The sequence below is a fragment of the Lissotriton helveticus genome, chromosome 2_2 (genome assembly GCF_964261635.1).
Source record: "Lissotriton helveticus chromosome 2_2, aLisHel1.1, whole genome shotgun sequence".
NCBI classification, from domain to species: domain Eukaryota; kingdom Metazoa; phylum Chordata; class Amphibia; order Caudata; family Salamandridae; genus Lissotriton; species Lissotriton helveticus.
This window is the reverse complement of record NC_136060.1, coordinates 186,157,024-186,301,202: the sequence shown is the minus strand read 5'-3', so window position 1 is coordinate 186,301,202 and position 144,179 is coordinate 186,157,024. Positions and strand designations below refer to the sequence as shown.

The 144,179-nt window shown below is 44.3% G+C and overlaps 1 protein-coding gene across 1 annotated transcript; it reads right to left on the bottom strand.

Moving 5' to 3' along the window:
• Positions 1–51,274: 51,274 nt before the first annotated feature.
• On the bottom strand, positions 51,275–142,502 carry UGDH (UDP-glucose 6-dehydrogenase). The gene is made up of 12 exons (XM_078678317.1): positions 142,043–142,502; positions 133,907–134,079; positions 125,407–125,508; positions 123,939–124,139; positions 123,293–123,490; positions 121,715–121,862; positions 120,669–120,763; positions 106,183–106,313; positions 86,063–86,196; positions 72,976–73,067; positions 72,763–72,873; positions 51,275–51,859 (listed from the first exon to the last, which is right to left on the bottom strand). Exons 2-12 carry the CDS (start codon positions 134,066–134,068, stop codon positions 51,749–51,751), a joined length of 1,485 nt encoding a protein of 494 aa, XP_078534443.1. The 5' UTR covers positions 134,069–134,079; positions 142,043–142,502; the 3' UTR covers positions 51,275–51,748.
• Between the last annotated feature and the right edge of the window lie 1,677 nt (positions 142,503–144,179).

Below are 144,179 nucleotides of genomic sequence, written 5' to 3'. Positions count from 1 at the left end.
TCTCTGAACGCCAGGGCGGACGAACTCAGCCGTCGGTGCCTGATGGAACACGAATGGCGTCTGAACTCGGACGTGGCGCAAGGCCTCTTCCAGCAGTGGGGAGAGCCTTGGTTAGATCAATTCGCCACAGAAGAGAACGCGCAATGTCATCAGGTCTGCGCGTTGGAATTTCCAAGGCGGCACTCGCTCTGAGACGCTTTTCGTCGCAAGTGGAGTTGCGGTCTGTTGTACGCCTTTCCGCCTATACCACTTCTGCCCAGAGTGCTGAAGACGATCAAGCGCGACCGGGCCCAAGTCATCCTTGTGGCTCCGGACTGGGCACGAAGGTACTGGTATCCAGAGCTACTCAGCATGTCAGTCGATCCCCCGGTTTGTCTGCCTCTTCAGGAGGACCTTCTGTCGCAGCAGCAGGGGACGGTCCTCCACCCGAACCTGTTGGGCTGCGGGCCCATTCCACTCGGGCCACGGCAGCTACTACTGCCCTGGGCCAGGGAGTCCCCTTGCAGGACATTTGTCAGGCAGCTACGTGGGCCTCGCTGCACACGTTTGCAAGACACTACCGCCTGGACAGCCAAGTCCGGAGAGATGGCTTCTTTGGCCGTTCCGTTCTCCAGGACTTTCTGGTGTGATTATTGGTTCGCAGACCCACCTCCGGGGTTGGTATTGCTGGGGTATCTATTCTAAGGTACTAACCTGTTTCTTTCAGATGCACAAGTTACTTACCTTCGGTAACAATATATCCGGAAGAAACAGTAGTTAGTATTAGATTCCTTACCGACCCACCCATCCTCCCCATTCTGCGAACCAGTATCTAGGGTTAAAGTCATCCCTTTCATTGCCCTAGTTTCATGGCACCAGTGTTGGTTTTTATCATGGCTCTGCGTTTTCTGGCGCGGAAATCTATGTATAAGAACTGACGTCAGCACGCGAGGGCGGCGTCTAAGTACTCCGACGACGTTATCATGGCGCCTACGACATCGAGGACGGACGCGGAGCCGCGGACGACGCCTACCGACGTGCATGGGTACTGCTACTGTGGTAAATAAATAAATAATACCCTATTTTTGAATGTATAAATGAATAACAGATAGCTCAATAAATAAGAGTCAAAATTCGAGGTAGTAGGAGTTTCGCAGGTTTATTACAGCATAAAGGACAGGAACAGGACAACCTGCATAGGAATAGGATGGCAGGGCCCAGCAGCGCTGCTGGTGTCAGGATCGGGACAAGGGGAACGGATGACTTCTTTTAATAACAGTGCATTAGCATATATACATAACGCAAACACATAGCATTACATTGCAATAGGCGTAGCAGTGGGTGGAGCAATAGGCGTGACGCGTAGCAGTCGCGAAAGATAAGGGTGAAAAGAGGTGTAACAGGGCGTATACATAGACATGTGATGCAAACGTAACAGAATATGTCATGAATGGGGCGGAAACCATGGAGGGGGCTACCTAAGGAGCCGGGACCTCTAACCTGATGGTGCGCGCAAACTAGCAATGACGTATCACTAGGAGAAGCTGGGGGCTATGAACTCTGTGCTAGGAGCAGAGACTGAAGTCTGGAGAGTCGGGGCGACATGTACCTAAACAGTATCTAGTATCTGATGTTTAGAGAACATGTTGATATAAACTAGAAGTCAGGAGGGTAAAAGGTTAACAGACACTAAGACTGGACCATGCATTATTCTACATGTAGTGCGTGATGAAGAATATTAAATGACCATTAAATGCAGTATTTCTCTAACGTGGAGACGTGAAGGCTAGACAATGACGGAAACTATTGATGCGGTTCAGTAGCTTAGGAATGCAGAGAAGGAGGACTGAACTGATAACTGGAACTATAACATACTTTTGGCAGACTCAGAGGCAGAGCCAGGCTGAACCGGGCACTGTGAGGCAGGAAGTAAGTGAAGGGTCGAGGATACAGGTGGGGGCTGTATCGCTCCTCAGCGAGGTTCAGGAGACAGGAGCTGAATCTGGTGTCCAGGCCCTTTTGAGGCCTAGAAACGGGAACTTTACAATGGAATAACGTGCACACTGAGAAACGTGGCAACGTAGCTTTACATAGGCCTGATATTCGTAGTATTCACGAGGACTGGAAACTGGCATATTAGAGGTGGACACAACTATAATTGTGTCTTGAATCGAACATAGGGAATACATATGCATATTTAATCATGCACACATAACACATGATGGATGACACGTAGGGACACAGAACATGGCAAAATTTACTTTTCCACATTCCCTCCTTGTCACTACGTTTCCATCAGGAAACATCAATTTTCATGATACCGTCTATCATTTCATACAGTATCATTTGCTCGTCTCGAATTATCCTGGAACGGGATTTAGAACGGGGCTTGGGACTAGGAATACAAGAGGTAGCACAAATGCCGCAAATCGCAGGGCCACATTGTATACAGAGACAGCAGCTGAATATGATCGCTACTGCAATACCTAGAAAGGACAATATTTTCCATCCCCATGCGGAAATTATATTCCAGAACCAACCGGACCATGTCCAGGTGCCTGGATCTTGGTGTAACAGATGGGCAATTTTATGGAGTCTGGTTATAGCTGAATAAACAGACGGCGCGTTATTAGGAATGAAAATGCAGCAACTAGATCCGATGACTCTACAGGCCCCGCCCCTATCGGCCAGTATGACGTCAAGGACGAGACGATTCTGTAAAATGACAAATCTCATAGCAGATTGCTCTTCGGTTAAGTTACCTAGAGCAGAGGCAGTCTCATTTACTACAGCTTCGAGGGTTCTGGTTAACCTACGGATTAGCTTACTATTCTGGATAGGTCCTATAAAGAAAAAGAAACCTCTGTTGAAATCTGTATACTGTTCTAGAGTAGTTTCAGTATAATCGACAATTGGGGACTCCCTTCTATGTCTAATGTGTACTTGACGTGTGTTTCTGTGATAATCAGATGGGGCTAGGAAAACTGGTGGCAGTAGGAAGGCAATGTAACAGGTTCCCTCCCAACCGAGGGGCAGACGAACATATGCAGTTTGACCACAAATAAAATAAGAATGACGTGAAGCTTTGAAGATAGATTTCCCACTGTCACTATACTTGATAATAGTAGTACAATCACTATGTCCTACATGTACAGAACCATAATTTCGGACACATAATTCGCCTTTGACTGGTAGTACTGAAATAGCAGGTAAGTCTGGAGTAGTATCAGACTGAACATTCAAGACCATGAAATTCGAAGAATAATTACCTAAATTATACACTTCATTTTCTAGATCTAACCCTGTTCTGTGGGGAAGACCTTGCTTGTCTGGAAAACATGTACTGTTAAGAAAAGACATATCTGTTGAGGATGACGTTAACGTGGACCATGCTCCACACGAACCATTATGTGAGAATGGATAAGGAAAAAGTGGCAGAACTCCCTTCGGTGTCTGGAAAGGGGGGAGTCGACCACACACCCAACAATTAGTGGCATTGCTGGTCTGATGTGAGTAATGTAACATGCGGATGAATGAGTTATTTCGCATAGCGAGGCGGTAAGAGAGTTCATGAGGAGGCAGATCACTAAACGTGTGCTCTACTGTAGCATTAGCAGACTTATTTACATGAAGAACTGGGAAATACAAGAAAAATGCATAACTGGTGCAGGAAATCATAATGCTGAGAAACAATATGAAACATAGAAAAACGATACATCGAATTGAGTTTTGACTAACTCTCTCACTATGGGGGTCTATTTTATACATGTCAGAAACAGTCTAACCGTTTCACCTAGGGGAGGACTTAGACAATCAAACTGACTGACTTATTTTACTAGACCGGAGTTTTAACTTATACTCCTGTTGCGGAGTTTTCTCTAACAGGGGAGGGTTTGTAGCAATGTCTTTTGCGGGACAGTCCTTGAGAACAATATTTTGGCAATCCTTCAAATCCTGGGAAATGTTCTTTAAGACGGGTTTCAGTCCATTAAATTGTTTTACATGAGAAAGGTGCACCCAGCCTTTGCGACCTTCCAACTTCACGGCTGTACGGGTGGTGAGGAGGACCTGTCGGGGCTCTTTCCAGCGAGGCTCCAGCGGACTTGATCTGTCGAAATTCCTCACCAATACCATGGATCCTGGAACGATTTCATGCGGTGCCACCTCGGTATTGTCTGGAAATGCGGCGGCAACCTGTGAACGACATGAGTTGAGGGCAGACATCAAGGAAGCTAGGTAATCTGTCAGCATATTACTTGAAACATCGGTAATACTTCGGGGTCTAGGAGTACCCCACATGTTAGGGGGGCGGCCGAAAACGACCTCATACGGGGACAGACCTGATCTGGAATGTGCGACCATGCGCATATAAAATAAAGCGACTGGCAGAGCTACTAGCCAGTCCACACCTTTTTCTTTGCATACTTTGGCGATACGGATTTTCAGAGTCTGATTATGTCTCTCTACAAGACCGGCTGCTTCAGGATGGCGTACACAATGAAACTTCCACTGGTACCCTAACAACAGGGAGACATGCTTCATGAGTTCAGATGAGAATGGCTGGCCGTTGTCAGAATATACGACTCTAGGGAGTCCATAACGGGGGAAGAACTCACGAACCAACTGCTTGGCAGTGGTCGCGGCTGTGTAATCTGGAACTGGATATGCCTCCGTCCACCTGGACAAAGCGCATACAACTACAAGGACATACTTGAAACCTCGACATCGCTCCATCTGAATATAATCCATCTGGAGGACTTCAAAAGGGTGGTCAGGGGGCTGGAATCCACCTTGTTCCACCGGGACACTTTTACCTGGATTAAACTGACAACATATCATACAGGTACGGACTTTCTGCTTGGCTGCAGCTCGTAAATGCTTGTTGAACCAAATGTTCTGGATACTGTCTAACATAGCTTTTTCTCCTAAATGTGCTGGACTATGTGCGGTATTAATAATGACTTGAACCATAGAGTCGGGGAGAAACCATGTGGCTCTACCCTTTGTTAACCATCCTTGATCTGTCTGGACCCCTCCTTGTTCGGACCATTTCTTGATTTCATCGGGAGTAGCGTGTAACTGGATATCTATGACATCTTGAGTAGGGTCCTTAACTGTCATGCATGTAGTCGGATCTGGAGTGTGTGTCTGTGTCGGATTAACTGGAATGTCTGGAGTCTGTGCTGTAAGCTTGGCTGTGCGATCTGCTAGATCGTTACCCTGGGAAATAATGTCAGTAACTTTCGTATGTGCTTTGCACTTCATGATAGCAATGGATGTCGGTAAATGTATGGCATCTAACAGAGCTTGAATAAGGAGACCATGCTGAATCTTGGTTCCATGAGAAGTCATGAAACCTCTCTCCTGCCAGAGCACTCCAAAGTCGTGTACGACTCCAAATGCGTAACGTGAATCTGTGTAAACATTAACTTTCAAGTTCTTGGCGTGTATGCAGGCTTGTGTCAGAGCAACTAGCTCTGCTGCTTGAGCGGACAGGGTGTCAATACGGTGTGTTTCAATAACCTCTGTGTCGGTAGTCACTGCATACGCGGCGACTAGTTCTCCTGTACTTGTTCTCATACATGAACCATCCACATAAAGTGTCAGGTCGGGGTCTGGTAACGGAGTATCTGTCAGATCTTGTCTTGGCTTTGTCGTAATGTTAACTACTTCCACGCAATCATGTGTGGCTGGATTTGAATTAACTGATGGTAACAGTGTAGCAGGATTTAAAACGTTGCAGCGTCTGATTTCTATGTGTGGCTGGAACAGTGTCAATTCATAACCTGTTAAACGTGCAATTGTCAAGTGCTGAGTTTGTGTTCGGTTTAAAAGAATTTCCACGGAATGTGGAACTTGTACTGTCAAGGAGTGTCCTAAGACTATGGAATCACTTTGTCTGATAGCTAGTGCTGTGGCTGCAACTGACTTGAGGCACGCAGGCAGAGCCTGGGCTACAGGATCTAATGTGCTCGAAAAATAAGCACAGGGCTTGTATTGTCCTGCTTGATCTTGTGTGAGAACAGATAATGCTGTACCTTCGCGTTCAGTAACGAAAAGTGTAAAAGGCTTACTGTAGTCCGGTGTCGCTAGAACTGGAGCTTGGCATAGGGCTTTCTTTAGCTCATTGAAACTAAGTGTATGTTCAGATGTCCAAGGGAGGACAGTCGATACGGCTGCCTCCTGTGTCGTTAACTGTATCAGTGGCTTGGCTAGAAATGCATACTGAGGAATCCATTGTCTGCAATAAGAAGTAAGGCCAATAAAAGCACGTACCTCCTTCTGGGTCTTGGGCTGAGGAAGACTCGCTATTAACTGGATACGGTCTGGTGTCAACTGTCTACCCCTCTTGGACAGTAAGTGTCCTAAGTAGACCACTTGCTGGACACAGAATTGAAGCTTAGAAGGGGACACCTTGTGCCCCATCTCGGCTAGGAAATACAGAACTGTCAGTGATGCTCGCTCGCAAGCACGTTCAGAACGGGCTGTGATCAGTAGATCATCGACATACTGGAGCAGGGCAGTGTCAGTTGGCATGTGAATGTTGTCTAGTTGTCTCTTGAGTGCTTGACTGTAAATACTAGGACTTTCTGTGAAACCTTGAGGAGCGCGTGTGAACATATAGCTCCTTCCATTTAAACAAAATCCGAAAAGGAACTGGCTGTCTGGATGAATAGGAACACTGAAAAATGTGTTCTTGAGGTCTATGACAGTGAAGAACGTGGCTTCGGAATCAATGGCCGTTAATAGGGAAGAGATGTCTGGGACAACTGGGTACTGCGGAATAATACATTTATTAAGCTCTCGTAGGTCAATCACTAATCGATATACTGGGGGTGCATTTGGATCAGTACGTTTCATGACTGGAATGATCGGAGAATTACATACATTGGAGTCAGTTTCTACAACCACTCCTTGAGCCATGAGCTCGTCAATAATTTTGGATAAGGCTGCTATAGCCTCAGGTGGCAATCTGTACTGTCTGATTCGTGGTAACACTACACCTGGCTTGAGAGTCACACGATAGGGTGTGATTTGCATGTAACCTACATCAGTTGGACCTTGCGCCCATAAGTGCTGCGGGACATTAGACAGTCTTGAATCAAAATCTCGTAATACATAGTGACCCTTAAAGTCACGTAGGAACAATCGTATTCCCTCTGGGGAACAGCATATAACTGCACCTAACTCTTTCAGTGTTTTAATGCCTAATAGATTTTCTGGACATGACTTAGTAAGTAACAGATCAGTAGTGCGGGACAATGGACCTACTTCTAGAGAAACTGGTTTTGAAATCTCATTTACGATAGGTTTTCCTGAAAATCCAAGGGAAACATTTCTTGAGCCTGAGAGCGGAGCCCCTGGAACTTCGGCGTGACTAATTGTGGTCCTACTTGCCCCTGTATCAATCAAAAACTTTCTGTCTTTCCCTAATACTTGACTGTGAACATAGGGACCTTCTTGATCTACAGGTATCTCGATGAGAGGCAAGCCTACCTCCCTCTCTAGGCTGTTTCATGAATACTGCTGGTACTCTGGATACTCAGACTGTGCATACTGGTACATCTGCTGTGTGACATGCTGTGTTGCAGCGATAGGCTGCGGAGCTGTAACTGTCTGTGGCGCATTCTGTGGCTGAGGAATCTGTGAAACTTGTTCTTGTCTAGGCGGACGTGGTCTTTCTTTAGTCTTACCAGTAGCTATGTTGTGTTTCAGAACTGCACACTCATTTATAAAATGACCTGGCTGTTTACAATAATTGCAGTTCCCTTTAACGGGAGCTGCAGGATGACTGGCTTGATTCGGACCCCTCTTCTGACTGTCTTGAGGAACAGATTGTGCAACTAGTACTTTCATCTTCGTGTCTTTCATACGTTTTCTTTTGTGTTCTTGTTCTTCTCTGATTCTATTCTGGTGGTATTGAAGCATCTGCAACATCTGGGACGGGGTATTAGCTTGCCAGGTACTTTCGACTTTCAAAACTCGATTTTTAATTTGTGGGCTTGAATTCTCGACTAATTTAGTAACAAAAAGGTGAGGGTATGACTCACTACTTGTCTTGAGGCCACTGTTGATGCTAAAACATTTTTCAAATCTAGAATAAAAATCACTAATATCTTCGTCTTGTTTCTGTTTACAGGCTGAGATTGCATCCCAGTCTTCTTTTCTAGTTGTCAATAATCTGGGTAAAACTTGTATTAATAATTCCGGTAATTCTTTACATTTATCTCCAAGACCGGTACCTGGTACTCGTGCCTTATCTTCAGCTTCTAGAACTGCCCAATCGATCTTTTTCTCCCCCACCTCCCATTCTTTTTCCTTGAGCTTTTCATACACCCCTGCGGGCAGCAGAACCTTTAACATTTTAATTATATCTGGATACGTGTATTCTCCCATACGGAGCATGTCTTTTAATTCTCTATGGAACCCTGCTGGATCTTTGTCATGACAGGGAATTAATTTCTTCATCTCGAGGAGTTCCATCTTTGTAATCGGAGTGTAAACAAACACTCGTTCTAGTTCGCCACCCGTTCCTCTGACTGGGTGGACTTCTCGTAACGGATTCTGTCTCTCCATGTAAAATGGTTTACCTTCTGGGGGTGAGGCAGGAACAAAATGCGGATTCAAAAACGTTCTATATTTGTGACGCTGTTCTAGAATGACACTAATTAAATCGGTACCTAGACCTTTCCATCTATACTGGAGTAACTCGTTCAGGACATCATGTAACGGGCCTGGATCAGAGTGCTGACCCTCATACAATGTAATGAGGTGCTGAATCATATACATACCCGCCAGTCGTTGTTCGGCTGGGGGCATTTTCAGAAACATCTGTGCCACTATTTCGTCTGGAAAAGTGGTAGAATCAGTAATCCATCGGACTGCTGATCGGGCTAGTTCTTGTTCATGCATGGTACTTAACTCACTGTAACCGATTCGTGATTTCAGAATGTGATCGGTAGCTTGGAATACTTGTTCTAGAGAACCTTGTTCTGGTGCTGGAGAATGAAAAATAGACTTGTGTTCTAGGCGTAAATGGCGATCTGGAAATCTAGATTTTCCTACATACGCTATTCTGGCGGGATTCTCGTCCTCTACCTCTTCAGTATCAGAGTTACTTTCTTTCTCGCTTACTTGTGCTGCTTTACGCTGTTCGTGTAATTTTATTATTTCTTTACGGATTTTCTTGTACATACTCTCCATAGCACCGACGGTCTTGTGCTTACCCTCGGCTATATTATCACTCCACCTTGTCAGGGTTCTCATTTCAGCCGGATCTTTAGACGGGTAATCTTGTTCTCTTATTAGACAATTGATCAGAAACTTTAATATCATGAGCTGGATCTCGGCTTTCCTTTGAGACATGGCCTCGCTAATACTTTCTGGATCATCCCCTGTACGGATGAAACGATATATTCTGTCTAGATCTTCTTTCATATTCGGTAAGGTGACTAGATACTCGGCCACCTTTCTTACGCGGAATGAATATAAAACCATATTATCCTCGCCTGGGACTGGATCATAGCCGCATTCGGCAAGGGATTTTCTTATTTCTGCTACAGTCTGATGTCTGGGCGTACGCTGTGACGCTTGTGCATGTAATTCGGCTGTCGTTAAACGCTTGTGTGGCGGCGGGGTTTGAGGAGTACCTCCCCCTGCGGCCCCTAAACTAGAGTCGTCTACTGAGGCTCTTCGTCCTGGCAGAGTGGGAAATGGAAATGCAGGCTGGACTTGTATGGCGGGCTGGACCGGGGGTACCGTAACAGGTACTCCGGTGTCTGGAGGAGCGGGAAGTGCCTGATTTACAGGGACTGGCGGAGCGCGAACAGGATTTGCATATTCTGGGACTGTGTCGTCCAAATAGGACGAAATAAAAATATCAGCTGCGGTCTGTTTGTGACGTAGCTTGGTCGGAACTAATGGTGGCGGGAAATTACTGGATGCCTCTGGGGTCGCTTTTGGCAAGCCCTCGGCAAGGAGAGGATACATACCCCTAATAAGGGCATGCCTCTGTCTGTCTGACTGTTCGGCTTTGACTTGTTCACCTATCTCGATTAGTTCTTTTTCTTGTGCTCGTTCTAAGGATTCTCTACTTAATTCTGACTTTCTGATTTCCTTTTCAGTTCTTTTATGAGCTTCTTTGCGCCATAACTCGATGGCATCTTTCTGTGACTGTCTGGCTTTCTTTTTCCATAATGCTTCTTCTACTCGCATGATGCATTCGGCATCCCATGTACCCGATACGGGCCATCTATACTTTTCTTCTAACTGTTTGGTATACTCTACCCATAAATCTAGATACAATATGGCGCTTATGCCATGCTTCTGATACATAAAATGACCTGGACTGTCCCTAGGCGGAACTGGAACTGCTGCTTCCAGCAGACCCTTTCTGGTTTTTAACTGACGTAATTTCGAAAAGAGCGGCATGACTGAACTATAATCTAGACACAATACAATACACAATAAACACGATACTTATTCCCCATTCATACCACGACATTAAAATACATGAAGAACATTTAAAAATAACAGTTCGAACAGAATACTACCTGGAATACGGAACACAGAATACATGAATTTTCTCGAGAACAGAACTGACTAGAACAGGAACTAGATGCACTGCTGAAACAGTACGAAACTTACCGGTCTCATAAAGAGACACGTCAGGACCCGCATCCACCGAAGTGGACACTTCGTTTGTGGGTCTGTGTACCACCAACCCACGGACCAGAGTCAATTAAATTGACCCTGTCTAGATACCACCCCAGTAACGGTACTCACCGGGCAGCAAGAACGGAAGGCCTCAGACTGGACGGGACTGCTTGGACGTCGGACGGACGAACTTCGGACTTCAGTTACGGGTGGGCCTCCGGATACCTCGGACTCTCGGCTTGGGCTCTGGTCGGGACTCGCCGCGTTCCTCCACCGTCTCGTCTGGATGCTGGACCGCCTCCTCCGTCTCCTCCGTGGGCCTGAGGGATACTTGAAGCAGAAATATCTGCCGGTGCGCAGAAGAGTTCCGTCACGACTGCAGAGGGTCAGGGGGTCGGCGTGGCTTCACCGACGCGTGGGGAAAGGGCAAGTCCCTATTCGGGCGCCATTATGTGGTAAATAAATAAATAATACCCTATTTTTGAATGTATAAATGAATAACAGATAGCTCAATAAATAAGAGTCAAAATTCGAGGTAGTAGGAGTTTCGCAGGTTTATTACAGCATAAAGGACAGGAACAGGACAACCTGCATAGGAATAGGATGGCAGGGCCCAGCAGCGCTGCTGGTGTCAGGATCGGGACAAGGAAAAGGAATGGCTTTTTTAATAACAGTGCATGAGCATATATACATAACGCAAACACATAGCATTACATTGCAATAGGCGTAGCAGTGGGTGGAGCAGAAGGTGTGACGCGTAGCAGTCGCGAAAGATAAGGGTGAAAAGAGGTGTAACAGGGCGTATACATAGACATGTGATGCAAACGTAACAGAATATGTCATGAATGGGGCGGAAACCATGGAGGGGGCTACCTAAGGAGCCGGGACCTCTAACCTGATGGTGCGCGCAAACTAGCAATGACGTATCACTAGGAGAAGCTGGGGGCTATGAACTCTGTGCTAGGAGCAGAGACTGAAGTCTGGAGAGTCAGGGCGACATGTACCTAAGCAGTATCTAGTATCTGATGTTTAGAGAACATGTTGATATAAACTAGAAGTTAGGAGGGGAAAGGCTGACTTGATTCTAAGACTGGACTATGCATTATTCTACATGTAGTACGTGATGAAGAATATTAAATGACCATTAAATGCAGTATTTCTCTAACGTGGAGACGTGAAGGCTAGACAATGACGGAAACTATTGATGCGATTCAGTAGCTTAGGAATGCAGAGAAGGAGGACTGAACTGATAACTGGAACTATAACATACTTTTGGCAGACTCAGAGGCAGAGCCAAGCTGAACCGGGCACTGTGAGGCAGGAAGTAAGTGAAGGGTCGAGGATACAGGTGGGGGCTGTATCGCTCCTCAGCGAGGCTTTAGGAGACAGGAGCTGAATCTGATGTCCGGGCCCTTTTGAGGCCTAGAAACGGGGACTTTACAATGAAATAACGTGCACACTGAGAAACGTGGCAACGTAACTTTACATAGGCCTGATATTCGTAGTATTCACGAGGACTAGAAACTGGCATATTAGAGATGGACACAACTATAATTGCGTCATTAATCGAACATGGGGAATGCATATGCATATTTAATCATGCACACATAACATATGATGGATGACACGTAGGGACACAGAACATGGCAAAATTTACTTTTCCACACCTTCATTGGGAGCACTCCAATAGACATTTGTAAAGCAGCTACTTGGTCCACACCACACACTTTCACAAGGCGCTACTGTGTACTGTAGAGTATTAGCCCGCCAACAAGCAAATGTTGGCCAGGCTGTACTGCATACCTTTTTTTTGTCTTCTGCAACATCCGCAGGCTAGCCACCACTTAGGGGAGGATTGCTTTTCAGCGTATGCACAGCATGTATAACTACAGCCACACATGCCTGGACCAGAAAATGTTACTTCCCCTGTAAGCATCTGTTCTTGGCATGTAGTGCTGTAGCTCAATCAATCAATCAGAACATTTACATGCGCCGACCCTCCTTTCCGAAACCTCTGGCTGTTGCAGTTACCATTACTTTTTGCTTCCCTTGCATGGTCATCTCTCTCTTTCCTGTGTCGCTATGCTCCAGTCGTTCTCACCCTTTGTGCGGAAAAACAATATAACAATGGAGCCAATGACCATGTGCATTGCAGGTCGCACTACCTCATGACTCGAGAAGAATTCTTCGAAGACAAACAACTTGCACGCATCTGAGCCTATCACTAGATGGCAGGAGTATGCACAGCATGTGAGTATACAGCACTACATGCAACGAACAGATGCTTACAGGGTAAGTAATATTTTTCTTTTTGTGGAAATAGGAGTCTTTATAAAGGGGAGCTAATAGAAGTGTGTTGTATGATGGAGCCAGGCAGGACAAATGGATCACATACAAAGAGATTAGGTATAGGTTGTGCAATACCAGGTTCCATTCTGTAAAAGTCCATGTTCTAAAAATTCTACCACTTACAGTGAAATGTTTTCAGTTCAGTGCCTCTTAGTGCAGGAGGTAGCCAGGAAAAGATTTTACAAAGTCAAGAAAACAGGACATTCTCATCACCAAATAATCTACAGTGGAAAACACTGCATGCAATAGGAGGAACAATGGAGTTATTTGTCACTTCTTACACAGTTACAACCGGACGCCTGGCCATCACAACAGCAGACAGTCAAGCATACAGGTCTTGAGGGTGTGTGGGTTTGGCGCTCCTGGGTGGACATCATATAATACTCCATTTAGGATTGAAAGTGCTTCAGTGAGATTAGGCCATGCTGCTCCCAGGTGGACTCCCTATAGCACTCAGGGCCATATGTATCAACATTCCCTTTTGCGATTTCTAAATAGCGATTTTTAAGGAATCACTATTTAGAATTCGCAAAATGGTATGTATGTAGAAATTCGCTTTTTTTTAGCGATTTCTTAAAATTCCTTAATTGCGATTAGCAAATTGCTAATCGCAATTAAGGAATAATTTCCCATTCATTTCTATGGGCCAGGAGGCCCATAGGAATGAATGCGAAAATATTTTCAATTTGCGATTCGCAATTTGCTAATCGCAAATTGAGAATAATTTCAAGGGTGCAGGGGTGTCTCAAGAACACCCTGCTGCACCCCTGAAAATGACATGTGTGCGCATATGGCGCACATACATGCCCTAAGGGCATGTATGAGCGTCACATGGCACCTTTACAAATTGCATAAAGGGCATTTGTAAAAGAAATCGCAAAATACCACCAACTACAAGTTGGTGGTAATTTGCGATTCCTTAAGGGCATTTTGGATTTTTTTTGCTTAATGCATTGCTATTAAGGAATCGCAAAATTTGCGATTCCTTAAATACAATCGCAAAATAAGGAATGGCACATTTTGCGATTCCTTATTTTGCACCCAAATTCTTTCATGCATACCATTTTGCGAAAATGGGTTTGCAAACGCCGAAATTCTGCGAATTTCGGCGTTTGCAAACCCATTTGGCCTCGATACATATGGCCCTTAGTGGCTTAACAGTCCCTCATGTATGTAGGGCTCCTGTTTACTCCTAGGTAGACTCCATATAGCACATCCAGATGGCTCAAGAGTTGTCCACAGGTTAGGCCTTGTCTCCATATAGCAATCCCATGGTGGCTTAACAGTGCCTCTACTGATTTATGTTGCTCTTAGGTGCTTTCAATATAGTGTATACTCTGGTTGACCCCACTGATATACATCAGTGTTTAGTTTTACCTTAAAATACATTCTTCTCCTAAAGATGGCAAGTGCCTGCATGCAGAACAGTCTATTCTCACACACTGCAATACCTGACACTTATGTGCAGAAACATTTGGCTACGCAATGCTTAACCTCACAGATCTCACCCTACATGTCCTATGTAGGCCAAACTACAGTGCCCTTCGAACCAGATACTCTGACGGGCACCAAAGAACCAGATATAAATCGAAGCTTTGTACAGCTTTGGATGGGTGTGATTCACTATATAGATGATACAAACGGAGTAGCTACTGATTCGATCATTCAGAAAGTGGTTTGGAACTTACAACGGGTAGGAAAGTGCTGTACAAATTAAAATACATTTTAACACCACAATAGGAAAAGTGAATTGGGGAGGGGGGGTAATTAAGAAGAGTGGGGTTGTGACAATGGTGATCCTGTTAATATGGCAAGATGGCTGCAGATTTGTGTGCTTCCAAGCCGGTACTCCAGGGTATCAGCAATAATAATAATAGTTCTTGCAACATCAGCTGTGATGTGGTGTTAACTACCTATTTTAGTAAGTTATAAGAGGCAGCAGTGCAGCACTCTAGCAACAGTCCGCTGGAAGAGGGACTCGTGGGCCGAGATTTACTAACACGTTTGCCAATGCACCGCGACAAAAAGTCAAAGAAAGCAACACATCAGTATTTACTTTTCGGCGTAAAAGGTATTGTGCACTGGAAAGGTGCAATTTTTTCAGTGCAAAAAAGCGCTTTGTGTCACCTTGTGTCAAGGGGGCATTACATTGTACGAATAGCCCGATCTACTGAGATAGCCAGACTGGGCTTAACTTGTAAAAATAACGCCTTTTTGAAGCATGCGCTAAGAAGAAGAAAAGTTTTCATTTCTCGAAAAAAACACAATGTATGTGTTGTGATTTTCACATCAAGAATCTAATGCCTAGGATACTTGTGTTTCTCCAGTATTACATCTTTCATAGATTCACATGCTTGTATCTTCCCCGTCGTCATGGTGGGAGTCCCACGGTAACAGAATGACCAAAGCAGTATCATAGAGAAGAAAACTGCCTAGAAAAGCCCATAGGGACTGTATTATTTGGTAACCAGACCTCCTCATTGTTTGGTCCAAAAGTCAGCCAATCAGCATTGCTGCTCTGCCCTCACACTCCCCAGCAGAACCTTCCTGCCTCAGATTTCCAACCGCCTTCGTGTGAGAAAGGAGTCTCCCTGAGCTCTGCTCAGTTTGCTGTTCCTGTGTGAACTATTGACCTTTGTTTTCAACTGTCTTATCATCTGGATTAAGGTATTGTGAGTACCTATTTCTTTTATAATGGCTGAAAGCTCTAAAAAGAGGCTTTTCAGGCCTTGCAGATCCTGTGGAAAGGCTAGGCTTTTCTCTGAAGACCCTCACAAGGACTGCTTTTATTGTCTTCATCCAAAGCATGTGGCCAAGGATTGTAAATATTGTAGAACCTTCTCTGCTAAAACTCTGAGGGACAGAGAGGCTCGTCTGCTGTTGTGGCTTCAAAAGAAGAAGGCCGCATCAGATTCAGATTCTGGTGAGGAGTCTACAAGCTTAACACCTAAAAAGAGAAAGGCCTCACATTCTGAGGAAATGGTGGAGCCTAAGAAGGTTAAATCAAAGGGGAAGGAGGTCTCATCTCTCCCTCATACTCCCCTCAAGAAGCTGTAAGGTCAGAAGGGGGCAGGGTCTGCTCCGTCGACCAGCTCCCTGGTTTCTACTGTAAAATCTGTGGCAAAGACTTCAGCTCTGTCGACGACTTCACCGTCGACGACGGTTTCGACGACGGCAGCTGCATCGACGACGGGAACTAAGACAGTGTCGACGACGACTACGTCGACGAGTTTGATCATACCGTCGACGAGGAAACCGTCGACGACGACATCGTCGACGATGGGATCAGTGACGAAGTCGTCGACGGAGACCCCGTCGACCACGGTTCCCTCGACGATGGCTTTTGTGAAGACGGCTCCGTCGACGATGGCTATGGCGTCGACGACTCCGTCGACGAAGAGTGTAATTTCAACGGCAAAGGCATTTAAATCACCACAGTCGAAGACTTTGATCTCCATTCGCTCATTTCAGTCGTCGAGGGGTTCAACGACCATAAGCAAATCTGCAGAATTCACGTCGTGGACGCAGATTTCGCCTCTACCCCCATCTTCTTTGCTGGAGCAGGATTCAGAAGGGGAGGAGTCGTCTGGAGTGGCCTACAGTCCTTCACAACTTAGGATAAAAAGCCGTGACACAGATGATGAGGAGGTGTTTTCCGTTAAGGAGAGGGCTCAGTCTCAGTCTACAAGATATGAATCTTTCCAGGAGACTTGCGATTATGGTGAGGAAGATGAGCAACAAGAAGAGTCGCGAGAAGAGTCAGTCTCCATACCTGTAGCTCTGGTTTCTGACCTGAGGTTCATGATTATCGACTATTATCGTCGTTTTCCAGAGGCGAATAAGCCTCCGCCATCTACGCCGGCACCTGCAACACAGCCTCCAAGAACCCATTCTACTCCTCACACGCAGTCTGTGAGATCACCTCCAGTGATCACAATCAGGGATGATCTAACGGACCTAATGATGATGATGAGCAACCTGAGGAAGGTGAAATTATACAATATTCTACGGTAGGTCAGGAATGGAATGAGTACATTTTGCCGTCGGCCCCTTCACCTACTCCGCCGCCAACCACTTCTCCTCCTCAGGATATTGGAGGATTCCATGACATTATGGAAAAAGCAGCCAAGAGATTTGATCTGGAAATGGAGGTTAAAGAAACTGAATGTTTCTTATATGATTTCAAGGATGACGCCAGGAAGTCTGCTTGCTCAATTCTGATTATTCCTCACCTTTGGGAGGAGGGACTAAAAATTTTGAAGACACCGGCCTCCATCGCGGTTTCGGTTCCTAGAATAGAAAAGAAATATAGAGCACCAGAGTCTTCTCTGGCCTGTCTGATAGGACATCCGAGACCGGAGTCGGTGGTGACGCAGGCGGCTCAGAGGAATTCCAAGAATCCGGTTTCTACTTTGATGGTGCCGCCAGATAAAGAGGGATGGAGGATGGATGGAGCCGGGAAGAGGTTTGCGGTCATGGCAGCCTCTACTATTAAAGCAGCCAATGCGATGGCCCTAATCAGCCGTTTTAACAGGCAAATGTGGTCGGGTTTGGCACCTATTATGGCTGCGCTCCCGGAGGATAAGAAAAAAGAGGCAGCTACTATCATCCGTGATGGGGCAAAGTCGGCCTCGGAATCCATTGACGTTGCCATGGATGTCTCCTCTACGAAGCCAAGCGGAGCCTCCCTGGCCAACGCGGCCAAGCGGCGGTCAGTGCGGACCGGGCCACAGGAACACGCCCCAGCCCAGGCACCTTGCTCCTTTGCTGGGAAAGTAACGGCAACGAGGCAGGGCAACCACGAAAGACCCGTGGCACACGCTACTACGATGGCGCCGGCCCACCCAACGACGCGTTACATAGAACGCACCCACGTGGCGACCGGAGCCGGCGGGGCCGTGTGGTCACCCCCGGTCCAACTCTTGGGGCACCTGCAATACCACACACGTCTTGGGAGTGCCGCACAGACCCACATGGCCAGCCGTGGTGTTTGACCCTCAGCAACGCGACGCACGCTTGGCCTCTCCCACGCACCAGCCCAGTCATATCAACCCGCCGAGCGCAGGACGCCACAGACCACTGCCAGAGGGCGTGCCCACATAGGGGCCACACACACTGTACAGCACTCGCCTGCCCAGTGGTTGGACTGCCGACTACACGAACCGGCCCTCTGAGGGCGACGTGAGCTGCTAGGCAAGGCCCGAAGAAGTGACGCAGATGTCTAACGGGCCCAAAACGAGAACTGGCACCGGCAACGCTAACCAGAAGGCCAAGATGGATAAGACCGGGAAACACACCGACTCGGACCAGATGGCGGCCAAGCTGGACACTATGCTGGCGGCGATGGAAAGACTTGAGGAGTCACTGAGCCTAAGCCGCACCTCCCTGGCCACCAAAATCGACAGCGTGGTCATCGATCTCACGCACCTGAGGGCAGATCACAAAAAACTGGCGGAGCGCACCACCACCTTGGAAGACACACTACAGGCACTTCAGCCCAAAACCGACCAGTCACATAAACACATCCAGGACTTGTTGAACAGGGTGGAGTTCTTGGAGGACAGGGCTGAAGACGCTGAAGGTAGGACCAGCAGAAACAACGTGCGCTTGGTCGGAGTTCCGGAGAAATGGGAAGGGAGGTCCCCAGAAGTGCACATGGAGCGGTGGCTGCAGGGCCTCCTACCGGAAGGTTCGCTCTCCCCGCACTTCGTGATAGAACGAGCTCACAGGGTCCCCACTAAACCCCTGGCGACGGGCTCCAACCCAAGACCCATGCTGCTCCGCATAATGAACTATCGGGACAGGGACACCATCCTACGAGAAACCCGCAAGCTCCAAGAGGTTCGGATAGAAAACGCGTCGGTGATGTTCTTCCCAGACTATACAGTGCAGGTCCAGCGGCAAAGACATGACTTCCTGGCGGTGAAAAAGCGACTAAGACAGATGGGCCTCCAGTACTCCCTGCTCTTTCCCGCAAAGTTGAGGGTCGTGGCGGGAGAACGGACTCATTTCTTCACAGACCCCACGGAGGTGGAAACTTGGCTCGACAGCGGAGTTGATACAGAACCCAAAACGTCGGCGGGTCCTACGCCACGTCGGCAATCCGGCAATCACAGACGAAGACGACGACCCCGCTGGAATTCTCAGCCAGGTGCACGCGCAATGGCTCGACCTTCCCCTCCTGCAGACGCCAGACAGCAGCAAGATGCCCTCCGCCTGGTGATGGAGCTCAGCGGTTCCCCTGCACAGAGTGAGGTGGCGGGCGGCAGCGCACAGGACCTTCGGAGTGACGATGAAGCCATCTATGGAGTATCGGACTCCCCGACCTCGGATGACCGACCTGATGTCACTCCCCAAACGGCAGATTACATCAGCTGATCAGGCGACGGATGCAACATCTCACGGAAACGATCACGAGTGACCACCACAACGGACCTGCGGCACCACAGCTACAATGAGCCCTGAGCGGGACGATGGACTAACCCCCTCGTCCTCCATACTCTACACATGGGGCACATGCGCCATATAACCCATCGATGGACAAGAATCCAGACACTGGCGGTGAGGGCCCACGCCCGACAGTATACAGCTACGGAGACGTTTTGCCTTGCCTGGCGATGGCCCGATTGGAACACGTAATGTATGGAGTCTTATACATGTACATGATGGGTTCATTCTCTACAATAGACTGATACGTCCTCCCCGGGAAGGCAATATGCCTTCGCTTCACAATCATATTGACATAGACCATTTGATCTCGTGCATATAGCACACCCACCCCCTTAGACTTGATTATTGTTGCTCTCCTAGAGAGTATGGACGGGAGCACGTTTCGCATCCGACCTTTTGGTATTCTACAAGTTCATATTGTTCAATGGTTTACTGTTTCAATAGCCATGTTTCCTTCCCCTCCTATGGTCACAGTGCAGTGGTGCGCCTCACCGGGCGCTTTTGGGGTGGCGGGGGCTGTCTACATGACGATGAGCGGATGTGTGTGGGGGGGCGGAGGCAGGGACGGATGGGGGGGTTTTGTTGAATTACTGTAATGCTACCCATTAAGATCTGCACGTGGAATGTGAGGGGTATACACACACCATCCCGACGCTACCAAATCTATTCATACCTCAAACGCCATCACATACAAATTGCCCTCCTACAAGAAACTCACCTCAACAGCACTGAAATAGCCACACTACGACGTAGATGGCGCGGACAACTTTATGCTACAGGATTCTCCTCATACGCTAGAGGGACGCTGGTATGGGTCAGACCGGGCATTCCTTGGACCACACAAGACGTACACATAGATCCCGAGGGCAGATACGTGGCGATCCACGGCAGATTAGATGGTAACCCATTGGTCATAACATCAATTTATGCGCCTAACACGGGGTTGGCAGACTTTCTCACCAGCTTGTCGCACACACTGGCCCCCTGGCATGAGGTCCCATGGGTCATTGGTGGGGACTACAATAGTTCATTAGACTTGGCACTTGACCGTTCTCATCCTACATTACCCAACTCACAAGCTCAGGCCACTACGAAAGCACTACAGGCGTGGTCCATACAATGGGGCTTACAAGATGCGTGGCGCACTCGCAATCCACACTCCAGGGTCTACTCGTATTACTCGGGAGCACACGCCCTGCATGTCCGCCTTGATCGTTACATGGTCTCTAGCGAACTCTTGCCCAACATCACGGACACCTGTTACATGGGACGCACACACTCCGACCACAACCCACACCTCCTAGACCTGATGTGGGACCAACCTCGACCACCAATACCCACATGGCGGTTACAACCCGACCTCTTACTGGACGCCACGTTTAGGGGCTCCATCAGCGCGCAGACGGCACAATATTTCGAAGACAATACAGGCTCGGCATCGACACCACAGATTGAATGGGACGCGTTCAAAGTGGTCCTCAGGGGACAATGTCTAGGCACCCAGGCTCACTCCCGGCGACACTTAGAAGCAGATCTCAGGCGCATAGAATCTGACCTGCTACGACTGGAACAGACCGCAGCCGCAGGCCCCACCACAGACTTAATACATGCAAGGGCGGAGCATGATAAACTGATTGACAGATTGAAAAATGTCAACTATAGGGCCCACTCGGCCCGCACCCACCATACCGGCGATAAACCCGGCAAGTTGCTAGTGTGGCTGATACAACGCGAAAACCGAACGACACCAGTGGCAGCGGTGCAGTCGCTGGCAGGCCCGATGGTATACACACAGGCGCAGATACACGAGGCCTTTGTGACTCACTACAGCGCGCTCTACAAATCCCGTCTGCTGACTGCACCACCTGTCATAACCACGTACCTAGAAGATATCATGCTACCTACCCTGACAGATGAACAACGAGAGGACCTTGGGTCGCCGTTGATAGCCGAGGAACATCATGACACCATCTTTGCCCTCTCGAATGGCAAGGCACCAGGCCCTGATGGACTGCCAGCGGAATACTATAAAGCGTGCTCTGACATCCTAATTCCGGAGCTCCTAAGGGTATATGCAGGGGCGCTAGAAGACTTGGACCTACCCCTGACTATGAATGAGGCAACATTAGTGTCCCTTTTAAAGCCAGGTAGAGATGATACACTACTCGGCTCATATAGACCCCTAGCACTACTGAACACTGATTATAAGATACTAGCCTCGACTCTCGCCCGGCGACTGGCAGGACTGGTGCCTGGCTTGATACATGACGACCAGAACGGCTTTGTGCCCTCCAGATGCACCTCCCATAACATACGTAGGCTATTCCGGGTACAAACGTATGCAACACAAGACTGGCCCAGGTCGGGCTGCCTAGTCCTGGACCTGGAGAAGGCGTTCGATTCGCTCGAATGGCCCTATTTACTGGCGGTGTTGCGCAGATTCGACCTCGGGGAAGACTTTATTGAACTGGTGGGATTACTGTATAGACGCCCAGTGGTGCGAGTTCGCACGGGCGGGCTACTATCTGACGCCATTAGAGTACAACGCAGCACCAGACAGGGCTGCCCACTATCCCCGTTACTTTTTTCACTAGCAATAGAACCCCTTGCTGCACTACTGCGCGCTGAGGGCATACACTGGGGGATCCCACTTGCGGATGGCATACACACAGTCTCGCTATATGCAGACGACCTCCTTTTATACGTCAAAGACCTCACCCACATACCACATGGCCTCTCGGAGATCTTTAGATCCTTCGAGACCATGTCAGGCCTCAAGGTAAACTGGGCCAAGTCAGGTGCATACTCGTTCAACCCTGACATCCCTGACCCTGGAATCACGATTAATGGGGAGAGACTGCCATGGCACCACACCACGTTCAAATACCTAGGAGTGTATATCTACAGGACCCCGCAAGATGTCCTGGATGGTAACCTGACACGCGCCATCACGTCTATAAGATCCCAGATTGCCTTTTGGAAATCCCTACCGCTCAATGTCCCGAGCAGAGTGACTCTGACAAAAATGATAGTACTTCCCAGACTCCTATACTACTTCGCCAACATACCAGTATACGTGCAGGCGCGCACCTTCAGGGAACTGGCCTCCATGATCAGAGACCTGATATGGAACACGGGCCGACCCAGAGTGGCCCTCAGAAAGCTATATGCACCAGTCGATGAGGGAGGCCTTGCGGTACCGAACCTCGAACTTTACTATCTGGCGGCCCAGCTACAATGGGTCACTGCTTGGCTTGCAGGAAACCACCTGGAAGACACAGCCACAATCACGGATGTGTTTTCCTCCACGCAAATACATGCACTATTCCACCCCCTGACGCACCCACGGAAATCCACTCAGTTACACGTCAACGTAGCGGTGCGATGTTATGTCAGAAGCCTACGACTCACGAGATCGACCAAGCCATACGCCCCGGCGCTCCCACTCTTGGGCACCCCCAAGACCACCTCTATAGTCACAGAAACAGCGCTAGAACATTGGACGCGCACTGGAGTAGACACTATGGCAGACCTATATGCCGATGGTGTCCTGATACCGTTTGCAACGCTAGCTGCTGACACAGGTCTCCCGCCAGGACAATTTTTACAACACGCCTCCTTACTTTTAGCATACACGCAGCGGTGGGGTAACATCACTGATGAACTACCGACTCATCAATTGATACAGAACCTACACGTCATGGGGAATGGCACGCACGTAGTGCACTGGCTACAGCAGGCGCTATTGTCGCACACACAACACTCGCTGCAACCACTACGTGACCACTGGGCTACTGATAGGGGAGGGACTGGACAGATAAGGAGTGGAATATGATCCTGTTGGGCCCAAGACACGTGCCACGGAACGCGCGCTTCAAACTGATACAGTTCTACATACTACATAGAGCGTACCTCTCACCCAGTATGATCAACCGCTATTTCCCGGGTGCTGCAGCCAGATGCCCGAGGTGTGCACTGGAAGAGGCGGACTTGCTACACATGCTCTGGCAGTGCCCGCGGATTCAGTCGTACTGGGGGACGATACTGATGATACTGGACAAATGCACAGGCATGACAGTACCACACACATGGGAGGCATGCATACTAGGCCTATATCAACGAACTTCATTGAATAAAGCCCCCTCTCGCTTTTGGGACCTTAGCCTCCTCACGGCAAAAAGACTGCTCACGAAACACTGGAAGAGAGCTACCCCACCATTACCAGAACACTGGCACACATCCCTAGACACCTGGGCAAAGGCGGAAAGCACCACCCTCCATAACGAGGAGACGGCGGGCCTACGTCAGTTCCCGATTGCGACATTATGGGACACAATGCTCAACTCTTTTCACAGGGAATACCTTCTAACACAGACCACGACAGACATCGTCCACCCGGACAGTGTCGACGACGCACCCCCTGCAGATATTCCGTGCAGACAGATCTGATGACGTCTCCACCATCACGTCACTCCCCTCCCACCTGATGCTCGTCATGACGGGCACACTGTCCCCCCCAGGCCATGCTCACTTCGTAAGTCACTTTTGAATATCGCCCACGCCCCCCATGACGTCGCACCCGCACACAGATGCACACATCTTACTCCAGCATCAGTTGACCATGCCCAACCCTTCCCTTTTTCCCCTTTATGTCCCCTGTTCCCTATCCTCCCCTCCTTCCCTTCATGTTTATTTCAGAAGTTATATCCTTGTTGCGCAAACATGGTTTGAAACTGTTATCCTCCAAGTCCTCGGGATCAGCCGGATGATGTAATAAGGCCACCTCCTGATCTATCCGAACCCTGAAAGCTATTATAGCCAGGGCCCAAGAAGGATCAAGTGAGGGCAGAGAAAAAATAACAAACAGGAAGGAAAGGATGGGGACAGCAGGGAGGGAGAACTGTAATGACAAAACAAACAAAGTGATCGTCTCAATTCTACGGGCATACAACACAACAATGCTCTATAATCAATGTGATCAGTACCTGTAAATAAACTAAGAATAGACCCTGAAGATACGTCTCTTCCCTTCTATCTGATCCGACAAACAGGTTTGTAACATAGAGCACACCACCTGCAATACACAATCATATAAGGGTGTTGGTGAATGCTTGTAACACTATCCTGACCAACTCATAGGAAAGCTTGCTTAGTACATACCATGCTACTCTGAGGGCTTCTCTAACTTCAGATCCCTTTTTGCACGGACCAAACACCAAAGTACAAAGTAACTTATAATAGCGATAGAATAACAGGTTACGTCACCCAATGTAATGTATGGTCTACAGTACCTGATATGACGTCTCAGATCTGTGTATGGTTAACTCTGTGCACCCTGCATGAGCCGATGCAAGAAGGCTCTGCCAACAGGGGCACACAGGAAAAGGAAACGGAGCGCACCCTGCACGAGCCGGTGCAAAAAGGCTCAGCCAACAGGGGTGCGCAACACGGAAGGAAAGCAAGTAGGCGTTCCCCGCATGAGCCGATGAAAGAAGGCTCTGCCAACGGGGGACGCCGCCGGGAACAACACGGACTAAAGAAAAGTCCACAAGGCGTTCCCCGCATGAGCCGATGAAAGAAGGCTCTGCCAACGGGGAACCGCCGCCGGGAAGAACACGGTCTGAATTAAAGTAGCGCACCCTGCACGAGCCCACAACCTGAGACTCAGCCAACAGGGGCACTGAAATGGGTTATCCCAAATGAAACAAAGGAAGCACCTTGTTAACAACACAAGGCAAAACGAACTGCGTCTCACCGCTGTCAGTCGTCCGTAGAAGAATCCGCCTCCGACCTCCACTAGACAGGAAAGAGATCTCAGCCAAGGAACAAACGGTGCCAAACAGGAACTCCAAAACACGAACGCCTAACTCCCGGTCCGGAACCAGAATATCCGACGCCCCCACGTTGTCGACTTCCTCCCTTTATACTCCGCCCACAACTCCGGGGATTCTGGGATATGTAGTCTAGTGGACTGAATGGTATTTTCCGGCGCTCTTCAAGGCGTACATCCGCACATGACAGAAACGTTTGTGATGAAAAATATAGCCATGATGTATGAAGCAAGACAACCAGTGCATTGGGTGATATGCCCCGTAAACATGACAGACATCTCTGAGATGTGATAATGTATGTATTGTACCATTCATGCTTTAATTCTCCTATACCTCTAATAAAGGATATTTAAACAAAACAAAAAAATGGATGTCTCCTCTATGGCCTTCAGGCAGATGGCAGGAGCAGTTTCACTTCGGAGACAGGGTTGGCTGAAGGCTACATCCTTTCGTCCGGAGGTGCAGGCGAAGATTGTCGACATGGCATTCGATGGCGAAAATCTTTTTGGCAAACATGTAGACGAGGTGCTGCAGGGCATCAAGTCAGATACAGATACGGCTAGGGCGCTGGGATCCCTTCAGCAAGGAAGGTTCCAGTCCTTTCGTAAAAGAGGTGCAAGGGGTCAATTTAATCAGAGATCTTCATATCCATCCAACAGATATCAGCCCTATAACCAGCAGGGATATAGGCAATACAATACAGGCAATCAATATAGGCCTTCCAATTCCTCTTTCCAGCAGCAATCTAGGGGCAAGTCCTCCAATAGAGGAAAGAATCAACAATCTAACAGACGACAATGATTTCATGCCGGCGCTCCCCACACAGCAGATCCCGGAAAACGACCACTATCTGTATCTCTTCTTCGACAATTGGATGTCCATAACATCGGACAAATGGGTTTTGGACGTAATAAACAGAGGCCATACCCTAGAGTTTGTACAAATACCACCAGATCATCCCCCGGTGCTCAGACATCAACAACATCGACAGGAGCTGCAAAAGGAAGTTCATTCACTCTTGCAGAAGGGGGCTATAGAGGAAGTACCTCGACAACACAGAGGGAAAGGCTTCTATTCGCATTTCTTCCTCATCAAGAAGAAACAAACTACGAAGTGGAGACAGGTATTGGATTTGAGGGATCTAAATCAATACATAAAGAAAATTCCCTTCCCAATGCTCTCGTTACAAGAGATCCTCTTAATGTTAAAGAGGAAAGACTTCATGGCTTCGTTGGATCTCATGGATGCATACTTCCATATTCCAATTCATCGGAAGCACAGGAAGTATTTAAGATTTGCCGTGGAGAGTCGCCATTTGGCCTCAAATCGGCCCAGAGGGTGTTTACCAAATGCATGGCCCTGGTGGCGGCCCACTTAAGGTTAAAGGGGCATTGTATTTACCCATATCTCGACGATTGGCTGGTGACCGGTCCATCATTCACAAGAGCCAGGAGGTCCCTTCAGTGCTGCATCCGCCTTTTCCATCGGTTTGGTCTAAGAACCAACTTGGAAAAGTCTTCACTGATTCCAGCTCAGGGCATTCAATTCCTAGGGGCATGGATATGCACCAAGGAAACGAAAGCATACCCGTCCGCAGAAAGGATGAGGAAAATAATGGGCCTCGCAACATCCCTTCAAGCAAAAAGGTTCACTTCTGTGCGGATGTACAAATCCTTGTTGGGGATGATGTCCTCTTGCATCCCACTGGTTCCAAACTGACGTCTTCGAATGAGACCCTTGCAGGAACATCTAGACGAGCAGTGGGTTCAGTCCAAAGGAACCTTCGAAGATCGGATTACCATCACTCACCGTATGAAAGTGGCCATGTCATGGTGGAAGGTTCGGAAGAACTTGAATCAGGGTCTGAATTTTGTACCTCAGAACCACAAATATGTGATGACGACGGACGCTTCGTTGCAAGGATGGGGCGCGCACCTCCAGGAGCTGGAGATCCAGGGCCACTGGTCAGAGTGGGAAGCACAGCTTCACATAATATGTTGGAGCTCAAAGCGGTGTTTCTGGGACTTCAAGCTTTCCTGCCCAGAATCCGGAGCTCGTCGGTGCTCATTCAGACAGACAGCACCACGACTATGTTTTATCTTCTAAAGCAAGGGGGAAAAAGATCCAAACAACTTTCTGCGCTGGCGCAAAGGATTTGGAAATGGCTGATAAGCCACGACATTTCTATTCCGGTGCAGCATATACAGGGCATCCTCAACACACGGGGAGATGTCCTAAGTCGAGTGTGTTGCACGAATGGGAACTGAACGACACTCAGCTTCACAGAGTGTTTCAAAGATGGAGCACACCAACGTTCGACTTGATCGCAACCCGGGACAATTCGAAATGCGATCAGTTTGCGTCCAGGTACCCTCAGCGGGATTCCAAAGGAAATGCGTTTCACATGGACTGGACGGGAATGTTCGCTTACGCGTTCCCATCAATTCCTTTAATACCGCGAGTGCTTCGCAAGATGAGATCAGAACCATGTCATGTCATTCTGATAGCACCAGCTTGGCCGAGACAAGCATGGTTTTCAGATCTGCTACAGATGTCAAAAGGCAACAAAGTGCAATTCCCGACATTCCAGGGCCTCATATCGATGAGCAACGGCCAAATTCTGCATCCGGACCTAGCATCGCTAAAATTATCCGCATGGAACCTCATGAGCGGGAATTCCAAGCCATGAGCATTCTGAAGGACTGCAGACAAATACTATCACAATCTAGGGCTATGTCGACCAACAAGGCATACAAAGCAAAATGGACACGCTTCTGTCACTGGTGTGCCAGTCAAAGTCTACATCTGTTGACGGTAACCCCAGAAGGTATTCTGCCTTACCTGTTATCGTTATCAAAAGCAGGTCTGTCACATGCTTCGTTGAAAGTGCATTTGGCGGCAATATCAAGATTAAGGAGAATGCCAGATGAGCCGTCTCTCTGGTCTCACAGGCTGATAAAGGAGTTTGTCAGAGGGCTCTTTAGAGCCTTTCCGCCCACTAATACCCTGGCATCTCAATACAGTTTTGGCGCAACTTATGAGGCCACCATTCGAGCCTATACACAGACATACAATTCCTTTCATGGAAGACAGCCCTGCTACTAGCTCTCACCTCGGCGAGGAGAGTTAGCGAAATTCAAGCTTTTTCAGTGGAAGAGCCTTTTCTTCAATTTCGGAAGGACCGAGTTATACTACGGACAAATCCTACATTCATACCCAAAGTTCCTACTTCTTTTCACCTTAACGAGCCAATTATTTTGCCTACTTTCTTCAGCAATCCCTCATCTGAAGCAGAAAGGGCTTTGCATTCCTTGGACATCGCTCGATGTTTGAAATTCTACATTGAGCGAACAAGAACATTCCGCAAATCTAAACAGTTATTTATTGCATTTGAAGGACAGAGGAAAGGCCTCCCTCTGTCAAGACTGAGTATCGCCAGATGGATATCATCAGCTATCATTAAGTGTCATGAAAAAGCTGGAAAGCTGCTTCATTCCAGAGTGAATGCTCATTCCACAAGAAAGATGGCGACGTCGATGGCCTTGTTTGCAGGAGTGTCTCTACCTGACATCTTCAGAGCGGCGACGTGGAAGAATGTGCATTCATTTACCAAGCACTACTGTCTGAACACTGCGTGGAAGGAGGACACGGCAGTGGGACAAGCTGTTCTGAGACGTCTATTTCAATAAGGTATTATTTTGTTCTCCGTTAATACTTTATACAGTATATACATATTTATATACAGTCTGTTGTTGTTATAGATGGTTTAATACGTTTCTTTCAGGGGGTTAAACTGTATGATATAAGGGGTATTTGTTTTTTTTATTACTCTGTCCTGTGTATTTTCAGATCATGTTCTAACGATATTTCAGCTGCAGAACTTCCTTCTGAGTTCTTTCCTGGAAACACTACAGGCTTTGTGGGTACTACTTACTACTCTGATACAAGCATGTGAATCTATGAAAGATGTAATACTGGAGAAGGAATTAGTTACTTACCTGTACACTATAGTTCTCCAGTATTATCTTTCATAGATTCACATGCGCCCGCCCACCTCCCCGTTTCTCAGGCAGAACCTGTTATCTCGGTATTTATCCATGTCTCCCACTTGGGGCCGGAAATCTGAGGCAGGAAGGTTCTGCTGGGGAGTGTGAGGGCAGGGCAGCAATGCTGATTGGCTGACTTTTGGACCAAACAATGAGGAGGTCTGGTTACCAAATAATACAGTCCCTATGGGCTTTTCTAGGCAGTTTTCTTCTCTATGATACTGCTTTGGTTATTCTGTTACAGTGAGACCCCCACCATGACGATATGGGAAGATACAAGCATGTGAATCTATGAAAGATAATACTGGAGAACTATAGTGTACAGGTAAGTAACTAATTCCTTGTGTAAACAGAGGAATTTGTACCTAAAGAGTATGCTTTCAGTACAAATTCTACGCAATATAGGGCACACTCACCTCTGCAGGGCTCAAGGTAGTCCTAAAGCACCAGCGCAGCAGGCCAATCTTAATAGATATGAGTCTGCCCTGATTTTTTTTACCACTTGTGCAACAAATTTGGGGCCATATTATCAAGAACGGCGTTAAAATTATCGCCGCTTTAGCGGCAGGAAACTGCTGCTTAAGCGGTGATATTGGGTTCGATAATATGCCCTTGTGAATTCCCATAGAAGCCCGTGTTCACACCAGAACCTGGGCTTCTATGGGAATTCACAAGGGCATATTATCAAGCCCCTTATCGCCACTTTAGCAGTAGTTTCCTGCTGCTAAAGCGGCGATAATGTTATCGCCATTCCTTGATAATATGGCCCTGAGTTGCTTCTCAGCATGAACAATTTGTAAATCTACCCTCTGGAGTCAGACAGAACAATATCTTATTCCCCCAGATACTGCAGTTAAACAGCAAGATGGCAGCAACCGCCCAGGAACACGCTCAGTCCCATCTCCACTTATGTATGAGGCTCTCATGATAGTATGACTTCTGGATTTGGCAGCAACAATGAGTGATTAATTGAGTCTGGAAATCTGTTGCACGATCAGTGCAGAGAGGCACAGGAAACTGATGGACACAAGAGTGAGCTTAGGGAGACCAAAGTAGGCTGTATTCCTACTTGTCCCAGCATCATAACAAATATAAATATAAAGGAATATTTAAATCTTGACAACTACCCAAGGGGTGATACAGGCTGCAACAAAAAAAAGAGCAAGGGTGAAGAAAAGGTTATCTGAAACAGTACCACAGTCAAGACTGGGTCCAGACGACCTCTAAGCAGGCATACAAGTGATGAAATCATTTTTCAGCGTGTTATCTCATCTGGAGTCACATGTTGTGCGTATTGTGCATTATTCTGCCATCTAATGTTTTGGTCTGGTAGTGTTTATTTACAAAAGTTTGTGCCCTAATTGTGCATCGACATAGGCTAAGTCTTTTTCATACACTGTGACCTAGACTGTAAGCCCTTATTAAGCCTTAATGTGACCTTTATTTTAGATTCTATTTTGGGTTGAGTAGTGCATCACATACGCAGTCATCAGGAGATTGTTGAAAGCAATTTAGAGGGTAACCACGATTGATGTTGCATATAGACACAGTCGGAGAATGAGATGTATTGGAAATGGTGTCCATGAGATTCGACACCATTTTGTAAAATGAACACGATCTGAGCATCTTGTCTAATGGTCATTGGATGTCCATCATGAACAACCCACATCCAGTAAGCATTATCTGCCTCCAGAGGGACCATTAGTTTAAAGACTGTTATTCCCTTTTCCTTACTGGACTGCAACGGACATGCCAGGGCAGTCCGAATTGGTGAGCCAGAAGAGAATGGTCCATGCACGGAGGAATTTAGTTTCTCCGAGGAAGACATAGATAGCTGAGAAGCTCAAGGAGAACACCAATGGGGTTCAGATTGGAAGGAAATCACATAGGGTGATCAAGAAGGGTCGCACAAGTCGAGGATGTTGTTGATGCTTCCCAACCTACTGGATGCAAAGAAAAAGTGACTGTTAAAGTGCCAAAGAGCATCGGTTTGACTTCTGAGGATTATCAAACTCAAAAAGTGAAAGGCATGCAGCCACGAAAGATAAGCCTTGTGTGAACAAAAATACTTCAAAACTATTAAAGTTGAGAAGAAAAAGAGGTCACTCAAGTTAGAAATCGCACACTTGATAAAGAAGAAACAATTCCTTGAAGAATCCACAGCTCAGGTTAGTTTAGATTAGTTAGTTAGAATAGTTGTTCAGGTCAGTCGTTTTTAAAACTTCGTTATAAAGGCAGTTTCCCATCATAGAGTCGACACTACCGATACCTAACATGTCGGAGTGGGCTCTACGTCCAGAAGGAAGGAGCACTTCTAAGTGTGAGGCTAAGTGGGATCTGTGCATTTTGTTGTTTAAAATTGTCTTCAACTCCTCATTTACTTTATTTCTTTTTGCAGGAATAAGGGTAACATTAAAATCAAAGGGAGTTGTAAATTAGGAGCAAATCAATGATCCCTTATATCTGAAATCAGCCACAGTGTACATGTTTGAGCCACTCACGCCCACCCAGCTTCCATCCAGAGGTAAATAACCATATCCCTAGTATAAGTAGGGACAGTATTGTATTACTATTGTTACAATAATGTACATTTTGTACAATCACAGTAACTTACAGTTCCTCTAAGGTGCAATAGCCCAGAACCTGAAAAAGTTGAGATAGCATGAAAAGAACATCCAAATTACCTTGTTCTGGGTAATATGTGGCAAGACAAAGTGTCCCCGTCACCATTAGTGTGAATCGTCATCTCGTCCTACCTAAACACAAAACCCTTGGAATTATCCGAGGGAGGGAACTAGAAGCTACGGGGTTTTCAGGGTGAGCTGCCCTCCAAACCTATCATTATTTCAGGGTAGCTTCTATTGTGTGTGCAATCATCATCTCATCTCATAGCCTTTAAAGAGTAATTATGTGTGAAAGATAGGGTGATTTATTGAACACCACCTTACCCTGTCGCAAAATGGTAGGTAGCATAGGTAAAAAAAATATTTTACCTATGGACCCAACGTACGGTTTGTTAGGAAGAATGCTCCACTTCCATCTGCATTCCGAACCCCTCTGCTGCTCTCATCTTTACTCCACTGCACATGGAGATATCAGGTTGAGATGCCCTCCAGGGATACATTGCTACCTCGGAGGTAATCTGCCTCAATATCCTCCAATAAAGGTACTACTTCTTCATGAATATTAAACATTAGCTCTGACTCCTGCTGCATGAGAAGACTTTCTTCCTCAACTATTATCATCTTGTTGCTGCCCCAAGGGGAAACTGCCTTTATAACGAAGTTTTTAAAACGACTGACCTGAACAACTAATCCTAAACAACGACGACATCCTATAATCACTAACTACGGTCGAGTAGAAATGGCGGAATCTTACCCGCATTGAGTTCAAGGACCGAATGTATCTTCCACCATAAGGTGATATGTGTATATATGAACCTTTAAGTCTCAGAAAGATTTGTGAAGAGACCCTCACCCACTAGAGTTAACTAGTAGCATGCTTCATCAGAGTGCAGTTTCCTCTTGGGATTATATGAATCATATAATTGTGTGTATATATATATATATATATATATATATATATATATGATTATTATTATTATTATTATATTTATATTATTCGTAGTTAGTTGTTGTAGATTATAATGTGGGTTAGCAGGAAAAAAAATGGGGGGGGGGAAACGAAACTACCTAGCACAAGACACATACGCAGGGCAGCCCACTTATCTAGCACAGTGAGAGACCCTTATCAAGGTCGCTTAAGGGATTGACCTCAACACATATGTCTGTGACACTAAATTCAAAGGCCTAAACAATCCAACAAAACGACTCTGCATCCTCGGGAAACTGAGATCTGATGCAGACATATCCTCTGATCCAGAGCCTTTCCACTACAATACCATGCCTCAGTCCAGACGAGGATCACAAGGGAGGCAAGCCTATTTTGGGAAGCCACAACATTTCATGAACTACAAGTCCTGACTGAAGATCGGGGGAGATGGCTCCTGGTTGAGGGGCGCAAGGAGGGTACACCCATTGTGAACTGTACCATTTACTGTCCAAACATGAGCCAAGAGCTCTTCCTGGTCCACATTACTCAATAATTCACTGGGGCTACAGGACATCCCCTCATTACAGGAGGAGACTTCAACAGCGTCATACCTGCATCTCTGGACAAATCCCAGCAGAGAGTGGAAGGGACACTGGTTCTGTCTGCTGTGGGTAAGGCAACCCTTGACGAGCTGGGCCTAATTGACACATGGTGACCAATTATTCTTTTATATCAGTGGCGCAGAACATCTACGCCAGAATCAACCATCTCCACCTGGACCAGAGATTGTTGGTGCAGGTGGAAGAAGCCACTCCGAGGCCGATGACCATCTCAGAGCATGGCCCAGTCGAGGTTACCCTGCACTAGCTTAGACCCAACGCAGAGTGCAAAATAGGATCGTGAAGACTGATCGACACCCTCCAGAGCGACCAGGCAGTGCAACGTGGGATCAGGACTGCAGTGCAGGAATACCTACAAATGAATCACATGGGTGAGGCGGGCTTTCAGATAGTTTGGGACACCCTGAAGATGGTGGCTTGGGGGTATTAATCAGGGAAGCGAGCTGCCTAAAGCGAATGAGGGAGGTTCAATCGCTCCAGATTTGAGACAACCTCCTTTGAGCAGAACAAGACCATAAAGCGCACCCCTCCAAGAAACTATGGGGGATATATATGGCTCTGTGGGCAGATCCACACCCTGAAATACAATAAAGCAAATTATATCTTAGCTCGCTCTGGTACCTGCTTTTATGAGGGCGGTAATAAAGCAGGCTCCTCCTGCAAGCTGCAAGTAAATTAAGAGCCCAGCATACTAAATGTTATATCCAGGAAGTCTTAAACTTCGCCGGAGTCCTCTGCTCCTCGGATGAGGAAGAGGAATCCGAGGCATTCCATGAATTCTATAGTACCCTCTACGTGGCTGATAGCCCCGATATAGAGACCCAAAAACACTTAATCGCATTCCCTCCCTCGGCAGGTAGAGAGAGACACTAAGGATGAACCCATCATGAAGAGGGAAGTGTTGGTGACCATCAAACCCCTGAAAAATGTAAAAAGACACCTGGGCCAGCTGGCTTTACAGCCACGTTCTACACACATTGGCATAGGGCAGCGCAACAAGTCATTTTGCTGCGCTGCCATACACCAAAGTGAAAGGGCAGGAAGGCACTGTATTTATGCAATACTATGCATTCCTGTCCTTTCTCCCTGCACTGGCGCCATTTCAGCAGCCTAGTGCTAATGTAGGCACCCTGGCACCTTGGTGCAAGTTTGCCTCCGTTGCATACAGTATTGATTTTATACATGAAGAGGTACCTTTCTGCATAGAAACAATCCTAAGACGAGTGTTCCTCTTTCTATGTGTGCTTCACAATGGACACACATAGAAAGAAGAGATAAACTAGGAGAAATAAAGATATTTCTCCTCGTTACTCTTCACCTCGGGAGGCGTAAGGATTTGGCGCTTCCCCAGGTTGCATGATCTTGCAAATCTAGGGCAGCATCAAAATCCATTGATGTTGCGTGGCAACACCCACCACAAAGCCCATGGAAAGCGCAAAGTAAGGTGACGCAGCGATTTGCGCAAGATTTATGAGGCCACTCAAAGACATGTAGGGTGGCATTGCATGGCATCATAAATCTGATTCAGATCCCTGCCTCACTCATGTACCACTTAATGTGCTGCAAAAGTGACGCACAGCTCTCATTAATACCCCCCATTGTGTGCACTAGATAACCCCCCCCCCTCCCATTGGCTGTAGTCCATAACAAATTGCCCCAGTCCTGCACCCTGACATCAATAATGACTGTAGCAGCGATTTTGCCCTCCCTTGATGCGGGGAAAGCCTTTGCCGTGACAACTGGTAAATGCTGAAGGCCACTCTGCATAGGGCATGCTTTCTTGCCACTTCCACAGGTGGATCGAGGCACTGTACGCCTCCCTTGGGGCAAGGTTAATGTGAATGGCCTCGAGGCGCAGGGACTCCAGGTGTGAAGGAGGAACAGACAGGGGTGCCCCCTCTATCCAGTATTGTTTGTGCTGTACCTATTGCCAATGCTTTAGAAGACTCGGGACTAGGAAGAGATCCGGGGAATACCCTTCCATCAGGACACTTGCAAGGTCTCAGCCTTTGCTGACAATGTCCTGCTCACTCTACTCAACCTGATCCACTCTACGCGCCTCATCCCACTCCTGGAGGAGTATGGCGCCCTTGCAGGCCTCAAGATCAACTGGGGGAAATCGGCAGGACTGATCTTTTCCAGTGGGAAGGCACGTCTACACAAGCTCCAGCCAGCCACCCCCTTCAGATGGACAACTGACTCATCTATCTGGGGTGAGCATCACCCCAGATCCGTACATGTGCGCCAGAAGCAATTTTAAGTAGCTGGCTCACTCCCTAAAGTCAAATATCCCCTCCTGGGGCCGTGCCCACTTTGTGGGTGGGGAGAATAGCCTCTTTTAAAATGACCGCCCTCCCCAAGATTCTCTATATCTCCCGCTTCAGAAATATTAACTTACGCAACTGAACGATAATTGTAAATCATTCATCTGGGCTGGGAAATCGACCTAGTCTTCGATACCAGTTCAGCACGTGGCACCCAAGGCATGGGGGACTGGGAATTCCCAATAGTCGTCTCTACTACCTGGTGGCCCAAGTGAGATATGTGGAGTGTCTCCAGGGTGAGACGGACAAACCCTGGAGGTTCAACGATCAGAACATGACAGCCAAAGCCCAAGCCGAGGTCCTTCGGCTCCCCAAGAGTCAAAGATGCCGCAACTTGCATACCTCCCCCGGTCACAAGGGCTAGTCTAGAGGCCTCAGACTACCTGTCTCTATAAAGAGGCAACTACCTCGAGGGTAGGGAGGACATACCTGTCCCCACTGACCCCAAGTCACAGGAATAGGGACCCCGGGTCCAGCCGTGGATCGCAAATGTCTGCCACCGCCACCAAGGATTCTTCCAAAAGGGTTCTATTCAACCCTTTGAAGATATCAAACAGACATACCATATGCCGGAGAGGGAAAGGTTCCAATATCTGCAAATCCCTCCTTGAAGGCAGCAGCCACAGGACTCCTTCCATATTTAGAAAAAATTACCAGACCCTCTCAACGACCTGCCATTTAGTCTCCCACATTTGCAGGACCCTGAAGGCCAAGGTTTCACAGCCACGCCCTCTCCAGAGGGAAGAAGGCTTGGGTATGACAATAGATGACAAACAATGGGAAACCCTCCACACCTGAACACCCAACTTCACAAAGCACACACAAGGGAGGGAAGCACTTTAGATGATCATCTATCGATGGCACCACACCCCAGCACACTTGCACATAGCCGAAGATAGTAGACCTGGAGAATGCTGGAGGGGATTTGGGGGTCGGGGACCATCTACCACATCCTGTGGTCTTGCCCACACTTTGAACGATTCTGGAGCGACCTCCTGACCACCCACCAAAGCCGCCACTGAAGGGAAGCTCAGAGCGAGTGAGCCAGCCTCCGTGCTGTTGGGGCTGCCGTAGATGTATGCAAACCATCCTTTCACTCCCCCAAAAGGGAAGAGAATATCCCACATTGTCTTTGCTGCAAAACAAACCCTACCGAGCCTCTGGGGGCAAACATCATCCGTAATACTGCAATGTGGTTGGGCGGGATATGGCAGTAATAGCCAATGGGAGATAGCTTATGACCTACAGGACACATTGGATAAGTTCACGAGGACGTGGGACCCAATACTGGAGCATCTGAGCAAGGACAATGGGAGCTTTACATGCCCCAGTGGGCTGTGTGCACTAGGCTTGCTGTCCTACAATGGAAAGTCCTCTGTAGCAGATACTTGCTCCCCTTGAAGCTCACAGGTGCAAGGGTTTCTCCTTCCATCTTTATCCCTGCTATGGTGGGGTGCCAGGTTTGCAATGTTTTCTATGTTGGAACAGTTCCAGTTATGTAGGCGGGGAAGCATGCCTCAATATTCTATGTACCTTATAAATCTATAAATACCTCATACATACCATAGAATAAAGAATATACAAACTGCGATCTGAAATCAGCATCTCTCGTAACATTCTTTGGCCATCTCGGATCGTTGCTGAAAACTAGTTTTTACATCTCAGCCTCACAAACAGAGAAATCTTCATTGGAAAAGTGTTCTATTGCTAAAAACGTAGAGGGAGAGGAGAAGGGACGAAAGCAAACAACAAAACCTGAGCTATATATACTTTCTGATTTTTTTTTTTTTTTTAACAGCAGGACTTGCACTGAACCCCCTCTAAGACTCATACACTTGACCTTCTTATGGGGAAACACGTCAGACTGCTCCCTTGAACTCTTGTGAGTTCACCTGCTGCAGGACACATCCTTACACCAGTACATCAACGCATGCTTTTTTGGAGTTATGATCTGTTTTAGCTGCCTTTGTGTCTGTAAACCTCAGTAGATTGCCCTCGGTGTCTGTAGGAACCACACACAGGCGCCGAGGCCCGGTGTCAGCAGCTCCACTTTGGTGACCTGCGGAGTCTGACACCGCCTCAGAGTGGTCATACCCGAGTCTGGAAAGGCTTTGCCGGGCTGCAGTTATGACCGGCTCTGTCCGGCTCCTGCCCCAGCTCTGGCTGATATTCCCTGAGACTGTGCAACCAATTTTCACTGCCCAGAATCCTCTACAAGAATCCCCCCTCTGTGGGACGTGCTGGGTCTCGGGTTTCAGGTCTCAGCCTGAGAGGGAGGGATGGGATACTGATACAAGACTGACTACAGCTGCAAATGCTCCCACTGGGGTTTTCACACTAATTTCGCTAGTTATCACTCTGTGTTAAACAGCACTTAACATCTGTCAGTTGTGCTTTTGTGGCCATTGAGGTCTAAAAGTGCCCGTTTCCAGGACGGTATCTTCTTATTTTCCCCCTAGGTCCCCGGCTGGTCTTTAAATCTCCCCTTGAACTAAGGGTTCCCCACATGTGAGAACCCACTTCAGTCTGTCTGGTCTTGAATCCTGCACTTGGATTCACTGGTGTGAGTGCACACCTGAGGGATAAGGAACCCCCCTTGATTCTATTGGACACATGCTATTGCTATCCTCAGGATTGGACTGGCCTATGGGGCAATCAGGCAGTGCCCGATGGGCTGGCCGGACAGGTCACTGTGGGACGGTTTGTAGCAGCTTTGGATCGGGTTTATGGCCATATATTACTTCTTTCTGGTTAACTATGGGCTTCACTATTTTTATTTTGGTACCTGGGCCTATTTTTGTCCCAGTCCGCCCCATGATATCCTCACCATTCAGGGCATGACCCTGCAGCCAGCCTCTTACGCGCCATCAGGGTAGTCTTCAAATGGTGAAAGTTGGGCAGAGTTCCTCACTCGATGACAAAGAGCACTTTGGTTTCTCCTTTGTTGCTGCCACTTGCCCCACTGTACCTCATCATCGCTCCACTTACGGTGCTGAAGGTGCCCATCAGTCCCCCCCCACAACCGCCCCCCTTCCCTCAGTGTCCAGATCTCACTGTTTAAAATCTTTAGTGACTCCAGGGTTCTAATAATCTTCTGTACATGGTCTCACGCGCTACCTAGGCTGCCATAATCTTGCCGTGCACCTTGGTCTCCATTGGGGCAGCTGCAGGGTATCACGCCTGTTGAAAACCACTCTAGTGGTGTCGCTGCCTCCACAGTGATGATTCCTCCACTGGTGGCTGGTTCATCTGTGGATCTCGACTGCAGAACGAGGTCCCAAAGCTGCACCAGAGCCTCACAATGCTGTGGCCATCTCGGTACCCAGTAAACTCAGCCCTTTAACTAGCTCTTGATGGCTGGCACACTTTGGTGATAGAAAAGGGCTCCCTTTTCTCACTAATCTGTTCTTCAGTTTCCTCCTCCATTGTCTTTTTATCCGACCAGTTCGGAACCACTTTAAGGCATATCTCAGTCAAGAACTCCTCTCTTCTTGTATTGTGTTTTTCTTTACAGTATATAAAGAGACTGGCATTTAAAAAGAAAAAAAAAATACAATATATAGCTTGAAAGAAAAAAATAGATATTTATTGACCCTAGGATTATCAGGAGAAAATGTTTAATGAGGTCCATAAATTAAGAGATTAGAGCACCCAAGACTGAGCTAACAAATGGAGCCCTGGATGAAATCAATTTTTCCGAATAATTAACTGATGTACTATATTAGGACAGAAAAGTCCCTTGCATGGTAATAGACTTGTACCGTGCCTGGAGTGCACCAGCTGCCGTGATATCTAGATCCTTGGTAACAAATTGCGGTCATGGGCAAACATGGCTCATGCATGTGCGACATGACCAAGGCTTGTCTCACAGACTGCAGTCTAGTTAGACCAGGAGGGGTGCATAATACCCTACCCTCAGGTAAGTAGGCCGAGCACAGTGGTGGCAGTATACTGTTTCTTTAATGAGTAATCCGTTGCCTGGCCAGGCCGGTTTACCTGCACCAAGGGAATGGAGCTTACTGGCCCACTCAATTGAAGTTCAGCTGCTGTGTGCTTAGCTCCCCAAGGCCTCCCTCAGGCTGAGCGAAGGGCCCGAAATACGCTTCTTTACACAGTGCGCTCTAATGTATGGGTGCCCATGGAAGCAGTGCATGGAGGCCTGTACGTGTATTTTGACAAAGCGTGCTGTTAGGTATGTGTGCTTGTGGGGTGGCTGCAGTACAAGGAAAGCTACACTCTGCTTTGTGTGCAACGCTAAGGATGCATGACTGCCAGAGAGTGCTACAGTGCATGAGGCCTTTGGGTCCAGATTTGGAACCCCCAGGGCTGGCTGGGGGAACATGAGGAGGCAAAGAATTACTACCCCCCATACGCATTTGTGGATTGCTGCTTTCCTGTGTGCTAGGTGGGGGACACAAACAGGGGTGACACATTCTTGTACTTCAAAGGGGACTTTTTGATTCTGAAAGAGGTCAATGGTTAAAGGGGTTAGGTATGTCTCATGAAGAGATGGGGCTGATAAGGGAATCATAAAGAGTATGGATGGAACCCTTTGGTAACCTTTTAAAGCACATATCACAGAGGTTGGCATCAAGGTGTGAACTTCTAGTCACTCCCATGACCTGTGTGTGGGGTTATCAAGATTGGAGACTGTCCTGCTGTGATAGAATGCTCTCTGGAGAAGGAGCACAACAACAAAATACAGGAGTTGGCACCTCAAAGTGGTCAACCACTAGAGCACAAACTTCAAAGACAGAAAACCTAATTCACATTTGTGTCTGGAAATGGATTATAAAAAGGGTATCTTGAGACTCACAAATTGTCACACTGAAGCTGTAGATCGGTGTGGAGAAGCTCAGCACAAGTTCTGCCTGCTGTGACTAGGACTGGGGACTAAGGGTCTGCTAATTTTCCATGCTGTGTGAGGGGACATCACCCAGGAGAAGCAAGAACACTCGCCTGGAGCACCAGATTCTGCTTGACCAAACACCAGAGGACTCTGCGAGGAGATTGACTGCAGGGAGCGTGGTCCAATGAGTATTCCGTTGAGTCGATCCCAAGGCACCATATTCCAGGTAGCGGCCATGGTGAATGGTAATCTCCCTTGGTACAGTGCTGTGACTTGAGAAGGGCCATAGCCACGTGCAGCACCGTCACCAGAGAATCGGTCGTCCACTTATTGGTACTGCTCGTGACCCCTATATACCAGCCAGGTGGGGGCTGCGGGAAAGACGGAGGGCTGTTACCTTGGTGCATCACTGTGATGAGAGAGGTCGCCAGGTGAGTGTTGTGACCTGCAACAGCCATTGTCCTGTGTGCTTCTGTTCGCTATCCCCAAAGGGGTATGCCAGGTAGGGGGGCAGTGGTAAAGTGAAAGGGCCATTGCACTCAGGCAGCATGCAGCCATGGAGGAGGAGTGGTCTGGGAACAGCGGACAATTCAACTACCCGATTCCAGAGATATCCAAGGCCTGCTACCAAATTCAGGAAGCCTTACCATGTGACCGGAGGAGAGCCATGGAAGCTTGCTGCTCCAACTGCAGGATCCAGATTGTAGGATCTGCTTCTTATGGTTACCCCCACTTTTTTGCTTGATGTTACATAGTTTTGACTAGTCTGACTAGGATCCTGCTATTCAGGACCCAAGTCGATCTGCTTTCCCCCTTACATTGTTATACTTGTACTTTGGTACACTTCCGATTGGATACTGGGGTATCCTTATCAGTCCCTAGTATATGGTACACATGTACCTAGGGCATAGGTACCCCAGAGGCCTCCCATGGGCTGAAGCATGTATTATGCCACCCATGAGACTCCATGCAAACTGGAAGTACAGGTCTGCTACTGCAGCCTGTGTAAGCTGGTGCTTGCACCACTTACTTTAGATATAGGTTCACTATATCTATTGGTCACTACACTTAAAACTCATAAGTCACCCCTATAGCAGGCCTTAACACTGAAGACAGGGTGCTGGATTTTATGTGAGAGGGTGTTCCTGCATGCAGCCTTCGGAGGCCATTCTCCAGGGTTTTCTGTTACTCAGCCGGACATATAGGTAGAGGCGCATTATAACCTTGCGGTAAATACTCTCTCAAACGGCTGCATAGAAACAGATTGTGTTTGGTATCAAACACCTTGGAATCATACCTCCACACCGGTAACCGGTGTGGGAGCTTGGATTCCACCATTCTGAAGCGAGGTTCGTGGGGTCACTGGTCTATCCAGTGCCAGCCTTCTTGACCTGGTCAGCACAAAATGGATGCTGCCGACCTCAGACACATCATTTCTGCCCTCCTGCTGCTGAGCCAAGTTCAAGCAGAGGAAGGCAGCACAATAGGCATCCTGTCACAGGGAGGTGTCCCCATCTCCCAGACAGGATTTAGTGTATTGGGGCTTGGTGGGTGCACTCAGAGTGCCTGAAAGTCTGCACCTGGGGCACATTTGTGCACCTGTGCATAATCAAACCCAAACCAGTTCTGGGAGCCATTGGCTCCTGCTCTGGCGCAAAACTGGACAAAGGACATGGGTGTAACCACCACTCTTGTCCTGACCCTCCCCTAGGAGGGTCTCCCGAATCTGTCCAACGTTCTCCCGTGGGTACAAAAGGGTTTACCTGACTGTAGCTCTTAGATTTGACATGGACAAGATTCTACAAGAAGAAACCACAGACCTTGGACCGCCTGGACACTCTGGACTTTGCTGTACTTCGACTGGGCCCGACTTCATCCCCCTTTCCGTCCAAAGCTTTGTCTGTGCCCTTGCTCCATACAGGCTCCATGCAGGACCTGTGGTGCACTAAGGACAACTGAAAAATCTCCCTTTCGGTGAAAGTCCCTCACCACAACTGACCGGTCTGCTGCTCCAAAGCTCCTGCAGACTGAGGACTCCAGCAAACCAGGAGGTGGGTTTCGAAGGTCCCAGAGGTTGATCTATCCTTTCTGCAAGTTTGAGGCCAGCATCCCTTGTGGGGACTGCATAACCCAAACCCCTGTGCACCAGGTCTATTTGCAAGTTCATATGCTTGTTGCCAATTCCTGAGCTTGTGCATTGGACTCTGTGTAGTCCTGACCCTGAGCAGTATTTCCACCAAAGAACTCCGGCCTCCTCACACTGGGTACGCACCTGGCTACTGGTCGACGTCTCCTGGTCCTTGTGGCTGCCGAGTCAAGCATCCCTTCTTCGCACCTGAAGCACCCAACATCTGTGGGTATTAGTCTCCCGAGCCCCTGGTCACTCTGAAGTGACCCTGACTGTCCCCTCTGCTTTCAGGTTCCTTTCTTCCAGAATCCCGGCTGGGATTCCACCGGACCCATTTCACATTCACGGTAGCAGCACTTCTTCGCAGCCCTCCATGGAGAATGACAGCAGTTTCCGACACCACTCCAGCCCTATGCACCCAGCTCCTCTGGGATAGGTAACTTGGGTACTACTGTATCCACGGGTGGGGTGGCTCTCCAACCTCTTAAGTTGGTAAGGGTTTCCTCGAAGTCCTCCTAGAAAGGTCCTTAACTTGTAAAATTGCAACCGCGACTTCCCCATAGATATAAATGTCAGCAGCCCTACATGCCAAGAACAGATGCATACTGGTTAGTAGCATATTCCGTTCGAGGCATGTGGGCTGCTGAATTTATATCTATGCATAGAATAAATAGTAGTACCTTCCTTAATGGCGGTTGCCCGTGCCAGCTGCAGCAGTCAGTTCTGAGAACCGCCTGACCTACAGCAGCTTGCTGTTTGGAGTGTACATCCACGCAGTAGTGTTTGGTGAATGTGTGTATGGTGGTCCATGTGGCTGCTCTACATATTTCCTCTAGAGGAATGTTACCCAGGAAAGCCATGGATGCCCCTAACTTGCGTGTGGAATGCGCTCTTGGGGGAACTATTAATGTGCGTTTAGCCTTTTGATAACATATCTGGATGCACTTAACAATCCATCGGGCTATACCGGATTTTGAAATTGGGTTGCCTTTGTGCTGTGGTGCGAAGGCAACAAAAAGTTGCTTAGTTTTTCTGAAATCTTTAGTTCTGTCTATGTAATACAGGAGAGCCCTTTTAACATCTAGTGTGTGTAGTGCTCTGTCTGCTACTGAATCAGGATTTGGGAAGAATACTGGTAGTTCAATAGTTTGGTTAATGTGGAACTGTGACACCACCTTAGGCATAAATTTAGGGTTGGTGCGCAGCACCACCTTATTAGCATGAATTTGAATGAAAGGTTCCTGAATAGTGAGGGCCTGCAGCTCACTAACCCGTCTTAGCGATGTAATCGCTACTAGAAAAGCCACTTTCCATGTGAGAAATTGTATCTCACAAGAGTGAAGAGGTTCAAATGGTGGACCCATGAGCCTGGTGAGAACTAAGTTGAGATTCCAGACAGGCGAAGGCGGGTGTCGGAGGAATTACCCTTTTGAGTCCCTCCATAAAAGCTTTAATGGCAGGCACTTTGAAAAGGGAAAGGTGCTGTCTGTTCTGAAGATAAGCTGCCATTGCAGCTAAATGTATTCTGATGAAACTATATGCCAGATTGCATTTGTATAGGTGCAATAAATATCATATGATGTTTTGCGTTGATGCATCTAGCGGATTTATGTCATTATTGGAACAATAGATGACAAAACGCTTCCATTTTGCCGCATAGCACGCCCTGGTTGTAGGCCGCCCAGCCTCCTTGATGATGGCCATACAGTCAGGGGGCAGGTCCAGGTAGCCAAACTCTATGACCTCAGGAGCCATATTGCAAGGCTCAACTGTTGCGGATCTGGGTGCTGAATATCTCCATGGCTCTGAGTGAGGAGACTGGGTGTGAGTCTTAGACGCTGGTGGGGCACCACTGAAAGTTCGAGGAACGTGGTGTACCATGCTTGTCTGGCCCACGTTGGAGCAACCAGGATGAGGGTCATTGAGTGCTGTCTCAGTTTGCGCACCACTAGCGGTATGAGCGGTGCTGGTGGAAAGGCGTACGCAAATCTGTTCGACCAGTTCATCCATATCGCATTGCCCTAAGACTGCGGGTGTGGGAACCTGGCGGCGAAGGTGTGGCATTTTGCGTTTTATTGTGTTGCGAATAGGTCTATCTCTGGATGACCCCACTGCTGGAAGTACGGTTGTAGCACTGAGGGATGGATCTCCCACTCGTGCATTTGATGGCTGTGTCTGCTGAGCAAGTCCGCCATCTGGTTGTCCTTGCCTGGGAGGTGTTCCGCCATGAGGAACATGTTCCTTTGAATGGCCCACTTCCACATGCACTGTGCTAGGTGTGACAATTGTGGAGAGTGTGTGCCCCCCTGTTTCTGGATGTAATACATTGCAGTCATGTTGTCCGTCCGGATCAACACGACTTTGTTGCACTTGATGCAACTTGAATGCCTTCATTGCCAAGAAGATTGCCATCAGTTCTAGTAGGTTGATGTGCATCTTCTGCTGCTGTGTCGTCCACAGTCCCTGCACTGTGTAATTGAGGACATGCGCCCCCCCCCCCAGCCCTGGAGAGATGCGTCCGCTGTCAGCACTATTTGTGGTACAGGCTCTTGGAACGGTCGTCCCCTGCAAAGGTTTTGTGGGTTCCACCAATGCAGAGAGTTGTATGCACGACCGGTCATCAACACTAGGTCTTTCAACTGTCCCCGAGCCTGGTTCCACTGTTGCGCCAAGTACTCCTGAAGCAGACGCATGTGCAGCCTTGCATGTGGGACTATAAAGATACAGGAGGCCATCATGCCTATTAGTTGCATGAACACTTGCACTGGGTGCGAGTGTTGGGGCCTGAATTTTTGAATGAGCACCTGCATGCTGGTGACTCTTGCAGAGTTTGGCTGTGCTGTTGCTGCCAGGGTGTTGATTTCCGCGCCTAGGTACTGTTGTACATGTGCGTGTTGAAGATGAGATTTTGGGTAATTTAGTGTGAACACTAGACTGTGTAGGAGGTGAATTGTGCGGGACATGTGGCTGGCACACTGCTGGGCCGACTTTGCTTGGACAAGCCAGTCGTCCAGATATGGATAGACATGGATGTGTTGTCTCCGAAGGTGTGCAGCTACTGTCGCCAAGCACTTGGAAAACACTCTGGGGGCAGTTGTGACCCCGAAAGGCAAGACTTTGAACTGGTAGTGCTGGTTGTTGACGGTGAACCCGAGATATTTCCTGTGACTGGGGTGAACGGGAATGTGGAAATATGCATCCTTCAGATCAAGTGTTGCTAGGAAATCACCCTGACTGAGCAATGGTAGAACTTGCTGCAAAGGGAGCATGTGAAAGTGTTCTGACAGGATGTACTCGTTTAAGGGTCTGAGGTCTAGAATGGGCCAGAGAGACCCGTCCTTTTTTGGGATTAAGAAGAACAGCGAGTACACCCCTGTCCCCTGTTGTTCCAAAGGCACGAGTTCTATGGCCCCTTTTTGCAGCATGGATATGACTTCTTGCTGCAATAAGAGCATGTGCTCTGCGGACATAGGACGGTGCCTTGGGGATATGTTGGGTGGAGTGGAGGTTAGTTCTAGACAATAACCGTGTTTTATAAGTTGTCTTACCCACCTGTCCGTGGTAATGCTTTCCCAGACTGGCAGGAACTGCTGAAGTCTTCCCCCGACCGGTGTTATATGGTCTGGGGGCAGTGACAAGACGTCACGGTTTATTAGTGGCGGAGGATCTGGCATTGTTATTTCCTCGTCCTCTGCCTTTGGTACTGTTTCCACTGTATCGACCTCTATTGTTCTTGTTATAGGTGGTTTGTGTGGCTCCCTTGTTGTATTGGGTTTGGTGTGACGCTTGTCCTCTAGACGCTCCCCTGTTACCGGAGCGACGAAAGGAACCGCCCCTGAACTGCTGTGACTGTAGAGCTCCCATGGACTTGGCAGTCTGTGTCTTTTTTTATTTTTTCTAGGGTGGTGCCCACTTCTGGACCAAATAAAAAGTCCGGGTTAAGTGGCTGATTAAGCAGAGTTGTTTGGATCTCTGATTTGAACCCAGAGATGCGGAGCCAGGCATGCCTCATGAGCATTACGCTAGTGTTGATGGCCCTAGCCGCTGTGTCAGCTGCATCTATCGCACATTTAATAGATGCGTTTGAGATTAGCTTCCCTTCTTGTATGAGCATTTCCGACCCCTCCTTATAAGTATCAGGCTGGTGTTGCATGAGCTGCTCTAACGTGTCATAGTGAGCCCTATCGTATCTTGCTAATAGGGCCTGTGTATTTGAGATCCTCCAAATATTAGCTGCTTGAGCTGCTACACGTTTGCCAGAAGCTTCCAAGATCTTGGATTCTTTGTCTGGAGGAGGAGCATCACCACTTGTTTGCTCTTTTGCGAGCATTTGCCACCACCAGGGAGTCAACCGGGAGCTGGCCCTTGATATACGTAGGGTCCACATGTGCAAGGCGGCACTTCCTCTCAATCCTGGGGTTTATTACCCTTGATTTTGTTGGATCTTTAAAAATGTCACTAGCATGTTTGAGCACACCTTTAAGCATAGGCAGAGTTTTCACAGATGTTTCTGAGGTGGAGAAGGTATCAAACAGAAAGTCTTCCTCCACTGGGTCAGCGTGCATGTCCACATCATGGTTAAGGGCTGCCCTCTCAATCAATGCGTTAAACGCAGCGGTATCCTCAGTAGGCGATGTCTTGACCGCATAGGACTGAGTGTCAGGGTTGGTGTGCGGTTCATCAGGGTCAGCCCATGGTTGGGATTCCTCTTGGCTTGTATCAATGGGATAATTAAACTGGTCCTCATTGTACTCCTCCTCCACATCTACGGTGGCAGGTGTGGGAGTGTAAGTATAGTTTTGTCCATAGGATTGTATGGGTTCAAAAAGAGTAGGTGAGGTGGCAGAGTCCCTTTTCCTCTTGAGTGGTATCTTGTAGGATTCCATAGGAGTTTCAGGAACGATTTTCCGTTTATAAACGGTGAGTCTTCCTGATTCGGAGTCGATGAATAGTCGACTGGTTATCATAGGACGGTGCCTGGAACAGAACGTCTTCCTGCGTGTGCGGGGCCATTGCGGTCGCCGATGAGGACTTGGATGCGTCGGCGCCCTTTGGGAGCTGGACCGTTTTAGGCCGCGCTGTCGGTGACAGTCCGTATTTTATTGGAGCCGTAGGCATCGGCGACGGACTGACCTGCTTCGAGGTAGGCGTTGTTTTCAATCCGACCGACTTAGACTGTTAAGCCTGTTTCCTATGGCCATGCGTCGACTCGAGCCGTTGTGGCGCAGTAGGCACGCCCGTTTGCTTCGACTTGTTCTGTTCTTGTGGGTCGAGTTTCGTTTTTGACTCGAAGGCCTTCACCGTCAGTGGCTTTCGAGGCTTCCATGCGAGGCTTTTTTGGGTCTCGCGTCCCTTGGAAGAGTCGCCATCTTTGGACCCCGACGTCGACGTGAGCGTGACGTGCTTAACAGCAGACACGGGCTTCGGCGCCCCGATCTTCGGTTCGACACCCCTTTGCGACCCCGAGGGGTCGATCCCATGTTTTGACTTGGTATGTTCCGAAGTCATCGAGCCGATAACTGTCTTCACCAGTTTCGGTTTAGATTTAGTGTCTTTAGGTTTTGGTTTCGATTTCTCCACTGTGTGCGGCCTATTGACAGATGGCTCTGTGGAAATGTTCGTAGCCTGGCTCGGAAGCGGGGCTATAGAACTTGTATGAAGATCTTGGCTAAGGCCTTTCGGCGATGCCTCGACCTGAGCCGTGGAAGTGTTCTTATTGGGCCCCGCCACTGCGTTTGGGCCTTGTTCATCGCCTGAGTCATCATCGACGGCTCCGATGGGTTGCGCGTCGTCTCCTACCTCGACGATGTCTTCATCAAGGACGTAGAATTCTTGTTCGTCCTCATCGTAGTTGGAGTCTCGCCCCGACGCGGGATCCGACTGTCGATCAGAATCCTCCTCTGACACCTTCTTCGTCGTCAGCTCCGAAGATGTTTTCCGGTTCGGGCGCTGATTCCCGCGCCGACTGTCGTGCAGCGCGTCGAAGGCGAAGAGTCTTCTTCGATCTGAAGCGGGAACAGGCCATGCAGCTGGCCTCGTCGTGGTCCAGTGAGAGACATTTATTTCACACCGGGTGCAAGTCTATATGAGGGTATTTGGAGTTGCAAACGGGGCACAGTTTGAACGGGCTTCGTTCAATCGTCGATCGTCGACGGGGCCTTTGGTGTCGAAAGCAAGCGGCTTTCGACTTCCGTCTCGAAGAACTGGAACAGTATAAGGCACCGAACGAAGACAATACCGACGCCCCCAAGGCCTTTTGGCCTCCAAAAGCTGTTTTATATCGATTTCGAACGCGAGTTGCGAAAGTACATCCGAACCCAATGGCGGAAAAAACAATCTGAGCATGGAGGGGATGCCCATGCGCACTGTAGTCCAGGAGAGGAGCCACCTATCTCATGATAGTTCGAAGACTCTTCCAGGACAACAATGTGCAATCATCCGGACCCAACACTAGGCGGCGATCTATGCATAGATATAAATTCAGCAGCCCACATGCCTCGAACATATATATTTTTATAAAACTACTGTGTGGTTCTCCTTTCATTTAGTTAATACAGGACGTGATATTGTGGTAAAACAAGCTGCTTTACATTCCTTCAAGATTAAGCCTGAAGGCTGCTCTCCCCAGCTACCACTAGGATAGCTTTCAAAAGGTTATTTTTGACCTCGTACATTATAAGGGTCGTTTGGACTGGTGCAAGATGCCGGTCAGGTAAGACTGAATACTGAGGATAGGGTAACCTCCTCTGACTTACACGCAACAGCAAGGAGACACTTAGAAGTTCCATAATGTCTTGGCAAAAGACAATGACAAACTCACTAGCGAGTGCTAACTTGGATGTCATTCCACGTAAGTGGGGAACAACACACCTTAGACGAGGAGGTGCAGACTCGAGAAGATGACCTGGGGAACGCTAGTGGACCTGCCTTGAGAGGACTGTATGCATTTGTGGTGTGCAGTATTACACTCTGTCTTCATATATAAATATTGGCTTTTAAATAAAAGCAAGTATTTGACTGGACAGTCAGTTATTGGGAATTGCTGGAAGTATTTTGAGTTGTGAGCCTGAGTTCACCCTACACCTACCTCTTCTTCGAGACGTCTTGGACTGCTCAACCCACCCTTCCACTGAGAGCCAAGTACTGAATGGGGTTCTTAACCAGGTTGTGCAGAGCATAATAAGTCAGTTTCCGGATATCATGTGTAAAAAGCCTCAACCACCACAATTGGCCCCAGTAGCGCCTGCTTGCTCTGTGGGCCTTGGAAAGGGGTTCTAACATGGGTTCAGTAAATGGTGTATACAGAGAGAATAAACAGAGTCCTGAGGAGGGCATTTTAAACAACCTGCAGAAACAACATTGTTGACATTCAATTACCTACATATCACTTTTTGTAAAATGAAAGAATATGACATTTAGATTGAATATGTAGATATTACATTTAAATTGTCTCAGTACTGCTTAGAATGTGAAGCCAACGCTGGTACCACTGAATGAATATCTTAGGAAGGAAGATAGTTTACAACATTGCGACCTGTCCCAGAAGTGCCAGAGTGAGGGCAGACCTCTTCAAGGAGCCTAGCAGAGACAAAATATGGATCCACGAGAGGGAAGGCAGTTTGTCTTCTATGGGCTGATTCTAAATGAAGACTATCTCCGAAGCAAGGTCAGCGGTGTTGTGTCCACTCCCACAAGCTCCACTAACAAGGAAGGGTGGTCACTACGTACACATGGCGTTAGAGAGAGTTAGTATACATATGGAGTGAGACAGTGTGAGTGAGATTCGTTGTGTAGCTGCTTGGCTTTTTCTTACATGTATTTCTCACTAGCAAACAGATTTTTCATACGTGACTGTGCTGCTGGGTGTATATATTTATTGTATTGCATTCAATGAAGTCAGCCAGTTTTCAATTGAACATCTCTTGCGGCCTTAGTTTTAGAATTAGAACACTAGCAAATTATATCTGCTACAGAAGTGTGTTAATTCACGGAAAACATACATTTGCACTACTACAGATAAAAAAAATAAAAACCTCATACAAACCTGAAATACAATTTCATTACTGGGACCGGTAACTCTTTATTCTGTGGGTCATTACAAACCCACCAGAAATGCAGCTGAATGGTACTTGAGTGGTATAAATATTTATTAACCATGTAACCTCACATTTTCCTGCTTTGCTACTTTACAGTTTTGAAAATTAGGAGGCTAAGGTTAATACAACACACTTTCTGGTACGTCCTTAAATGTGTCAAGACATTTTTTGCTGCTAGAGTGAGGATGCAAAAATGTAGCAGCAGAAACAATAATTATGCCAGTTACTCCCAATTTTAAAAGCACCCTCAAAATGTGGTAGTGATAGCTGCTTGTAAATCAATTATTACCAAAATCAATACAGCTGCGCTTGCATACCAATTCACAATCCACACCCTCGGCTTAGATTTGGCACCATATATGTTGGGAAATTTAAAGCACAGTAAGCATACGTGTAAAATCACCAATAAAGTTTAATTATCAAACATATTACATTACTGACAATTGCAACAAAATATATATAATTTCAGCATTGTCTCTTCCATATATAAAAGATACATTTTAAAATTACAATGTTTAAAAAAGTAAAGAGCAGCATTCAAAAATATCAACAAAAGGCAAACGCTTTTGTTTTCTTCATTGCATAAAAAATTACCCATTTGCTTCTTCAGTTAACTGAAGAAATTATCATAATATTTTTTCACTATGCTACAAGATAAAGTGAATACGACTCGCAACTGTAAAAAGTACCAGTTTGATTATCCATAATAAAAATTATTTTTAAAAAATTGTCATTTTCAGCTCTAGCCATCAGGCCCTTTTCTATACACTTCCCATGGGCGCAAAGGCCAAAATACCCACTCGAAAAAGCCTCTTGATCGGGTGCTGATAATACTGTATGCAAGGCCTTGACAATTTTTGGCACAAATTTATACTCGTGGTTTCTTGGGTGGTGGATCCTGCAGGCTAAATTTAGGTATTTCAGCTGAAGGTGCGAAGGGGATTCTCTTCGTTGTCACTTTTTTACCTATTGTCTCCACCTGTAAAGGAAACAACAAAATAGGTATAATTTCACAGTCAATTATTGCTTAAAAAATAGCAAGAAAAAAAGACATTAGAATACCTGTATATTTTTTACAGAATGAAGAATTCAAATTTAACGTTTGTTCTATGAAGATAAAAATAGTGTCACTGTAACCTCAGCTACACTGTACATCTGACAAGCTGGGCGTTCCCCGTGATAGATCCAGTCGCTGGAATGTTTTCTTTCAGAAGACTCAAAACTTAAACAGAGTTTGTCCAGACAGGCATTCAGGCTACAATGCATATCGCCTCAGTGTATTCAGTCTTCAAATGAAGATCCTTCATAAGAGGTTCATTTGACATTAGAAGTGGAGAATTTGCCTGGAGCAGATATACAATAGAACCAAGAGATGTATGAAACACTGGATCCTAGAGGTAATATGGCAACACGTTTGTACTTAAGGAGGTGGGAGTAAAGAGATTGCTCCAACTCCAAGGATTAACTTGGTCGTGTTATTCACCGCATTTAAGGAGGTGGGAGTAAAGAGATTGCTCCAACTCCAAGGATTAACTTGGTCGTGTTATTCACCGCATTTAGGTGCTATTCGTATCAGTCAGTTTTCGATTAAAAAGTTGCATAGACGTGGCATCTCTTTTCCTCCTCAATATTAGGGTTTTGCGAATCGCTACATTTTCTGAAGCTAAAACCTAGATATGTGTCTCAGTGTAATCTGCAACAAACATGCTGCAAAACTCTCAGAATCAAATTAGCATTACCTATCTGTTGCCGGAGGAACCCACTGTATCAGAGAAACTCCTTTCACTAGTCCAATATTAGTCCAGAGAGAGTGGCTTTTTCTTTTGCAAAGATCAAATCTTCAATTTACATCTGTCCCTATAGGACAGATTTAATTTAAAGAGTCACCAGGTGCACAAAACAGAAAAAGAAAGTTATTATTTTACAGGAATTTATGTTGTTCAATTGCCAAATGCTTATTTTAATACTAGGTTCGGCCACCCTCCCTTTGGTCTCATTTGTTGTACACAAATAAATAAATAAATCTGTAGAAATAAAGCCCCCTCCGGTACCTTTGATGTCCACGAGGCTCCTCAGCCTAACTCCCCCACACAAGACCACCAGAAATAGAGATTAGACTCCCTCCCAGCAAGCTATGAGCAGTGCTTGCTCAAATAGAAAGTGAAACTGTCCTTCCCTGGGCTCAAAGTAATAGCAGCAGACAGAGGACTAATACTTCTATCTCCCCCATCGGTTCGGCCATCTTAGTCTGCTTATCTTTGGGCGACCATCATGGACTAGTCATTTCTACCATCGGACCTAAGGCCTTTTAGATTATTCTTATCGGCTGCACAATTTACACAGCTTGATGTTCTCACGTCGGACTATGATAGAGTGTCTGCCTTTTTACAGTGGTATTATATTACTATATTCCTAAGTGTATCCAGCACATTTCACTTTTCTGCACCTATTGCTACCTCATATATTTTTGCCTTTTACAATGGCATTATATTTTTATTTTTATATTCCTAATTGTATCTTGCACGTCCCACTTTTTCGTCACCTGTAATGCACCGATTGCTACCTCATATTTTTTGCTGCTCACTAATGTCACTTGTTTCATATAATCTTTGTTTGCAATTGTATTTTGCTACTGACTCATGTACCTCACATATTTTTGACTATTCACTATTGTCACTTTCGACTTAGGTATTTTACTGTCTACACAGTTATTTTATTCCAGTAAATGGTCAGTATAATATTTCTACTTTATTCTGCACTTGGTTGTAACCCACTTCGAATTCACTTTTATTCCTGTAATGTACCGACGAATATCTCATATAGACTTGGCACATGATGTAACCTGCACCCATTACACTGTTCTTTCCCGTATACACGAATTACTACCTCATATTTTAGTTGCCCATTGGTGTCACCCCTGCTCCATGTAACTTACTGTCTGCATTTGTATTCTGCTCACATATATATCATTATTGTGCACCTTACATTTGTGCAACTGACACCCATCTCAAGTCTTAGTCCTGTATGCACTGATTACTACCTCATACACCTTGGCCGCTCACTAGTGTCACTTCTGTTCCATGCAACTGGCTATTATTGTCTGCATCTATATTCGGCTCCAGTATAGCATTTTTATGCACCCTACACTTGTGCAACCTGCACCCATTTCAAACCTTATTCCTGTAAGCACCGATTACTACCTCATATACTTTGGCTGCTCACTAGTGTCACTGTTTGGTCCTTGCTACTGGCTATGACTGTGCACCCTCCCACACCTACCTACACTCTCATCCCAACATGGAACCCATCGGCAAGCACACATATAGAATCAACTACCCACCCGCACTCACCAAAAAAGCCGCTTTAAACACAACTTCCTGAGGTCCCACCCTGAAACTCCCTTTGCAGACACCTACTTCTCACCAGTCAATGGTTCACTGAACAGTGATATCATCTTCCATACCACACGCAGAGTCCAATGGAGAAAATCGTTCCTCACCTTACTCACCGTCTCCACCTCCAGGAAATTCGTGCATGGCCTAAAACTCACCATCACACCATCCCAACTCTTCCCGGGCAGAAGCACCATCACTATCTACAATAACGGGATTATCCTAATTCAATCCACAGACAGGAACCTGGAACTACTAGACAACCTGTTCCCCACGTTCAAACAACACCTCTCCAATCATCGGACCCCCACTCATAGCACCTTCAGTCCTATCACCCTTGACTTCACAGCCCCCAAACACAACCCTTCTAACCTAGCTCAACCCCAAAACGACACGCACCTTTCCTCCACCCCCGGCACCTTAGACATTCACCCACCTAATGTAGCTACCTCACACTCCTCAATCACAGTCTTAGATCCCTCGCCCACATACTCCAGCGGCACCCCCTCTCCCCCCACCAACCTCACCTTGACCTCCACTCATACCACTCCCATTCCTGTCACCCCTGACACCACAGCCTCAAACCACAAACATTCTAACCTAGCCCAGCCCCAAAACGACATGCACCTCTCCTCTACCCGCGGTACCTTAGTCATTCACCCACCTACTGTAGTTACCCCACACCCCTCAAGCACAGACATAGATCTCTCCCCCTCATACACCAACCACCTCACCCCTCCCCCCTCATACACCAGCCCTCATTCCCATTCCTTTTACCCCTGACACCACAGCTCCCACCCGCAACCCGCCTAACCTAGATCAGCACCAGACCGACACGCACAAAGACAAACCCCACCCTTTATCCCCCCCATCCTCAGCCCCCACTTCCACCCATTAACTAATCACACAGAACACACCACCTACATTAACTTAACTCCACCCCCTCAAAAAAGAACCATCTACAATCCCACTTCCCCCCCCCATTCTCACCCCCCACTACCCAACTTACACCCCCATCACCATTAACATACGCCCATCCTCCACCCTGCTCTCTCCGCCTACCACCAATACTCTCATCCATACCACCAACCTCCCCCCTATGTCATCCACGCCCAATCCTCCCATCCCCACCTCCAACACATATCCCACTCTGGACTACATTACGGCCTCCCTCCACCAGCTCAAAGAAGACATTCACATCAAACAACAACTACTCTGCACACACTCCAGTCACCCCCCACCCAACACCCTCCTCCAGATCAAACAAGACATTCACATCATCAAACAATTACTCGGCACACACCCCAGACACCAGACACCCCTCACGCGCCTCCAACATCACCACCCCTCCCAACTGGTCCTCCACCCGGGCGGCTAACTGTCGCACTCAACTCCCCCCGCACTGGACCTCAATCCCTGTTCACAATCGCGAAAACCGCCCCCATCGCTCCCGCAACCCTCTCTCGGACCTCGACACAATCACCCTCCTCCGCTCCTACGACCCAGCTCCCCATAGCAACACACCCGACACTCTCCTCGCCATTCCTACGATTCACTCAAATCCCCTTAGACCCCCCACACTGAACAACAGAATCGCTATCCATAGTAACCTGAGTAAAGTCCCCCTCGCTGTAAAACCCCCTCCCTCCCTCGACACACCCAGTCTCAAATGCACCCTCATCAACTGCAGATCAGCCTCTAGACACTCCTCCGCAATCGCTGATCTCATTTTAACATTGGATCTTGACTTAATCATCATGACTGAAACGTGGCTAACAGAATCTTCTACACCTATAATGGACATTCTGGTTCCCCCCAACTACCACATCACTAGACTTGACAGGTCTGGCAAAAAAAAAAAAAAAGTGGTGGAATCGCATGTATATACAGGAGCAACCTCTCTGTCTTGAAAGTAACCTCCCCCTCCCTACCCTCCCCAACCTCTTGTGAATACATCTGCCTCGATATTATCAGTGAGGGCAAACCGATATGCTCTCCTCACGGCATTTACCACCCACCCGGCGACAACCTTACCTTCTCCCAACAAATCATGGATATGATCTCAACCAACTCTGGGCGACAACTCACACAAATATACCTTGGTGACTTCAACCTCCACTGGAACGATCACAATGATGCGGTGGTAAAAGGTCTGAAAAATTTCCTCAACACCCTTGACCTCACTCAAATATGCAACAGTCCAACTCACGAGAAAGGCTCTATCCTCGACCTTATCATCTCCAAAGAAGCCTCTATCCAACTCGATTCTATCCAACCCTGTGACTGGTCAGATCATCATATTATCACATTCTTCATTAATGAAAAAGTTAAATTTAACCCTGTTCAATCCTCGAGGCCCAAAGTCTGGAAAAGAGACATGAAAAAACTAAACTCAAACTCTCTACCATCCCAACAGCTGCAAACTATTACTTCCTCCTACTGGCGTTACAGACGTCCAATCCTTGACTGATCACTATCTCAACACTATGACCTCAATAATTAATGAAGCCGCACCATTGCAGCTAAAAAAAGCCTCCGCAAAAATTTCCAATCCTTGGTACGACGGGAGTCTCAATGACTATAGACGTGCCATGCGAATGGCAGAACGCACCTGGAGATCAGCTCCCTCTGCACTGAACCTAAAAATCCTGAAGAAAAAGAGAAATGCCTACTTCAGGAAAATAAAACTCTCAAAATCAGACTTCTTCAGTCTTCAGCTCGACCAAGCCAAAAATCGTCCGAGAAAGCTGTTTGAGCTTATCAGAACACAATCCAAGGAACAACCCCGACCTCTCAGCACTATGCGCGAAGCACCCTCCTGCGAAGACTTTGCCTCTTTCTTTATCCAAAAAACCGACAACATAAAGAATGACCTCCTCATTGACGCAAGCATCTACTCCAAACCCCACTGCATAGCACCCACTAAACCAAAAAACAATGCTACATGGTCATCCTTTGTCACCTACTCGGAAGAAGAAATTGGCAGACTGCTCAGTACTCTGAAACCATCCAATCACCTCACGGACCCCATTCCGGCTAACGCTGTCAAAGACCTTACCCCTTCGCTCCTTCCACTCTGGACTAAAATCATTAACAGCTCACTTCAACAAGGGACCATTCCAGACTCCCTCAAAGTTGGACAAGTCACACCTTTACTAAAGAAACCTACAGCCGACCCCTCTGACCTAAACAATTACCGTCCCATTACCAATATTCCGACTCTTGCCAAACTGTTGGAAAAATGCGCACAAATACAATTGACTAAACACATTAATCAGTTTGATCTCCTCAACTCGCATCAATCAGGCTTACGAGCAAATCACAGTACAGAAACTGCTATGACTCACATAATTGACGACGCCCTTCAAATCCTAGATCAAAACGATACCTGCCTCCTCATCCTTCTTGATCTCTCCTCTGCATTTGACACCGTCAAACATGAGAATTTACTCGAACTGTTAAACACAAGAATGGGTCTATCTGGAACTGTGCTCAAGTGGTTCACGTCCTTTCTACACAACAGGTCGCAGAAATTCAAGAGTAACAACTTGATGTCCTCGCCAATACCTGTATCGCTAGGCGTACCACAAGGATCCTCCTTATCCCCAACTTTGTTCAACCTAGTTATGGAACCTCTCACCACCTTGCTACAAGATTCCAATGTACACTTCCACATGTACGCTGATGACACCCAACTTTATCTCAAACTACAATCACCCAAAGACATCATGCTCTTGAATTCTACGATCAGAAGCACCCAATCCTGGCTGGCCGCTAATCATCTCAAACTCAATGCTCTTAAAACAGAGTTCCTTCTGATCTCACCTCCTGCGAAGATCACTACCGCACAAATTTGGCTTAAACACCTAACGGCACTCAATGTTCAACCCACCACCGTGGGCTCAGCAAAATCTTTAGGCATAACACTTGACACCAATCTCAGCATGCAGGAACACATCAACAAAGCAACTAAGGGAGCAAACTACCAAATCAACACCCTAAGGAAACTTAAACCCTTCCTTCCAGCCAAAGACTTCCAAACTGCGGTACAATCACTAGTCATACCTCGAATAGAATACGGCAGCATCGCCCTCTGCGGTCTCCCCCTTGCTACTACGGCACCCATAAGAGCTTCTCTAAATGCCGCAGCGAGACTCATCACTGGATCAAAAATACACTCACACATTTCCCCTGACTTCAAATCCCTGAACTGGCTGCCTTTTGAAGCCAGAATACAACTGAAAATCGCTTGCTTGACACACAAGGCTGTCCACCTGAGCTCACCTAGATACCTCGCTCAGAAGCGGACGATTTCTGGAGGCTCCAGAAACACTAGAGGCACAAACAATCTTTTGCTAAAGCCTAGAAGATTCCGCAAGGAAAAAACCTATAAACGCTCCTTCTCAGGAATGGCACCCAGGATTTGGAACTCACTCCCTCCTGAAACCTGGCTCATCCCCTCTACCATACTTTTTAAGAAAGAAGTAAAAGCTATCCTCATGGCTAAATGCACTTGAATTACTACTGGGGATTAACTTCAAAGACTCGATTTTGAGCTATACTACTTGTTCAAACCTTTTGCATTTTTGTATGACTTGTGATATTGACTTACCCGATTGTTTATGTTACCACTTATTTGTATTTTTATCATTATTGATGTATCTGTCTATGCTCCCTCATATACCACCCCCACCCCAATGGTTATTCACTCACATGCTCGTACCCCTCATATGTAAAGCGCTCTGATATCTGCAAAGATCTTGTTCGCGCTATATAAAACTTTCAAAATAAATAAAATAAACAAAAACGGCAAAAAGTCTGATAAAGTGCTCTAATTTAAATGCCATGAAAAGCAAGCCATTAAACTGCACTCCATGTTCTTTAGGTAGAGCAGCACATCTTCGTAGACTCATTTCCGAAACGAGGACTGGCAAAGCCAGTAGGTCTGTCATTGGCTTCCACATTTTTGGCTTGATCAGTGCTTATTTTGTCATGGATTTTGTGAACCAAATGCCTAACCAAGGAGTGTGAAAGCTATGTGCAATCTGGTCCCTCTCAGACTTAAGAAGGGTGGATAAGGGCACAGGTTGTATCAAAGACAGTGCAGATGATGGTGCAGCGGTATTCAACAAAATGTTGAGTTGTAAATATCGGAACATAAAAATATCGGGGAAAAACTATCGGAACATAAAAATATCGGGAAAAAACTATTGTGATACAAAAATAGTCATGCAGAAATGCTGTCTAGAATATAGATTTTTCAAGTAAGTAATATCAAAGAACATAGTTGTAAATACAGTTTTCAATAATATAGTGGTAAAGAATAGTTTTCTTAATTTGTGTTCTAGTATATATACACACACATTTTATGGGCTAGTATGGTTTATAATTAATTTGTTTTAAATATGGTTTTCAATTTTAAGTGTTTTTTAGATTTTTTTATGTAATTGTTAATATTACATTGATAGTGTTGTAGCAGGTTGCTGGATGTGTAAGGGGTAGCCAGGTCTCTCTGATCCCCCAGCCCCACCCAAAATCTAAGTGCTGTCTGTAATTTATATGTTGCTTCTTCGGGCCCTGCCTCCTGAGTTTCACACATTTAAATTAATGTTATAATCTCTCCAACCTCATCCAGCTCCTCGGCCGCTTCCCCCCATTGCTCACACACCTCAGTCCACCCCACTGCATGCACCATGGTTGCCCCATCTTGATTTTTCTTTAAATCTTTTGTGGGTCTAGCAGCTGAAATTGCGGTTGTGCCACTCCTTTCTATGTTTAAAAAAGGGCTTTGGTGTTCTTTTTACTGTTCTTTTTTTATTTTACCATTCTTAAAAAGTTGTAAGAGATCTTGGAATGGTAAATAAAATCAAAATACAAAATGGCTTCCATGTCACAACGCATGTGGCGACATGAGTGCTGATGCTGCCGTAGCCTCATGATGCATACAGGAGCATGCTTCCATGCCCTTTTATTTGCAATTGCTGTTCAGCATTGCTACTACCATTTCTTCTGGATTTTTCGTCAATGCTTAACTGCATCCCCCCCCCCCAAACAAACATTACTGGAAAAGACTAAAGATGAAACCTATTGGATTTCCAAATACCGGTAATCTTTACTGCTTCCTTTAATAGAGAGGTCTAGCTAATTTCCATTGCCATAGTCATCTCCTTATGGAGAATTAATTTGGTTCGTTACCCCCATTTCCCCTCCTAAAGACCCTTGTAGCCACTGAAAAGCATGGAAAGGTTCTAATAGTTCACGAATGGTTTAATGTGCTCTGAGTCACTTAGAACAGACTTTTGATCTCTTTTATGATTCTCTGATGGGGATATTAGAATAGAGATTTTGTACGAATCTAGAGGGTGCCCGACAAGTGGAGACAGATCTGGAACACTGGAACAGCTACAGGGGAGAAAAATGTGAACCCCCATAGGCGAGGGACAAAATCAGCGTGATGGGTCTGATTTATGGAAAACTGTAAATGTATTACTGCCTTACCACATGCTAGCAAGTCAACTGCTTGTCCTTCACCAGTGTTAGGTCGCCATTACTTATCACTGCATTGTCATGTCGTTATTAATTAAAAAAAAATAAAAAAAAAATAGACATTTTCTAAAGATGAGATTTTCTCAGTACGAGTCATTTAATTGAATGTGTCAGTGCTGCTGGATGACTTATTTACAACTTTAAGCATAACTGTAATGATATCTAAAGACAGATCTTTCCACTTTAAAAGCTTCAGCATAGATGATACTCTAAGACAGCATGCATCATTGTTAATATTGTAAGATCTTCAGTAATTGGTGGAGTCACATTTGAATCCGGAGTAGAAATTAAGCCAACAAGTGGATTCGGGGAAGCAAATTTTATTTCTGGTACAAAATTCTCAGCTTTCTAAATGGAATAATAGTCTTCATTCTTGGGCTTAACTCTGTGTGTAGTCAAGTCTTCCACATCTCACCTTTCACCTTTATCAAATCATTTTAAAATCATTATAGGCAAAATAGCATTATAACCTAAACATTGTTTTAATCAGAGGACAGTTTATATATTTCCAAGTTGGATATTGGCCTTGCTTTTCTGGTCTCTAGTTTTATTCCCTTTGATGGCCTTAGATGCAGCTATATCCAACATGTTCCTCCCGTTAAAGTAATCTTAAACTGTGTGTTTAATGCTTTACCATCTAGGCCGGACTGCAAAATAAGATTACGTTCTGATTCCTTCAAAACTATTTTCTGAGAGGGAGTTTGTTGAACACTTACTAGTTCTTAACTATTTTACATTGGTTCTTACATCTTTAATATTCCCTAGAGGGGGAATTACACAATTACATTTGTTGGTCCACAAATCTATTTTTTGTTTAAATGATTGATGAGCACTTAAGTGTTATTTTGGCGTGAAATTACACAATGCCAAAAGGAGTCCTTACTTTTCATGTATAGCCACCATTGTTTAAGACGCTAGATTTATCACAAGAAAAAAATAGGGGTTTCGGGTCCCTGTTTACTAGCCAGAAACAACAATGATTTACATAACCCAGTTTGTCAGTAAACTGAGTACTAATTTTTTGAACAGCGCATATTAAAGTGACTGAAACATGCCTTCACTCACTTGGTGGGCACTGCATCTGCAAGGATCATTCTCTTCCAGGCATTTTTTTTTCACTGCTGCTTTAATTCATGTAAATATCTGCAACAACCTTTCCTTTTTAAATAGTTTCAAATGAAAAGCTTGTTTCTGCTACTTGAGACTAAGTTAAAGAGAGTGACAGAAGGGCATTTTAGCTAATCAGTCTAGAGATAAATAATCCATCAGGATTTGTACAGGCAGGACAGGCAAGTTTAGTCCCTTTCTTACAATGTAAAATAATTTTCAAGCATGTGAAGCATTACACCCTTAAAGTTTCACATTATTTTGAACTCCTTCTGCAATAAATTCACTGTGAACAGATACCCTTATAAAAAGGTCTCAGAATTATCTACTTGTGTTATGGGGGAGGGGTAAAAATATATATGATCAGGATTACATTTGTTTGTTATTAATTAAACTTACCTTTGACAGTTGCTGCTCCCCAGGCACATGGCCTCTTAGTATTTGGGGAGGTGATTAACATTTCGAACAATATCTAATTTCTTTTTTTTTTATTTAATATTTTTATTTGAGTTTTCGCCCCCCCCTTTTACGTTGTACAGAGCACACAATAAAAATTCATTACATTTTACCATGCAGGATTGTCATAAATCATAAAGAAAATCATACAAATAAATCAAGCATAAAAGATAAACTATAAGTGAAGGCAAAGCAGAACATAGTTACAATAAGACAGCAATTTAACATAATTCATTTTCAGATCTACCCCGGATCTCTCTCTTTCCACTTCTGTATATGATCCCATATCTCATTTCCAAGTTTTTCACTTATTCTTCCACTCCTTGCATAAATCGCTTTCTCAAGGTTAAATATAGCTAATAATTTATTCAACCAGTGATGAAAAGTAGGTGGCAGTCGATCTAGCCATGCTGTAGCAATAGAGTCTTAAAACAGCCATAGCCACAAATACAAAATATTGGTAATTAGTCTTATTTATTCGATCCTCTAGTCCTAGAAGTATAAGTGATGGTGTTAGAGAGATTTCTATGTTTAATGCTTTTTTAAGGAATACTTCAATTTCCTCTTGAGTTGTTTTTAGGTGTGGACAAGCAGCAAACATATGGATTAAATCAGCCTGAACACTGTCGCACCTCGGACACGTAATGACGGCCACTCCTCCCCACTGCGCCAACCTAGCTGGAGTATAATACAAAAAATACAGCGTTTTAAAGTGCTGTGCCTGGAGTGATGCCGAGCATAATAATTTCTGCCCTAATTCCAAAGATTTATAGAAACTTTCCTTCTCTATACCCACTTTTTGTACCCATTTGCCTTCATATTTTTCCAGATCATCTGGTCGACATTCTATTAATTCAGAATAAAATCTTTCAATTATGCAATCTATACCAATCTGTATAGTATCCAAGATTGAATTTGTTTCAAATCCCGCCGGCCCTCCCATTTTTGTCAAAATAAAACTTCTAATTTGCAAATATTTAAAATAATGGTTAGTATCCAGCCCATATATAGTTTGTAAATTATTAAACGGCATCACCCCCTGTAGTCCTATCAGATCAACCAATTTGGAAATCCCATGATTACCCCAATCCGTAAATACTGCCCCTGAAAATATATCACCAGGAAAATTTGGATTATTACTCATCCTAGTGTAAGCATTATATCGTCCTACGCCAAATATTTTCGAAAAGGAAAACCAAATCTTATAGGCAGCCATCGCCGTTTTGAATTTAATTCTCTTAAAATAACTATGTTCTACAAACTTCAAGAGAAAGTTTTCCGCTTGATCCCCTAGTACTATTGAGTAAATTGCCAACGTTCCTAACTCAGAATATCCTTCACTCTCTGCTCCTCCAAGCAAACCTGTCATATGTTGGAGGCATGCTGCCCAGTAATATAATTTTAAATCCGGTAGGGCCCACCCCCATCGTTCCCGCGGTAGTGCCATATATCTAAGTGCCCTTCGGGTCTTCCCATGTGCCCACACAAATCGATTTACCATATGCTCCAGAAGCTTAAACCATTTTCCTTCAAATAATAAGGGTATAGCCCTAAACAAATACAAAAACTTAGGGAGAAAAATCATTTTGATTATGTTAGTTCGGCCTACTATTGAAAAATTTATATTATTTAATCTGTCCAAATCCTTCTTAGCTTTGTTTATTAATGGCGATATATTCAACTCCACAAGGTTGTCCAGATCTGGAGTTATTGTTACCCCTAGATAGACTCCGCTATGATCCACCCGAGAATCAGTACAAACTATTTTGCTATTTTTAATAATTTGCGTTTTTGCAGTATTGAGGGCATAACCAGACACTTCTCCAAATAATTGCGCTTCTACCACAACCAGCTCTATGGCTTCTGTGGGTCTAGATGTTATGATCGCCATGTCATCAGCATAAGCCAGGATTTTGCAAGGGCCCCTAGCAGTCTCTACTGGGGAGATGTTATCATTTAATTCTATACGCCTTATGTAGGGGTCCATATAGAGGGCAAATAAAAGCAGGGAGCAAGGGCACCCCAGTCGTGTACCCCTCTTTATCCGAAAGGGTAACGTATACCTTCCGTTTACTCTTATACAAGCAGTTGGTCCTGCATATAATACCTGTAGGGCTTTCACTATTCCCTCCCCAAATCCTACCCTTCTCAAAATAAACCAAAGAAAGTCCCAGGAGATTCGGTCAAGTGCTTTTTCAGCATCCAATAACATCACTGCGAGCGGGCCACCTGAAACCTCTGCAAAATCAAATAAGGTAATAACTTTACGTATATGATGGGTAGTACCCCTCCCTGGAATAAACCCATGTTGGTTAATACTAACCTAACTGCCAATTGTCTTCGCTATTCTCAGGGCGAGTATCTTCGAGTATACTTTCGTGTTTGTATTCATTAAAGTTATTGGCCTATAGGACCCAGGTTGTTCTGGTGGCTTTCCCTTTTTCAAGAGTATAACGATGTCCGCCCCTGCCCAACTATTTGGAATTGATACACCTTTCTGTGCTTGCTGCATTGTGGCAATAAAATCTTTTAATTATATCCCAAAATATTTTATAAAATTCCAGTGGAATTTGGTCAGGTCCTGCAGCCTTCCCAGACGTCAGGCTGGTTAAAGCGATCAATATTGGTTCTGGTGTAAACAAAGCCTCCAATATATTAGTCTGTTCTTCTAATAATGTACCTGCTGGTATGTTATCTAGGTAATTCCTTATTTTATGAATATCAGTCAAGCAATTTTGATCATACAAGGAAGTGTAAAATTTTCTGAAAACTTCGTGTATCCCTTCTGAATGTGTAGCTAATGCTCCTGCATCATCCTGTATCGCTCTTATTTGCCCTATAGAGACATTCTGTCTTGTGCGAATAGCAAGAGTACGGCCAACAGTTTTGCTAAATTCATAACTTCTTTCTTTGTTTGCTAGATATATTTTCGCCGCCTTGTTAGCTATAGCTTCTTCCGCCTCCATACTTGCTTTTGCTATTCTCATCAGTACTTGATCTAAGGGGGCACCTCTAAGCACACTCTGAGTTAATTCCTCCTCTGCCTCTACCACTGCTTGAGCTAGTTCCGCCTCCCTTTGTCTAATCCTTATTCGACTTGCTACACTAAAACTTATCGTCTCCCCTCTAATGGCCGCCTTAAATGAGTCCCACATATTCCCTGTTGACGTACTACCTCTTACTAATCTAAAAAGATCCTGATCCAATTCCTCATATGCATAAGGTAGGCGTCGTCCTTTAATAACCCTCTCTCAAATGTCCAGACTCGGGAGAGGTCCGTACTCAACCCAATATTTAATGTTAAGACCAGGGGATTATGATCGGACATTATCCGCAGTAATCTTTCAATCTTGACTTTTGATTGCAGAGAGTATGAAATCAAAAAGTAGTCTAATCTAGCACAAACCTTGTGCGGGGCTGAATAATAAGTAAATCCCTGCTCAGTAGGTTTTAAGGCCTCCCATACATCCACTAACGCATTATTCCTTATAAGTTTGTATAGTGAACGTCAAACTCTTTTTCCTACCTTGGTAACCCCGACCGGGGGCCATTCCCAGTCCTCCTGCCCCATTGATATTAAAATCCCCAGCCAAGATTACATTAGGTGACTATGCGGCTAATTCCAAATCCAAAAAGTCCAGAATATCCGGATCATCTTCTGTTGAACCATAAACACAGCCTACAGTGATCCATTTCTCATTAACTTTACACTCTATTAGAACCCATCTCCCCTATTGATCTTCAAGTTTCCTCCTTACTGTTATATCCCTGCATTTCGCTAATATTGCCACTCCTCTATTCTTTGCCCCTTGCTTAGAATATGCTAACACGTTAAATCCTAGTTGTTCTAATAGGTGACCTTGTGTCCCTTCTTCTACATGGGTTTCCTGCAAACAAACCAAATCCACATTTAGAGATCTCAACCAAGTTGCAACCCTCTGCCTTTTAATTCGATCATTTAGACCGCAAACATTAACCGTAACTACACGTATACTCATTAGTGTACATCAAATGGATTTCCCATCATGCTCATATAAATAAACATTTTAATATTTATCTCTTGGTATAATACATTCTTCCAATTGGACACAGCAAATTTTCCTACACTGTCCTGAATGTGATAACTCAAACAAAAAACACTGTGCTCTGTACCCCTCCTCCACTCCCTCCCCCCCTTACCCCCTCCCACCCCCCCCTTATGGGCAAATAGGTCAGTCCTGACCTATGCGTGACAGCTGTAGCCCCAAGTGCCACCCGCCCCTCCAGCTCCTGCTCCTCAAAAAAAGACCTTCACATGCCTCTGAGATACACACCGCTAAACTCAAAACTCATCCCTCCAGTGAAATATATCCTATTACTTCCGATGTTTGGGGACCACCATCAACGACTTAGAGCCTTCTTTTCTCCCTTTGACCTCATCCAAGTATGCCTGTGCTTTGATTTCTGAGAAGAAGATTTTTGTATACCCATTAAAAATAACTTTAAGGCGACAAGGAAACATTAGATAGGCCTCACAACCGATGTTTCGAAAGGGGGTTATCAATTGCCTCATACGCCATCGCCTTTCCACTGTCACATGACAGAAATCCGTCCGGGCAAAAAATGTTGTGCCATTGTAGGATCGTCTGGCCTCAGGATTCGCTTTCTCCATAATTTCCTGCCTTAAGAGGTAATTTCCTACATATATCAAAATTGCCCTAGGTTTATCTGATATTTGTTCTCTCCTTTGTACCATAGGGAACCTGTGAGCCCTCTGTATCTCACTATCCCAATTCCATACCGACAATTCTGGAAAGCCCCCTTAAATAGAGCAACAACAAATGCCCGCACATCCTGCCCCTCTTTTCCTTCCGCGACCCCTAGAAGTCTAACATTGTTCCTTCGTTGTCTATTTTCATAGTCTTCGAGCTTCCAATGGACATCCGACGCCATCTTTTCCTGTTAGTTTTTAAACTCATTCCATTTCCCAACATCCTCCTCTAGTCTCTCAGTTCTGGCCTCCACTTCTGTAACCCTGGATTCCATGTCTGCGTAAAGTTTATTCACCTTGCGTAGTGAGCCCTGTATTTTTTGATTGGCCTGCTTCGCCCTCCGAGACTCACTTCTTGCCTCCCCCTGCATTTGTTTCAAAGTAGCATAAAGCATATCCATAGTAGTTGTCTGTCCTGAGATGTTTTTTTGAGTTTGAAGTGGAGTAACGGCACCTTCTTGTTAGAGCTGAGAGGTTGCTGAGTAATCCCAGTCTAATTTTTTTGTTACAATATCTAATTTCTAAGGTTAGCTGTGGACCACTACCATTATCCATACACTTGTGAACCCGACCCACTGCACAAGGGAAGGTGTCCGTTCTATCCTGGGTACACAGAACTCCACATACAATTCTTATATCATTGCCTTTTGATATTGTAAGACCTCTGCAGAGGGACAGGATAATTTACTGTTGAACGTAGTGTTTAACTCCCATAAAAGCTGCTTACTGAACAGCTTTAGAAATTTCAAGTTACTCCAATCAATTGTGACAGATAAAGCTGTAAGCCCAGCATTAGAATATCAAACAGGTAAAAATACAACTTTCCCACAGAGGCTGTAATACAATCATGTCAGGTGATATGTAAGCTCCTGCCATTATGGAATGTACACATCCTGCCCACCTCTTTACACAACACCCTTTGGAACAGAAAAGTTACCGAGGTCATATACTGTAATAAGATCTCTCTACGGTGCCAAGACTTGCATCATTCAATGTAAACTCAAGTTATGTTAATCATATTCAGCAAATACTTCTTTTTTTCCTCTACACAGATGGGCAATGGTCTATGGCTCTACGGGATTTTGTATAGAGTTTCATGGAGTCTCTTTGTAGATGTGTAGTCTCTACTACCAGGAAGCGGAGACAACTAAATGGCCTTGTGGGTAGACAGACAGTAGGCTGCAGAGAGCCTATTAATAAGGCTCTAAATTATTGGGAGCAACTATATGGTTTTGTACTATGGCTATGTTTTCTTTGAAGGATTCTGCAATTATTTGCTGCTGTTGTACAGATCTCACCACGCCAAACACAATAAGAAAAACATGGAAATAAATAAAGTTCTTCACCTATGTCATAACTTCTGTCCCATTATACTGAACCTGCCTACATTCACATCGGTTATAGCACCTTCTATGGCCTGGATAATGTACCAAAGTTACATGGAGCAGGCGTCAAGGAGTGCATATGCATGCATACCTCTCAAACACCAAGACTCACGCCTATGTGACCTGCATGCATCACACCAGGTTCTGTGCAACTGCTGATCACAAAAGAAATCTTCAGCTGCAGGGGCTCACATGCTAAGTGTGTATACATTCGGTCATAGCTGCTCAAACCTTTTCATATTCTTATGCCCAGTTCCCTTTTCAATGGATAGAAAATTCGGACTGAGGTTGAATTTACAATAACCAAAGTGGAATTTTTTATTCATACTGGTCTAAAATGTTAGTTAAAAGCCCTTTTAGGAAACATTGAGGAAAGCATGAGTGATTAGCCAAACGGTGGACATAGCAATTAATGTACTATTAAAGGTCTTCAAAAACTTTCCAAACATGCATTAGTTCAGAGAGCATAGGCATGATGCCCTCTAGGAGAAAGTGGAATTTTAAAATGCCTCGGACTGCAGTGAGCAATGATAGGGGTTATGTCTAGGTCTCCATCAATAAAATAAAGAGAACATTTTTTTGTTGCTTAATTGACAACTAAATTGTGCAATTTAACTTGCACAATAAGCACAGCATTTGGAAAATAAGGTAGCGAGAGCCTGTCTCGATTACTGAGGAAATGAGAAACAAAATGTAATTTGTGTACTTTTATTTACTAATAAAAATGCTTTGATGGGGTAATAGACCTTGATTAGAGGTTAAACATCTCTTACGGGTCTCAAGCCAATATCTTTTTGGATAAGAATGAACCTCTTTATCTGGATTAGGAGTTTTCAATATTTATTACAAAAGTTCTATTTGAGACACAAAAAGCATTTGTTTCAGTAATGTAATTTCTGGTTTCATTCCTGGCCACATGGTCAGCAAAAAAGATCAGGAGTCTAAACTGGTGACCAAAAGTTATGATCAGCAATTAAAGGCTTCGGTAAATACAAATACCCACCCCCCAGCCATTCCCAAGACAGATGTAAGAAAATGCTACATGACCGGAGAGAAGGCTGATACCAGGAAGATGAATATACATAGTCTAGTGACTAGTGTTCTGCATATTGCTCCCAACTAGAAGAATTGCTTGAGGCCTCTACTTTTACACGTGGCTTTGCCTACAGAAAAATGTTCACGCAGGAGGCACTGGACCTGAGAGCCTTCTGGAATCAGTACACAAAAAGAGGGGAAGATAGTAATTTCGGTCCAGCACACTTCCTCCAGAAGAACAGCAAAAAAAGGTGTGAAGTTCTGTGAAAAGGCGTACTCTTGGTCATATTCTCAACAAAGAGACCATTCAGGCCATTGGGAGCATTGTTTTTCAGATACACAGACCCTATCCCACCGAAGTGGCATGCTCCATCACTGAATCGTGCTGCCCGGTCCAGAAAGTATCCCGACCTGCAGTACTGCCCAGGGAAATTATCAGGCCTGAAGAAATTTACAGAATGGACTCTTTGGAACACAGAACCAGCTGTTACTAGCCCAAATGGCATCATGATGAATCTGTATGTACCAAAATGTGACAAAAGCAATAGCAGCATTAGAATTTACGCAGTAGGGCCTGGTGAAATGCGGAGGGCAAGTCAAGCATGTTGAAAACTTTGGCTCCTTGAAATGACTGAATCCAAGGCCGGAACATTAATGGTTATAGTTATTAACATTTAAAGCCTTCATTCATAGGAATATTGGAATACTGATTAGTTATTCAAGCCCCTGGAATTACCAATATCTGGAAAATTTGTAATTACGGGTTGCAAGAATACAGCTTTTAGACGGTGAAATGTCCAAGCATGGGAATTTAAATGTGGCCGTCGTGCATCACTAATTCCAGAGTGTTATCCATTTTGATCCAGACCTCATCAGGCAGCACAATACAAAGTGGGAAAAACACAATATTTTCTAAAAAGACGTTTTAAGTCGAATAAAAGGTATCATTGGGTATCCTGTCCCATTTGATCCAGTAATTTTAATCTCGTGACTGAAGCCAATATCTTTGGGTGGGATTACTAAAACTGATTGGATGCTAGTAGTGAATAAGCTGTTAGCCGCTGAACAAATGTTTGCTATTCACTGGAAAAATACTGCTGGCGATGGAACGGCTAGCCTGAAACTTACTGGGGGAGGGGAATAAATGTAGGGAACTGCTCCTGGTGTATCTGAATGAAAGCTCACAGTTTTTGTAATTCCAGAGACCATGCAAGTCCCTTAATTTCTAAAAGGGCTAGAATTCAGAATTGTAAACCGAAAAGATACGGGTTTGATCTACATCCAATAGTAAATCTCAAATCAGATAGTTGTCAGTGACTCAGATAAAAAAAGAGATGTATTAACTGTCCGATTCCTGGCAGGGAGGAAGGGATGGGCTATGCCACTGAGAGACAAGGGATCTACAGCATGTCAAGTATTAGTATTGTACTTTGGGTGGGTGTGGGGAGTTATTTGATCTACGCGTCATTCAAAATCAATAAAATGTGTTTGAAGAAACCCCGAAATTAGCTTAACATTGTTAAATACAAAACAAACTGCATTAAAGCATGATTAAAATGTTGGATTAAACTTGAAAGCCAATACCTAGTCACGTTATTTAAAGTGAGATAATGACCAGCAAGAACATTACGTATTACAGCAAACAGAAATATGAGACTGAACGTTTAAACCAGAAAAGGGTAAGTCAAGCGAAAGATTGGACAAAGATTGCTCTAATGAGCAAAACAGCAACTGTGGGATAGTCTTCCGCTAGAGATGGTTGGAATCTCTTCTCTAAGAGATTATGTGGAGGGATTTTCAAGTTTATGGCATTTAGTAGGCACTGTGGTAAAAAAAAATTAAATAAACGGTTTTAAAACAGGCTGAACACTCCTACAACTGTGATCCCACTACCTCCTTTGCTGAAGGAAATGGTTGAGGTGGTTAGTCTCCTGATCTTTTTTTTATTGAATGTCCATGTCATTTGAAACCGGTTTGGAAATCATGCATATGTAGCCATTCTCCTGCCTGCATTAGAGAGGAGAGGATAGCATCTCCACGAGGGTGAAATCAGGGAGCTTGTCTAGGGCCTGGCCCTTGATCTGGGAAACTGCAAGAATGATAGCTTCCACAAATGTCACCCAGGCGGGGGCAGGACCACAGGATGTGTAGAATGGAGTCTGTGCCTCCACATCCAAGCCAGCAAGTCTCAGGGTAAGTAGAATTGATACTTTGGAGGTGGTATAAGGTGACGTGCCAACAAATCAGTATTTTCAGAGGATGTGTCTGCCTTGGGGTGTGGCCGGCAAAATTATTAGTATGGAGGAACACCTTGCCATTGTTCGTTATCTAATGCAATATTAAGATCTTTCTCCTAGTGGAAATGGAAGAATAGTTTACCCGCCAATGTTGGGGTGTCGAGTATGCTGTAGATACTAGCGGCCAAGTGTTTGAAGGAGAGGCGCTGGAGGAATTTCGGAAAAAGGAGTAGGTGCTCTAGTGGCGGGTGCTTTGATGCTGTGATGAATCTAGAGGTAATGAAAGAACTCTGCCTCGTGGGGATCCCATATTCCTGTTTGATCTCAAAGGTTTTCCCTTGGTCCTACGAGTAGAAAGCAATCCCTCCTCTTCCAGATCTCGAAGGTCCGTGTGAACTCTGTTTTGTTTATCACCCTATTCCTTAGAGGAGCATGGAGGTACTTTCTGGTTTTATCCCTAGCACATGCTGTCAGTGACAACACTATCAGGGGAAGCCCATCCTATGAAATAGCAGGTGCAATCAGAAGCCTTCCTCCTCAAAGAAGATCCCACTGCTGTTACCAGCTTCGACCTCAATCACCAACAAAGAGCGAGATGAGGATCCCAATTTACCTCAAAAACCTCAGCATCGGAAAGAATGCTTCCACAAGGCAAGGACCCACCAGGTCCTTTAAAGCAGTAAGTGAATTTCTTATAAAAGGTTCAAAAACTGTTAGAAAAGCTACAATCAGGGCATCTTCTAGCTAACAGTGTCAAAGAAAAAAATTCACATTGGAAAGCGACAAGCTCTTTGCACAGCACTCCAATAAAGCAACCCGCTCATTACAGCAGTGAGTGACACTCGAATATAAATATTCTGATGGCGAATGTGCACAGGCTGGTCCCTTACGATACACTTCTAGGTCAATTACAACAACTATTTTAAATCAACAAGTGGACAACTTGGTAAAAACAAAGAGGAAACATAGGTTACCTGGAATCCAATATTTTGCAGCTCACTGTGTAGATTGTCTAAGACTCGCCTGCCATCGAAGATGAAAGCTGGCTTCAGCATTTTTTTGTGAATACGTTCAAAATCCAGTTCCTGCAATGATCCACAAATCAAAAGTAAAGAAGCAGCCCATGGAATTGTAAACCTTCTATATTTCCAATTTATTTTCTGAGTTAATTCCATCTGCCACCTTACCTTAAACATATCCCACTCCGTGCAAATAACAACCGCGTGGGCTCCGCTGCAGGCTTCATATGGATCCTTAGTAATATGGACCAACTGAGATACTAGAAGGGAAAGACAGATTAATAAAATTGCTTTTCAGGAAAACAAATGTAGTAAAAAAACAAAAAAAAAAAACTTGTGCTTTTGTAGAGGTAAATATTGTGCTTCACTCAATTCAAAACCCAATAAAGATATTACCTAGATTAAGGTATCTAATTTACAGACCTGGAGTAAGATGTAAGGCGCAGTCTGTCTGCGCAGTGGTTGGTCAGTCATAAGCTTTCGTATTACTGAGCCACCCTCCTTGCGTTTAAGAATTACCACACAACTTCACTACCAACAATAAATAAACAATTGCCTGTAACAGCTTGATTATATATCTGAACATTTCTTGTATATTCATGCTATGTGGTTGTTGGGGCAGGAAAGTTCACTTGTTTAGTTCAGAGTTTAAAAGAGCAGGCATTCGCCAAAAGGTCGTTAAGTAGGCTCTCTTATGATGGCATTGTCCTGGACCAAACCCCCAACTGACACCACAATCTGATTGTATTTGTGCACTTAAGCTACTACTATATGCTTAGAACAGCAATTATTTAGGACCACACATGGAGTTTAGGTGGGTAAAACGTGAATCCATTATTATACATAAACATAATAGGGCGGATGGCATGGACAGAAGACTGGATTGCGGCCCAGAGTAAATACAAGTGGCTGAGATTAATTCAAGAAATTCACCCACCACTTTTTTGTTTTTCTTGTCCTTAACTTAGCAACCAGCATACTGGTGTTAACGGTACATTAAAGGCCTTCAGACAAAACAGCTGCGGAAATCTTGTTGAGAAACTGCTCTGTTATTGTAGAAACCGACTGCACAGCCTCTTTAAAATGCTGTCAAAGGTGTTTCCATAAGGGTCGGTTTTAGTGTCCAGTGGAATCTGAACCTCATCTTCGACATGTAAAGTATTGTCTGTTTTACCATCCCCTATGCTGAAGTGTAGAAATCTTGGCTGTTTGACACACGTTTCAGAATGTAGATCAGAGGATTTATGCCTCGAATCTGCAGACGTTGAGGCCTTCTCTTTTCATGCGTTCTATTGCTTTCTGCAAGTCTAAGTAGGTCTCCCGTGCTTCCCTCCCCCACACCTGACTATTTACTGTTTCCTGATTTGGGAGGAAATGTAGAAATAGTAAGTCAGGATCCTTTCTGCCTTATCTGTATAAATTTTGTCTTTGGCCCTTCACATAAGATACCTGCATTTCTGCCTTAACAATATAAATATTTTAGGTATGCACCTCTCACAAACTGAACGGGAGCACAATGCACGAAGAAATAGGGTGTAAAATTGGTTTTGCAAACGGTCTTTGATTTTGTGATGAGACCCATGTTTTGAATGGTAACATAGCAAAATCATGAATCGCAGGTGGATAGGTGGGGGGCTGTTACAGAATGACCGGTCTAATTATTAATACATAGACAGGTCGCTAATTTTGATCCTCTGCGACAATGCAGACTATTATTTGCATTCACTAACTGGAAACTTTTTTTAAGTGGCTTGTGTCCCTTGCATCTTAAAGGAACTAGTGCCGCTTTAAAAAAAAAATGTATCTGTTGCCCCAGAGTTTGCCTGACAGGATTCACCATTGGGACATCTACCCTATTGGAAAACCGTTGCCATTTCCTTTGAGGAACGGATAACAGATCAATCGTTTGCGCCAATAGGTTTGGTTGCAAACCAATGGTAAATACCATTGTGACTCGAAAATAGGAGGGAATGCTGCTTTCGCGCTCCTTCCTAGTTGTGATTCAGAATGTGTTGCAAAACCTAATTTGCAAGTCAGAAAGGCTTTTCCTACGCAAAAAATTGGTTCAGTAAATTGAAACTACCATTTTGTTGTTGCAAGCCTTGTTCTTTTGCGTATCGCAGAGTTTGCTAGTGAAAATTCTTACATCTGGCCCAAGCCATTGCAATCTTGTGGCAAACATCAATTGCAGATTTTGGAACTGCCGTTATCACAGCGAATCGTTTATTACACCAAGTACTATACTTCAAGTTCTTTTCTTCGTGCTCAAAAGTAAAGGCTGAGAAAACCTCACACAACCAATTCAACTGCCTGAACAAGCCCGTTTCCAAAAGTGACCTTTCATAGCTCAGAAGATCGTAATGCCAAAGTCACCGTCTTTCTCAGAACCCTTATGACCTACCAAAAGAAACAATCTAAAGATGGTGCCAAAACAAAATGTGTTTTGGGTGCACCAGGTATCGAAGAGGAGTTTAATTACAGGTATGCTCAAAGTTCTACATTTTGATGGAACAACAAGGGTACTTTTCTGCAAAAATCATTAGATTGTAAATTTTCAGTACAACTTACACATTGAAGAATAAATCTCCCATAGTGATAGGTTTCTACTTTTTTAAAGTGAGAACCCCACTACCCTCTTGTAAAAGAGCACCTACCAACCAATTTTTATTTTCAGTATGGTGCCAGACGGAAGAATTTAGATGATTTTTAAGCTACAGTGATGTTAGTTTAGCTTTTTGTCTTCTTTAAAGGACCTCCATTTGATTGGAAATTCATATGGGAATACATTTCCCCCCTCAAAAATGTTCCCAAATCTTTGTATGTATGCTACATACTCGAAGGTATATGGATCAGAATGTAAGCAATTTCATGCACTTGAAAAACTCTGCAGGCGACATACAGTCATTATATTCTCACTAAGGACAACCACCAAATGGTCAAATACCTTTACTTTTTTTAGACCCTGGCTAGCAGTTTTATAAACGGATGCATACACCTGTACCTTGCGTCAGATCACCAAGTCAACAAACCACTTTAGATCAGCAGGTCGTCTGCCATCTTTACCCCACTACACATATAATCCTGTTAAGTAAATTCTTTTTTTCATTGGCCTATATCTAGTGCACAGTACTGCTGACATTTCCTTCGCAATACTTAGTGAGCACTCATGTATCCCTTGTAATCATCAGAATCAGCTTTCATCACCCTTGACTTCTGTCTGGCTACTGCACCTAAACACACTTTTCTTATCTCTTGGAAAACAAGCAGCCTTTCTGTTCTGCCCATCTCCCTACTGCACCACACCTGTGCTGTTGCACCTACACACTATCCTCCCAGGTGTGCTTACTGACAGTAAACATCTATGGAGAGGCGCATTCCTATTTTATATACCCATTTATTTATGGCTTGTACAAAAATAACTCCTTGTTGGAGTTACGGGTACCCAAGCTAACAGGGCCGCTCTAAACAACAATCAACTATTCTGTTGCACTGCACTCTTCCAAGTCAAATTCTGGCTAGACATCCCACCTAACAGATAAACCATTTGGTTAATCTGCAAACAACTACTGATCAATTCTAGCAGGAAGTACAAAGAAGGATCCGTGTGGGATGCTGAAGGGTGTTCTGGGCATACTCAAGGCACCATTTCTTCATAGAAGGCATAAATATGTTCACAAGCTCCAAATGGAGGGCAAAGAGTATTTACTTCGACAGAGGACACCATTGAAGAATCCACATGTAAAGAAAATAATTGTATGGAGTGAAAACAAACAGTATTAAGTTTTGGCACGCAGAAACATCTTTTCAGGCTTTCCGATCCGGTACTGTAATTAAGTCTGTAGCACAGAACGATCGAGTGCTGAAGCCCACGTTTTTACCATGCCTATAATTACCAGCAGAAGCCTTGGCTGCTCTATTTAAGACAATTATTTCTGGAGATTACTGCACTATGAAACAAACAAGGAGCCAGATTGCTTCTGACGGACTATACAGAGATGTCTGCCATAATATAATACTCTGCCACTTCAAGCTTCATTCTGATCATCTTCTACAGTCAGACCAAATCACAAACTAAGGCGTCTGGTTTGACATGCAGCATCTAAAACCCTCCTATCAAAAATGTCATTAGTACCTTTAAGCACCAACTCCACTTTTCCACAAATGACAGCCATTCATTCCACTCTAGTTTAGGCGGCCTGATCAAGCCCAAACTAGGCCGCCATAATATGTACATATTTTTTAAATAATCCTCCAAAGATGCAGAAAACACTGCAGCACGGCAATGGTGAGGACAGAAACCCTTTCAATCAATGAAAGGAATGCTAAACGACCTGTCACTGGCCTACAAAATAAAACGTCTTCAAAACCCTGAGCTTGTGAAGCAAAACATTTCCTTTAGAGCACATTTCACAGAGAAAATGCTAATAGACACAACCTCTTGTTTTATTTTTTTGCCCAATATTTATTAACATTTTGTAGTAAGTAAATCATACATTACATACCACCACCAACAACAAGCTATCCCCGCCATCGCCGATTAAAATAGGGGTCCCACAAGGATAAACTCTATCCCCTTCACTATTCAATCTGTACATCGAACCATTAACAGACAGAAGTATTACAACTGGCTGACATTTCCTTTCACATATATGCAGACAACACCCAGCTGTATATGAAGATTTCATCCCCAGAAGAGATCAACATAATGAACCACGCATTACAGAGAACCATTGAATGGCTAGCTGACAATCATCTTAAGCTCAACTCGCAAAAAAACGAGTTCCTTCTGATCTCCCCCCTAAAAGTTCAACCAGGATTAAGGAATGGACCAAGATTATCACTGCGCTAAACATTCCCCTAATTATAGTTGACTCAACCAAGTCTCTTGCAATCAAGCGGGACAAAGAATTAAACATGCGAACCCACATCAACACAATGGCAAAAAGCGCTCGTTTCCATCTGAGTTACCTCAGAAAATTGAAGCCATTCATCAATTCTGATGATCTTAAAATGGCAGTCCGGGCGCTGTTAATATCAAAAATGGAGTATGGATGCGCAACTCTATCAGGGCTTTCTAAGATCTCAACAGCTCCCCTAAAAGCTTGTCTCAATGCAGCAACTAGACTTAGAACGGGATTCAAAACAATTCAACCACATCACTCCACATCTGAAAGTGATCAAATGGCTGCCGTACGAGGCAAGAATAGAGCTAAAGATTGCATGTATTACACACAAGGTAATACACCACAAAACTCCACATTACCTGGCCCATAAAATTACGCTGTCTGGAAGCAGTAGACCCTCAAGGAGATCTGCAGAGTTTTTACTGAAACCAGCACTCTTCCGTAAGAAAAGAACATACAATAGAGCGTTCACAGGGGCTGCACCAAGGATCTAGAATTCGCTCTCCCCGAATATTAAAAGAATCACAGATACTCTACGATTCAAAAAGGAGACTAAAACCTTTCTGATGGGTAAGATTGCTCCTATAACATTCAACAGGGATTACTAAAACTTTTGAGAAATCTTCAGTCATCCCGGAGATCATCTTCACTCAGCTGTTCAAGTAAGCTATAGTGAGCAGGACTATCATACTCCTAATAGCAGAACAAAGAATCTGTTCACTTCTTAAATCAATCTACTGGCATGGATTGAGCTCAATTGGCTATCTTCAGCTAAGGGGTTACAGTTAGTCCCTCGGCTACCAACAGTGATGTTGTCTATGGTCAGGTACCTCGACCAATCCAGTGATATTTGACTAGGCTAGCAATACTATAACCAATGTGAATAGCTGAGACCTCAAGAGTGGTCTTATTTTAAATTTAACTACGATATGACAGGCTTTACTATAATCTAATGATTCTATTATTCTTCATTTTATGTGATTTGTATATAGATAAGCACATGCCAATGTTATTGGAATACGTATACATGTTCTTGACGTTATAGAACTATATTTCTAGGGCTTTTACAAGTGATTGAAATATAAAGGGCTCAGACACCCAAATATTGGTTCTTGTTCGCGCTATAGAAAACGCCAAATAAATGAAATAAAAACCCCGGTCTGAAACCCGGGTCAATTTTTAAAAAAAACATACTTGCAGCATAAGTACAGTGTCTCCCCAGCTCAGGACCCCAAGAAAAACAACCTGCAAAATGTACCATCACTGGTTTTGCGCAGGCAAAGGAGGGGAAAAGTGGGGTTGGGGGGGGGGAGATGAGGGAGAGACACGCTCATGCATAACATCCGGAAGGCGTACATCAGCAAACAGAGGTCACCTGACATTCACTCTCCGGTCTCTCAGACATACCATCTACGGTCTCTATCCTAAAAGTTAGATCGTACTCAAAAGGGTGGGGGGCCAGAGGATGCCACTCAACTACACTAGAGTTTCTCCAGCACCCCCCCCCCCCCCAGTCATCTGCCATTACTAGGGGGGTGGGGGGCTGCTCCACAACCACGGGTGATCCAGGGCTGAGCCATCTTTCTCTAGTCCACCGTCCTCTCCTATTTGGTCCACCACCGCACTCTCTTTCTGCGTGTTTATCTGTATGTATCTTCTTGAGTCTACACTCTTCTGCCACCGCCCATTCCAACAAGTCAGCTTTCCATTTACCTACGTTGGAGGCACTGAACGTGCCCAATGGATAGCAATACAGCGCCTTGCAAGCACTATGCCCACTCTCTCATGTTTTCGTGTTTTATGACAAATATACTTCGTGTTCTATGGTAACTGTGCTAGAGGCATCTAATGGAAGCTTCAGTGCACTGAAGAGGGGGTTAGAAATAAGGGGGCAGGGGGGGTGAAGATGTGCAGTCCTTACTCAAGGCATCAACCTCCAATAGAGAATGAAAAATGATGGGGAGGCAATACATCCGGAATCATTACCTGTAGTCCACCACAGTTCACCCCACAGGTCACCACATCAGACAAATCCACCAATAAAAGACAGACTTGTCTTTAACCTAAAAGATGAGCTTGTGGTTAATCTATAAAAATACTGTTATAGTACTTGATTGTTCTTTTTTTTTGTTCAAGAATTTTTTTTATTACGTTTTAAGAAGAATAATACATAGTTAAATATTATATAAAGTGATACAATCAATTAAAACACTTGATTGTTCTTATAGTGCTTATACCAGCCAGATATGGCCTCTCTAGGCACAAAGTGCTAAAAAATCTCCCTCTTCCTCGACTATAATTGAAACCAGCGTCTATTTAGCGCAAAATATAAACATGGAAAGTAGGTAAAGAAAGTTTTAGGAAATTCCCAAATGATGGTGAAGGTCCAAAAACATGAGATGAGCCCAAATCAGATAACCAGGAATCTCACACATCCAGGACCTGAGCGCATAAGCCTGTCTATGTGGCAGAACGTAGACAGTATACATTAAAAAAACTACATTCACGGAAATTTACCAGTTCTAGGTTGAAGGGCAGTGCTATCAGTATATCTTGGCCTAAGCCTCGAAAGCAGCGATACAAATACTCCAGCCTAACATACAAATACTCCAGCCTAACAGATACATAAATCCACCATTTCTAGTATTTTAACTGTTGGAAACATGTGATTCAAAGTTGCAGGGACAAATGGGAAATGCATATGCAGTTATAAGTTAGACTATGGTGTACAAATATACTGTGCTGCAAAAGTATTGACTACCACAACACTGTCAAGGTACATATAGAGTTACTATTCTTAACTCCATTTCTACGTACTTTGAAAATATATGGATTGTCAAGGTACATATGTTGGCACATCCAAGGATAATAATTCTAAATCGTTAAACCTTGCATACACATGTAATTAACATTTGCTTCTAGCTGGTTTTACTCTGTGGTGAAATTTCTCCAAACATGGAGAAAAGTAGCTTTCCCTCCGCATTTTATTGAAAAAAGATTGGAAAGCTGAGCACATGCTTTGGCATACCGATCTGGAAAAGCATCTTCACTCTGAATGCAAAGAGAAAAGCAGACAGCTACTTCACATATATCCCTCCAAGTGGATTCTGCTATAGGTAGCAGGAGCCATATTCCAAATTTGTATATATCTGCTCTTGGAAACAAGACCAAGATGTAGGTAGTTTATGCAAATTAGAATTTAGTTTCTCAAACTCACTAGACTGCAGTAATCCAAGTTGGGAGCTTTATTGACGGTCAGGACATCTAGTGAAAAATGTTCATATATTGCATTCAAGAGAAAGTCCAACTAGCACTGTTCTAACGACTACCCATGCTGAAGAGGTAAGGAGAGATCATAGTATAGCCATAAAAATGACCCTTCTAGTTGGTAAAACAAAAATAGCTTTTATATGAGACTTAAATTGGAGCAGACTCTAGGTGATTGACTAATTGCCACTGCTTAATCTATACTACTTCTTGTAAGTATAATGTTATACTAAAATTTGCATTAAATTTGTAACTGGACTCTCAAACAGTAAAGTTAAGTCAGCGCAAGTCTGACTACCTTCAAATTTGAGTCAAGCCATGCTTGCAATATTAACATTCCATATACATCTTAAAAGACGTGCCTTGGTTTCCGAATTTAAGTTCTACGACTGCCATAATTTGGAAGGTAACAAGGTGACAGACGCAGTTAAACTATCCTTGATAGAGAAATAGAAGTTTTTGTTGTATAGTCAAAATGTGTTTTGACAAAAATGTCTAACCTGTATAGCCCATTTTAAAAGGAAGGGGTCTACAAAAACTGTTGAGCACAAAGAAGGTTGAGAACCTTAACCCCTTCGACGCTCATGACGAGCTGGGCTCGTCATGGCGTAGCCTCCTCGCACGCTCATGACGAGCCCAGCTCGTCATGTAAAGTGCGATATTAAAAAAGCCAGCGTACGGGCGGAATTCGCCCCGCATGCATGCGGTTAAGTCGGACAACAGGATTGGCCTTGATTGAAATTCCAAGCATATCCCATTAAAGTAATCAAGGACAGGCTCTAGGGGTACACGTGGCAATATCTGGAAATAGTGTACTATCCATAGACTACGGTTTATAACGCAACTTAGAAATAATCTAAATCCTTAAAGAAGACCCCTTTGTCCTGAACCCCCAGACCATAACCATAAACTCGCCTTCAACTGTAATTATTTTCTTTTTTAGCACTTTATCATGCAATCATGAACAAAGACCAAAAGTGTCAGAGTCAAATAACTTTATTTCGATTTCACGAAGAAATCATAAAAGTATACATCAATATAAAAAATGCAAGCTGCAATAAAAACCACGGTACATATTTACATGATACTGTTTTCCATTTACATTTACTACCGGTTTCTCATAACTAGAGCTGATCTAATAGGGGTAGGAGAGTTGATAATTAATAGGATCCCTTCCTAACAGATAATTACGTGGGTCTGTTGATCTTGGTAAGGGGATAGGTGGGGTACTCGGGTAAAAATCATAGAGATCCCAAAGGGAGATGGAGCCATCTTTTTCATGGGGCTTGGAGGATCGCAAATAGGGGACTGTGTGCCTGTCCCTAAATTTGACTAGAATTAAGTCCCCGGGAATTTCTTTAGCTGATGACCCCAGCAAACCCACCCTTCTGACGCTCAGGATGCCACCGTTTTTATTTGGTGGGAGGGGTCTATTTTTTGATAGCCAAAACCGAACTTTGTGAAATAGGTCCTGTTGGCTTTCGGGTTTCCCGTGGGTAGGTGGAGGTACTCCTGCAAGAACAAGCACAAAGGGTGCTGCTTCTGGAGGCAAATTTATACAAGCTGCTCTGTTAAGTTCTGCTCTAGTAGCAGAAGAATTAGATTTACGAGGAATTTTGGTGGCAATTGGAGATTTTCTTTTAGGAGGTCGTACAGATGTATGGGCGGTTTTAGTAACGGTATTAGGTAAACAGTTGTGAGATTGACTTGCCGTTGGGACAGTGTTTATAGTTAGAGGCACTTTGGGGACAGTATGAGAAGTGGAAGAATTGGGTATAACAATCTTAGCAGGTGGGAAAGAATTGGCTTTAATAATAGTCTCTAGGCTTGTCAACCTATCCCCTAAGATGTTGATTTGGTCAAGCAGGGGTGATAGTACAGATTTTAACATCAATTCGAAGTGAGGCAGTAGTTGTAGGTGAGGGGATGCTACTTCGTCCTCCAAAATTCCAGTGTGCACCTTGGATGGGGTAGGATTGATGGCGAGCGATGAAGCGTGCTTCCTTTTTGCACCATAGCCCTGTGTCAGTCCAGTAACTTGGCTACTATCCTCTTTGGATGATGGGGGCAACTCACAAGGTTTGTCTGCACGAGGGTCGATAGAAAAGCCTTTTACGGGGGAAGGGGCTGTAACTGGAATAAAATCTGTCCCGCACAAAGCATTTAATTCCTCCCAATAAGACACTTTTCCTTTCCTGACAGAGGATTGTCGGAGGGTTGGAATTGGATCAAGGAGTTGACGACAGACATCAGAATCTGTATCTAATTGTGATGGGGGTCAGATGGCTCTGAGTGAACATGTGCAATTCCTGTCCCGTGCGACCTTTTTGAAAGAAGATTGGATAGGCCCCCGTGGAAGTCATACTTTCTGTAATATGGCTAAGTTGATAGAACAAGATAACCTTGAATCTTCTATAAAAACGAGAATGGGCACTATACCTTCTTTAGCGGAAATGCCAAGGGGTCTGGCCCGTCCCCGTCCTTCTCGTTCCGCTGAGGGCCGTAGAGGGCCCGCCCTTTGCCCGGGCTTAGCCCCGGGCGACAAACCGCGCGCGTACCCGCGACGCGGTGGCTCGCGCTGTTTTTCTGAGCACCTCCGGGGGCGGGACAGGATGTGCGCGCCTTCCTCTGCGCTAGTGGTGCTGGGGGATGTAGTCCCTGGTCTCCTGCTGCAAGGAAGCCCGGTATGGGCGGCGGTAAGGCAGCGCTGGTGCTGCGGCGGACCTGGACTCGGGAGAGAGCTCCCAGGTCAGTTTCTCCCCAAAGCTGAAGTGTCCCCCGCTCCCCCAGGGCTCGCGCTGTTTTTCTGAGCACTTCTGGGGGCGGGACAGGATGTGCGCGCCTTCCTCTGCGCTAGTGGTGCTGGGGGATGTAGTCCCTGGTCTCCTGCTGCAAGGAAGCCCGGTATGGGCGGCGGTAAGGCAGCGCTGGTGCTGCGGCGGACCTGGACTCGGGAGAGAGCTCCCAGGTCAGTTTCTCCCCAAAGCTGAAGTGTCCCCCGCGGCTCGCGCTGTTTTTCTGAGCACCTCCGGGGGCGGGACAGGATGTGCGCGCCTTCCTCTGCGCTAGTGGTGCTGGGGGATGTAGTCCCTGGTCTCCTGCTGCAAGGAAGCCCGGTATGGGCGGCGGTAAGGCAGCGCTGGTGCTGCGGCAGACCTGGACTCGGGAGAGAGCTCCCAGGTCAGTTTCTCCCAAAAGCTGAAGTGTCCCCCGCTCCCCCGGGGCTCGCGCCGTTTTTCTGAGCACCTCCGGGGGCGGGACAGGATGTGCGCGCCTTCCTCTGCGCTAGTGGTGCTGGGGGATGTAGTCCCTGGTCTCCTGCTGCAAGGAAGCCCGGTATGGGCGGCGGTAAGGCAGCGCTGGTGCTGCGGCGGACCTGGACTCGGGAGAGAGCTCCCAGGTCAGTTTCTCCCCAAAGCTGAAGTGTCCCCTCCAAAAGTGTCAATATTTACACATTATCAGTAAAATTATGCTCCCAGGCAAGCCAGGTATATTGCTCTTCTCTTCATGCAGTGGACATTGCCCACCCATAGTGATAGATCTTGCAATTACCATGATATGGAGTACACTGCATTATCGCCTACTGAAGGTACATCTATCTATATTTTTGTAAGCTATGCCCATGCAAATACTCTACTTTTGTCCTTCATAGGTCTCATGTCCCTTACTCCACGATTAGTGACCGTCTCCCTCCCACTCTGAACCCTCAAACAATCAGACCCTCCCATGAAATTACCCATCAGTGTCATAAAGCAGGCCTCCGAGCTACCAGTGCCACACTTCACAGTGGTTTAGCATTTTTGAGGTTCTGTACATTTCTGAATAAATGCCAGTCACTCCAACAAATCAGTTAATTATCATGTCTTCTCTTCTTCATCCAATTCTGCATTGCTAGTGCCTGCCTACTCAAGTCTCTCAGCCGTGCCTAAATCGAACTATAATCCTTCAGTTTGTATACATTGCGCTTGTTGGCGAACTGATATTGGCATGCAGTCTTTAATTTACCTCTATTCTTCTGTGTAAAGGCACGGTCTCTGGTGGTTAAATGAATGCTAGTCAGTCTTTATCTTTACTTGCTACACCTATTCTGAGCCTGACGTCATGAATGTTGACAGCCCACTTCAAATATGCCTTATTCATACTGAAAATGAGGGTATTTTGGGATGGTGGATGTACTCATTGAATACCAAGATTCTCATGAATGATTTTTTTCCCCCCATCATCTGACCCTGAATTTGTGGTGAAAATAAATTGGCAAAAGGGAGCCACAAAGCTGTTTCATGGTGGCGATTAATTAGCTGGAGTTCATGAAACTATCCTAGAAATTTTGGAAAGTGCCAGAAGCAAACACAACTAAGTGAACAGTTTGTCATCAATAGGGATCCTCTTTGACAGAATTTAGCCAGGCAGCGGGCTATTTGTCAGAATGCTGCCAAAATAAGAAAGGAATGGACAAGCAGATGAGATATAATCCAAAAATGTAATACATTTAGGTTTTGTATAAGACCATAACTCACGAGCAGCAAGATATAGATAGGTGGACTCTGTGCACACCACAAACATCAGGGCTCACTTAGCATGCTTCATGAGTTAGTTGGATCGCCATTACGATGTTCCTTTCAGTGTAAATACTAATGTCAGTCTTTGGTTAACGAACAGTCTACAACCCATTGTCGTCGACCCCCACCAAACCTGTTCCTTAGAACAGTGAGAGAGCTCTGTTTCACATAAATGGAATGCAAATCTCATTCCTGGTGTGACAACTGCAGAATTCGTAATCCCATCTCTTTTCAGACTGTATGCGGAGAGTAATTTGTTCGCCACCCTCTTGGGTTTCAGTCATTCCTTAGATAGAAATGTCTATTTATGTATTGCAGGATATTTGTGTAATGCGGTCACATCCATAAACAGTTAGTAGATTAAAACTGAAGTGATCCTGTTGAGTTTGTGAGATTATGTGGCACCAGCCCTTTATTTTTGAAATTACATCAGTGTCTTCAGTAATGCACGCACACAGTGCACTTAATTACTTATGAATACTAAACAAATTAATACATACAGATATACGGTATTGCATTACTTACCTCTGTCATCTCCGGAGACCCCAGGATGAGAGAGATCCAAAATGATTTGCTCTCTTGGTACTTTAGGATCATATATATGCAGCTTAGCTCCTTCATCCATCAGGTACTTGCTGATATAGATACTGGAGGACTCCCTAAGGAAATGTATAAATAATCATTTGTTACAGCCCCTCAAAAAGCGGGGGGTTTAAGGGGGCATCACACGTTTTGAAAAAACAAATATGTGGTTCTGTGCTATTATTTTGCAAGCTTTTTTCTTTAAAAAACTATTACCGTAAATCTATTAACTTTCTTATGCTTCTGTTTGCATGGCTTAGAAAATGTTCTGAAATTTAAAACTTCTCAATTTAGACTGCCTCAATGCAGGACTATTTTTGGTCCTAATATTATCAGATCTACATCGGACTAGGTACAAGAAGTCAGAAACAATGTAGCAAAAGGGAGTGGCGAGCAGAATTAACAGGTACTGCTAGAGTGGACAAGAGCATGGTAAAGATACAGCAAAAATAGTTGGCTGGTTAAGGACAAATTATATATAAATATATACCACCCCAACCATCTGATCCGAAGCATCCCTTACGGGGAGATGCTGAGGATCAGAAGAATTTGCAGTACAGACAATGCCTGTTTAAAAGCACAAAACGACAGCAAAACAAGGTTCCTAGAAAGGGGCTATGCAGAGAGCTTGGTGCAAAAGGCAATGCTAAGGGCAAACAAAGTTAATACCTTTCCCAGCGTAGAAGGCATTACTGAGGCAAAAAACACAGCGACAATCAGTGTGGGTAGCCAACCTAGACTCATTACTGAGTATAGTCGCCAACATAGACAACTACAAAAGATTGTCAGAAAGAACTGGCCCATAATCACAGGGGATCCGGTGATAGGCAAAACATTGGCGAATTACCCAGCAATAACCTACAGTCGTGCCAAATCAATGAATGACATGCTGGTGAAAAGTAGCCCGGAAATAGTAAACAGGGATAACTGGCTCAAGAAAAGTAAAGGTTTCTTAAAGTGCGCCGTGTGCAAGGCATGCACCATAGGGAAAAACAAAACATCTTACATGTCCCCATTCAGTGAGGCCCCAATCTCAATTACCAAAAAAATGACATGCAAATCAGATTATGTCATTAATGTGTTGGAATGCATTTGTGGGCTATGCTACGTGGGTAGCACAAAGCTACAAGTACATAAGCGCATACTACAACACATGAGAGCGGTAAACAAAGACGAAGCTTACCCTGTGGCGAGACATGTCAACCTGTGCCACAGAGGAGACTTGAACTGCCTCAAGTATTACGCCATAGACATGGTGCTGCCGCTCCGCAGAGGGGGTAACAGGGAAGCACATTTAAGATTACTTGAAACCAGATATATTCTTGAGCTTGACACCAAGACACCAAATGGCCTCAATGCGACGGAAGACCTGTACACATGTCTATAAATAGTAACTGAAAATGACATCCGGTATAGATTGGTCCAAGTCAGCCCATGTCCATTGGAAATTTGAATAAGTGAGGTCATCAAACTTAAACAACAACAACTGCTTTTTTATAAAAACATTTTAATTTAATTTGTCACTATGGGAAACCACACAATCTTTTCTTAAGTATAAAGGTACAGGGTACAAATTGACCTCCCGGGCAGTGTAGTAGCAGTAATCCACAAACCAACTGAGCCCACTTGGGCGCTGTACTATCTACCCTCCCTTTCTGTATAATAAAATCCAGACTAAATAGATTTTAGATTAGCGAATATTTGCACATTAGAGGCAGATTTTGCACAAATCTTTATCAAAAGTGATATTAATGAATTCAATGTATTATATATTGGTATTCAGGTTTTTTGAAAAATATGAAAATGTGTATATATAATGAAATATTGTTGTATAATTTTTATCATTAACAAGATGGAGGTTACTCAATGTTTTATAATTCAGCAACTTTGCACATATTTATATACATATATTTTATCTATTGTGAATTTTGCACACAGGTCTGGAGTTACAGCAATAAGGAGGTTGTAAAAAATGTAATCATGATGTATTGAAAAATTAATGCAACATCATACAGTACATAGATTACGGTCAAAAGCTGTGGATTAGGCTGAAGTATGTTGTTTATGTCTATAGGCCCGGGATCATGTGACCATTACCTGTACTTTAAAATCACGAGGTGAAAACGACCATGTCATGTGATCAAGGGCTCCAGGGCCCGAAACGCATCATGGCGGACGAGAGGTTGCACGAATAAAATACGCGCTAAATATACCTGGTTGGGTCCGGTTCGTTTTTTACTTCCAGTTTCCTGGTGTAGCAACGAAGTTCTTGGTATGTATGTATATATATATATATATATATATATATATATATATATATATATATATATATATATATATATATCTATCTATCTCTATATTACCTACTGGCGGTCGCCAGTAGGTATATATAGTTAGGATTTTTTCTCTATGGGATTTTTGAAAATTCTATGTCTAATAACTATGGCGTTTGTGGACGGAATTGGCTGAAATTTTCAGGAAAATGGCACATTTTGTTTCTGAGCAGCCCCTGAAAATTGGGGGGGGTTCGTCCAGGGGGGGTCGAGAAAAAAGGGGGGTCCCAAAACGTGTTTTTAACATTGAGTTTTCCATAGGGCGGTTGGCCTCACTTTTAGCCCGAACGGCTGAATGGATTTGCACGAAACTTGGCAAAATTGTAGGGACTGGTAGCCCGATGTGCCTTTTGTAGGTCTCAATATATGTGCTCCAGTGGATTTTGAGAAATTAACGTTTAAAAAAAGATATATATCTGTAACAGCGGACCGGGCAGCGCTCCAGTTCGCGTACTTTTCGCGCAACGGAGCTTTGTGAAGCGAAGCTGATTGGTTCTCCGGCGTCTGTCAACATTCCAAACAGTCCGTAGCGGCCGCCATCTTGTCTCTCGGTAGGATCGAGAGACAAGAGGAGGCGAAAGCGAAGGGGCAAATGACCATAAGGGGGCATAGTAGATCCTCCCTGACCTCTTAGGTTTGATGTACCATTTTGCCAAGTTTGGTGTAATTCCGTTCAGCCATTCAGGCTGTAGACGTATCTAAATGTCAATAATCGAACGGCTGAATGGATTTGCACGAAACTTGGCAAAATATTAGGGACTGGTAGCCCGATGTGCCTTTGCTAGGTCTCAATATATGTGCTCCAGTGGATTTTGAGAAATTAACGTTCAAAAAAAGATATAGATCTGTAACAGCGCTCCGCTTCGCGTACTTTTCGCGTTACGGAGCTTTGCGAAGCTGATTGGCTCTCCGGCGTCTGTCAACATTCCAAACAGTCCGTAGCGGCCGCCATCTTGTCTCTCGGTAGGATCGAGAGACAAGAGGAGGCCAAAGCGAAGGGGCAAATGACCATAAGGGGGCATAGTAGATCCTTCCTGACCTCTTAGGTTTGATGTACCATTTTGCCAAGTTTGGTGTAATTCCGTTCAGCCATTCAGGCTGTAGACGTATGTAAATGTCCTATGGAAAATTGCATGGGGAAAACACATTTGAAAGTGTTGAAATTTAGAACCAATTAAAATGTTACTTTGGTTTTGTATTTGTGTGTGATGAAAGTTAATTGGTTATGTATATATGTCAAATGAGAGGAAACCACAGCCATTTTGTGATACTACTGTCTGAGGTACATTTGTGAGGAATTTTTGGTGGTGAATTTCTGGTGTTTGATTTACACAGTACTAACACTTCTCCTACTTTTATAAAGGTGAGTTGTTAATTTGTAAGGGGAACTATGTTGTACACTTGAAGATAATTTGAAAAATGTTTTCTGTTATTTATTTGCAGTCCTTCTGTTATACTAAATACTTGATAAAGTTAGTTTTATATTATGTATTACTAAAAACGATAAATGAAAGTGATTATTTTTTTCTGCAATTTACAGCAAGCAATTTCAAAATAAAATGGCTCACAATGAAGAGACCGTGGCAATTTCTTTTGAATTGTCCACTACATTGATTGAAATTGAGAGCACCAATAATGAAATATTGTCACAAGGAGGAGATGACGTGTATGATTTCATTAGATTGATTGAAATTGACAGCACCAATAATGAAATATTGTCACAAGGAGGAGATGACTTGAATGATTCCACTACATTGATTGAAATTGAGAGCACCAATAATGAAATATTGTCACGAGGAGATGACTTGAATGATTCCACTACATTGATTGAAATTGACAGCACCAATAATGAAATATTGTCACAAGGAGGAGATGACTTGAATGATTCCACTACATTGATTGAAATTGACAGCACCAATAATGAAATATTGTCACAAGGAGGAGATGACTTGAATGATTTTTTTGATCAATCTGTTGATGGCGAATTTATCGAATGTTTGGAGACCATAGAGTGACAAGAATCATCATTGCAGACTTTTCATGAGGAAATTGCTGATGAGGACATGTTACTAGTTCTTTCAAATTTAGAAAATTCTGAAGAATAAATTTATATTTAGAAATCAAAAATTGTTTGAGACATTATTCATTTTTATTTTTAATTTATGAGGTTGTAGCGAAGTGATTGTAGTATAAAATGAGACTTATAGTATAGAGTGCAACATTTTTATGTTACATGGTAAGTTTACTCATATTTACTTCCCTTCTGCCACTATATTATCTCCAATGTGTATTTGACATCTCTTCTTCATCTCCGGCCTCCTTTCTCTCACTGTGTGTCTCCGATGCATCTTATCGCTGCTATTTTGTGTAATTACAGAAGAGAGTAAAATAAAATAGTTCGGAACGTGAAAAGGGGGCAAAGTAGAGTACCCCTTACCCCCTAGGCCTTTTCAGGCGGTCTCAAAAGGATCAGTTTCTGCTTTCCTGAGAGATTATGGTATGAGTTCCATATACCACAATAATTTGCATTACAACATGCAAGATATCTATCTCCTATTACCAACTTTTGGAGATATTCGCGCTAAGCGCGAATATCTCCAAAAAGTAACACCTGCCCTGAGCAGTTCTTAGCCATGTTATCCAATGGGAGGTGGATAACATGGCTAAGAGCATTAGCTCGGTAATGCAGGAATATCGCTGACTTTTTAGCGATATTCATGCATTGCGGCCGTTTTTTATCGCATTTGCGATAAACCTTGATAATAGCAAGGTTTATCTTCGATAATTTCTGACGATGCTTAGCGGTAAAAAATTCGTTGGTAAGCATCGTTAGCGATAAATATCGCTTAACTTTGGTAATATGCACCAACGTCTGTTAACGTTCGATTCGAAGGAAATGAGGAAGTGTTGAAAAACATTGTTTGCGCCATCTTGCCTTTTTTGAAATGCCACACTTTTGTCGTGCACGGCAGCCATTTTAGATGCCTTGACCAGACCCACTCTCTGCACGCTGTCGATTCGTAGCATGGCTCCCCACCCTCGCAAGCATCTTCCCCAGGCACTGGTCACCCCCGCTCTCTGTCTTATGCATGGGCAATAAACCTCCCCCCATCTGCGCTGCTCTTCCCTGAGAATCACACTCTGTGCCCGCCCGACACCTCCCTTTCGCCCTATTCACTACCGCACCCTCTGACACTCCTCTTCCTCTGTGTCCGATTGTCCAGGCTATCAGCTAGCCCTGCAGATGTAGTTTATGGCTCCAGCTGTAAAGAATCACCCCTCTTCAAAGGAGTTATAGTAGATCAAGGCCCACACCCGATGAGATCCGTCACACCACACGTGTTCCTACTATCTGAAAACCATCCTGTATTGTGATTGGGGAGGGGACCGAGCCTGAAGCGGAAGATTCCAGGAATGACTCTTTGTACATCAAAGTTTTTACAATTATGTGTCACATTAAAAATATATAGCACTCCAACAAAGTAGTAGGAATATAAAACTTTAATAACATATAAATATATACAACAAAACAAAAACAGTAAAAACATTTAAACAACGAAGAGACCGTGGCAATTTCTTTTGAATTCCTGATGAGGACATGTTACTAGTTCTTTCAAATTATGAAAATTCAGAAGATGTTGCCTGGGGGTGGGTCGTCAGTAGCAGTCTGTTGTGCGAATAGTTCCAAGGCAGCAGAACGCGCTGAAATCTAGATGGCACGAAAGTGATGTCTAGTAAGTTGCCGCCCAGCAAATAACGGCGTGGGGCGCCGCGGGGGTGAGTGAGTCCAGTAGGCACCACAGCTATTCTTACCGGCATTGCAGAATTACTGCTGGGGACAATGCCTGTGCTGTAGCAGGGTCACAGCAGAAACAAAAAGGATTCTGTTGAAGATGTTGTTGGTTTTCAATTTGAAAACAGTTCTGGTGTCAACTGCTATGCTAATGTAGTGGTTAATGTTTTGTTTTCTCTAGAAAATGTAAAAGAGGGGGAGGCAGTCCAAAGTTCCGTTAAAAGGGCAAAGGAAAGGATCGGTGGTTTGAACTATCAGTCAAAAAGGGGAGGGGGTGCAACAATTTTTCCTACCGGGTCACACTGTGCTTTCACCGGAACTGAGGTCTGCAGGATTCTAGTAATTCAAAGTGAGGCTGGCGCCAGCATGGGAGCGCCGACGTCCCGCGGATACAGTTTCGTCACTCCACGGGCGATCATGGCAGTCATTCCCCATCGGGGGTCGGAGACTCCCGCGGCTCCTGTAGAATCTTCAAGGTCGTGGAGGACTACGGTGGTGGAGTCAACCAGTGACCGGGCCATTTCTTCATGCTGGGCCCGCTCTTGCCAGGTCGACCGCCATTTTGAGAGTTCGGTAGCTACTGGCGATCGCGGGGTCAAATGAGCGGACGGGCTCCACCCTGCCGGGCGAGACGTTGCAGCATCGCCACAGTGGAAGAACCCTTTTCCGGGCGCTTGGAGCGCTGAGGGTGCAGCTGGGAAGCCTCCACCTGGGGAGGCGGGAGAGGCCTGTTCGCATCGTCTCTCCCTCCCAGTGCACCCCACGGCGTCTCGCTTGAGATTTGTTATGGCCGGACCAGGCGATGAGGACGAGGGGGGGGGGGGTCGGAGGCATGTGCAAGACATCCCCCCCCAGTGTTGTCGCAGCCATTATTCAAGAAAGAAGAAGTGTCCCGTCCGTCTTCGGGCCGGGCTTCCGGTGGATGTCGGCCGGACGCCCCTGGCTCTGGCCCCATGAACGGGTTCCTTGGTTTATCGGCTGCAGCCGGATCCCGTCGGCCTCGGCCCCCCGACCGTTGGTGGCCGGACCGGAAGAGCATGTGGCGGGACTACCTGAAACTCTCAAGGGCCACCGCGGCGGACTGGGAGAGAGAGGGGAGGGTCGAGGAGACATTCCCCCCCCCTGCAACTCTTCAGCGTTGTAAAGGCAATCCCCTGGCCGGGTCCCGCTGGCCTCGGCCTCTCCTCCGGCTACACCCTACGTTAGGATCTCCTGGCCGAGGCGTGGCAGCAGGACCCGCCTTATATGGGCTGCTCCCGGCTGGGCGTAGCCGCAACCCTGCCCCACCTTGGAAGTTTCCAGAGTGGGGGCGGATGTTCTACTGACTTGCATTTTCCCTAGTCTATCGATTTTTTTGGCGTGGCAGGCGGTGGGACAGCGAGGGGTGATTTGGTTTCTCTTACTGTTTTTCTGGTCTCTCACCACTGGCATATTTCTAACGTTTTCTTGTTTCTAGGACATTAATAGGTTTTATCATTACGTTATGTTATCGTTTCTTTGTTCGTTGTTTAATAAAAGTTCATGTTCATCAGTGGCCTACTGATTTTCGTTTTCCTATTCTTTTCTTTCCAGGTTGTTTCATGCTAAAGTTTCTGTTAACAGGATACAGTGATCACTTCGTTAGTATTGCATATGTCCTTTTCACTAGGGGTGCTCTCTGGTAGGGCCAGATGACGTATCTCTAGTAAATGGTCCGGGTGAAACAGGTGCATCAATCAGTGGGGAGTAGATAGGCATGACAGATTACAACGGGGGAGAAAGGTCCGCATTACGTACCCTTTCACTATTTGCAAAGATTTTCCTACGTATATTTGCAAACAGGGAATACCTACAAAAAGAACCAATTCCCAAACAGTCAATGTTTGGGGAAACAATTAATCAATGAGGAACGAAATAGGCACGACGTGTTAAAGGTTTGCGTTACCTACCCTTCACTATCTGCAAAGGGAGAGAGAATATTCCTATTCTTCCTCGTTTGCAGGCAGAGAAGATTCTTAAGAGAACCAACTTCGAACAATTCAATGCTCGATTCAAACAATCAAGAAGGGGTACTGTGAACACAAATGAACGCCGCTTATGTACATACACATTGGTATTATCAACAGGTTGTTCCTAATGTTTCTATTTTAGGGAGGTCAAAAAGAGATCTCATTAGTGGCCTACTGATTTTGCTCGATTCCTTTTGTTTTTTTACACGATTTTTCGCTATCTGCAAAGACTAAACAGAGTATTGCGACTCTGTGCTTGTTTGTAAATAGAGAATGAACCAAAGAGAACAATCAATCAAATGGAGAGAGAAGCAGGCACGACGGATTACAACGGGGGCAAAGGCCTGCGTTAACTACCCTTCACTATCTGCAAAGAGAGAGTACTCCTAATAGAAATGAGGGGTGGGGGGCAGCATTCAAAGCAGATCAGTGTGCATAAACACGAAAATGTTTTTACTTACCACGTTCTTGACATTCGACAGCTTATGATATTTGCTATTAAAAAACCATTGAAATTCACTGAAAAAACCATAAGTTATAGACCATATATAGTTAGGAATTAGCATTTAAAAAACCTTATTTTACTCACACAAAACCATTGAAATTCCATATATAGTTAGTTGCACTAACTATATATCGCGCACCCGCAATCCACTGCTGATCATGTCACATATTACATCATTCATGACATGGTCAGTGACATCACTGATGACATCACTGATGACATCTCAAATGACATCACTGATGACATCACTGATGACATCTCATTTGACATCATTCTTGTGCTAATACGATAAACCTCTTCAGACTCTAATATAACCTTAGATACACTCAGTGTATACAGACACTCACACACTGCCACTCATCCATGGAGTTACTCACACACCCAGTCAGTCATGCAAAGAAACAATCTCACCTCCATTTCTTCAACTATACAGTTAAACACACCTTACTTATTGAAACATATACTAACACATATTTACTCTCTTATACAATCCCTGATACAAGTTCACAATGATCGATACAACCACTCACTCATTCAGTGGCTCTCATGCACAGTTATTTATATATGCCAACTCTCACCTGTACTGTGTTTTACATATGTACTTACTATGACATGTAGCATTGAGATATCCATTCACTCATCAATACACTCATGCACACAGTCAACTGCCCATGTAGCTGTTTCCACATGCACTCTTGAACTCATACACCTAGTGAATAAACTGCTCACACATCTATGCACAGAGTCACACACCTTCCAGCCACCCCCACACAAACTCAATCTCCCATAGAAATACTTGGGCAACCAATTAATAACACATATAGCCTCTCGTATAGCTAATGATCAACACATGCAGCAGTTTACATCACAACAGACATAATGATGCACAAATTAAGACAGTTTAGTCACTAACCCATGCATTCAGTGAGACACATTTAATCACTCACTCATACAGTCAGTCACGCACCTACTAAATCCTTCATCCAGACACTTATACATCCACTCATTCTTCAATATGTAAGACATATTTTAACTTTACAGAAACATACAGTCACTGGATGTTGTCATCAGTGATGTCATCAGTGATGTAATTTGAGATGTCATCAGTGATGTCATCAGTGATGTCACTGACCATGTCATGAATGATGTAATATGTGACATGATCAGCAGTGGATTGCGGGTGCGCGATATATAGTTAGTGCAACTAACTATATATGGAATTTCAATGGTTTTGTGTGAGTAAAATAAGGTTTTTTAAATGCTAATTCCTAACTATATATGGTCTATAACCTATGGTTTTTTCAGTGAATATATCTATATATGTATATATATATGTGAAAGCAAATGTCCCAATATGAGAGGAGCAAGCAAAGGCTGGTGCTGGCGGCGAGGTTCAGGACACCCTCGCAAAACAATGTTTTCAGCAATGATTCTTCAAAGGAAGACGCCGCACACTACCACGATTATATGACTTATAGATTTATTTTCTGTAGGTTCCCCACCTACGCGTTTCAGACAGACAAACTGTCCTTGATCACGGTTACAAACACGTGTCCATCGTTAATGTTTATCATTTATACTTACAAACTCCACTTAGCTGTTAGGATGCATTGTGGGTTCAGTAGTTTTTTGTTACATTTATTTAACTTGCACTGCGCTATTGCCAGCCGGATCGCGGCATTATGGCGGCCAAATTGAACGTTATTGTTAATTATTAATGATTTGCGCTGTAGCATATGGCAGACCGCCATAGCTTTTGATATGTTTGTTTTACAGATCGCGCAAATTGTTGGGGAAAAATTTATGGACTGAGTGTCCATTGGTTACACTTTGTGGCTGAGTGCCTGAGCCCCTGGTTGAATCATTTTTATTTTTATAGTTTAGGCTGAGTGCTAAATGGTTCAATTGTGCCGTTTGATGCTTTGATCAACAGCTAGCTTAGCGCAGAGATGAAGAATCTTAATTTTATTTCTTTGTCACATAAATTGCACTTTAAATCAAACTTGCGGAAGAATGTTCAAAAACAAGTATTAACTGTCTGTAAATGGAAATATTCAGTTCATCAGAATTATAAGTGTACATAAAGTTCTTCGTCCATGTTAAGACCCCACGGGTGTCTAGTTTTGAACCTGATAATTAGTTTGGATTCCAGGCGCCTTAATCTTGTTACTCGATCACCACCTCTTTCGTTCTCCCCCACCATGGCAATTCCTGAGTATTTCATATTTTTCCATGTTTTTCCAGGGTGTGTCTTGAGATGTTTTGCCGTCGCATAACTCATGTCGTTGTTTTGAATAGCTCTGGTGTGTTCGAGTATTCTCTTTTTAAGTGGGCAGATTGTTGAGCCAATGTATCTTTTGCCGCAACAGCATACAATTTGATATACCACGAATTGTGACTCACAAGTTATCTTGTCCTTTATTTGAAATGTTCTTCCTTTTGGATCTTTTAAGGTTTTGATATTCTGGCCAATTGTGCATGCTTTGCATGTTGTACACTTGCTAAATCCCAATTGACGCTTTTCTAGCCAGCTCAAATTTTTTTAATCTTTTCTAAAATGGCTGTTGACTAGCGTATCTTGGATGGAAGGAGCTTTGCGATATGAGATTAGGGGTCTGTCACCAATTAGCAATCCTATCTCATTGTCCTTTTTTAACACATTCCAGTACTTTAACAGGATTTGGCGGATTTTGTAACTTTCCTTTGAAAACGTTAGAATCAATCGTGGTTTCTCTTCATCTTTGTTCTTTGTAGATTTTTCTTTTGGTATCAAAGTGTCTGCTCTCGTTTTTGCTCTTGCTTTTTGTTCGCCTCTAGTTATGTCAGCTTGTTTATATCCTCGCTTGGAGAAACGATCTTTGGTTTCTTTGAATTTATTTTCCATTTCAGTCTCTTCAGAACAATTAAGTTTCATTCGTAGAAACTCCCCATAGGGGATGCTTTGTTTGAGTGAGACAGGATGGAAGCTTGTTCCATATAGCACACTGTTCGTAGATGTTTTTTTCTGAAAACTGTTGTTTCCAATTTGTTATTGTTAATGTAGATCTTTGTATCAAGAAACTCTATTTCCTTTTTTTGAATGTTTGATGTGAATTGTAATCCCACTTCATTCACATTTAGAATCTCAATGTATTCTATAAGTTTTTGTTTGGTCCCCTTCCAAAGGAGGAACAGATCATCTATAAATCTGAGCCATATAACCACATCCGTGGTGTATGGCTCGTTTTCCTCTCTCCAAGCTATGTTCTTCTCCCACCAACCCATGGTGAGATTGGCATAGCTTGGAGAAAAGGACACTCCCATGGCGCAGCCGCAGATGTGTGTGTAAGTTTTCTTATCAAAGGTGAAGACATTGTTCTCCAAACAAAATGACATCATGTCCAGTAACATATTTGTATGTCTTAGTTCAGAGATTGGTCTCTGATTGAGGAAGTATTTTGTTGCATTCATGCCTATGTCATGTTGGATCGACGTATATAGCGACACAACATCTACGGTTGCCAGCCAATACTCTGGTTGCCATTCTACTCCCATGATGATTCTTAGGAAGTCTCCAGTGTCTTTAATGAATGAACTTAGAGTAGGTACTATCGGAGCCAGAAAGTGATCCACATAGGAGGCTACATTTTCGCACAAGGAACCGCAGCTCGATATTATTGGGCGTGCTGGTGGTTTGATTAGAGTCTTTGGGTATTTTTGGAAGAAAATAAATTGTTGGCATTATAGGATGATTGACTGTCAAAAAATTCTTTTCTTCCTTACTTATTAGACCATTTTCTTGCCATGCTTCAATGCGTTTATGTAGTATGCTTGTCATATCCATGGTTGGATTACGCTCCAATAATTTGTAGTTGGTTTTGTTGTTTAGTTGGCGATATGCTTCTTCCAAATAGTCGGTCTTGTTCAGAATCACGATATTTCCCCCCTTGTCTGCTGGCTTTATTTCAATCATTGGATTGGACTGGAGATTTTTTAAAGCAATGCGTTCGTTTTTAGTTACATTTTCTCTTTTGTTAGTTGTGTTTTTCATTGTCTCCAGTTCTGCCACTACCAGATCATGAAACACATCTATGCGGTTGCCTGGGTGAAGAGCAGGACAAAATTTTGATTTGTTTTTAAGGTTTGTCTTAGGATGTGCTCCTATCGCGTGGCCCATTTGAGAAAGTATTTGGGTATTGGTTAAATCAGTTTGCTCCACTTGATGAGATAGTTCAAACGCTGTTTGTAAACTAGTCGCATCTGCAACTACAAAGTTTTCTGGTTGTTTCTCTTGTGCGCTTGTACTTGCTATTGGCAATTCTTCTCCTTGTTTGTTTCGTGAGAAAAATTTGTTTAGCTTCAATTTTCGAACATATTTATAAATGTCGATTCTAGTTTCAACTTCATCATGGTGTTTGTCAGGGCAAAAGGTCAACCCTTTACTCAATAGGGTTTCTTCCGTTGTTGTAAGTTTGTAGTCAGATAGGTTGATTATTAGCTTTTGATCCAATTTGTTAGCCTTATTTATTTTTTGAATGTCCTGTTGCGAAGAGGGTATCTTTGATTTACGACCTCTCCGGGTTTTCCTCCTTGTGTAGGGTTTGACACTTGACCCCTTCCACCTCCTCTTGTTCTTGTATTGCCACGTCCTCTTCCCCGTGTTTTTGGGGTCTGTTGATCTTTGTGGAGCATTTCCATCTCCTCTAAAAAAGTAAGCCTTTTGGGTGGCACTTTGGTTTGTTCCCCCTCACTTACTTCGGACTCAGTTCGCTGACAGTGGTATCATATTGTACATTTGATGATCCAGCCTGATGTTGCAATTTTAGCGTTTCAAAGCGTTTGGCAAAGGTGAAGATGGTCCCATTTTCGAAGTCTGCTTCATCACGCTTAAACTTGCGTTCCTTTCTGTCTTGTATTTCACTATCATGTCTGTCTAAGTTTTTGTCCATGTTTTGGCGAAGATTTTTGAGGATTTCTTCACTCTCTCCTTGTCCTTGAATTTGATCTTCCATTTCTTGTATCTTAATATGTAAGACTTCTAGATCTTTTCTAGCATGTTTCACGATGATAAGAATCATTCTGCGTGAACAGTCCATATTGTTCTGTCCCCACTCTTCCAGCATTTCTGCGCTAGTATCTGGATGATTGGGTAGGGTGAAGATTCGAAGCCCTCTTGGAACTAGTCCTAGCTCGGTGTATTTATCTAGGGTTATTATTTCCCAACTTTTGGAGATTTCTTTTCTTTGCAGTTTCTCTAGTTGGTGAAAAAGTTGCTTAGTAGTTAGTTTGACATGTGTATTGGTGATGTTTTTGACAGTTGACGAATTGGATGCAGTGGCATTTTTAACAAATATGCTTTCAGCTTTCTCTAGGCGTTTGGCTGTACGTTGTTCCATTGTTGGTTGAGGAGGTTTTTGGGTTTCAAGTGTAAATTCAAATGTTTTTCTAGTGCAATATTAACATTTGTGACCTGTGTGACACGTGGTTGTTTTATGGGGATCTTCGCAGTTGAAATATACGATGTTCCAGTTAGTAAGACCGAACACAGAAATAAAATTGTCAAGTCGAGGTAAGTGATGTCTGGTTCCCGTCCGGAAGCAGCAACAAATATGAGCGCGTTTCAGTCGTCAGAAATAGCGCGCTTTGTCGATCACTCGCCACAGCATTCACACACGCTTTGGCAAACCACAATCTGTATTCCCGTCGTTTCACTTACCCGGGAGTCTCCCGTCGCTGGTGGTGTCCTCCGACAATCCCAGTCGGCGCTCAACCGGTGGAGTGACAAGTGGTTTTTCGCTTGCGTGTAGATTTAATCTTCGTGCTGGAAAGGTCCGCTTGTGAGGAAAAGCAGAAGACGGCAAATGCGGCAATCCGTGCAGAGCCGCTCCGATTCCAAAAAAGTTTCCCACAGCGATGCACCTTTTCACGTATTTGTTCAAGGCACGAAAGTAATGCTGGGCTCGCTCTCATGAACCAAACAACGTGAAAGCAAATGTCCCAATATGAGAGGAGCAAGCAAAGGCTGGTGCTGGCGGCGAGGTTCAGGACACCCTCGCAAAACAATGTTTTCAGCAGTGATTCTTCAAAGGAAGACGCCGCACACTACCACGATTATATGACTTATAGATTTATTTTCTGTAGGTTCCCCACCTACGCGTTTCAGACAGACAAACTGTCCTTGATCACGGTTACAAACACGTGTCCATCGTTTATGTTTATCATTTATACTTACAAACTCCACTTAGCTGTTAGGATGCATTGTGGGTTCAGTAGTTTTTTGTTACATTTATTTAACTTGCACTGCGCTATTGCCAGCCAGATCGCGGCATTATGGCGGCAAAATTGAACGTTATTGTTAATTATTAATGATTTGCGCTGTAGTCCGTGGGGTCTTAACATGGACGAAGAACTTTATGTACACTTATAATTCTGATGAACTGAATATTTCCATTTACAGACAGTTAATCCTTGTTTTTGAACATTCTTCCGCAAGTTTGATTTAAAGTGCAATTTATGTGACAAAGAAATAAAATTAAGATTCTTCATCTCTGCGCTAAGCTAGCTGTTGATCAAAGCATCAAACGGCACAATTGAACCATTTAGCACTCAGCCTAAACTATAAAAATAAAAATGATTCAACCAGGGGCTCAGGCACTCAGCCACAAAGTGTAACCAATGGACACTCAGTCCATAAACTTTTCCCCAACAATTTGCGCGATCTGTAAAACAAACATATCAAAAGCTATGGCGGTCTGCCATATGCTACAGCGCAAATCATTAATAATTAACAATAACGTTCAATTTGGCCGCCATAATGCCGCGATCCGGCTGGCAATAGCGCAGTGCAAGTTAAATAAATGTAACAAAAAACTACTGAACCCACAATGCATCCTAACAGCTAAGTGGAGTTTGTAAGTATAAATGATAAACAAACAATGGACACGTGTTTGTAACCGTGATCAAGGACAGTTTGTCTGTCTGAAACGCATAGGTGGGGAACCTACAGAAAATAAATCTATAAGTCATATAATCGTGGTAGTGTGCGGCGTCTTCCTTTGAAGAATCATTGCTGAAAACATGTATATGTATATGTATATATATATATATATATATATATATATATATATATATATATATATATATAGAGAGAGAGAGAGAGAGAGATAGTGACATTAGACGGGAGAGAGAGACACACAGAGATAGCTAGCATGGCTTTCAATAGGGTGAGTTAGTGGCACCTGTTGGGGACGTGGTGTTCTGATATCACACACTTAGCTGAGCCAAAATGTGAGATGAAAGATGGGGGTGTATTAGAGCTTGTGGTGGAATAGAAGAACTGAGTTGTTTGCATGAAGAAAGGAGGGCAAGATCAAGTAATTTCAAGATCCAGTTAAGAGTTAAATTCTACAGGAAATGGATATCAGTTCCAGGTTTATGTACCATACTTAAACCTATTACTGAAGTCGAAGACTGTGATAACATCTCTACAGATAAATAAAAGTTCAAAGGCTTGAAAACTTAATGGGATCTCTCGGTTTACATAGATAGAGATGGACACCAAACGTATACTTCATGTAATGTAGCTTGGCAATGCAGTGCACTCTTCAGAGCTTAACGAGATGGTGCAGTCAAATACCAAGATGGTGAATTCAGTGTTACCAAAGTCCTTCTCCTCTGTAGGTCTGTGCTTTTTCCTCAAACTCGAAGTCCTATTCTACAAATTCTGCTAAATGCAGAACTCCGTTCTCATCTATCTTGATTGCAGAATATCACCGGTCACCTAGGTGATACTAGAAAATGTTGACAATTGATAGTTTATTAACTTCTCAAACGAAACTTATACATGCTCCATTCAATGCAGGTTCTTTATTTCATCTCTCTGTGGCAGCGCCAGGGCAGTGAACCCAGGAGGGAAAACTGAGTGACCATACAAAGAGTACGTCTGATCAGGTCGTTGACATTGTCTAGTTATGTAACAGTGACGCAATATAAGAGAATACACTCACCGTGGAAAGCGTCACTATGCAGGGCAGAGTTGGTATCAAAGATACCATAATGTTTGAGTGACCGGGACGATTCAAAGGATCCTGTGAATTGAAATAAGTCGATGATTTAACCTATCCCGGACGAACGCCAATACCCTGATATATGGAAGAAGGCTCTAATTCTTCCCTTGGCTAAGAAAGAGGGGATAGAAGTCTACGCTTTAGCTTACTATTGCCCCATAGCCCTGTTTCCATACATGTCCAAAGTACTGGACAAATTAGTCCATACACAGTTGACATCGTTCCTGGAAGACAATCTGCTTGCATACTGGCTTTAGCGCTATAAACAGCACGGAATCCACCTTACTTGGCGTACTTGATAGTATTCAACTAGAACTGAATCAGGGTAAGGCTGCAATTCTGATACTGCTAGATCTATCCACAGTCTCACACCTTTCTGATAAGAAGGTTGCATGAGATCAGTCTATATTCAAAAGCACTACAATGGTTCAGCTCCTTTCTAAATCAAAGACCCAAATCAGTTCAGCTGGACACGTTTAGATCGAGGCCCACATATACCTAAATGTGGGTTCACTTGCTAAAATTATCAGAACCTTGGGTTTTGAAATAGGTTCTTATGCGGATGACACCCAGTTGGTTATCTCCATTGGTGAGACACAATAAGACTAGAAAGAATCTCAAAGGGCTGTCTGTCAGAGGTGAAATGAAAGGTAGATGAAAGCACATTGTTTAAAGCTTAATGCCAATAAAACAGATTCTATTCTTCGGCGCGGTATCCACCACATCTGAGAAGCCTCCTGGTGGTCAACATCCTTGGGCTCCACTCTAGAACCAAAGAGAGTGGCAAAGAACCTTGGTTTCCTGATAGAAGACTCCCTCTCTATGCAGGAGCAAGTCAACGCGACCCGAGGCATATGCTTTGGCCTACTTAGGCTCCTACTGAAACTCTTTCGCTGGATCCCAGTGAATTGGCGAAGGACATTAGTCCAGACATTGATTACAAGTAGACTGGGCTATGGCAATTATTGAATATGGAAGACTTTCTCTTTACGAGATTACAGGTTATCCAAAATACGGCAGTCAGTCATCTGCAATAGTGACAGATATAGCTCGTCATCTGTTTGTCTAAACACTATCCACAGGCTGCCAATTCGCAAGAGACAAATGCAAACATTTATGCCATGTGCACAAGGCACTTTACGACATTCACCCAGCTATCTTATGTAGAAACGTGGAATTCTACAGACCAGCTCGAATCCTATGATAATCCAATCTGGCGCTGGCTACGGCCAAATTCATCAACAAAAGCTAAAATTGGTGGTTGTTCATTCATCCATCCATCTAGCAGCCGCTCATTGGAACTTAATGCCCATTGATCTCTGACACCTCAGACCATGTCACGTTCAGGAATAGTCTAAAAACCTGGCTACTCTGCCTAAAGACATGTGCTTTTAATCTTAATGGCCACAAGCAGTCTTGCGCTGTGATATCCCTCTAAAGATACATTTCTCCTACGTTTATTATATTGTTAAACAAAATACAATAAAAAATAAATATTTTTAAAAGTCTCCATTTTATTTTATCATGTAATGAATTCTATGTAAGAGTCTTAATTATATTATAGGTTTTGTTTGTATTGATTTTTAGAATTAGGACTTGTTTGATTTCCAAATTTTGAAAATAAAACTTGAACCTGCGTGCCAATGTCCAAATGTTTGAGAAATTAACTTATTTACAACTACGTTAAAAAAAAGCCTATCATGATTAGTTTATCACGTTTTAATTTAATTCAGAACGGACAGCCTAGCCAATGTCATTTTGTGGTAAATGGGAGTGTGGAAAGAAATATGCATGGCATGCGGGCCTCATACAAAAGAGGCACCCTACGCCGGCTTGAGATCATGGGAGAGGAAGCTCCTGTGCCAGACCACAAAGAAAGACACAGGTAGTACCATCAAGGATCCACAACATCCCCACAATAGTAAACCATGTCTCAATGATAACTACATATTTGGACAGGTTAGAGGTAAATCGCAACACCTTACACACCCACCACCCTATAAACAACAGTTGTGGTGCTAACCCACATATAAACATTAGCAGTCAAGTAGGCATGAGACTACACTCAATGGCATTATTGTTGTGAACAAACCCGCAAGATCACTTTTAATTATAGGCATAAACTGTTACATTTTAAATTCCTCCGGCGGGCATATGTTACGCCATGCATGGTCCACGGTATGGACTCCACCAGGCCCCAAGCTTGCCCAGACCCCATGGCAGATTTTGCGCGTATGGCATGGTCCTGTACTAAGGTGGCCCTGTTTTGGTGTAAAGTTTTTGAGGCAATATCGTCAAAGTTGGACCGGCCCATCCCCCCTCCCCCTCATGGCTCTATTGGGATATGTTAGAGATCTCCCCAAATCCTGTTGGCGTTTTCACGCTCTTGCACTACTGCTGGCCAAGAGAGAAGTTGCGATGTTTTGGGGTAGCAGACGCTCCCCCACTGTAAAGGGCTGGTAGTATGGCATGACCTACAGTAACACCAACTCTGAACTATACACCTAGCTGTAACCCCCTGCTTCCTGCCCTCTAGATATTTGGCAGCATTCGAGTTGTACCCATTAGACCAGACGTCAGTGCGCGCGCAAACTGACCAAGAGCCCACTACAACGCAGTGATGTTGTATTTGTCATAAATATGTATTTTTTATCCTACCATGTATGTACTCAGGGTTACAGTATGAAGTGTAATATTATATAATGGTGAAATGTGTATAATGGTGGATATCAAGATGATTTGATTGTCTATGTTGGAAAAAGTCGCTAAATAATTTTTTTTAAAAATAAGTAGGCATGGGACTTACCAAGAATAAGAGCATGGTCGTCCAACAACCTATCAAGTCTCACACAACTGAAGCAATTAAGGGAGTTAAACATTCAGCATCAGACAGTGAAATTAAACTCTCTCTACACAGACATGGGTTTAATGTATGATTTGAGACTAATCCTTCAGTCTGGTCACACCAATAACAGCATCCAGAGTCCAATGAATGATGGTGCATCACAAAAACAATATAACCAACTCCAACATTTCAGTAAATGTAATATAATGATCAGTAAGGTTTTTACAGTCATTTTAGTATCATTTTTAGATATTTCATGGCTAGCATACTGCCTAGTCTTAATTTGCCCTATCATATTCAGATCTGGCAAAGTTACTCTAAAACCAAAGGACAGGCTTGACTAAACATCTTAATCTGCCTTTGTTAGGCCATTTGGCTGCATAAGAAAGCATACAGGAGTCGCATGAATATAATACCATAATGAGCACAATCTCAGACTCATTTCAACAAACTAAAGAGGATGTCTCAGGTTGCCGCCATGTTCAGTAGAACACACTTAGATTTCTTAAAGGTTTGTAAACTTACAGTTCTTCCAAACATGCTAGAGCACTCACCTTGTGTCTCCAGTGTCTTTCTTGAAGGCAAAACCTAGCAGAGCAATCTTCTTGTCAGTCACAGTGTTAAAAAGACAGTCAATAATCCGTGAAGCAAATCTCCTTCTCTGATAGTCATTCATATCAATTACCTACAATTTGGAAAATGGATGTCAATGGACTACATAACATAAAATAACAGAATGTATATTTGTAAAGCAATTGTTCAACACTTGGGTATCTTACCACTTACAGAAGTTTGGTGAACAAAACTGGTTTGTTGTTGTGCTTAGTCCTGGGCTCCCATCTCAGGCCAACCAAATCTTTCACTCATTACAGGTCTTGGCAAGCGACTTTCAGATAAGTTATTCTATGCAATACCATCTCTCAAACACAATATGGGAATACATTAGGGCATGCCAGACACCCCGGTGTTGTATCCTTTTTTCATGCAATTTGCAGGCAGAAAAATGAAAGCTTAGTAGAATTATCCTAGCAATCAAATAAAACGCATTCTAAAGTAATCTTCCTTTAGTGTGACTTTCAAAATGGACCACGTAATAGTTCCTGGCTCTCTCTTGCCATGACTTTGCCAAGATGGCAGGAGCCGCAGTATGAACAGATGCATTTAGAGGGTGCAATTTATGAGGCATGGGATGGGCAGACGCTCTTCAGGTCCTTGCTAAGAGTCTACTCACATATCAGCTTATTATTGGTAATGTCTTGGTATGATGAGGGGCGGGGCAGATAGAGAAGGTACAGGGCTACCGACAAGCTATACAGAACACACTTCGGCAATTTATACTTCTCTCTTCATAGTCTTTTCTTTTATACGGATGATTCTTCTAATCTGTTGCTTTCCTGAATTAAACCTCTGATAAACTGTCAACATGTTTCAGCCTACATCATTCAGGCCTCCTTAGGACATTTTTTATTTTTTTTTGTAGAGTTTTATATAGCGCGAACTAGACCCGAACCGAATCAGGTATCAGAGCGCTTTACATAGCACAAGTTACATTTTTACATGCGGACACTTTCATTTTTAGGCACGGGGAGATTAAGTGATTTGCCCAGAATCAAAGGAGGTTTTGGCGTTGTTACCGAGACTCGAACCCAGATCCCCAGGTCCGAGGTCGAGCGTCTTAGCCGTTAGGCCAACTCCTCTCCCCAACATTATAGAAGGAGAGGAAGCAACCTAGTCATCACTACAGGGGCTTGCATATGGCTTCATAAAATTCAGGTCAGATGTCGGGTAGCAAACGTCTTGACCCAGTATGGAGTGTGTATGTCAGACAACCACCCTCGTTCCGACATCACTGCTGTGCCATTAACCAGTCTGCATAAAAAGCTCCTGTGGAGGTTGGGTGAGGGCTGATCTATTTGTTCTCCCGCATGCCTTGTAGGGCACCAAGTGGCGAGGCAAAGAAAGTCCTCTATTGGGAACCCTTTTTAGGTCTCGCCTGTCGATGCGCATGCGCATCGAGCAAGCGAGACTATAGGGGCTCATCCAGACTTTATCTAACTTGCAAGGAATCGTGGCGATTCCTTGCAGTGCCCGTGACTTTTAAGCTCAATGCGCATGTGCATTGAGCTTAAAAGCGCGTGCACAGCCGCCCGCATTCCTCCGACACCTTTGAAGTGAAGCTTAGCTTCACTTCAAAGGCCCGGTTCTTCACACCCACATGCCGCTCTGCCCTGCTCCGCCCCCTCCCCTGAGTCATCCTGCCTGCCCCTTCCCGCCGTGTCGCATTTCTCCTCCCCCCTCCCCTCTCTTCCCTCCGTCTTGTTCTTCTTGCTCACTTGTCACTCTTTGCCCCTTACTTCTATCCCTTCCTTTCTATTCCCTCTCTGAACCTCCTTCTATGCCCATCTCCTGTTCCTTTCTTTTCTCCAACATTTGCCACGTCTGCTTTCCTCGTCTCCCCACACGTTTGCCTCCCTTTACCTCTGTTTCCTTAGCTCCTCGTTTCTCCCGCCTACTCTCACATCTTTCTCTTTTCTTTCTACCCTCTCGCCCCCACTTCTCTTCGTGCTCATCTGTTCTCCACACATTTCTCTCACTTAATTCATCAGTCATTCTCTCTTTGTTTCTGCTTACTGCCTCAATCCAATCGCTTTACTTTTTCTTCTCAATTCCGCCCACACCTCTTTGCATACACATTTTCCTAGTACTTTCCTCGTTACTTCAACCCCGTTCTGCGCGCACTTTCGCTCTGTCCATTTCTCTACTATTCCTTATCTCCGAACTCCGCTTCAGGGTCCTGCTCCGCCATCTCACCTGCTCTTACCCTTGCATTTTTTCTGCGATTCATCGTCTCTTCTCTCTCTTTTAGTTTTATTCCTGTACACTTTGTATATTCTCCCTTCTTGGTGCTCGGCTCAGGTTTTACCAGACTCTCCCGCGTCACCCCCTGTCCTCCTGTTTTCCTACGGCCTCTTTCATTCCCCATTCTCCCCGATTTTCTTCTCGTAGACAACTGTCTGCCTTTCTCCGCGTGCGCTCCTTTCTTCCCTCCCACGTCCCCAGAGGAGCTCCCAAGGTGAAGCCCGGCCACGCTCACCTCACTGCGGCCCATTAAGTGCTGTATTTGTTCTGGTCACTGGTCAAGGGCTGGGCCGTGCCGCTACCCCTGGCAGCTCCCGCTGGGGCCGCATTATCACGCACTGACGCCCAGCCATTTGTCACCACTTCCTTAGCGGATGAAGAGGGGCTTCTGGGTTTAGGCGGGGATGGGGGGAGGACGCCAGTCAGCTATTATTATGAAGACCACCTATAGAAACCAATTCAGCATGCCGCAGGCTCTTTTATTGAAACACACTGCTAGTCTGGGCGCCCGCACGTGACGTGACTTCATAAATCCTTTAATATTTATATATTTATTTTTTTAGCATCAGAGCCCTAAAGTCCCCAAGCATGATGTCCAGGGGAGACAGCATGGGTTGAAGACCCTTCTGGCCCTGGGGACACTACCAGACTGAGAGAGGCTCTGTTTGGGTGTGGTGCTATTGTATATGTGTATGGTGTTTACTGATGCGCACAGCAACTCTGAGTGCAGTCTCTTTCAATCGCTGACACACACAGCACGTTCCCATCTAATTGTGTGTATACAGTACAACATATTATATCCTATGTCTTCATTAACAATATAGTGTATCTGTACTGAATATATATCCAGCATTTCAGACTGCATTTCAGAGCTTTTAAAAATGTTTATGGCTTTTTTTTTTTTTAAATTCTTTAGCATTGGCTACAGGAAACAAAAATGCTAAAGATTTACAAAAAAACCCCATAAACAATTCTAAAAGCACTAACTCTAATGCTGCGAGACCTATTGCATTTTCAATGCTTGTTAGGGCTCGCCTGCTGTGCACATGTGCACAGCTGGAAGCTCTATAGGGGCTTATCCAGTGTTTAACCACCACTGGCGATTCCACTGGCGATTCCTTTGAGTGCATGTGCTTTTTAGGTCATTGCGCAAGCGCAAGCCCTAAAAAGCGCGTGCACAATGCCACCAGCCGCCTGCCTGCCTGCCTCGCATTACCACATCAAAGGCAGCCCTCCCAGCGCATTTGTCACCACCTAATTATTCACGGCCGCCCGGCCGTACTTTCAGTTTCACGGCCGGAGGCCGTGTCTCCTTTTAAAACCTGTTTAACTTGTTTTGCTTGTTGTTATTCCAGCCAGCGTGTCACGGTGCCTCCTGTGTTTCCTTGTCCCCGATGCCTTTCCCTCTGTGCGCTTGTGTCCATTAATCCTATGCTTCCGGAAGCATCTGCCTATTTGTAATTGTGCCCTACACCTTAAAGCAGTCGCCGTCCTTCGTCCCTCCGCTGCTTGGGTCCCATGATCTCAGGTCGCCTTTCCTCTTTGTCCTTTTGTTTCCTTCTGCCTATGCGGACTGGCTCCCCTGCCCCACCCTCTGCTCCGATTGTTCCTATGCTGCTTCGCACCTGTGGACCCCACTTTACTTCCTGGTCTTTATAGCGCCTACTCTCCATGCTCCATGACCGCCATTCTCTGTTCCCCTCTGCTATGCTCCCTGGCTCATGTTTTTTTTTTTCTACTTATGTGCCTTATTCTTCTGGTCCGTGTACCCTTTGGACCCCCTGACGCTTTTACCCAAGTAGCACTACGTCACTTTTTGTCACAATTATCCATATTCTGTTTGCTTTTGAAGCCCTATAGCGCCTGGTCCTTGCCCCAAACCATTTTTCCCGCCGTGTGTCGCACTGTGCGCCCCCGAGGATGTCTGCACAGTGGCCGTCCTGGAGTGCCACTCTCTGCACACAGTGGCCTCATTAGCGCCTCGGAACTGGAGCCCCTCGTAGGGTTCGTTAGCAGCTCTGGTGCCCGTGCACACGGGCCCGGTAATTAGAGTGCCCCCGCCCCCGGGATTTCAACTGCACAGTGCACGGCTAATTGTATTCTGCCTGCAGCCACGCAGGCCTATTATAGATGCACAGCTCCCGCGAAGCCTGTATTTTGGGGAAACATGTTTGGTACATCAGGCTCCAAGTCTGGAAATGTGAGCATCCTTTATTTTGAGATATGGCCACAGCGTAGTGCAGAGCAGATGTGGCCATCGTCACTGCAAAGGTACACCAGTGCCCTCATTGCGAAGTATGCTCACATTTCGTTAACATGTGTTTACAGTGAATTGTGAAACTCATTGGAAGCTATGGCACACATCTCCCGCGCTGATCCGGCATCACATACCAGAGAAGGCCTTGCAGTGATCTGTGCGAACTCCATGAGTAGAACATGCTTCATTTAATTACACTGCGGTTTTGGCCGAATATGTGATGCAATGTGAGGCCCGGCACTAGCAGAAACGGCAGGCTGGTCACCCATGCCACAGCCCTTAAAGGGCAATCTCAGAAGCGGGCCTAGAAATGTATGAGGCAGGACAAATAGAATGATAGCAATGAAACTGCTGTAACTTTCAAGGAAGTGACATCATCTTTTGGCAATGTTCCATGAAACATCGCAAGGAATGTAGAACATTCTGGCTTAGTGTATTTTTCCACCAACTAATCTCACACACACACAAATACACATGCTCTCTCTCCCCTCATTTTGGGATTTAAACAAAGAAATAGTTTGGCCTGTTTTTTTTGCAGTTTTATGTAAAGCAAATTCGACCCGAAGGTATTCGAGCGCTTCACACAAGCACCAGTTACATGACACAAGGACACATCCTTTTGTTTGAGGCTCGGGCAGTTTAGTGATTTGCCCACAATCAGATGATGATGAGCCGACGCCGAAACTCGAACAGGGTCTCCCAGTTCCAAATTCGGTAGATCTGGCCTTTAACCAATGCTCACATCCTTGCCCCTTGTTCCCTTAATTGTCACAGAACTGTTTGTACGACTTTAAATAGTTTCACTCTCGATTTGCTTTTTATTTGTGTATTTGGAAACGAGATTTGCTCATAGGTTACTCCGGATAATGTGGCTTTTTCTAAGAATGTATTTTCATCTTTCTACAGAACTATCAATTGAGGAATTTGAGCGTGTGAAAGAGTGTAATTAACTCTGCCACACACACACATAACCAAACACACACACACAACCACAAACACACAACCCCACACACACAACCCCCCCCACACACAAACCCGCATGCACACACACACACCCACACACAACGTCCCCATACACACAACCCCCCCACACACAACCCCCCACACACACACAACCCCAGACACACACAATCCCACACAACTCCACTCACACACACAACCCCCCCCCACACACACAACCCCACACACACACAACTCCACACACAACCCCCCCCACACACACACCCCCACACACACAACCCCACCAAACACACAAACCCCCACATGCACAACCCCACACACACACAACCACACACACAGACACAACCCCACACACAACCCCCCCACACACAACCCCATACACAACCCCCCCACACACACAACACCCCCACACACACAAACCCCCCAAACACAACCCCACACACAAACCCCCCCCACACACACAACCCCAGACACACACACAACCCCACACAACTCTACACACACACACAACCCCACACACAACCCCCCACACACACAACGCCCCACACACACACCCCCACACACACAACACCACACACACACACACCCCCCACACATACAACCACACACACACAAACCACACACACACAACCACAAGCACACACACAAGCAAGCACACAACCACACTCAACCACACAACCACACACACAACCCCACAACCACACACAAAACCCCACAACCACACACACAACCCCAAACACTACACACACACAACCCCAAACACACCACACACACAACCACACACACAACCACACACACAACCACACACAACCACAACCACACACACATCTATCTATCTATCTATCTATCTATCTATCTATCGCCCTCACTCTATCTATCGCCCTCACTCTATCTTATCTATCCATCTACCTATCTATCTATCGCCCTCACCCTATCTATCGTCCTCACTCTATCTGTCTATCTATCTGTCTATCTATCTATCTCCCTCATTTTATCTTTCTATCTGTCTATCTATCTCTATCCTATCTATCTATCTATCTATCTATCTATCTGTCTATCACCCTCTATCTATCTATCTATCTGTCTATCGCCCTCTATCTATCTATCTATCTATCTATCGCCCTCACTCTATCTAGCTAGCTATCACCCTCACTCTATCTATCTATCTATCCATCTATCTATCTATCTATCACCCTAACTCTATCTATCGTTCTCACTCTATCTGTCTATCTATCGCCCTCGCTCTATCTATCTATCGATTTATCTATCGCTATCTATCTATCTATCTATCTATCTATCGCCCTCACTCTATCTATCTATTTATCTATCACCCTCACTCTATCTATCTATCGCCCTCACTCTCTATCTATGTATCTATAGCCCTCACTATCTATCTATCGCCCTTACTCTATCTCTCTATCTATCTATCGCCCTTACTCTAGCTATCTATTGCCCTCACTCTATCGCTCTTACTCTATCTCACTAGCTATCTATCTATCGCCTCACTATATCTATCTATCGCCCTCACTCTATTTATCTATCTATCTATCGCCCTCACTCTATCTATCGCCCTCACTCTATCGCCCTCACTCATTCTATCTGTCTATCTATCGCACTCACTCTATCTATCGCCATCACTCTATCTATCGATCGCCCTCACTCTATTTATCTGTATATCTATCTATCGCCCTCACTCTATCTATCGCATCACCACAGAATCACTCAGCACCACCACAGCATCACTCAGGGGCACCACAACATCACTATGCGTTACCTCAGCATCACTCGTTGCCACCACAACATCACTCAGCGCCACCGCAGCATCAATCTGTGCAACCATTCAACAACAACTAGTTCAAATATGTTCTCTCAATGTTTCAAGCTTTATTACAAATGTCACAAAAAGATGTTAATATTTCACTTCTGTTCTTGGATTTTCGTCACAATAAAATACACTGAACATAATCTTCACAAAAGTTATTTACAAAAGTTTAAGCTATTGCCATTATATATTACAATAACTTTTATTTAAGAATAAAATAAAATAAAAGCCATTGTTATTTGTAATATCATTACATCTAAGTCACGTAAATACAACACATATTGCATTACAAATGCTATAGGTGTCACATTTGCGAAAGTTATAACTATTGGCATTGTACATGACAAAGCTATTAATTTTGCTATTTTCAAAACCAACACATAAATAAAAAATGTGTCATTTACAATACCAATAGCTCAAACTTTACTAATGCGAGACCTATTGCATTGCAAATGCTTGTTTAAATCTAGTTATGAATACAATAACATACTGTACTCGACTATACAAATGCTATTATGGTTTCATATCAAACAAACCAAGGTTCAATGTAGGTGTACCATTAGTATTCTTTGTGAGGGCAAATTCACTGATTCAATTCATATGTAATATTATACGACCAGTTTAATATTATACGACCAGTTTAATATTATGTGCAAGTACATTTTCTCCCAGGAGTAGGTGTTCCAAGGAGAGAATGCCAGTAATATTTAATTATTTCCTTCAATGACGTGTTGAGTGTCAAAATCAATTATTAGAAGTCTAGAGGTATGGTTAGAAATGCAAAAAAAAGCAACAAGTTAATACAAAATCAATGCCTTTTCAAGAGCCTACTCGAGTACAGAGTGGCAGACACCATCCCAGCATACAACAGCAATGTCCCAGACCTGCTTGATCTCGGATATAAGGATCTCTACAGATAGGTCAGACTGGAAATCTCTTGAATTAGTAGAACTGCATTACAGAACGTATCTCATGACCCAACTGTTTTATATGGCTAGAGCAGTTCCAATTCCATTCCAGTTGCTTGTTGTAAAGTCCATTAAAAAAATGTAAAAAGAAGGGCATTCATTTTGAGTAATAAGCCTCCTTGAGTGGTTAAGCTGATACTCTACAATAGGTCCTATAAAAGTGGGTTAGGGGTTCGAGAGGCCAATAGATACATTTCATTTCATATATTAACCAAACTATTCCACTGGGCACAACATGAATGAGAGCAGTAGAGAGAAAGAAGAGATACCACTGTTGTGAAAGTTCTGTTCCCATGGGAATCCCTGAACCCGGCAAGATCATGCCTGTAAAGACAGGTTAATGGCAAGGACAACCCGGTGGAAGTCAAATTAGATATCCCAGAATTTTTATGGGCCTTTATTGGCAGATAGCCTACAAATCTTCGTCCTGTACCTAATAGTAGGAAAATGCTTATATGGTATGTTGTTATGGTACTGTATACCTGTTGGTAGGGGTGAAATGAGACTGGGTCATATCTTCATATATGCTGGACATGCAAAATCATCTAAGAGTTCTGGAACAAAATGGTGTTCGTTGTTAAAGAGATCACTAACATACCACTGCCAATGAGGCTGCTTATTATTTTACTGGGTGCTGTTGATGAGAATAGTCAGTCCACATTTTCCCCGATGACTAGTAAGTTAGATTCTGATCTTTTAATAGCAGCCAAACACTATCAAGGTAGCATGCCAGAATCGCGAGTGCGGAGTACTCTCCGCTGCTATTCACGATTATATTGAGATACGATTTGGATATTTGAGGCTGAATTTTATCAGAAGTTCTGTTTGGTGGCTGCTAAATATGACGGAAACTAAGAACGAAACACTTTGGGGCAGATTATATTGTCGCTGGGTCCGACACAGACGTGCCGTCGGCAGGTGTTGGACCCAACGACAACTGCCCCTGTGGTCTGCCGCCGCTGCATTACAATGCAGTGGCCAGAGGCATCGGGCGCAGGGACTCTCCCAGGGCTTCCGATGGGCTGCAGGAGCCCATCGGTGCGTTGGAAAGACAGCATAATCCCTTAAGGACTGTGGCTCTACAGTTGGGATAATGATGTCGGTTTCTGACAACCATTCCATATTGGCCTTTCCGACATGGAATGGCTAGAGGAAGGCAACATTGAGGGGCTGCTAGCAGGACCCCTTTCCCCCTGGTCCTCCAATATGGGGTATGCCCCCTTTAACATCCCTGCACTGTGTGAATGCATGGCCTGCCACATGGTGCAGGGATGTTTAAAAACATCCATTCTACAATGGAATCTTTTGCTGTGGGCCTATTCTGCCCGCCGCACAAGCTTCCATTGTATAATGGATGTTTCAGACCGTCCTATGGGCGGTCACATTAAATAGGGCGGTTCCAGACCGATGTAGTCCTGACAATGTAATCCAGGCCTATATACTGGATGATATATTTGGATTACCTTTCTTTGACCCTGATTAAGTCATTGGTAGAATTACCTTGAGACAAAACATGTGTGGGCGAAGAGTTTATGTTGTACTCCTAGATTTCACAATGCCCCCCCCAAAGGGCATCCTAAACACTACATCTCATCCAGCACCAGAAGAAACATGGTCACATCACCTCATACTGATGGAACTCAATTGGCTCCCCTTGTCTGTCCACACCATCTTCAAAACCAACTACATAATTCACAAAGACAAAGCCATCGGGACCAGCCCACCGCTTATCTTGTGGACAGGCTCAACATCTCAGGAGGCTCTTTGCACACGTGCAGCCAGGACGCCATGAGACTGAAGACTAAGTGTAAAAAAGAACAAGCATTTACAATGCAACGGTTTCGCCTTTGGAGAAGTTAGAGCTATTGGCATTGTAAATCACAAAATTTGTATTTATGTGTTGGTTTTGAAAACACATAAATAAATGGCATGGTCATTTACATTGCCAATAGCTTAATCTCTCGCAAAGATTAGGTGTTCATCCAATCCTTGGCCTCTCTGCAAAGGCACTGAGCAAAGGTCACGTATACCGGCTGCAGTTGTTCAATGCAAACGCGTGGTTAGGGTGGCTATCTACGCAAACATTAGTGTGCATGTTTAAGTCATATCCTTAATTAAATAGGCCCGTTCCTTTCATGCTTCTCACTTTTTCCATCCCACTTAAAGCCCTGCACACCGTAATGAATGACCGAGATGAACTACAGCAAAGGTCCTAGACAGCAGCCTGCTCTCCTGCGGAGAATGTTGTGCGAGGCGAACACTCGTCTGCAGAGAGATGCTGCCACCAGGTAAAGACCCCTTCCCACTCATTATGGTCAAAACCCACCCAACGGTGCGCAACGGCACATAAACTGATAGTTTATGAGCAAATCGATAGTAATCGTTGTGTTAATCAACAAATTTGGCGAAAATCACTTAGGTGCCTAAGTTGGAAGAGGCAGTCAAGTGATTAGCTCCGAATTTCAATAAGCATAGGAGCCGCGCTGGGAGGTGAGAATGCCTAACCAATGCAGAGCGGTGATCCAAAATGGTTTCAGTGCGAGTGCACACTTAGCAACTAATGTTAATTTTGAAGCCAAAGGGTTTGTCTTTGCATACAAGGACACTGGCCTGTGTTGCCTACTGTGTCGCACCACAATCCAGGGTTAATGGAAGCCCACAGAATTATGTTAATCAACTGCTACTGCAACCACTGGACAACTCCGATTTACAGGATAACCACTGAGAATGTAGATAATTCATGCAAATGTCTAAAATCCGGATACCCTGAAATGCAGCCATGACTTCAGCCTTCCTGGACCAATGCTGGACACCAATTACTTTGCCAAGATCATCTTTCCATAACTCAAATAGCTGCCCCCCTGTAATCCTAAAGCTGTAATAGACTCCACCCTAGCCCTATCACCTTGAGTATTATTCAAAATAGCCCTAAAGCATCAGCTCCGTCAACCTAAAGTATGTACCTTACCTAGTATCATCTTCACAACCCACTGAAAGCAACCACACACATCCTGTAACGAAAAGTTTCAATGTTACCACCATAATAGCGACAGATAGCAGCATGCACCACCATCACTGCCAAATAACTCTCTCTTAATGCCCATCCGTGAATTGAAACCTATCAATGTAAACTCCAAAAGCATTTCAGCGTATTATACACAGGCACACAATTGTGTTAAATAATAAAATTAATGTGTAGTTATATAGTGCTCCCTACTGCACTTATGCAGCTCACTGCTGTAAATAACATAGATAAACATTACCAGACTTAATGGTAATCAGTTCGAAAGGATGGAAAGCAGAACCAGTTTATCTGATTTAAACACAAAACCTGCTGATCACCACATATCTTAGTGGTGAGTATTTAACTCACTGAGCCATTTGAATGCCTTTAATAAATACCTAGACAGTTCCCTTAACATGGGTATTTCTCATCAAACTTACTGAACACAATGTCATGATTTGGTACTGACCTGTGATATGTGGTGCGTGTGAGTACGTGTGAACAAGGATACGTAGGCGTATATGTGTGTTTGTGTACACATGTGGTGGAATCTGAAAGATCCGTTCGTAGAGTGAGCTGAGGATGGCGAGAGGACACTAAAACCTGCTTCTAATTACTTCCCTGCAGTGTTCGTAGGGGATGAGGACACCGCAGGTCAGGAACAGCGCATTAGGCCAGGCGCCCTACCCATGAGAAAGGAATCTGGCAAAAGTCCATTGAAGCAAAAATGCAGCGTAGTACTGGAGCTCAGACAGGTGATAGCTCAGTGAGTCAAGTAGATTAGAATCCTGGGCGGGCCTTTCTTCCTTCGGAAGTCATTTAAAAGAGGACCATTGAAGGGGGCATTGTACGGGTTGTTTTACAGTGCTATGAATGGTCAGAGGTGCGACAGCAAGCACTAGAATAAAATCAGAGCGTTAAGAGCAGTCTGTAGATTCATTGTCACGACAGACCAGCCTGGCACAGCAGGCGCTCTGGTGGTATGCATGGCAGTTAGATCCAGTCCTTAGCAGATCTCTAGGGAAGGCGGGGAAAAATGGCAGTGCGAGGCTCGGGCCATTTACTGTGCTCACAATAATCATTAAATGTATTCATTCCCATAGTTTATCTTGACCGCAATTGCCATTAAATATTCAATATTTGTGAGACTAGTTGTTCAACTGAAGCCATTGAAAACTACAACTCCCAGAAAACACTGGATAACGTGGTGAACGAACTACACATCACGAGCTTTAACAAAATTATTTCAGCCGGCATTTGATATAATATTGAGGTTAGGATTGGGTCTACTAGAACACAAGAAAATCATACAAAAGGCAGTCTCCACCCAAATGTTCAGCCATAAAAGCCCGCTCGATGACCCTGTGTGTTCCGTCCATTAAATCATGTGTTGCTGCCTCTGGGGAACACTGCCCTGCTCTCCGAGGCTCCATCTCCCACTTTGGCATCAGCACACAGCACTAGGTAAAGCGAAGGAAAATGGCAGTGCACGTCTCAGGCTGAGAACAAAGACAAGGCTACCGGGTTTATCTTGTCAAAGGCGTTGCTGGAGTTATAGCCGCATGAGTGCGTGGCTAATGCGTCCCCACCCCCAGGGGGCATCGCGGGCCGCTCAGCAGCTCCATGACCCCGCGCTCACTGGGGGAATGGGAGAAAGCGCCACCCAACCCCCACCTCACATTCGGATCAGAGGGGGAGGCAGACCGTGCAGCCAAACCGCTAAGGCGGCTTTTACATGTTGTGTCTGGGGACTGCACAGACGCGTGGGAGGAGAGACGGCCAGGGAGAGAAACAAGCTCCCTCACAAAGTCCACCAACCGCTCCTAGGGTCAGACTCCTGCCAGAGTCCCGTTAAGTGGAATAATCTGACAAGGACGGTGTTGCATCACAAGCGAACAGAGGCGAACGCCCAATGAGAGAGTCACTCCAGTAAGAGGTAAATGTGCACTCTGGGGTAGCCTAAGCGCGTCACGGGCTCAGTGGGGAACCAGCCCCCGCCCCACTCACTCTCAGCTGCCCGGCCCAATGGGCAGAGGGTCCAAGTGATAAGGAAAGGTTACCTGTGTCAGAGAGCGAAATTTGCATCCACACTGTCTCGCGTCCCATGAAGCCCATCATGTACTGTAAAGGAGGAGGGCGAGCCGCGGAGTAACAAAGGTTCAACAACTTCTCCTCCATAGGAGGCGATGATAAATCTGAGAGCGGCTTCGTGCACAAGCCATAAAGTCATGGAGCGCAAGTGCATTCCAAAACAAGAGAAAGAGAAGATGCACTAACCAGCTCTGAAGCTCAGTCATTAGCTGTAAATGAGTGGCGCGAAAGGAAACCAAATCTCCATGTTTTCACTGCGCACCTAATTGGCATGGAAGCGTTCCTTTTGTGTTGCATCTCAAGGCCATGACAGTTATTTTAATATGCAGCTTATCTGTGTGAAAAGCGGCCAAAGCTGGATTGCTTTGTTCTCCGGTCACTGCCAGCTATGTTCACTGCGAAGCATAAATTGTTAGCAGTATAGTCAACAAGTCAGGTCCCGGGCCGGCCAGCCAATCACAGCGCGGCCCGGGGAATGACATCACGGGGGTGTCCCGGCCGGCAGCCAATCACAGCGCGGCCCAGGACAAAGGGGCGGGACTTAAAAAAAGACCGAGAAACGCCCCGAATGGCGTTTTCACGGGAAAGCGTGATTGACAGACAATCTCTTCCAATGGCTAGCCTCCATTTATGGAGCTAGCCAATGGAAGACAGAGGCGGAACCAAGGCCCATATGTAGGATCATGAGATTTCGCCCTGGGCGGAGCAACTGCTATGCAGTTGCAATGCCAGGGCGAAACCTAAAAACCAAGCTATAATCCATCCATGATCTTAAACATTGCGGTATCCATCAGAACCATCCCCGCGCTACTCCAATTTCGGAAAGAGTTGAGATGCACATCTTTAAAGAGCACTTGAACACAGTAACTGTACACATCTGCTTCCAGAACCAGCTACGTCTCCTATCACTCGCTCACTGCGTGCTTTCCTATGACCCTGCTCAGCGCTCCATGGCCTTTAATGCTACACAAATTCGACATACAAACATTTCAGCATCACATCAGAATACAGTAAAGGTAAATTCAGTAAAGAGCACAGTATAGGAAGTCCGACACTCTGGGTATGAAATGTTCACATACCTGCTGCCAGTACCGTGCAACCTCAGGCAAGTTCAGGGCCTCACATAGATATACTAAGTTTAATACATCCTTCTGGAAACAACTGCCACCAAATCCTGAAAGAGTACGAACAGCATTTTAAGCAAAATTCACCATAACAATGCAAAAAAAAAAAAAAACGTAGACACTCATGTCTTGTTACGATTGTGGATTGCAGCTTTGATGAGATGGTCACTTCCATTGTGCACATAGCAATGGCAACCACTGTTTATGAAAATGTAAGACCAGGGCAGATACTTAGCAAGATGAACCGAGCAATTTATGACCTGGATCCCAATAGCTCTTTGCGGAAAGTCTGTGGTTCTAACGGAGGTCGAACACCAAGGTATTAACGTTTGTGGCTCCTTTAAAAATAGGGAAGCACTGCAGACCTTGTTTGAGATGCATGAATTAGAGACGCATCTTTGAGAAATGTTCAAAAAAGATGGGATACATGGATTGTAATATATATTGGTAACCTAGGGCACAGCATCTTTTGTCACGAAACACACAATACAAGTAGTCCCTTGTGTAAAGCAAATTTTAGATTAACTGACAGGTTTTAAAGGGGTATGAATTTGGAAGAGGTAAACATTTGCTGGCTGCATGTTACATGGCTTGATTTATCTTTGCTGCATGGCCCCGTTTAGGGAGAAGGCTGTGTACTGACAAAATAATTTATAATTCTAAACTGAAATCATTGGAAAGGTAGGATTACGATTTAAGTGATTTGTATAACTAAGAAATGGGGTATCCTGTAAAACATGGTAACTGCCTAAAGATTGTAATAATAATAATAATAGGGAAAGAGAAAAAAATCAGGCAACATGTGCCAGCAGTACTTCGCTCCCATTTTACGTAAGTTTAGAGTTACTAAAATGTGTTTTGCGAATAAACTAATTCACAAAGACCTAAAAGACAATAAACAACATTGTCAATGTACTGCAGGAACTCATAAGAAAGCATAAGCAAAAAAAGCACTGGACACTTTCGCATTTCACAAGTAGAATTTATTTAAAGTTTCTTACCAACACTGGCTTTCAGAAACTTGCTTCCAATTCTTTGGTCCATTCCGATAGCCCTGGCCACCTCCTCAACATCTGCCCCAGTTGCCTCGCAGAGGGCACTTATGGAGTTAATGCTGCTGATCCGCTGGGCAAGAAAAGCATTTGCAGCCTAAAGAAGAAACACATAAATATTTGTAATCCTCTGGGTGAGGACAGTTCTTTCAGCATTGTATTCAAAGGCATGTTCATTGTTGTACAGGCCGCTGAATTTAACACTTCTGCTCACGGGGTGCGTTAATATTACACTAATGATGGCAAAAGAGATGCCACTTACCTAACCGATTTCCCTCTTTCCAACAATCAACCGCCCAACGATTACATGCTCAATCATTAAGAAACACGTTTAACTATAGAACGCCAGAAAATATACAGTGAATCTAGCAAAGCATTTCCAGGAACCCAAATTCAGATCATATCCTATTTTATTAAATATAGTTGTTTAAGTACACCTGTGTTTACTTAATATTTTAAATGCATCATAACCGGAGCCGCCCAAAAGCTGCAAAGCAGGCCACTTAAGTATTTCTTCGAACAGTTACTTACACTACTACCATAAAGAAGCAAGTTCTTTGTAAACGTTTAATACTGGAGGCTCAATGATGCTTTCCAACATGGTTATTTACAATATCAAACACTAAGAGTAATTGATTATAAGGGCAATAGAACTCCTGTTCCTAGACCGGCTTTCAGAAAACACATTAACCACAAATGGATGTTAAACACCTCCAACAAATGTGTAAGCAAGAGCAGCACCTTTCAACACTTGATAACAAGTCAAGTGAAACCTCTCAATTTTCTAGAGGGATAAATAGTATCCGATGATCATCCTTCGGGTAATGATGATGCACTTGCTAGTGTTCTTCTGAATCTGTGCACCTACTCTCCACTTATATGCCTCCTACAGATTTTGTTTGCATGAAACATGTGACAGATGGATTGTATTATCTTAGCTTAGGAGGATCATGTTTGTGCTTCTCTCGTCCCCAACAAGAGAAACCAAGATGACTTTTAAATTACTGAAGACCCACTGCAACAGCGTGGAAATGGTGAGTAATTGTGACAACAAAGGCAAGCAGTTCGAGAAGTCAACAGGGATTCAGAAAACAGGTAATCGGGGGCAGGTAAAAGGGCCAGGCAGTGCAAGATGGAGGTAAGAAATACTTGCAAAGCTGGGATCAAACTAAAGTTTCCAGGTCTAAAATACGAATGAGGCATCAGTGCTTTACAAAATTCACTCTAAAGATTCTCACTGTCATACTTGGGAGAGGTGTGGCGCCGCGGCCAGGGCGACTGACGCTGGAATCTGGGGACCACGGTTCGATCCCCGGCTCCGGCGGCAGGTTAGCCCAGCACCATGTGACTCTGGGCAATAGCTCGCTTAATCTTCCCGACGGCCCCCCAGCGCCTAGAGACCCTTACGGGTGATTGTGCGCTTTACAAATGTGGACTTTGTTCAACATGTAAAAAGTGACACCCATAGCAAGGGGCAGATCTGGTGCTGTGGCACCACAGTATTCTGATAAACCAACAAACACCTACCAATTTTGAAAGCTCAGAAGACCAAGTGTTGGTTTTGAGAATTCTCTCTTTTGGAACCCAGTGTTCATACACAGCACAAAGAGCTTGGACAGCCCTCTGTCCCTCCGGGGTCTCATCTCCACCAATCAGCACTCGGTCTGGGTTTTTTAAGTCCTTGATGGCAGTTCCCTCGGCTAAGAACTCTGGGTTAGACAGTACCTGTTGTCACAACAGAAAGATCAATAATGAACACATTTGTAGCAGACAAGTAGGAATTTTGAGACGCTCTTCCAATAAACAGACTCTCTGACTAACTCACTGCATATAGCATGTCCACTGCTTCGAGAGTCTCTGGTTAGAATGTCAAACTATGCTCCAGTAACAAAACACTGCACACACACTGCCTGCCCATAAACGAGACGTATAGCACAACTGACAACTATAGAATGCAAAATAAATGTAAATGAAGAAGACGCCCCATTCTTTAACCCCTTCAGTGCTGATGACAAAGCCAGCTCGTCATGGGCATTACCTGTGCTGCGCGGATGACGAGCTGGCTTTGTCATAAACAAGCCATTTTTTTTTCCAGCGCACAGCGGGAAAACGCGGTAGCGCGGTAGGGGTTAAAGGAATTTAAGTAGGTAAAAAATGTCTCATTTGGCCTCACCTGAAGGTTCAAATCAGGCTTCGTGTTGGCATCAAATATACGTCGAATGCTCTCTGCTGCCCGCACTGGGACAGTGCTCTTTTCTGTGACAATTTTGTAACCGTTGGAATTTTGGACTATTCGCCTGGCGCAGGCTTCTATGTACTTCAGGTCTGCAGCCCGCCCCTTTCCCATACCATATGTTTTGGTTGGGGTATTGACCTGGAGAAATGAGAACAAACAAAAAAAAAAACATTTAAAAAGTCTCCATACAATCCAATGAAATACTTCAATAGCATTGAAATTCCTAGCATTGAAATTCCAATTAAATAATAGCTGGCGTCAACTACATGGACTACATCTGATTACTGATTAGGGGTTGTGAAACACAGGTCACTTTCCAGGACAAAATACAAAACCATTTCACGCCTTTATAAAGACACTGAAATTAACAATTTCTGCTTGATGTTTACTTAATTAAGCTAGGCTATTATAAAAACTACTACCTCTTGAACAAGGATGTGAAAGGAATTCTATAGCTACACTACATAAATAGTTACTACGTGGGATTCTAGGCTTAGGTCACTTAAACAATAGCATTGGCTATTTGTAAAGTAGAAGGCATTATTAAGTAGATTATGCACAGTGGATAATAGCTAATGGTCCACCCTGGTGATTACTAAAATCCACTGTGCATCTAGCCAATATCTTCATCCAGCATGAAACAAACAGCAGAACCATCCATCCTTTCAAAAGGTGAGAGCAAGTGGTTCATCCTCCATTTAAAAACCTTCAGCATTCAAGCTATGGTGGATCTACTACCGGTTCAGAAGATTTGGAAAGAGCATACTTTTCAGCTATTACATGGGGTGGCTGGTTCCCTGCTTAATAATAGTCAATGCTTGACAATCCATTTATTTTTATTTAGAAAGAGGAATGTCTGTCATATTCACCAAGATTATGCAGGTTTAGATTTTTGGGTCCCTTCTCACAGTGCATGTGGCTTAACCAAGATCCACCATAACAGATCCGAAGGATGTCCTACCATTTTCTCATATGCCTCGAGGCACACAGTATACAACAGTACGGTGTAGACTGTAGTGCCGTAGACCAAAATGTGCTAATGTGTCCCCTATCCTCCCAGTCATTCCCATAAGACTTTTTTAAATTTGCCACAGGAGAGAGCAAGACTTGGGTAAAGGGTATACTGACCGTGGGCATCATCAGTATTCTGTGAGGAAAGAGGAAACTAAATGCTGTGACCCGTATTTTTAGAGTAATGCAATTTCCAATTAGGAACAGTGCGTTATACCAAGCCTGACAGCCCTGTCCTAGGACTAGCACCAATTATGCAATTATAGTTCATTTAAACGATTATACCCAGTGGGTCAAGTTGGAAATCAGAGCTATGATGCAATGTGTGTGTATGTCTGAAGTATATTCTGAAAATTAACATTAAACAAACAAAAATACGACCCAGAACACTTACTGAAATAAACACAAGATCCGCATCTCTGATGGCATCATCAATATTCGTAGAATAAAAAAGATTCTTTCCTCTGCAGGATTCTACGACTTCTTTTAGTCCAGGCTAGAGGATGAAATTCAAATAGCAAAATATAGTCAAAATCTTAGATAAATTGTGAAACAGCAATCACATCGTAACCTCCAAATGCCGGTCTTCTTGTGACGAATACAATTTTAACTTCCCTCATAACCATGACATTATCATTTCAATCTTAGTTGCTCTATAGGAGCTCCATCTTAATCTGGGCATAATCTTTCAATGTCAGAACACAGATGTAGCATGGACGCTTTTCCAATCAGCGCTAAGACCCACACTGCCACACTTCCAGCCACAGTGCACGCGATAAGACAGGAGTTCAAACTGATCCTTTTACCACCCTCAAAGCATGCACAGAAGTCCAAAAAAGAAGACACTCCAGGCCATAAATTAAAGTGAGAACCTAAAATTGTGCATTAAGATATTAATACAGATCTCGCTAGACTCTCTTCATTGACCCTCCTGCCCTTGCGTTCTACTTGCACTATCTATTCTTAGGAATAAGGTAATGAAATGTTAAGAGTATTTGTAATCGAGGAGGTCTTTGTCACTATACAGTACAAGGACCAATTATGCAGTATGCTTTTAGCAACAATGGCAGTGTTTTTCCTGGACACACGCAAAGCAATGAGATAATCAGCGCCAACATCTCATATCCATAAGACAGAATCCAGATGACTGACTTACGAGGACAGAAGATAGAACTCAGCAGTGCTCACCTGGATAAACTGAGTTTGGGTCTATGACTGCAAAATCCCAAAGGTTCAAAGCAAAGACTGAGCAGTCAAAGTTAACGATATGACCGACGACCCTGGTCACATACCTATTTTTGTCAAGAAATGGACGTGTGTAGAAGCTAAAAAGCTCACAAGTGGCCAATCGTGTTCACTTTAATGCTATGGGTATATCCACTAAGATGTGTCAAAGTGCCCCTTTGCTCATCGTGTTACAACCTCAGGTTCTGTGCATACGATCCAGTGGTTCAGAGTCTAAAAAAGTAAAAAGTAGACTACACCCGAGAGGATGCAGACTGAAGACAAGGCTTGGCATATGTGAAATGGCGAAGGTTGAAAACACAAATGCTGTATATTCCAATCCACAGCATCCATTTACAGACCTTAATCAACCATAATCCCGAACTGTAGTTGGTGTTCAGATTCCGAAAGCATTACAGCACAAAATGGTAGAAATATGCTGTACAAAGGCACTTAACATGCATTACAAGCAAGTGAAAGAAGATAAAACCCTGTTAAAATGCTTCTCAATATCATATTGCGAGATTTTCTTGCAAGAAAATGTATTTTATACACTAAGAGCTTCTTTTAGGTACTAAAACGTTATGACAAAACCCTTTTGGTGTCCCCAAAGGTAAAAATAAATACAGTACATATTAAATGCACCTTTATATATAACTATACATAAAGTGCAGTTTTTATCGGCCAGTTACATTATGAGCCTATGCCTAATCTGTGCAACTTCACTGATCTTTGGATCTTACAATGTCTGTGACTGAACACAAACACGATTGATTGCTCAACCTGGGAGAATCTGCTAATTGGAAGAAAAACCAGAGAAGCGGTTGCTAAGGGAAAACGGTTTCACCGATGCTTTCAGATCACGCTAAAAACTGGGCCCCCCCAAAGCAGCAAGCACATTCTGCGTCAGCTCCAATGCCATCCGAATGTGCCCATCTAAGACAGAGCTTTAAATATAGGGTGACGTGCTCCCTAAGGGTGATCTTTTGCTAGTGTCCTCATCACCTAACCTTTCTACAGGTTTGCGAAATTGTATTAACAGCTGTTGGTAAGTGCCTTAGCCAAACCTCCGATGATCATTAACAACTCTAACAAGTTAAACAAGTTACTCTTTTAGAAAAAAAACTGCCCTGGCAACATTTCTGCGGTCTTCTCGTAGAGAAAGTTATTTGGGTGTGTTATTAGACCCCGTGTGAACTCATCTCGGTAGGCTCAGGAGGTCTTGAACGTAGAGCACAAGACAGCTAGTTAAAAAAGTTAGACTTGGTATATCGAGGCCCCGTGTTGCCAGAGAGGACTAGTTGCACTGGCTTAACTGTTTAGTAATTTGGGGGCCATTTTGCAATTTAGCAAATAAAACGTTCTGCCATTTTAAACGGTATCAAAAATCATCGAAGGTACTTGATCAACATTCCGTTAATAAACCATAGAAAAAAAATCAGTGCACCCATCTGTATACTACAGAAACCTGGGAGCAAGTCTTAGGTGCAATCTAAACTACCTGTGAGGTGAACAAAAAATCGGCCCCAATATTAACGTACCTGGGGATGCGCTTGAAGTTTTACATTTCCCCTACATTTCTCAGTAAACTCCGCAAATGTGAACGTGCAGAGTGAAATTGTGCAGACATTTCCAGTTCTGCAAAGGTCAAAGCACCAAAAGGTAGTTGCCTGCATATATTTGCCATCTCGGCTGGGTTTGATAAGAGAACTTTTTCTGGCAACGTTCTAGTGTGGTGGGCCAAGACGAACTTAAAAGAGGAATCTTCGTAAATGTAACAAAACGTTGCAGGCATAATAAGGTTCAACCCCAAATCAGAACCCAAACCCCAGACAAGTACCCGAACTCTACGGAGAAGCAGGAAATAGAGAATGCATTTCCACTTTTTAGCGCAGGGATACGGGTAAGAAAAAGAGCACACAAAACTCAAGTTAGGATGAAGTAGAGAAATACATGGCTTAAATCTCGGGTTACAGCAATAGTAGCTTAGGGTCTTTTGTCACCTTATTGTAGGCTTTCAATATTGAAACCGCCTGTGCAAAGCTTCCCTGAATCCTACCCACTTCCAGAACAACCATACTTTCCCAAGGATTGCAGAACATAGACAATTTGCAGGGATTTCATGTATTCGGACTAGGTCTCTGTGTGCTGATGTGAGATAATAAAGAAGCCACAGAACTGACGAATACAATAAAGTTCTGGATAATGTGCCACTTCTGCAACCACCTAAAATAAACCTCAAGGTCACAACAGTTAGGAGCATCCTTTATACCAGATAGTATACACTAATAGATTTGCATTACTGAGATTTTATTAAGAGCATTTAGGAGCAATCACAATGTGTAATGGTACACAACTACCACTCTAGGTCAGACACAACCCATCCCATTTTCATCAGGTTGTCAGGTTTGTTCGTGCCATTAGGGCGCAGGCAAATGTATCCATAGGTCACCAAGATTTTGACCTCATATGCGCCTCTAAATCCATTCACTCAAAGAGGTTGCAATAAAGTCTCTGGTTTTCTAGTTATCGCCTAATAAAAGGAGAAAATTGACCACTCGCGCACAAGGGCTGTGATATTAGGAGCTGCCCTTTCATCTGCCAGATGGAACAGTATTGAATGAAATGATGTAACATGTTTTCCTGAAAATGCACAACCCCACGAAAGTGCATAAGGGTCCCTGGCACAGAAATATGCATTGTGTCCGGCTCCATAAAATGTATCACCTACTCACTAAGCTGACAGGGGACAAGCCAGGTGCATGTGACAGGCCTGGCAAATTTCACTTGCATCTTAAAGACCTTATCTGTTTGGCTCCAAATCAAGACAAAACATCCATTGGCTAAAGCAGACAGTGCAGGTAACGGTATCCCAAAAGGTCTTGTGCTGTGCCCCAGCAAGAGAGGAGCACCTACGCACATTTATGCATCACCCTAAAGTGGCATTTTTGAAAGGACTGAAATTTGCACCACATGCTAGTGAATTGTCCTGAACTTCAATGTGTGGTGGCTTGTGGCTCACGAGTTTAGGCCCTCTAACCCCAGATGTCCTTCCCCACTAGTTTGAAGCGTTACTAAGCACGCTGTATCCGAGGTCTTCCTGGACAGCACAATAGAGGGTGAGAAAAATAAAGAGGTTGGAATTCCAGGGTGGCCATAAGATGAAGGGGAGGACCACGAAGGAGTGGGATGTCAAATGTGAGGTAAGAGCTGGGGACACAAGGAAAGGGGATTCACTAAATGAATTGCAGACTTTACTATCTTCCCTAGCAATACGAGTCATCCAGAGGGCAGCTCCACCAACACCTCCTGCAAGTGTTAGATCTTTCTCGTGTCACTGGGTGTTATGGTAGGGGGCGTTCGGTGGTGCTCCTTTTTCCCCCCCCCCATGGACATCATAAATTGCCGTGCATCCTCTAGGTATCAGAATATATACCACAAGGCACTGGTCAGCAGTCAGTTTAGCTGGGAAATTAACCATGCTAGATCACATTTCTGAGCAGAGTATTTTTGAACTGGTTCTAGGTCCCTTTAGAAAGGGTCTCTATGATCATATTCCTCAGATTTGTACTTCGAAAACTTACCATAATGGTGGGGAAAGATGATGGCTTCTGAGACTTTAGTTGGAACCATTAGTATATTCCCCATGCAAGTTCCTCGTCAAGGGACACTTGCGGCATCTGACATGCATGAAGCCCTCCAAGTAGTCACTCCCTTCTTACACTGAGGAACAGATTATCTGCTATTTGTAGCCCTGTGGGAATTCTCCATTAGCTCCAGCCTTCTCTCAGTGTCACCTAGATGGTTTAAAATCGTTACTACTCCTTTTTGTACTTTAGATGCATCTCTATGTAATCTATTGATTTCCATGCAGCTTTTCTGTGCTAAGTCATGTTTCTCGGTTGTCCTTTGACTAATGTCCCTACTGATGAGTGCAGGGGGTCATCTTTTCATTCAATTGGGAGCTATTTACATTCATCCTTTGGAACATTTCCATCAAACCTAGAACTAAAGGATAATCTCCTATAAATGTGTATGCAGGGTGTGGCTGCATGGCTCCTTTGGCTTGGTTTGCTGGCTGCTGTCTTTTTTTGGAGTGGTTAAGTCTACTCGTGCTTTGTTCTTATATGTTTTTTACTAAGGTGTGGCAAGGTAGCAGGCACTTTTGTCAATCCTTTTTAACTCCAGCAGATATCTTTGTTATTCACATGCCTCGCCATGCTAAGGTGGTGCCCTCACAAGTCCCTCTCCACTCTCCCTTGTGGAACTGCCAGGCAGAAACTGCAGCCTCTACCATCATTTCAACTTCTCGGTCCTGCTTCAGGCGTAGAACATAATGCTGCAGTTGAGGCTCACCCATCGTAGCCCTCATCATACATTCTATGACTTCGCCCTAAGCGCCAGTACTCAAGCCCTTTTCAGCTTTGACATTTTACTGAAGGCCAACATGTAGTCACCTCTCAAATATTAACCTGTGGCATAGGGTCTAAACAGAATTCATTGCCCAACCTTTAAATGGGGGGTCAGGGCCATTCATTTTAAGAACCGTTAATGACCGGGAGTCAAAAGGCTTAGAAATAGACACATTATGCACTGCTGCATTTCTGACGGCATAAAAGATTTAAGCTCATTAGGTAGAATTGACCTCTGTCTAGTTGTGTTTGTATGTACAATTGGTAACTAATAATATATATTTTTGTAAGTCTAAGAAACAGACCGAGATTATCCCATAGCTCTAGAAGGAATCCTGGGCTATGTCTCTTCTTGAAAGAGTGGGAAACACTCTATGAAAAACTTTTATGGGCAGGATCCACTTGTAGTTAGAAAAAACAGTGGCCACTATGCCTTCTGTCAAGGACCATTAAGAGGTTAATCGGAATACTTGGTGTTATTTCAAAATACTGTAAACGGAAAGTATTTCTTGATTTTAAAACTGGTTTGAATGCCTTGGGTACACTAACCATGAGAAATTCCCTGAACCAGCAGGAATTAACCAAATTCTTACCATTGAAATGGACAAGATACTCCAGGCATATTTTACCTATGTTCATTTGATTCCTGTAGGAAGACTTCTAAGTTCTGTTCAGTAAACACAACAGTAATCAGTGCCTGGACAAGAATATCTTTATTAATGATAGATACCTTTGTGTGGAAAGTACAGACAGAGTTCACACTTTTTCATGCGGTTAAAACTGTGGTTATCTTATTTGTGGACAAGTGTGTGCTATTAGTCAGAACTGCAGTTGGACCCAGATTTAGAGTTTGGTGGATATGGGACAACCTCCCAAAAGTGTTAGCTGTGCAGTGTGCCCTACATAGTGTCCAAGCATATGTCTTTATAGATATGTATTCACACTAAACATCCAGCAAATTTTGGAGATTGACCCAATTCTGCAAAAACCTAAATAACCCAATTCTGCAAAACCCTAAATAACCCCCTTTATCTCTGCAAAATGTTTAAAGCATTGCAGAACAACTACGATCATACAGGCCAAGAGATGGGTGATTAAAAAAAAATTTAAAGGTAAAAAACACCACAACATGGTCACCCTGAAGCACGAAGACGTTTAAAGAACAGCACTGCGTATTAAACATGTAAAAGACTGAATAAGTGATTCCTTTAATTACTTGGAAGGATCCTTTAAAAGCTCAGGCTCTAGGTCAAAGCAGACAGCAAAGAATAAAACCATATCAATCCAACAAACCTCAGCTATTAGCTACACCTTGAAACGATCGACCCTCGTACAACGCATCTTAATGCACAACGGCCTTCCATGCCTACGGGAAGAACCTAAAAAATAACTTGTGCCAGTAAAATAAAATAGCCCAGGAGGCCTATGTGGAATGGGATGCAAAGGAAATCAACAAAGTTACAAATACGAGTTTGCCTCTACAACGCTACTTAAACTGTAAATCATCAGTAGGTAAAATGGCAGATTGTATCCGAGCCCGCTATGAAATATTAATGTAGCGTGAACACCTGGCATATAACCCTTCGCTTCGATAACATATTCCTGACCAAATATGGCAGAGGCCAAGTGGCTTTGCAGTGATGCATAAGTGACGTTTTACTGTTTTAACTCCTTTAACAGCGGTCAAGGAGTACATATCTGTAAATTCTGTCCCAGCACAAACTAAACAAGATTTCAGGAGTGTGGTTGGGCTCAGTCTTTCCACCTATTCATCTCGCACGCAGGTTGCAGACTTACTTTTCTATAATTGATGGTGTATTCGCTAAAAACCCTGTAGAATTTTTAAGTATTTGCACAATTGTTGACATCCATCTCATATTTGCGCTTACATCTTTGGTTAGGGTAGTGTCATTTAGAATGATTCATATCAAAAGGCTTATTTTATATTTTCATCAGAATAGGATGGCTCAAGTTTTAACCATTTTCTATGCACCACAAATAGATAAGCAAGCACTTCAAAGTTCTTTATTTTTTTTGCACCTGTACTCTAATAAAATTATAATAATGGGGAGGGGTAAAAACGACCCAACCATACCACTATGTAAACGTGTTTCCCGTATGCAATTTGGTAATATAAAATATAAAACCAAAACACTTCGTGTCCTTATGTTTGCCCTTAAGAACGTTATTTCTAGGTGTTGACTTTGCATGTGTACTTGGGGAATGCATTAAGTTTCCAAAACAAAGAATCAGACCATCCAACATTTAGAACACTGATGCATTTAATTATTATGGCTAAACGTTACCATTTGCTCCATTTTCGTTTTATTTCCCCCAAAAGTGTTTTAAAAGGTGCATTATGTGCGTTCATTAATATAGCGCCCTAGCTGCAAACATTTTAGGAAGCAGCCCATCATTCCAGCAGGAAGTAGGGTGACTTTTCCAAGCCGAACCCAAGGGACTCCGATAGTTTTTTGAAAATACACGTTTAGTAGCCTTTAATTACCAAATTTCATACATTCCTGTTAACTTAAATGCAGGTTGCCTAGGGCATAGACGTTCCCATCAGCTGGTCGGCTAGTTCATTGATGGTTTCAACATTAGAAATGAGAGAAACTAATACGGACTGAAAGATCATGAAGGTGGCATGTCTAACAACAATACTTTTCTACGGCCAGAATTGGTACGGTTGTAACAATGCTTAGGCCACTGTCGTTTGCAAAGTTTAGATGATACACGTCTACACTGCTCCCACACTCTATCCTGCTCCCCGAGCCCTTCTTCTAAATAAATGACAGGGCAGGCAAGATAACAGCTGTGAAGGTTCAACACCTCTCCTTCTCTCCTGTTGCCTCTTGCCTGCCTCACCAGATGTCAGGCACGCACCCGGATGTAAGATGGCCGCCTCCTTGACAATTAGGCTTCCATTGGAAATGTTGGCCTTTCCTGTTGGATTTGCTGGTCATAGCGGTCTCTAGACCCTTCACTGCACGTCTGACCGCCATTTTACTTACATTTTGCTTAAGATGTACGACTAGTTTGCAAATGCAACCCTCCAAATCCAATGGAAAATTCAGGTTGGGCAAATATTCCTGCCGACGGACATTCATAACCGTGTGTAAGGCTGTGTTATCAATTAATAATAATTTAAGGTACCGGTAGGTATAATGTTCAATAAACTGATAATTATGCAAAACATATTAAACTGTTATAAAAAACTCTCAATCAATGTGGATGCCTGACAGTGGACAATCTTACCTCATAAATAGGAAGTGTATCGGAGTTCCAGGCATTGATTCTGGCTTCATTAACGTCCACAACTGTCACCTTTATTCCTGGACACATCTGTGCAATAACACTACACGTTGGCCCGCCAACGTAACCTGCGCCAATACAGCAGATCTTCTTAATTTCAAACATGATTAGTTAGTCTGAAAAGGGAAACAGGAAAACGTTATTACATTTGTGATGACAATGTAACAACCCAGTCACAAAGATGCCAACGTGAAGAATCCAAATCTTCAGAGATAAAGGCACCAATTTAACGATAAACAGCCACAGAAGGCATGCAAAATGACGCCAAACAATTTTGGAAAAGCTCACAGAGAGCAACTGATAAGACTTGAACACATATATGTGGTAGTTGAATTCTTGTTTGTGAAATGCACCAGAAAAATACTTTGAGGGCGACAAATGTTTCTATAGCAAAAGAAAAATGCCCAGACATTCACCATAATATGAAACTTATTTGGTGTTAGTCACCTTTGGAATTTCATTACCTTCTATAAATAGATGACAACTACCTGACACAGACAGCTCCAAACTGGGCGAAAACGGTCTGTGATACTGGTAAATCCCTGCTACCAGCGGATTAAGAAAAATGCAGAGCTTCTCATTATTAAATATTTGCCTCCAACATCTGCCTGTGACAAAAGATAATGATGAAAACTCTGGACAAAGCTTTGTAGAGTGGAATACCGTAGAAGATCCTACTAAATTAAGAGGAGGGGGGTGAGGTACCCCCAAAACCCTTCAACAATTCAGGGGTCAGAGTTGTACCACTGGGGTTTTGTGAAGATCAAGACTCTCAGTTCTGTTTTTTTCTGTCAGAATGTACAAAAATACACAATGTTCAACGTACATGCTAAGTAAGACATTAGGATATCTCTATATCAAATTAGCAGTGATAACTGTTTATGCGATTTATAGGGCGCATGGCTGCCCAACAGCTTCCCAGCGCTACAGGGAGAAGGCAAAGTGTAGAGGAGGAAACTTAAGGAAATAGCTGTAAAGTTAGGTTAACACACCTTTCTGAAAGGCAGCATGCTCGAGTGGCAGAGACCTTATTCCAATTTCCACAGGAATGGAGCTCTAACAGAAGACTAAACCTTTTCTGCTTATCCGCACAAGTAGAAGAACATGAAAAAACACTTATGATGGAAGCTGCAGAGTGATCACGGATTAATATTAGTGCAAATATCTTGACAACAAATTCTGCTGTAGATGTGAAGGTCGCACCTAACCCTGGGGACCAGTAGGCACTGTACATCGCCGCAGGGACATCAGCCAGGCATACATGGATACAGATTGCCAGCAGAGTGATTTGGTAAGTAAGGGTATACATAAAAGAGTGAAGGAAAGACACATACAGGGTGGGGCCAGCAAAAGAGTGACGGAAAAGTAGGCATCCATGGGGCTACTTATTGATGTGGTTTGGCTTGTGGACTGGAGAAAGGTGAGAAAGAAGCTTTTAGATCCTTCCTAAAAAAATTAAATGTAGAGGCAAGCAGTAGGGCAAGAGGTAGTTGGGTATAGGCCAAAGTATCAGCACTTATAAGAAGGGCTTATGTATTTTCCTCTGTTCTATTAGCACATCAAATAGAAGGCTAGACAGGTGCCCCACAATTCTATGGCCTCCCATAATCTAGTAAAACTAAATTATAGCGACAGTCATTCTAAGGGAATAGATAAAGAAAACAAAGAATCTTAAAAATAGATCCCTGTTGATCTAGGCCTCCAGGAATAGATTGGTATCTAAACAAAGGATGCTTTTTTTGACACTGGCTCATGAAAGTTCCCATTACCCTAAGGCACACATGAGACTCATTAAATTAACCTAACCACAGTTCTATACTACGGGTGCACATCAAGTATCCCATGTATGACGCAAAGAAACATTTTTTTAAAGTGTTAGGTCTTCAGTTTAAATACAGAAATTGGCCCTAAACAAAAATCAGTTGCATCAGAAGTTCAATATAAAAGTAAAATAATCATGAGATAAGAATCAAACTCTGCTGACCGTACCTGCCAAAGTCGTTATTTGCAATCTAGTAGAAGGCCATTCCCATAAATTGACCCGACTTTTGTCAGAAACTATGATAAAATGGATGACTGCGTCAAAGTAAGCATCATCAACTCCGTAAGGCGCTCCCACAACCTAAATAGTATGGCACAAACTTAATGGGCCAACACTCCAGGATATAAGCCAACAAGAGAACACTACAGTAAAAGCAGCGATATGCAAAATCATACTAGGCTCTGGGCAAAAACAACCTTTAGGCTGAGCATCCAGGTTAAGATCGAATCCTAGCCATCAACATGTTCAATTTGAGTGCACCCATACCTAGATTTTAGCTGCATTTAGACCCTTGCATTGTTATTTAAGTTTCATCAGGTCTACATTGAAATTATGTTCTTTCCATGAGGCAATCACAAGTTAAGCATCATGTAACTCATCTAATAATTATCAAAAGTGTTACATATCTCAACTTTCATTGAATTTCGGCAGGTCAGATCTGGCAAAATTTAACAGGATAAAAGTATTAGAGGTTTACTGTATTGTGTGTATTTTGGTGCGTTAAATACCTAACTCTGCATGCGATTCCCAAGAAACATGTAATGGGTGCCATTTTCAGACCCGATAAATAACGTACCGAGAGGTATAACAACTATATTTGTATTCAGGCCCTTAATCACTGGGTGTGGATGAAGTTCCACTATGAAACTGAAGATATGGCAGACCTGTACAGATTACCATAAAATAGCCTGCGAAGCCTGATACTTCCCTTCATCTTCTTCGAAGGGGGGAAAAGACCACTGGTGGCTCTGTAATGTCAACAAGGATTCAAAAAGACCCACATCCCGTACCAGTTATATGGACATAGTAAGACAGATCATCCCGTTACATCACTTAATAAATTTCTCAAACAGCCTCAATGGTGTCTTGAGTACTTTGACACCTTTACTGCCCTATATATAAGAAATGTCTTTAAATGTTGGATATGAAAACAAATACTTAAATGCCTGCCATTAATGAATATGTGAGAGGTACATATTAATTACAGAAACATTTAACACTTTCAATTCCTTTAATATGAACCACTCGGGATTGTGCTTACTATGTTACGGCTTGGTTGGATTTTTTCGTTTGAGGAGTGAAAGCCATCACAATAGGAAGATTTTGGTGTAAAGTGGTTGATATTAAAAACAGAACGATTCTGCGAGATACTGAAACTAATACTGCACCCAGACAAAAGAACTTCTGCAAAGGGAAAACATCTCTATGAACTAAATAGGTGACAAGAGGCAAAGCGTACTGGAGAATCGATGTGATCGTGTACAGCGCATGATCAGTGGAGTGCTACTAATGTCATCGGGCCAAGGATCTGCCATTTGCAATGCTTTAATCAAAGACGTGGCCAGGTCCCAAGGCAAGGCATTGTTCTTCGCATGTTAAACTAAGGCCTACAGAGTTAATACCCTGGAGTGAATTAAACCAAACACGCAATTAACTGACTCATCCAAATGGATCATAGAAGTGGCAAGTAAGATTAATTTAAGCCAAGTGCACTGGAAGACTTCATTGCTTGCCAGCAGAGAGACAAAACATAAGGAAGGATTTAACCTGTAATTTTGAAAAGGGTCCACTGTGACCTCGGTATAAATCATAATGGAGTTAAGCTCCAGGAAGATGTAGATGGACTGGATAAAGTATAGATGAAACATAGGCAGCTCGTTAAATGTCGGAGTAAGACATTCTGAGAGTAAAGAAGCATTGGTTTAAACATGCAGACATGCAATAGATATGGGAGGGAGGAAATCGGACAAACATTTAATATATCCGGATGATTAGAACAAAGGAGGAGGGTGTTTTATGTAGTGCTCAAATGTCATCTTGAGACCAAGCAAGAATATATCAGTGCAAGTGTTTTTATTACATAAGTTTAGGAGTTCAAAATTGCCAGTTGTATCACAGGAGATTCACAGATACTGTCAAACTGAAGACAATGCCTTCCAGCAAAAGAGATGGATGCAAACTCAGTAGATGCTCAAAAAGACCGAGGATGGGCTCAAAGGAGTAATGTGCAGGGTAACATCAGCGCCAGAGACTAGGTCTGCTTTGTAATTTTGCAACCAAGAAACTGGCTTCTAAGTGGGTCTGATGGATTTCTATATCAACATACATCTCCTTATCTATTGGATCATCAGGACAGCTTTGTGAGCCAGATAAGATGTATGCGACCTGTAACTGCTGTTAAATAAGCTCTGCTGCAAAAGATTTGAAAATAGACCCCCTCGCACGCAAAGGCTCACAATAATAATTTACCTATATGCGATAATACAGAGCAAGCTATCTGGGAATGGTAACATGAATAAAGTTACAAGCAGTGCAATAATGAAAAGAGTTGCTATTTAAAAAGAATCTAAAGAAAAATGATGGCTCAAAATTATAGATTATGCTCATTTACCTTTCTACATTTTTCTTTAGAAAATAGTCATGTTTATATTTATATACTGGGGATATAGTACACCTAATAGCTACCTTCTCTGGACTAATAAGAGTCCAGGTACCACTTCTTATCAGCAGCAAACAATTGAGGACGCTATATGAGATACCCTATGATGATTTAACATACAATTTGATTTTGTATTGTAATCGGACTGTTTGCAAAAATGTTGTTATATTGATTTGTATAGTGCACTAAGCACCCAAGAGGGTATCCAGGCATAGGGCAGGCATGTGGTCCCCAAGGTGCTTATACAAAAATCCATGTCTTCAGCTTCTGGTGGAACCTAAGAAGCAAGGAGGAGGAACTGATGTGTTGAGGGAGGTTGTTCCATGTCTTGGTTGAGATGTAGGCGAATGAGTGACCGCCAGTTTTGCTTTTGCGGATGCAAAGAATGTTTGCAAGTGAGGCATGGTATAGGTGTCTGGTGAGGTGGTGAAGGTGTACGCTGCTTTTTTTTAGGTATTCGGGCCCTGTGTTGTGTAGGTCTTTGTATGTGTGCCAGAGAAGTTTGAATTGGCTGCACTTCTGAATGGGGAGCCAGTGAAGGTTCCAGATGAGTGATGTGGGTGCGGCATGAGAGGACGAATATGAGTCTTGTAGCTGTGTTCTGTATGGTCTGTGTAGGAGTTGTTTGGAGATTCTGGCGAAGAGAGTATTGCCATAGTCCAGTCTGCTGGTGAGGAGTGCTTGTATGACAGTCCATCTGGTGTTATGAAGCAACCATTTGAAGAAGATTTTTCGCAGCATGCATACGATGTGGAAACAGGAGGTGCACACTGCGTTGAGTTGAGCCCTCATGTTGAGCTGGTTGTCTAGGATTATCCTTAGATTTCTTGCCTGGTCTGTGGGTGCGGGTCCTAGCTCCAACAGCCACTAGGTGGAGTTCCATGGGGAGGTATTTTTCCAGTACTTCTGTCTTGTCAAAGATGAGCTGCCAGCAGTTGTTTCACATCCAGTCTGCTACCATGGTTATGCACTTGGTGGAGTTGGTTCTGGCAGTGGTTGCTTTGTCTGTCAGGGAGAGGATGAGTTGGTTGTCATCAGCATAGCAGAGGAAGTGATGTCTTGTGATCGGATAAGATTGGTGAGCGGTGTCATGTATATGTTGACATGGGTGGGGCTGAGGACAAATTCCTGTGGGACATCAATTTCTTGGTGTCTGATGTAAAGGGTGGTAGTCTGACCCGTTGGGTTATTAACGTGAGGAAGGAACAGATCCATCTAAAGCACATCGTTGTATGCCAATCTCAAGGATTCTTCTGATGAGGGTGCTATCGGAGACAGTGCTGAAGGTCGCATTGATTTCGAGCAGGATGAGGGCCAATGTTTCTCCTTGGTCCAGGATGATTTGAATGTCATTGGTGGCAGAAATGAGTGCTGTTTCTGAGCTGTGTTTTTTCTGAATCCTGATTGAGTGTTGCCTAGAAAATGGTGGAGGGCAAGGTGGTTTATGAGTTGCTTGTTGCCTTTGCAATTACTTTGGCTGGATAAGGAAGCAGGGAGATGGGTCAGACGTTGCTCAGTTTATTCGGGTCAGCAGTGGGCCACTTGACAAGGGCTTTGATTCCTGCAAGTTTCAATTCATCCAGGAAAGTAACGGACATGATTATATGATTATGGTGTTGATGATGTGCGTCAGGGTGGTGCTATTCCCAGGCTGAAGATGCGATGGGGGCATGGGTCCGTTGGGCCCCCCCCCCGTGTGGATGACCCGCATGAATGATGCAGTGTCATTTCTGATAAGGGTTTGTCCATTTGGTCAGGTGACGGTCTTGTTTGGTGGTGAGTAGGTTAGCAAGGAGTAATCTGCTGTTGGGTCCGTATGGACAGTTGCTGTAGAGGTTTGCGATTTTGCTGTTAAAAAAACCTGGACAGACTTGTATACAGAATGTGAGGGGTCTTTACAACGGATACACTAAATTATTTGTGAAGTATGGGAGTTAATGTGACCCGATAAAGTAGCTTCTACAAGAATAAACATTGAGTTGAAAATAAAAAAACAAAGCAGTAGTCAAGTGTGCATGTGGCCCGTTTTGGAACTCGGTAAACCCTAATTACCAGAACTATGCCCCAGCAGACTCAGTTCTTCCCTCATACATTTTTACAGAGGCAGCTGCAGATTGTGTGTCAAACACCAGAAAGACACTACTACTGAAAAGTCTGTGCATGCACACTGGTTGTTGATTGTGCCTGGAAAGAGTTTAACCCCAGTCAAATTATAGATTCAGCAGGGTCCTTGAATAAACGCTGCCATGCACGATACAATTTTATACATACACGTCCCTATCTCCCCTATTAAATCGGGTCTTTCTCTAGCTACACCACAAAGACACTAATATCTTTCTAGAGACTTAAACTCCTGTTCTTATTATATATTTTTAGTTGTTGACTTATTTCTTTGTCAGGTTCTTGTTAGGCATTCTGCCACTCTGTGCATAAGGTCCAGACATGCGAAGTCAAGAGGTTAAAAACAATAAAGTGATGCCCCATCGGTGTAGAAGAATGAAATAACTAGATGTACAGTACTCCAGCGCTCACACTTTACGTCTCAAAGTGTATTCGTCTCACCTGGAGCTCTCTCGATCTAAGCCACCCTCAAGGCCCCCGCTGACTGATTCAAACTTCCACCCTGGAAGAAACACTTATGTCTTTTAAATAGTTAGCTTGTGGTCCAAAAAGCGTCAAACCTCACTCGGATGGATAATTGATACCAAGAACCAGGATTTCTCTCCCTGTGAGTTGTAATTGTTGTATAACGCTTCTAGCCTGTGGACCGCTATTGTCCGCATTGAAATTCTTATACTTTCTCAGAGGGAGAGTACCGGCACTTATCAGAAACAAGCAGGTACTATGGTATAGGGTATCTGCACTTCTATTTTCCTTTTCTAGCACGGTCATGGCGTCTGAGCCTCCCAGTGAAATGGAGCTATGTGACTGTCAGCTCCCTAGGAAACATCTCCGCCTCTTGTAGGCTCACCTGGCATCAGTTACAAAAGACCCGTATTCCCTGGGAATAAAAGAACCCTTTGTGGGCAGAACGGGCACGGAGTCACTCGAAAGGACTAACGCGCTGTGAGGATGGATGCATACTTCTTGAAAAGGGGCTCGACGTGTCTCGAACCGGGGCAGAGCGACCGGGGCAGGCAGGGGTGAGATGATTTGATCCAAAGAAGACCATGCCAGCACTACTCCCAACAGAAACACTGAAAAGACCAGTTTCAGATCGGAGCACATTACCACTCTATATTTAAGCACATACACGAAGGCTATTTTAATACAGTGAGCCAGCCATATAAAATACTTATATGGTTTGGCACTACTAGGGGGATTCTTGGAACACTTAGAAAGAGGGAATTAATGCGCGCTACTGCTGCCCCACCGTGCATCTCCAGCCTCATAAACCTTCAAATTCAAGCTATAGTCTGGGCATCAGGAAAATCCAATGAAAAGCACCGCAAATCCATCCCAAACGGGAGCATGCGTTCCCACTCAAACACACTTCCTGTCTTCCCGTGAATGGCACACCGTTAATCGTACCCGCTCCGCCCACAATGATAAAGAAACAAAACCCCCAGTGATGAAGGAAGCGAAGAGCCGGTCTCACCTCGGGGGGTGCGGGGCGCAGGCAGTGATGATGCTGCAGAGCGTCGGCGGCCGGAGTCTGTGCGGAGGGGAGAGCGCGAGCTCCCGCAGGGCCTCTTATGAGGGACCCTGTCCGTCCCTCCCCTGCTGGAGGCGGCGCCCGGCCCCCTCCGCAGACACACACCAGAGCCCCGGGCGCAGGAGCGAGGAATGAGGGCGAGCACTGCAGCCAGGCCCGGCCTCTGCCCACGTCAGCCGGCCTGCAGGGATGAATGGGGGCGCGGGCCTGGGCTGCTGGCACACGCAGGAAGGAAGGAAGGGTGGAGCCGGGGGCGGAGCCGCGGCGGCTGCAGGGTCCCCGGGGCACTGGGAAGCTCCCTGGTCGAACGACTCTGCCCAGCCCGTGACGTCGGGGCAGGGGAAGCCTTACAGCGCATCTGGGGAAGATTTAGGTTTCACCTTTAGCCTCCTTTGATGACGACGAAAGGAGTGGGTGGGACAGACTAGTTAGTCACTCTGTAGCTAGCTGCTAGGACTGCTGATGAACTCTCACTGAGTTGTGAGGACAACATTTATTAAACAGAATATTTCCATAGCTTTATTGCTTGGAGTGCCTCGTCTTCGCCTAGTTGTTTAACGATATGTTTTTTACGCATTATACCGAATGATTGTTATTTTCGATAAGAAAGCACTTATTTTTTATTTAATGCGATTTTATATAGCGCAAACTTTACCCGAAGGTGTCAGAGCGCTTTGCATACGAACCAGTTGCAAAAGATAAGGACTAAGGATTACATGCGTTACATAAAAGATACATACACAAAAAATTGCAAATGTACAAGATGTAAAGCCACACAAAGAAGAGACTCGTGATTAGAGTTCTCTAAATACATATTGGGATACGAATGGATATACTCTAAGTCACATAGGAATGGTAGAGAGTACAAAGGTCTACTGCATATACTAGTGATTAGAGTTATCTCTATATACATAGGGAAGGGATACGAATGGATATACTCTAAGAGTCACATAGGAATGGTAGCGAGTACAAAGGTCTACTGCATATATTAGTGATTAGAGTTATCTCTATATACATAGGGAAGGGATACAAATGGATATACTCTAAGAGTCACATAGGAATGGTAGATAGTACAAAGGTCTGCTGCAGGGCTCGAGTCGGGGTACCACACGGGTGGACGACGTCCCCCACTTATTTTAACGAATTTTACAGGGCGGACGCCGTCCCCCCTGACCAAAATCTGGACTGGACAATGATGGTGTTACTTACTGGACCGGCGCACCGCCGATCTCCCAACCTTGACCTTGCATCCTGCTTCCTCCTCTCTCCACCCCTCCCATCACCCTCCCCTGCCCACTCACTCGCTACCCATCTCATGCTCCCTCTCCTGAAGTCTGTGCCCCGCTCTCCCCACTCACCGATGCTCCCCCCCCTCGCGCTCTGTTCGTGACCTGCTCACGCCCCCCCCCTTTGAGCCTTCACACTTTCCTACGAGGCGCGCATCCTTTCCCCATTTCTCGTCCCCTCACTCCTCTCTTCCCGTGACTTCATTCACCCCCCCCATACACCCAGGGGCGAGCTGCTACTGGTGCAGTGGCACCGGGGGCCGTGCCCACTGAAACGTGATTATTACTGCATTTCTATGTTTTTTTCTTTCGTGACGTCACTTCCTGTCGTGACGTCACATCCTATCTCTGAGCGTCCCCCCACTTCTTTATTTAGGACTTGTGCCCTGGTCTGCTGCATATACTAGTGATTAGAGTTATCTATATACATAGTTAAGGGATACGAATGGATATACTCTAAGAGTCACATAGGAATGGTAGAGTACAAAGGTCTACTTCATATACTAGTGCTTAGAGTTATCTCTATATACATAGGGAAGGGATACGAATGGCTATACGCTAAGAGTCACATAGGGTTGGTAGAGAGTACAAAGGTCTACTGCATATACTAGTGATTAGAATTATCTCTATATACATAGGGAAGGGACACTTCTTTTGACGCACTTAGATGAGACTAATACATTTGCTTAGCTGCCAAACGTTCCCGTCTCACATGCGAGCCTTTCAGTGGAACTATTCCTGGGGTGTATAGCTGTTAGCACGGTGCATTATGGTACATGTAGTTTGGGTTTTAC

Bases quoted from the DNA above. Each gene is read 5' to 3' on its own strand.
- UGDH (XM_078678317.1), bottom strand. From the start codon at position 134,068: ATGTTTGAAATTAAGAAGATCTGCTGTATTGGCGCAGGTTACGTTGGC. The intron at 106,314-120,668 runs GTATGTGAACAT...TCCAAATTGTAG, and splicing joins TTGCACGGTACTGGCAGCAG to GTAATTGATATGAATGACTA. The intron at 51,860-72,762 runs GTAACCTATGTT...TTTCCTTTACAG, and splicing joins TGCAAAATATTGGATTCCAG to GTGGAGACAATAGGTAAAAA.